The sequence below is a fragment of the Uloborus diversus genome, chromosome 5, assembly GCF_026930045.1.
Source record: "Uloborus diversus isolate 005 chromosome 5, Udiv.v.3.1, whole genome shotgun sequence".
In the NCBI taxonomy this organism is placed as follows: domain Eukaryota; kingdom Metazoa; phylum Arthropoda; class Arachnida; order Araneae; family Uloboridae; genus Uloborus; species Uloborus diversus.
Genome location: NC_072735.1, coordinates 64,880,614 through 65,024,792, shown reverse-complemented (window position 1 = coordinate 65,024,792; position 144,179 = coordinate 64,880,614). Strand labels below are relative to the sequence as shown.

The 144,179-nt window shown below is 33.6% G+C and overlaps 2 protein-coding genes across 5 annotated transcripts; one reads left to right on the top strand and one right to left on the bottom strand.

Annotated features, from left to right (window-relative positions):
* Window positions 1–985: 985 nt before the first annotated feature.
* Window positions 986–20,852, bottom strand: LOC129221889 (peptidoglycan-recognition protein 1-like). Its single transcript, XM_054856260.1, has 5 exons — window positions 20,770–20,852; window positions 20,443–20,519; window positions 12,397–12,579; window positions 11,249–11,454; window positions 986–1,239 (listed from the first exon to the last, which is right to left on the bottom strand). The coding sequence occupies exons 1-5, from the start codon at window positions 20,775–20,777 to the stop codon at window positions 1,102–1,104; spliced, it is 612 nt and encodes a 203-aa protein (XP_054712235.1). The 5' UTR covers window positions 20,778–20,852; the 3' UTR covers window positions 986–1,101.
* Window positions 20,853–40,172: 19,320 nt separating this feature from the next.
* On the top strand, window positions 40,173–129,917 carry LOC129222189 (ninjurin-2-like). Of its 4 annotated transcripts, XM_054856656.1 has the most exons (4): window positions 40,173–40,267; window positions 41,846–42,084; window positions 110,100–110,315; window positions 115,665–117,516. In XM_054856656.1, exons 2-4 carry the CDS (start codon window positions 41,878–41,880, stop codon window positions 115,914–115,916), a joined length of 675 nt encoding a protein of 224 aa, XP_054712631.1. In that variant the 5' UTR covers window positions 40,173–40,267; window positions 41,846–41,877; the 3' UTR covers window positions 115,917–117,516. The 4 variants fall into 4 exon arrangements, with proteins under 4 accessions (XP_054712631.1, XP_054712632.1, XP_054712634.1 ...); XM_054856657.1 differs by lacking the exons at window positions 40,173–40,267; window positions 115,665–117,516 and adding an exon at window positions 128,818–129,917 and having other exon boundaries at window positions 41,868–42,084; XM_054856659.1 differs by lacking the exons at window positions 40,173–40,267; window positions 41,846–42,084 and adding an exon at window positions 76,260–76,313.
* The last annotated feature ends 14,262 nt before the right edge of the window (window positions 129,918–144,179 follow it).

Genomic DNA, 144,179 nt, shown 5'->3' with positions numbered 1-144,179 from the left:
TTGTGTTCCGCGGAGATCTTTTAGTGGTTCCACAAGTGAAGCTTTTAATCAGTATTTTTCGAATGAACAACAGAATGAATAGCAGCAAGTACAGTAACAATAATAAAGTAATAAAGTAACTGCAACAGACTTTGTAAACATGAAAATTCATGTTTACAACATGTTTGTGACATGAAAATTCAACTTTCGTCCATATATCCCAATATTAAGTTCATCTTTGAGTAAGTTTTCGAAGTAACTTTTTGAAGGCATTAAATATAATTTGAAATAAAAATTTTGTTTTTATTGCAAATAAACAATTTTCAGAATGTAGCATTCAAACTACTCTACTGAAGAAAAACCAGAGGTTACTGAAAGAAAAAGGAAAATCATGTGTTCCACGAAAAGAGTAGACTTTAAATAGGGTTCCATCAACCAAAGAAATTAAGAAACACTGCGTTTATCCATAAAAATGTGCTCCCTTACTCCCTGTAACTCGGTCGTCGGAGCCGAACTGATATTGAGGTAAAAGGTCGGAGTGGAAAGGAAGGCTTTTAATCGAAGGTTTTAAAATTAAAAGGTCGGAGTCAGTTGTTTTCCTTTTGAGTCTGCAACTCTATCTGGGCTGTGGAATTAGAGAAGAAGTCGGTGTCGGACTGATTTTGGGCTAAACGAGTCGGAGTCGAAGGCTCTAAAATTCCAGGAGTTGGAGTCGGAGTGAGTCATTTTCCCTCCGACTCCGTAGTTCTGCCCTTTAACTACTTGTGAGAAAAATCACGCATTCCATCAAATCTTATAAAATGTGTTAGTAGTGCTGCATTTAACTTGGCACAAAATTGACGAAAATCTTCTTAAGTTCTGCATAGTTATCTAAAATTAAGAAATAAATGAATCATTAGTGCATATGCAAGGTTTTTTTTGCATACTTTGCCAAAATTCAAATTCTTCAAAAGTACAAAAAACATAAATAAAAAAGCCATTCGTGTTTTAAGTCAAATGTGAAAACTTTTATTTGCATGAATAAAAATTTTTTAGTGCATATTTTGATAATTTTCTTGTTCATATAATCCGTGCTCCAGCTATTCGTTTTAGTTTTATGTTCATTCATCATTTCGCTAATTGTTAACAATTATAAGGATTTAAGGGTCCCTTTTCAAACATGGGCCATTGCTGAATGATGCCATACAAAACATCCCCAGGAGATTTCGTGCAGGTGGCATCACGCGCACCATGTAGCTTACGGTCCATTGCAATGTAACCCTGAAAAAAAAAAAAAAAAGGGATTTACGTATGTATAAATAAATACACTTGTAATCGCACTTCCAAATTTGGCAATGTGTAAAATAGTTATAAATTATTTGCATAAACATCTGGGCAATTCCACGGCAACAAGCGTATCAACTGTTGCACAAAACACACACACACACACCCACCCACAATATATATATATATATATATATATATATATATATATATATATATATATATATATATATATATATATACTAGCTTTTTAACCGCGGCTTCGCTCACGTTGATGTAGTTTTTTTCAATCAGTTCAAGTTAACGGTCAACACAGGCAGAGGTCAAATAGTTAATAAAAAATGGTTTGTCTCCAGTTCCGCTGACATTTCAGATTGCCTGCCCCTTTAAATGTATCAAAAGGTATGATTAAAACAGAAAATCAGGGGGAATGGGAATAAATAAAATGTCGGCGGAACTGGAAAGACACCCAAAAATCACACAAAACAAATCACGAAAACGTTCAGGAGTTCTAACGAAGTTATTTTGGGTAATTCTCAAAAAATCCAATTCGAGTGAGATCAACTATTCTTAAGGGGGTCCGGGACACACATTTTGAAAATTTTTTTATTATGTACTTTAGAGTTTTGAAATTTTTTGAACTGATTCATCATTTATTTAATAAACAAAATCATAACATAAATATGAAAAAAAAATTATTTTTTTCTTTAAATTTAATTAGTTTTTTTCAAAAAAAATGGGGTTGCTTTAAATTGCTATAACTCAAAATATTGTTGGTCAATTTTCAATTTTTTTTCAAAAAAGTATGCACATATATCTAAGCTTTAATTTTTATTCGGCGATTTTAAAAATATTGATTCAATAAAAAAATAAAAAATATTTGAAGAAAAATTTCGAAAAATTCGAAGATACTTTTTTTTAAAAAAAATCATAATTTTTGAAGTAAACGTTTTTTTTCAAATTCGCCGAATAAAAGTTAAAGTAAATTGCTTGAAAAAGATATGCTCCAAGTTTCATTACTTTATCTCTATCGGTTCCTGACTTATAAGAGTTTGAATGCAAGAAATCGGGAAAAATTGCATCATGGAGAAAAACGCGTTTAAAGTTTTAAACTTATGTACACATTCGTTAGATGCATGCAACAAAAATAACTATAACTTTCGTTATATTTAAGGTAGAAACAAGATTCAAACGTCCTCTTAAGCAGAAAAAAAACGGAGCAATTTTTCAAATTATAAAAAAAAATTTGCAAAATTTGAGGATTTTGTGTCCCGGACCCCCTTAAATTAAGTGATTCAGTTTCCTTATAATCTCGATCTCCGTCAAATAGTATCCAGCGCTACATCGGCTATCGAAGCTATACATTATACTAAATTATTGTATAATGTATAGCTTCTTACCGGAGATATCGTCCCAAAATAGGGTCAAGAATCATTACAAATCCTAATTCTAATTATGTCCCTTTAGAGTGAGAACATCAAACCTTTAAAATCTCCGTTAGAAGGAAATCAACTGTTTCTAAATAACGTAAACGATCCTAATTACAATACCAAAAAGTTCAGAGTGAAAGTACCATTAAAATCAGAGTAAGGACAACAGTTTTTTTTTTTTTTCAAATTCCCATTTAAATGAGGACAATAGCACAAAAACTTCTCATTTCGCAAAGAGAAAAATTCCCAAAAGTCTCTATTAGAGTAGTCTTTATCAGCGTTTTCAAATAACATTTCCCTCTGATGGTCTCAGTCATGATTATCTAAAAAAATCTTAATCAGTACAGGTGCGATAGGATAAAAAAACAAAAACAAAATAAAAGAAAAAAAAAGAACAATATTCTTCATTGTCCCCATTAAAATAGGGACATTAATTCCACAAAATCCTAATTAGCATCATTAACACTTAAAAATACAGCAAACAAAAAAGAAAAAAGAAAATGAAAAATTTCATAAAAATTTTAAATAATTCGCCAATGCACTAACGTAGTCGCCTAGTAAATTGGAGATAAAAAAATGAATTTGGTGTATTAATTTACATTTTAATAGCAGTTTCAATGCTATTTAAGAAAGAGTGTTGTTTCACTAATTTGGAGGATTAATTTTAACTTCAATACCTCATAGTACTTAATGACCTTTTTACCAAAATTAATTTGGCGGAATTTTTACATTTTAATGCAACTTTTGTAATGGCTGTAGGGCCAAAATTTTTGAACACTCGTCCCGAATACGTTATCATAACTCTTTATATCAATTAAGTTTTTAAAATCTCATTGTGTTTATTTTATATTTTTGCAATTAAAAGCAGCGTTAAAATGTAAAATAATAAATCCAAATCCATTATTAATCGCCAAAGGACCACAGTACCATACATTCGCCAGAGACTTGCCAAGTTTATGAAACTGCGTAAAATGTTTGGTTAATCTGTATTCATAAGATATGATTTTTAATTCCGAACAGAAGATGCTATAAAGAAAAAGTTTGCATGTATTTGGCCGTTCCTGGCGAAAAATAAATCTTTGTTTGACGGTAACTGGAGTAGAGGGGCCGACTCTATTTCATAACTTTATTTAGTTACCAGATAATTGTACGTAGCAAAAATACCCAGCGTTGCCTGGATCTGTAATAATTATAAGAAACAATCGCTACTTTTATTCGTTTTCTGCTGTAACTGAAATAACTCATAACACACCGCTTTGACGTGATTAAAAATAGAGCTCCTTCCTAACCCATAGAAGTAAAATGGCAATAAGTATGAAGAACAAAATAGTACTCTTTTAGAAACGAAAAAAACGATGCTTAAACATATACAAATTTGAGGAATTTCCAAAATATGAAATTAAACTTCACTTGTTTAAAAAAATTTATTTTATTTATTTATTTTTTTCGAACATAGTCTAAAATTTTCTGTACATTGCTATTGCAGTACAAACTTTTAAAAAACGTAGCCGCCCGTAATCCCTTACTGCAATTTAAAATGTTATTAAATTTGCATTAATCGTATTGGGATACCTTAAATGAGACTCCCCCTCCCACCTTTGTAAAACTATGTGTTAACTAATTTTCATCGAAGAGATAGTGTCGCCAAATACTCAGATACTTCTGGTGATTATAAAATGTTGCTACCCGAAATGTTTCCAATAAATAGTAAAAATTTGGCAGCTGTTTGAAATTTTGCGCAAAAACAAATTAATGGAAGTTTTTGTGCTGTTTATGGAATTTCTTGATTTAGTTGGCGAATAATTTTACATGTTAACAAATTTAAAGAAAGAAATATTAAAGAAATGGCGATATTTGGTTACATGGTGAAAACCGAGAAACAGTATTGCGTTCTCTTAAGCTACACAAACAGCGGCAGTTGTAAAAATTGCCAAATGCCTTAGCTATTGAAATGATTCCACAAAAAAAGTTTGGCTAGATTCCTACTGATCGATTAAATACCCAGTCAACACAAATAAATAAAAAAACGCATTAACTGCCTCAAAGTTGCATTAAAGTGGAAAATAATCAACCAAATCCATGTATTATTTGCCAATCTTGTGCAAAAATCTTGCTTAATGATTTGACTTGAGGAAAGCCTTGAATAGTCACAAAAAGCAAAGATAACCAATAATATAACAATAAACGTTATCGACAGGGAGTTGAGATGATACACTAAATATGGTATTGAGTTAAGGAAAGCCTACGAACATGGAACTAAAAAGCTCGTAACTCGCTTTTATTCTACTTAGAAATTTCAAACAGGTGCCATCTTCAGCAGAAAAATCAGAGCTTTCGATGGACATATAATGTTAATATGTGCAAGTATTTTTTCATCCCAATATTAGAGAATTTATACGAAAATTGTGTTTTATTGCCCCCTAAGAGGGTTTTGCCCCCCATAACGGGACGAAAACTACCCTATGTGTTATTCTGATGCATAAGCTATATTATTGTAAAGTTTCATCAAAATCCGTTCAGTAGTTTTTTGCGTGAAAGAGTAACAAACATCCATACATCCATAGCAGTTAAACGAAAAAGTATTTTTAAACAAAAAATTTGTAACTCGACATTTTTTTTATTTTGCCGGAATTGTGCTCAATAAAGCACTTTAACTATAATTTAATCAAATCTTGAGTTTTGCACAAAGGAAAGATATCTCAGAAAAAAGGGAGGGTCTATTTAATTAACTTTTTTAATTTAAACTCGTGTTTCTTCATGGACCTATCTGTTGTGTGCGTATGAAAACAGACAATTCCATTTAGATAGGTTTATCAATTGTTGCACAAAACACACTACAAAGAGTTTTAAAAATATTAGATTCTAGTTTCATTGCACGAACATCATGCAGACTCTACTTCTATGTAATAAATTTTTAAACTTTGAAGATTTCCGTAAACAATATTTCAATTTTTTTTCCTCAGTAACGGACGTATCTCAGATGGTACGTCCGTTATTGAACAAAACAAATATTATTTAAATAACTAGTTGCGTGCTCGGCGTTGCACGGGCTACTTAAAAATGAAAGAGATGTCCAATTGATGTTTTTGTATTACTCTGACATCAGTTTCTAAAGCGCTAAGGAGTAAATAAATACGCGTAATGCAAGGTTTGCAAAACACCAGTAGAGCATATTTTTGGCAAAAATCTCTTTAAACGTTAATCATAGTTATCAATGACACAAGTTATGAGTATTTTCAATTAGTACAAAAGATGAAAATATATGCAATATCAACTATATCTGTGCTCACGTTAAAATGAATTACATCTGATAGCCTATATCTGAAATATTTATGTACAAATACAATCAGCTTTTTACATAAAATGACACACACTTTTTGGTTGATTACGTGAAACTAAAGCACCAAGACTAAATAAGTACCAATAAGCATTAATTTAATACCAAGTCATCAGATTCCAATTTAGCTTTAGTTAAAATCCTTAAAAACAGTCTTTTTTGTTCAACTCTGTTTCACTTAAAGAAATCCAAACAATCGTAATTTAACATATTCTTTCAACGATACAAACTGTGTTCCAAAAATAGAAACAGGAAGGAAAAAGAGAGTTATTACAATTCAAAAACTCACCCATGTGACGGGAAAAAGTCCAACAAAAATAATCATAATTAGTCGTACATCCTAAATGTACCAAAATATGAAGACAGCTAAAGATAAACTTCCACTACAATCAATAAACATAGCTAAAGAAAACAACTTTCATATGCTGAAAAGAGTTAAGAACGTTGAATGTAAAAAATAAAAAAAGGACAGACGATAAAATAAAGGCTATGTCCGTATAGAGCAAATAATTTTAAAACTAATTTCAAGTGAAATTCTAGATGGAAACGTTGTTTTAAGATTTGGACAACAGCCAAAAAAAATCCCTTTTAAAACAATTATTAGAATTTTACTTGCTCACCCCATATGCAAAATGACAAGAGGAAAGAAATAAAAATTTCTGAATAACGTTATGTTAATTAACGTTTTAATTAATATCTCCGCTAATTAAAGTTGCACAATTACGAGATTGGTTCTATTGTTATTTCTTTGGAAAATTTCGAATTGATCGGTATCTCGTTTGACTCTCGGTTCGCAGCGGTTCTCGAGAAGATCGATCTTCAGACAGACAGACAGACAGACGGACGGACGCGAACAGATTTTAATATTGTAGTGGATAGTGGATGTTACTGGAGGCTTTCAAAATTTAATTGCATTACACAGAAGTAGAGGGTATGTTCTTCATAAAGTCCATGCAAGAAACAAGAATCTAGTATTTTTGAACTCTTTGTAGGGTGTTTTGTGCAACAATTGATAAATCTATCAAAATGGAACTGTCTATCATCTTATGCAAAAACAGATAAAGCCTACAAAAGTGCTTGAAGTTCTCTGTCACTAGAAATACGTGTTTTAAATGTAAATAGTTAATTAAGCAGTTTTTCTAAGATATATCTCTTTCGGCAAGACTCGAGACTTGATTAAATTATAGTTTGTTTTTTTTTTATTTTGTTAACCACAATTCAGATAAAATGTAAAATATGCCAATTGTTAAATTTTTGACTTAAAAATACATTTTGGTTTAATTACAATTGCGTTTTAGATCGATACCCAACAACAGCAGATATATCCAAAACAATATGAAACTAAGACATAGTTGAGCAAACCAATTATCTAGTAATTTTCCTATTATATGTGATAAAGGTTAACTGCGAAATTGTGTATCTGTCGCTGTATTATTAGCATTAAAATTCTTAACTTAATTGATTTTTTTTGACCGGTTTTTTACAGGTAACTTTCTTGTCCCTTTAAAGCAGGGCTGTTGAGTCAGAGTCGAACTGATTTTGGGGTAAAGAAGTCGCAGTTGGAATGGACGGTCAAATGTTTTGAAATTCCAAGAGTCGGAATCGGAGTCGCCCTCCGAGTTTTTAACACTGCCGGGGCGGCAGAGCAAGAGTCAGAGTTGGGGAGTCAGAGTCGTTGAGTCAGACTGATTTTAGGGTAAAGGAATCGAAGTCGAAATTTCTGAAATATCCGGACTCGGAGCCAGAGTCGGTCACTACCCCCTCCCCTTCCAGAGCCGCAGAGAGCCAAGGCGGGCCCCTTGTCAATTATGTCACCGCCCCCCCCCCCTCCCAAAAAAACAAAAAAAAAAGAAGAAAAAGGAAAGAAAAGGGGGGAAAAGAAAAAAGGGGGAAAGAAAAGAAAAAGAGGAAACAAGGAAAAAGGTGGAGGGGGAGACGAAAGAAAATCAAAATTGCTTACTAGAAAACAATTAACTCTACTTTAAGTGCCATAATAGTCAATATCAAAAGAGTAAATTTTACTTAATCTTTACGTTTTCTCTTATTTAGAGTCCCCTCCTTTTTCTTTCTTCTTTTTTTTCTTTCTTTAGCATCAGTGTCACCCCCCCCCCCCACCCAAAGGCACTGGCCTCTAGTTTCCGACTAGGCTGACATGACCTCTCGTCGTGCCTTCTCCTCTCCTACTCAGCAGCCCTGCTTACAAACTCCATTTTAAGAAGAGAAAATTTGAGGGTACCTTTACTAGAAATGTTTCGGTCTCTGAAAAAATTGAATTTGAGAGATAGAATTTTTACAGGATGAGAGACTTTTTCTTTCCTATCCTATAATCTTATTTTATTTATTTTACATATTTTATATTTTTGACTGTTGAATTTTTTTTATTTTCTCCCTGCTTTAAGTGCTTATCCTTTCATGGGTAAAGAGGTGAAATCTGTTATTTTGTTCCAAGTTTTAATTGCTAATTTTAGTTTTTAATATTGAATGCTGAACTTTAAACGGCAAAACATGTGGATAATGAATTACATTACTTATAAAAAAAAACTCCTGTATTGTTTTTTTTTTCTTTTTAAAGATCTCTCCAGCAACCAATATCAGGAAATGGGTAGCACATGCACCCATCCACCTGCACACACAAAATGGTTTTCTCTTATAGGTGCATGACATTTCGATTTCTAATAAGGGATTTCATATTCCCACATCGCATCAACAGCAGCCTAAAATAGTCAATGAAAATGCCTGAAAATCGAAGGTCTTTGGGGTGTGTCACAAAAACTTAACCCCAGCCTTAGAACAAGTTGAGGAATTCTTTTCATGACAGGGCTCTTTGTGCCGCGAGCATGAACAATCATATAGCTAAAATATCAAAAGGCAAATTCTGTGACAATCATAGCCAATGTCAAACATATTTTGCTACCTTTACATGTAGCGCTGCACGCAGGATAATAAAGTATATGCTTACAAAAGCAATTAAAAGTTTTCTTTTTCTTTATCATTTTCCACAATGCTCAATTTTTGCTTAAATAATAAAGCGTGAAAATGTGCTTGACTTAATTTTTGAGGCTTATTTTCGATTTTCAATGCGTGAAATACGCTTCTATGGGAGTTAAAAACATCCAAAAGCATCCAAAACAAGATTTAGTAATATATGCATAAATAACTGCATGTATATTGTGTGTGTGTGTTTTGTGTTGGTATATGAATGTTTCTCAGACAATTCCACAATTTAGGTCAGATATTTGCCAGATTTAGCACTGAGGTCCCTTGATACTCAGGATTTCACAGAGAAGGGTTTTTGTTCCCCTCTGAAGGGCGAAAACCTTGATAGGGCATTCTTCCTTTTCAAATCTACAGTTAGAATTTGATTGTTGCCAAATTTGGCATGAAGGTACCTTGATACTCAGGAATTCACATTGGGGGTTTCGCCAGTAAATCCGTGAAACGGAATGCTTATTTAAACTGACAACGATGACTAGATAACATTTCCGGGCTTATTGGCCGTGGTCTAATTGGAGTAGAAATTCCAGACGTTTCGGCTTGCTTTGCTGCAGCCATCATCAGTGACTTGAGTTTGGTGAGACTTGAGTTTGGTCTTACCAAACTCAAACCACTGATGATGGTTGCAGCAAAGCAAGCCGAAACGTCTGGAATTTTCTACTCCAATTAGACCACGGCCAATAAGCCCGGAAATGTTATCTCCCCATATTGACGCCGGTCGTGAAAGACTTAAAAAGTATTTAACGATGACTAGATTTTTGGAATTAAAAATAATTTAAAGAGGTCCAAATTAAAATTTCGGGTACTAAAGTTGCTATTTTGTACCCGTTGGCGGAAGATTATACACTATTTCTTTTTTTCTCTCACCATGGGCCCACTAGACGGCGCTGACACTTTCGCGCCTTGACAATTTATGACTTTTCTGTGTTAAACCGATGCAACTACAATCTGCTCCGTGCATCCACCAATCAATGACAAGTTTCAAAGTTGGTTTATTTTTGATTGTACGTCGCCCATTTTGACCGCAAGAGGCGCTGAGCGGAACCCTTGCATTAACCGATCAATGATGGCAACGTAGGCAACGTGATGAAAAAAAGGGGTTACCTGTAGCGCCCTCTTTGTTGCTACGAGTTTCAGCGATTTGCCACGGTCTGTAAGCGTAAGCGAAATTTAGTTGGGCCATGCTATAGCCATGCTCTCACATAAGCCTGATTGTTGAACATGCGTCACTTGACGTAACTTTTTATTTTCGACAGATGTGCCGAAAAAACTTGTGAAGTATAAATTGGATGATCGTAAAATAGAAATTTAGGTCGAAATCTATTTTTTTTTTTTTTTTGTGATTACAATTCCTTATTCGTAGAAAGGAAGTAAAGTGAAATGAATCAATGATCCTTTAAATCCCTGACAGTCTTATCAATACATTTCTGTTTGACTTTTTTTTTTGCCATCGGCCAAAGGCATCGGCCATCGGCCATCGGCAATCGGCCATTTGGAGGAAAACAATCGGCCATTGGCCCTCTTTGAACAATCGGCCAACAATCGGCATCGGCCCATCGGCCAAAAATTGCCATCGATCGAGCCCTAAAAAACAATACATATATTGCAGAAAAATATTGTTCACAAAAGCTCTTCTTGCAAACTTAACAAATATTTATTAAGTTTGCAAGTAGAGCTTTTATTCAGCAGAAGTATGTTGTTATCGTATATGAAATGAAAAAAAAAAAAAAACAATAAAGTGGCTAAAGCTGCGATAAATAAATCACAGTTCACTGATAATTTTTTTGGAACAGAGAAATTTTCCTTGTTTCTATTTTCTGTTCTATGATGGAAATGCTAACATCCCGTTACATGGATGCATATATTAATTTACTTGAATGCCAGCTTGCCAAATTTAAAGCAGAAACACTTCAAAACACGTGCATCAAATTTTTCCTTTCCCCCTGCTCGATGCATTTCTTGAATCATCTTAACTAGCCGCTTGCCAACTTTCCAGTGTTAACGTGATCGGACAACACTTTTCAAATTTTGTTTCGCTCTAAATCCTATTGTATTTTTCAAGTTATACCCTGATCATCTTGAGCTTTCATTTCTAGTTTGTGCTGTTCAAACCTATTCATAAATAATCCTCCTTTTGCAGTACAAACAAAATTTAAATTTCTTTTTCATTTTTTTAATTGGGAAGTCATGACACCGAATACCATAAGAAAAAATTTAAGAGCACAGTAAACAATAAAATTTTTACCTTAGTAATGCCGCAAATCATTAATTTTCGAACAGCTAGCAGCATTTTTTCGTTTGGTTTTTTACTCATGTAATTTCCGATGAATGCAATTCCATGCGACTTGGAATTCCATCCAGGAATATGAATTCCTTGGTTCGTCCAACCAGTGCCTTCATAAATCCTGCCATCCCCTCCGACAACAAAATTATATCCAATATCCATAAATCCTAAAAAGAAGAAGAAAAAAAAAACATGCGTTGATTTGAATAATTTAAAAAATATAATTAAAAAGAATTGATTGTTATGAATTTTACAGAATGAAACAATTTTACTTGTTGTGTTTGGCATCTAATATTGATTTCTTGCTCCTACTCGAATTTTTCAATTATTCTATAGAATGCACGACTTGCTTATGTGATGGGCATGATCGAGACAAATAGCGTGAAAATGCTCGAGAAGTTCACTCGAATCTGAAATCTCTCAGGTTATTCGATTGAATCACTCGAGATGTTCATTCTATTTTTTATTATTCGATTATGAAATCACTTAAAAGATTACTAATTGCTGATCATTCTGTTATCACAAGCAGTTGCTATCCGATCACTCGAGTATGCAAACCTCTCGATATATCCGTAACTATTGTCCGTTTTTCACCAGAAGGCCTTTGACTAATACCTCGTCACGTGGTATTCTACGATTCTATTTCGCTGCTTTCGTCAGAAGGTATATTCGGATCATAGCATTTTGTTGTAAAAGCAGTAGTTTTTAAAATGTAAGAATAACTAAAATGACAACAGACCAGTGAAGCAAGTGATGTAAAGGACACAAAGACTTTTTTGCCCATTAAAATGCACGCCCAATTTAAGGTGTTCCGGTTGTCTCATTTAGAAGCGCGTAGATTGCTTACCGATCACCCCGCGCGTAAAATGGAACTGTGCGTTCGAGGAGGCGGGGCGAAGTGCCTTCTCGTGAAAAGCAGACAATACTTCACTGTGACTGTGAAGCATTCTTTTTCAGTCTTCAGTGCCTCACAATCTAGTGCAAAAACTTTCAGCATTGACGAATCAATATCAAACATCGCTTGAAACTATTCAAGCGAGCTCGATATATTGCAGTTAAGATGAAGCAAACGAAATTTTTGCTTGCGAACAATATGCTTACAGTAATACCTTGTTTGTCCATGTGAAATGTCTGCATACTTCGCATCATGGAGGAACAGCTTTGTAAGCTTTGACATTCAGGAGTCACTGTATGAGCGACGAACTCGTGTTTCACTGGAGTAGTCAGCCGTAATGTTTTCTTCGCTGGCCTTGCTTTCCATTCTTTGCGAGAAACCAGGGTGAAATCATTGCCTACGAAGTTAATTAAATACCACATATTTTATAATTATGCTATTCATGTAAATAATACCGTCATGGTTTGCTGTGATGTTTAACCTTTAAGAACATGGACGGCGTACTGAGTACACCACTCAGCAAGAAATCAGCTAGGAATTTTAGAATAGTCTCTTGACCAACACCTGGCCCTTATTTACCCTTTTTCCAAGGTCCTTTAAGTGACGTACTTGTGTTTAAAGCCGAAAGTTGCCTTTTTGTCTTGTTCTTTTTGATTATTTTTTTTTATAGAAACCACACGTGAATGTCCCAATTTTGTATGCAAAAAGCATATAAAAATAACAAAATACAATTGTGAGAGCTGCAATATTTGTTCAACAAATGCCAACGAGTTGTCTAAAATATCAACTATGACTAAAATATCATTTATATGTACAAATTTTTTTTTTTTTTTTTTAATATTTTATATTCGTGAAAATTGCAAATTAAACCTTATCATCATTTTGTACTATATTGTGATCGCATTCCTTTTAATTGTGTTCGTCTATTCGTTCAATTCATCTTTGCTCCTTCTATAACATTACTAGACATTGTATTCAATAGGAAAGTCTTTAAAAATTAATAGTTAAGCTTTAAAAAATGCTGGCGTACGGAGTACGCCACCCGTGTTCTTATGTTACTTCAAACCGTCCGTGTTCATAAAGGTTAACAAGACACGAATTAATAGCGTATTTTGTTTTCTATTTCAATCCTTATTTTTTCATTTGGAGAAACGGCAAGGAAAGTACTCTTGTAAAAAAATGAAACTAATTTTATATCAGAGGGTGTTTTAAGCTAAAATTTCTTTCGTGATTACTCTCTTAATTTGGCGCAAAAGTGTAGCGTCCAAAAATGAAGCCAGCTTGTCGATATCTCACCAGTTTCTCGCCAAGCCCATAGAATTCCAAGTTAAAACTTTGGTTAAGTAGAAAAAAAAAACAAAATACAAGTAAAACTTCAAAACGTTAAGTAGTTTTGAGTGAAAATTAATGAGTAAACACAACAAATTTAAATTACTTCATATTAAACATATAAAAATACATCCAGTTACTGATTTGTGATAATTCAAGCAAGCAGTCGGTAGTATCCAATATTTGAAATTGATCGATTATAAAACATTTCGAGCAATCGACCTGATAGCAATTCTTGTTCTGAATGAATCTCAGAGTGAAGATGGGTAGAGAGGGTATGTGGCAACGCCAGCACGAAAGTGGTTTTCACCACGTGACAATCATGTAACGCGGAGTAGCGTAGCATGTGTTTCTACGAGGGAGAGTTGTTGTGTTAAAACAAAATGGTCTCTTATTGTTCTTCATTTGGATGTAAGGAAAAATTGGTCAAGGGAGGACCATTAACATTCTATTAGTAAGTTTTTACTTTAATATTATCTCAGTTATTTATGAATTTATTGGTTTTATAGCTAAAAATAGAGTTAGAAAGCTCGAATGTTAGAATTTATGAATGCTTTCTGATAAATTTATATGCATTTATTGCAATTTTTTGAAATTTTTAAAAACTAATTTGGAACAAGTGGAAAATTTATTTTCCCATTTGCCGTTCCTGGATTATGCCTGTAGCAGACTGTGTTTATACGTTGAAGGCCATTCATCAATTACGTGAGGATGATTTTGGCAATTTTTGTCCTCCCTCTCCCCTCTACCCCCATGTAAGGGTACGTTAGATTTTTCCAACCCCTCCCCCTATTCTTATGTATGATTCCACTTCCATTTTCAAAACAAAAAATGTTGTTAGAAAAGGATCAGTTACACTGAAACTTCCTGTTTGGCGTTCATCAAAGATTTTTGTTTTTCAACTATAGTATAGGATGCGATATTAATTATAAATAAAACATACCATACATAGTGCAATTCTATTATTATATTTTACACTATTCATTTTTTATGAAACAAGTAAAAAAAAGCTGATCCTAATACGTGTTTTCCTTCCAGACGCAAATGAAATATTATCCCTGCAAAAAATTTGACCGCTCGATTTCTAATATAAAATATCGACTTGGAAAATATTACGTATGAATGGGTTTGCGCTACCCCTCCCCTGAAGTAAGGGTATGTAGAGATTTTTCTAATCCTCCCTTACATAACTAATGAATGGCCCCTTGCAAGTAATCTTTAAAAGATTTCAAGAAGCGGAAAGATTAAAATTTGCAACCTATCGCATGCAAACACTCGCCAATAAATTTAGGGCGCCAAGGAGAAGAAGTTTAATACTCCCCATGTGACCCGTGCTCGCGGCAGCTTCCTCCCGATTTCACCAGGGCTGCGGAGTCGGAAGAGAAATGGCCGACTCCAACTCCGACTCCGACTCCTGGATTTTGAAACGTCCGACTCCGGCTTAACTACTTATTTACGTATTTTGTTTTTCAAATCCTCACCCTCATGGGAATGGGGGAAAAAACACTAAGGAGAGATTGAAATATTAGTTCCTTTTTACGAAATTTTCGCGTTGTATTTTACTATAAACTTAAGATGCATAAAAAGTTAGAAATTGAATTTGAAAATCAAATTATCCAATAGTTGCGATTAAAGTGAAATTACTTAAAAATCCCATTTATTTTTTATTTTATTTTATTTATTTATTTATTTTTTTGACCAGGAAAGGATTAATATGTTCCCCTTTAGTTTTCAACAAATACATGTTGATCAAATCCGGTGCTTTCAATTTTTGAAAGCTGTAACTTGAGAGAAAAAAAAAACTTTTTTTTCAAAGTCAAAAAACTTTCTTTAGAGGGGGTGGCCCCCTCCCCGTCCTGTGTGACACCCATCTTGTGTTGAACACCTCAACTTAACTTCAGAGTTTATAAAAATTGATATACTTTAATTCTGAAAAATTTCCCGAATAATAAATCTTAAATTTCATCTTAAAAATTTCAACAAAAATATTGCACTATACTGTGGGGAGAGGTCGGGTACATGTACGTCTGGAGCAAATTTCACTGAAAATGCGGCGGTATACAGCTTTGTCCAAATAGCTTTTATTATACCTACATTTCTTGACTCAAATTTTAATTTTAGTTTTATTGGCAGCTCTAGAATTAACCTTAATAAGAAGATTTTTGGATTAACTACAATTATTGAGTGTTGTAACCAATGAAATCATGTACTGATTTTATTTTGAACTTTTTAGTGAGAACCAAGCTTTCTTAGATAAAGTCTTTAGATTTAATATATATATATATATATATATATATATATATATATATATATATATATATATATATATATATATATATATATATATATATATATATATATATATATATATGATCTTTTGGATTTGCGCTTTCGGGTCAAGCAAACACTTATTTGAATTTACCAAGCACCCTCAGAAGTTTCCCAACTTGCTCAAGCGATTCATACATTCCTTTTAATATTTTATAACTGAGATCGAGGTAAAAAAAATATATTATTATTTTTATTTGAAAGTGATTACTTAGACAATGTTAAGCAACAAATCCGTTTGCCATAGGCGGATTTAGGACTGAGTTCCTGGGGGGGGGGGGCAGGATGTTTTTTTTTTAATGCAACATTTTTATTGGCTCCCACTCCTATGTTTTTGTCTGTTTCCTGTGATGCACAAGTCCATGCTTTACTTAGTGTGTCGTTTTCATGCTGTCCTTTTTGAATTGACTTTAAGAAAGGGAGCTGGTATCAAGAGAGTGACGCAGGGCTCCCTTTTAAGTGGGAAATACATTATCTCCAATTTTAGGTGACCGGGGGTCCTCCGAAGGAAATTTTGTAAAATGGATATAAAATTCTGCATTTTGAAGCCTTATAAAGGTTAATTGGATCGACATAGAAATTGATAACTAGATTATACAGTTGTACAGTATTGTTCAAACTTTGTAAGAAACAGCCATTTTAAGTTTGAAAGAAGAAATAAATTAGTTTTCTCATTGCAACAACCTTTTTTTAATTATAAGTAGTGCAGAAAACGAAAAGGAATAGAGGTAGTGTATCATTTTTTTCCCTGGCTAAACAGATTAACAATATGCAGCAGAAGTAATTGGAGCCTGCTTTGCGTAGGATTTTCAAAGACTTATCTAATTATTTTCAAGGACTCTAGAATAAATAAAATTATTTAACGCACTTCATTTGTACTTCCCAGTCTCTGGTATTTTAGTACTTGATTGTAAATTTTTGCAGTCCTGTTCTAACTTTGGAAGAAATAGCTATTTTAACTTTAAAAGAAAAAAGAAACCATAGATTTCTCATGACAGCAACTTTTCTTCAGTTACAAGTGGGGCAGAAAACGAAAAGAAATAGAAGCAGTGTATTTTTTTTCCGTGCTAAACAGATAAACAATATGCAGAAGAAGTAAGATAAAAGCAATCAATGCAAAAGAATTTCCAAAATACTGCATTCAGGATTGAATAAATAGCAGGTTATGAAACATGTGAGTTTCATAACCTGCTAAACTTAGGGCAGTTTAGCAGTTGCCTAAACTGCCCTAAGTTTAGGGGCAACTAAACTTAGGCCCCTAAACTTAGGGGCCTAAGTTTAGGGGCCTAAACTTAGGCCCCTAAACTTAGAAACAAGCTGTTGCTTAGGGACATAAGCAACAGCTTGTTCATCTTATAGGCAAATTCGACCCTATTTGTAATTCACTCCTACCTGTAAATTTTGCTTGATTTTTTGTAGTTTTTACGGAAATTCGTCAGTCTTTACGGTTAAAGGATTTTTACGATTTTACCGATCTTTGTTAGGTTTTTATAGACTTTTATGAAATTTCAGCAAATTTTTCCGAAACTTTTGATGACTCAGTTATTTAGATTTCAATAATGACAAGGACTGACTCACTTATACTTAGATGATTATGATTTACCTTACTTTTTAAACAGTATTTATAAAGTAAGTAAAGTTGTACTCTCCCTCTAAGTAAAAAGATTCATTTAATCAGAACTCTCAGATAACTGAAATTTATTCAGTTTGCGATAGTATTTATACTCTCTCTCTCTCTCAAAAAAGAGAGAGAAAGAGAAGGAAAAAAATCTTATGTTTTTAAGAATTTCTCAAAAGGCCAATTAATATACAAAGAACATAAATATTATGCACAAATAAATACTTGAAATGTGGACACAAATCATAACGAGTAGATCGTTCTGTTAGCGCGAATGGGGAGGGGGGCGATTTTCCCCTTTGTTTTAGGTTCTAATTTGTTAAAATAATCGTCAATTATTATAAGTGTTGCAGCTTAATGTATAGCTCGTTTAGCCTATATTTTCATTCATATACTTGCCCAAATGGCTTTCAGTCCAAAATAGTGAATCAAGATATATTTTCAGCACCCCAGTGACAGTTGTACAATTTGTATTTAATGTTCGTTCCCCCCCCCCCCCCCCCCTTTTCTTTTCTCCCATCAGAAAAGGACATTTGCTTTTCTCTTCATTTTCATTAAACTATTCAAAAAAGAAAAAGTCATGTTTTTTTTTGCTTTAAGATTTTGGGAGATGTGTTATTACTACATAAAGTCCTCCCAAAACTGGAGGGCATTGCCCCCTATGCCCCCCCTATAAATCCACCCATGCCCTTCTAAACTATTCAAAAAAGAAAAAAAATACATATTTTTTTAATTTTTGGAAGATGTGTTGTTACTACATAAAGTCCTCCCAAAATTGGGGGGCATTGCCCCCTCTGCCCCCTCATAAATCCGCCCATGCCGTTTGCTGACAGTTTTTATAAGTGAAAAAACAAGCAAACTAGGTGATGGCGTAGACAGAGTCTATTACAGAGGGTTCGATAAACAAGCAAGCCGGTTGGTTGCCAATGACGGTTATTTTGTTATTATTGGGCATTATACATGTAATCAAACCGATTGGTAGTTAGTTTTTTTTTTAATGCAAGGAGAGTCGGTGAAAATTAAAGAAAAAAAAGAAAGTCGGAGTCGGCATTTTTTCAAATGACTCTGACTCCTACTCCTTTTCCCCCAAAATCAGTCCGACTCTTCGACTCCGACTCCGACTCCACAGCCCTGGTCTCTACCCATCGCTTCACTCTGAGGATTGAATCTCATTCCACTCCTCAATGTTTACATGACAAACAAAACAAAAGTAATAATTGTAAATTTTTAATATTATTAGAGTAACAACCCCAGTAATTGCCACTTTAAGACTTTGTCCTTAAACTTACCTCTGTTTTCATTTCTTAGAAAAGAAATATTTACTTGTAAATATTTTTGTATCAAAGAATGCACATCTGTGCATCTACTCAGTTCACTAAAAGCAAAAATATTTGAAGAGATATTCTATTAAAAATGTTTGTATAAAAAGTTACCAAAAGCGCCAGTAATTGGCACCTGATATCCCAGTGTATGACACCTTGTGATCCAGTGACTGGCACATGTTATTAAAACTGGAAAATCACTTTATTTTTCACTTTTAGATTACATACAAATTTCATCATCATAAGATACATAACTAATGTTAATTTGGAGTTGATAATTTTACATAAAATAATGTTAAATTACGCATCTTAACGTTAAAAACGTATTTTAGAGAAATAAAAATTTGCAATGTTACATGAAAAAAAATATCGTGATTATTGCTGTTTCATCAGTCGGCATGCAGTTTTGATTTTAAGAATTACAGCTGTTTTCACATGTTGTTTTGTGCCAGCTAGGCTGGCAATTTAGGGTGCGCTGCTTCACTTTTTTCAACTGTACCGTAATTTGGTGTGAAGTCCAACTTCTACAGTACACACATGCCATAGAGACCCGTTTATAGGGTAGTTAACCATACACAGCACAACAACACTTTCACACAAAGGAATGACAAGGACAGGAGAGAGAAAGTACATCCATGCCCAAGCCGGGATTCGAACCCGGGACCACCTCATCGCAGTCGTACTCCTCTGACCACTAAACAAGGCGGGCAGCAGCTGTTTTCACATAAAAAAAACATTAAACCGATGATTCAAAGGGACCAAAAAAAAAAAAAAAAAAGAAAGAACGAAATAGTTCTCTACAGTCACAATATCTGACTGTGATGGCAACACATATTTGCTATTTATTTTTTTTTTAATTTAACAGTAGATCCTGGAGAATTTAAATCAGTAGTAGAACTCATACAATATTTTTGCTGCAAAAGTATCAGAAATCAAACTAGTGACGCACTGAACAACTCGTTAGGGATTATAAGCACATGTGCCAATTACTGGGTACTAGCAAAACTAAAGCACCACTAAATGGCATCCATCATTTCTTCAAAAAGAGACAAAATTTTTCTTCTACTCACTCAAAGTAACACCTTTCAACTAAACAAAACTTTTGACAACCAAAGTTTAAAATGAATTTTAAGTCAGATTTTAATAAATTGATGTGCATGCTTCCCATAAGCCAGAGAAGAAGCTTTTGCAACAAAAATGGCTGATTCGACGCAAGACACAATTGTTTCTCTTTTCTATGCACTGCTACCATTTAGTAATATGAATTCAAGTTATAATCTTTAAAGTAAATGTACATTCAGTTGATATATAGCCTTATACTTTTAAAAGATTGGATATGAATCTTATTTTATGACATTTATGTTGGAAGTGCCAATTACTGGTGACCTGCCAATTACTGGGGGTGTTACCCTACAATCATGAAACGATTTGCGCGGCTGTATTTCCATGTATTTTCATTGAATATGAGATCTTTAAGATGTATTTTTATAATATTTGATTAATTTATAAGTAAGCATTAAAAAGTCAAAAACTGATTTTTAAAAAATATCTTTTGAAAAGAGAAAAAAAACTATCTCAAAAAGTCTTTAAATCACGCATGAATCGAATACCAAGCAAAAAATAAAGAATTCTGTAGACGACGAGCAAAATTTAAAGTACTTACAAGCTTCCACAGAACAAACAAAGATCAAAATTCCAGTAAGTAGTAATCCAAGAGTCAAAAAGTATTTTTTAGTGTTTCTAAAAAAGGAAAAAGCATTCAACAGGAAAAAAAATCAATACTTTCAAAAATCAAAGAGCTTTCAACTAATTCTCTCTGTTTTTGTTGTGAGTTGATCAGATTTAATTGTTTAAATGAATTATTCTTTTTCAAAAAAGAAAGTAAAAGGAGATTGTTCATCAATTACAAAATTATTAGCAGTGAAATATTTTGCAGCTAATTATCTTTTGAATACAATTAATGTCTGTAAAGATAAGTAAAATGTCTCACCTGATCATTTTTTATAGCAAATACTTTGTTCCTTTAGTAAAAATAAGAAATGATTTTACGACAACTATTGCATTAACTTCAGAAACTAACAGTAAATAAACAGATATAAGATATACTAGATTAATATTTCATAAAAGTGTAGGTCTATCAAAGATAACGCCTCCATTTTGTTTTCTTTTTATGCCACTTATCATTCATGATATTATAATCACCCTTATCTACTTTAAATTCAAGAAAATCAGATTAAAATTTCCAGAAGTGATAAAAATCAGATCGATTTTCCTAAACAAAAACTTTGCTTAGATTTATTTTCATTGAAATTTTTTTCTGGGAGAAAGTGAGAAATAAATTATTTCCTCAGAACAAGACAATACTATGACTTAGACGATGAAATATCCAGAAGATAATAGAATAATGATTGGTTGTTCAAAGAGGGGATTTTTTACAAAAATTCTTAACTGAACCATTGTATAACTTCGATTTAACGATATCCGATTTAACGATTTCCGCAATTTAATGATACATTTCACTGGTCCAACTTAGGTGCATTGAATGTCCATGTTCCTCGATTTAACAATACCCTTGATTTAACGATATTTTCCCCAGTCCCTTGACAATCGCTAAATTAGGATTAAACTGTATTCTAAAAAATATAAGAAATAATGCAAAAAATAATTGCGAGAAGCTTTCCAATGCTTTCTACTTCCGATGGGATCGCTATGAAGATCCCCAAAGACCCCCTCCCTCTTCCCATGCATATATGCATACGGTAAAATCCATGTCAACTCAACCAGGGCGATATCTTGGAATTTTTTGAATGTAACAATGTTAAAGCTCATAACAAAGTAAGATTAGGGGTATTTGGGTATTTGGGACAAGGGTATTTGGTTTTGTCCAAAAAAATTCCTGAGCCGAGATACCGACCGGCAAAGATACCGGACCAGACATCATTTCTCACTTTCGGTATTGTACGGAGCAGATGGCTAATTAGTCGTCTAGGTGCTATATCTTGGCTTAGAAAAAAGTGGCAACTAGAAAAGAAAAGAGTGGCGACCAATCAAGTTGCTTTTACTCGCCACTGGCCACCAGTTAAATTTACCAACCTTGCTGAGAATCGACCCCGTGGTTTCTCTATTAGATATCTGCTCTAAAACTTTTTTCTTTCCGTCTAATGGGGGCCCCGTTTTACGCTATTTAGCCTTTAGCAGATCTAGTGCGATCCCCCGATACGGCACCCAGTCTTTCATGTGGATAAGGCATGTTCTTACTCTTACTTACTTATCTCTACTCTATTACTCTTACTTACTTACTTATCTTACTACTTATCTCATTACTTTCATGTTAAGGCGCGGATGTCAATAGCACGGATAATTTGGACGCCGAGTTTCCACCTGATGGAGGCACCTGGGCTCTCTTTAATGCGAAATATGTACTAGGAATTTTAATTTTGCCGAGGGAATTCTAAGCCAATCGAATACCCAAGGGATCTTTTACATGTCGCATAATCATACAATATGGGAGCTGATGATTTTTTACGTTTCGAAAATCCACCGACTGTCCACCCCAGGTCAGAACCTGGGTCCACAGGCGTAAAAAGCCTGCGCCTAATCATCACGCCACCAGCCGGCCTGCTCTAAAACTTGCCCAAAGTATTATTTTATCCTGAAGCAATTTATTCTTGAATAACCCGAGAAAACACTCACTCAATTACCGATTGGTTTTTATTTTATTCAATTCCATAACCACTTTCGAGCAAAAGGTCAGTTCAATGTGAGTTAGCAGAAAATTGTTCTTTGTTATAACTAGAGTATTTCTTTTCCAGAAATAATCTTTAAAAAGGCTTTTAATATGGTACGTCACGACTTCTCGTGCATCCCGGAAAGCCATTAGTCGTTTCCTCCAAATTGCGGTTGTAAAAGGTGTGCTTTTTGGCAACTTTTTAGAGCATCAAATAAGCGCGAGAAATACATTTAACTCTATAAACCTGCTACATAGTATGAATTATCGTAATTCTTAGTTCTAATCACGCACGGAACACTTTTTAGCTTTGAAGCTTGTTATGATTTTTCTTAAATAAAAAAAAAATGTCACAGATTTTTTTTTTTTTGGTAAGAAACATCAGCTAATTGAAGCAGGCCCGTCATTTAAAATTTCTCAGGGGGGGGAGGGGTCGGCAAAGCGTATGTATCTAATATAGGAGGAAAACAACAAAATAGTGCATACAAAAATGCATAACTGCATTATGTTTCTGAAATACGGGGAAGTTGAGTGACCCCCCCCCCCCCCCCCCGATTTCCAAACTGACGAGTTTGGATATGCAATGAACTGACGGGCCTGGACTTAATCCCGAATACGAGGAAAGATGTACTTTTACTCGACTATTCACTTTTTAATTTTTTCGATTAAATCCTCATTTTTTTAAAAACTTTCCTCTATATCTAATCTATAGAAGAAAGTATTGAATTCGTGCAAATTTTCAAATTTCGAATTTTGACGGATTCGAACGTTTTGAGGTGTGCTGAGTCCATTTCGACCATTTTTTGGAAAATGTCTGTCTGTCTGTGCGTGTGTATGTGTGTATGTATGTGTGTGTGTGTCCGTGTGCGTGTCACGTCTGTGTGTGACCAGTTTTTTGTGGCCGCTCTAGAGCAAAAACTACCGCATGAAATCGAACGAAATTTGGTATATGGGCCCCTATGTGAACTTGTGCCGATTGGTTTTTGGCGCGAATTCCTCCAAGGGGGGGGGAGCAATGGGACGTTTTTTGAGTAACGCGTGCTTGCTATTCCTCAGGTAATGGGCAACCTGAGGAATGGGCAACCTGACCTCAAGTAACTGGCGGAATCAAACAAAATTTGGTCCATATGTTGCCATTAACAGGAACAGGTGCTGATTCAATTTTGGTGTTAATAACTCAAACGTGGGTTGAGCTATAGAACGTTTTTTTTTTTTTTTTTTTTGTCGTCAATTCTGACTGCCGTATCTCAAGAAATAATGAACGGAATCAAAGAAAAATTTATCGACAAGTAGCCCCTAGAGGGTATAAATGCTGACTCTATTTTGGCGTCAACAGCTGAAAAGGTTGTGCCGCAATCTAACGTTCTTTTTTTTTTTTATTGTGAGTGCCGAATCTTAAGAAGTAAGCTACCTTATGGATGAAATTTGGAATAAATGTCAATCCATATGTAAACAGGCGTTGGTTCAATTTTGACGCAAATCCGCTCCAAGAGGTGTTGATTTTTTTTTTTTTTTTTTGCGAATAAAAATAGTTTAGCAATATTAATTAGCAATAGTTAATGCAATAAGAAAGATAAATCGTAATAGATTGTCGTCTCCGTATTTCTCGTGGTTTTAATTATATGGAAATGATCGGAAACATTATCTCAATGATTTAAAATTTTTAACTGTTGCCATCTCATGTTCGTTAACAAATAAAATATTTGTAATTAATTCAAGCAAGGCTTTTAAAATAACTTTCAATTTTCGCTCTTTGCTTTGCTTTTGCAATAATTCAGACATTGGGATGGTCGTCAAGTTTTTGCATGTGTAATTTTGTTTTTGTTGGGAATATTGCTTCCTCGTCAAGCATGAGGAGGGATCAGAAAAAAAAAAAAAAGAAATACATAGAAGAAAGTTTCGTGATGACCACAACCTACTAGTTTTATAGTTGAAGCGTTTTGTATCAAAACCAGCTTAATCTGTTTTCATAAATTTCACAGGAGAGACAAAAAAAGTTTCACACTCTTCCAGTAAATTTTCTAAAATGTTTTTTTTCCCTTGAAAAACATCCGAGGTAATGTATGATTTTTGTTTTTATTTTAAAGTTAGCAGCATTATTTAATTATTTACGAATAGAAATAGTTTGAATGGAACTGATTTTGAAGTAAATAGAACTTCTTTTTCTCCTTTTTCGTTAAACATTATATTAGATTAAGGTACTGGTACAGAGAATCGTCTTCACAGTGACCTTTAATTACGACACGGATTGAGAGGTTTTTGATGTAAACCAGGTTTTGGTGCTGGTTTTCGACCAGAGTAAGTTAAATTGCCTCCAAGTCACTTTGACGTTGAATAGTATCATGGCCCCACTGAATGCGCTGGCGCTTATCAGGCCTTGACAATTTTTGACTTTCTTGTGTTAAACCGGGGCAACTATTTCTGCACTTGAACATGGCCACACTAGATGGAAAAACTTCAAAACTTCATATTTGCCCATTCTGACCGCAAGGAGGCGCCACAAGCCACGGTTGCATCCACCAATCAACGACAAGTTTCAAAGCTTGTTTATTTTAATTAATAAATGGAACATGTAACAAACATCAATATTTTGCAAGATGCTCAGAAATATACCGTAAAAACTAATTCGAATCGAATTAGTAAAGTTATTTAGCTGATTATTTAATGCGTAAATGGTGGATCTAAAGTTGGTTAGGCAATTTCTTTTAATTTAATTTTACATGTTCATTTATAGCTTGTGTATCATTTGATGGATTATTTTACGCTTAATGGAGAAACATAATTATTCAGAGGATTATTTTTTATTTTAATGGACTTTTAGATCTTGTTTCTAGGGCTTATCGCTTCGCTTACAAGTCTTTGAAAAAGACAAAATAGTTTATGGTATCGCCAAATAAATACTTCATATGTAACTTGAAATAGTCCCCGACAATAAATAAAATTGAAACTAATCGCCAGATTAAAAAATGCTCCGCTACGTACCTATCACGGAAAATTACCCGCCCCCCCCCCCCCCACACTTTTTTTTATTTTAAGAAATGCTAGATATTTAGAGCTGCTCCTAATGCTATACTATTAGAGCAAGATTACAAAAATTTGTAAGCAGATCTTAGATTCCTGCGGATACTTGACGGTCTACTGTGTGTGTGTATTTTATTTTTCCAACAGAAAATTCATATCCTAATTTTCGCCAAACTTGGCGATCAAATTTCCTGCAAAGTTTCTAGTTCAAAGCTCCTTTCTCATTCATGCTTAAAGTGTAGAAAATAGTTTTTTATGACGAATTCAATGTTTTCAGGATTTTACATCGCTAAATATTTTAATTTTCTTAAAAGTATACAGTAAATTTGCGATACTTCGAAGTCCGATAAATCGAATATTACTATAACTCGAAATTTTTATCAAGTCTTGACAACTTAGTCTTTAATTCCATTCTAATTATTCTGAATAACTCGAAGTTAACTTCTTTCAACTCGAAGTTTTTTCCAAAATTACTCGAAATTATTTCGAAAGAACGAAAAAAAGAAAAAGAAAAAGAAAAAAAAAAGACTATGGGAGAATAATTATTTCACCTTCACTTGCAATCCGAATTAGAAACGAATGAAGATGTGCACATTTCCTGAAGTAGAATCAGCTCTATTCAAGCGGTTCCAGCATGCTTTTGATTTTTTTCTATCAATACATTTGATTAAACTGTGCGTATTGTGCTAAAAAACTTAAGTTCTGTAATTTTGTCTGTTATATGTACATATTAATTAAAGTATTCGATAGTTTTTAATATTAAAATATCAAAAACCAAAACTATAGTTAAGTCGAACTTTCGATAAGTCGAAGTTTTCCGTCGTTCTTTTTACATTCGAGCTATCGCAAATCGAATGTATGTTTAAAAATATCATAGAAATGGCAAGTAAAAAAAAAATCATATTGTTTTGCTTTTGCAAAGACAAAATAAATTTTGTACGGAACTCTCCCCTGCTAGGATTTTACAAAATATCAACAGTGTTGATATTTTGTAAAATAATCTGTTCCCCATTTTTTTAAAAAAATTAGTTTCACAAATTCATGTGTAGATATTTGAGGAGTTTCTTTCCCTATTGCATGTATTTGTTAAATGTTAAAAATAAATTTTAAAAAATAATAATAATTTGAATTTTGGCTGCTTGATGAGTTCGAATTAAATTATTCACGATCATGAATTGCGATAGGATATTACTCGTTGGGTTTCTTGTTTCTACAAATGGAATGAAATGGAAATGACCAAGAAATTTGCACCCGTCATAATATGACTGTTGATTTTTTAGAATAGGTAATACGACGCCGTAAGAAAGATAAATATTTTATGGCCGAATCTGACCTTTATCATAAAAATTATTTACTGCGTGAACACTTTATAACAATTGAAAAATATATTGAAGTAATAGCACCTGGGATGCTATAGGTAAGGTGGGAGCCTGGGGGTGGGGATAGAACCTGAGCTAAAGTGAACGCTCTCCGGTCTGTGCGCCTTCCGATGTGTGTGTGTACACCCAAACCTGTTTTTGTGCGGACTTTTTTTTGTGTAGTTTATAAAAATTGTTTATAAAACGAGCGAAAATTATTTATCAAACGAGTGCTTGGTAGTATCATTAAGGGTCGACAGGGGCATCCGATGAGAAGTCACTGTGACTTTCCAAAAATTTCTTAATTCGGGAAATTTTTCGGGAGTCGGCAAAATTATCATCGCTTGGTTTATTTTGATTTCGTTTAAATATAATATTTTGGGTATATTCTACGTGAGACTTTTTTTATGCAATCTCTATCCACCGCATAAAAAAATATTTTGTAACTCAGTCGCGAAAACTTTTTAAAGCTACTGGTGAAGTTTCAAGCATTTTTTTTACACGATTTTTTATGCGGTCCCTATTCACCGCATAAAAAGAGGATTGGATGTATATATATACATTTTTTTAATGCTCAAAGCGTCGTGTGAAGCAACAGGGTCGTTTCCGAAGTTTTAAGGTTTTTTTTTTTTTTTTTTTTTTTTTGAAAGAACATTTTTAAAATCATAGGATCTGATCATTTTTTAAAGTAACTTGACTAAGTTTAATATTTAAAAAAAAATGCATTAATCGGTGAGCTTTCATTGTTTACGCTTCTGCCGATGACATCACAAATGATGAATCAATTAGTTTCTTTACTCACAAGTGTTGGCAACTATATGATTGATAGTAAGCGTAGAGTGCAATATGTAATTCGCTTCTTGATCATCATAACGTAGAAACGCGGTAGACAGATGCGCCAAACGTCATAAAGACCACGCCTTATTTTCAAAATCGGACATTTAAAAAAATTAATTAAAAACTAAGCTTCGGGAAAATGAAAGTTTTTTCTAGCTCCATGTTATTTTTATTTATTTTTTGATTATGCTATGAATTTCCTTTTGTAAGAAAAAAATCTGCACTTTTTCGAAATAGCTCTTGTGCACTAAGCGTTTGTGCATCTCTATGCGTATTGTGTACTAATATACTACTAAAATCTACACTAAAGTTATTATAACATAAGATGTGCTAAAAATGGAAGGGGAAATAGATAAATGACATTATTGTGGTGTCCGTACAATATTGGTGCGAGAACCACGGACCCGTCGTAGAACCATGTATTAGTCACACTCTGATTTTAAATGTTTTTAAAATTATATTAATGGTTCATTTTCTTAAATTGCCATTATATTTTTAACTTTTCTATTGTTCTTCTTCATTTGAAAAAGAATATTCCTAACCAGGCCTGTCAAGTGGGGATATCACGGTGGGGAGGAGGCAATTATGACACCCCTAAATTTTACAAACATACTAAAATTATTCATTTTGCTCGTATTTTGTTGTTTTTTCCCCTACACAAAACCTTTGCCCCCCCCCCCCGCGAATTTTTAAATGTTGGACCTGTTCGTACGTTTTTAATTAGATTCTATTCGTTGTAAAATATACACTACATTACGAGCGAAAAGAATGGCAATTGTTAAAGTAAATTCCTATACCCCCCCCCTCTAATCCTCATCAGGGTCAAAAGGGGCAATGAATGACCCTCTCAAGTTTTGAAAAATGAATGTATTTAGATTGCGGAGCGTGTTTTTTTTTTTTTTTTTCGATGTAATTTATTGAGCAGAAAAAATTCGCATGTAAATGAGCATGTAAAATTAGAAATGAGGGCTGCCTGCCATATATCATCAATCTTAGAACTGTTGTATCCAAAAAGGAAACCCCAGGGGATTTTCAATAAAAAACTTGAAAATTATTTGCAAAGCTTTCAAAAAAAAAAAAAAAGTTTGAAAAAATATATTAAGAATTACGCATTAATATTAAAAAAAAAATCATATGTTTTCTGTGTTTAGTTAAAAATTTTTATTACACGTAATTTTTGATATGATATTAAAATAACAATAAGAAATGCTCTTCACCTTTGTAATACAATGTTTATTCAGCACTTTTTCTCTTCATTCCTTTTTTTGAAATTAAAATTTTCGTCAAATGACGTACGCCCGATAATAAGTCGAGAAATCACGTATTCACAGATGCCAAAGCGCCAACGCTCACAATCACGCCAAGTGGAAACAAAAACCGGGGTAGCCAGTGGCGCCCTCTTTGTTGCCATGAGTTTCAGCGATTGCCACGGCCGTTAAGTATTCAGTGGGGCCATGATAGTATCTTCCTAGATCTATCAAATTGTAGAGAAAAAAAAAAAAAAAAAGCAGTTTCGAAAAATCATGGATTGAGATGGTTTTTATTCCAAACATCGCAATTAATAGAAACAAAAGTTTAAACTTTCTTCATGTTTGACTTTGGCAGCTACGGTAGTGAATGTTCAAATTTCAAATTCGTTCCTATTGTTACAAATCCTAAAAATAGTAATTATTGTAGTAACGTAACCTGTAAATAGTTTCCCGTAATGAATATACAACCCCTTTTCATATGGCTAAAGTATGCGACCCCCTATTTTCTTTTCTTTTCATTGATAAAATTTGATAACGGTCTACGCATTTCGAGAAGAGGTAAGAATGTTGTGGAAAATTCCTCGATGTTTATAAAAGCGTTCTGCGTGATAACAAGTAGAGTTTCGATTGAGATTTGGAACTGAGAGCATATTTGCTCTGTTTATAGCGAGGCATTTCGCTGTGTTGTTTTCGTATTTGGAAGTAAATACGTGTGTAAACGTTGAGTTTACGGTGTTGTGTGATAATTGCTTAATTGCTGATGAATAATTTAGCAAGTGTTGACGATCTTTCCTGTACATAGTGTAAATAAATTTCCTGTGATTTTATCAAGAACTGTGTCTTCATTTCAAGAAAGTGGAAGTCGCACCGAATCCGTTACAAATTGGCGCCCAACAGGGGGCTTCTTCTGGACTTTCTCGGAGTAAGTGTGACTTTGGACATTTTTTCATAAAGACTGTTTGAATTTATCGACTTTGTTTTTATGGTGATTACTCGCGCAATAGATGACCAATTAAAACAACTTCTGGAAGCAATTAATGCTGCGAAAAGCGACTTGGCTGAAAGTTTGGCGGCTAATCAAGAACAATTAAAAAATAATATGGCGGCTAATCAAGAACAATTAAAAAATGATATGGCGGCTAATCAAGAACAATTAAAAAACGATATGGCGGCTAATAAAGAACAATTAAAAAATGATATGGCGGCTAATCAAGAACAATTAAAAAGTGATTTGACTGCAAGTTTTACTGCAAATCAAGAACAATTAAAAAATGACATTGCGGCTAATCAAGAACAATTGAAAAGTGATTTAATTGTACTGAAAAATGATTTAGCTTCTAACCAAGAGGAAATTAAAAACGACCTTACTTCGGTAAAGACTGTAATGGAAAATAAATTTAATGAGATAGAGCAAATTTGAAACAGTAGAAAACCGTATCGCAACAGTTGAAAATCATGTGGATGAAAAATTAAAAACTTTGAAAGGAGATTGGCGATCGCGGAAAGCAGCTCTGTACAGTTTGGCGCTCCCACATCGGTTGCTCGACCGTCCATTAAACTTGCCACATTTGATGGGAAAACTTCGTGGCAGGTTTACAAAACTCAATTCATAATAGTGGCGGAAGCGAACGGATGGGACTCTGCTACCAAGGCCTGCCATATTGCAGCATCCCTGAGAGGTGACGCAGCGGACATTCTTCAGACCCTTCCGGACAGCCAGCGCCTGGATTTCGCCGCCCTCACATCTGCGTTGGAGCTTCGCTTCGGTGAGAAGCGCCAGAAAGATTTCAGCCGACTCCAGTTGAAGTCCCGTTTCCAGAAAACCGGGGAAACCCTGCAAGAGCTAGCGGCGGACGTCGAGAGACTGTCTCATCTTGCTTTTTGCGACTGTCCTGCGGATGTTCGAGACAACCTGGCACTCAACTACTACATCGACGGGGTTCGAGATCCGGAAATCCAGAAGGCTCTACGGATGGCGGATGTCAAAGACCTGAATTCTGCTGTTGTGTATGCGATGAGATACGAGGCCGCCCAAGAAGCAACCCGTGTGGATCGCCATCTAATCCGGACTCAGGAAGCTGATGAGTCTGATTCCAGGTCGTCCCACCTCGCTGAACTTGAGAGACAACTCGGTGACTTGACAAGACATCTGAGCAGCATAACAGCCCAAAAGAAACAAGAGCAGAAGTGCTGGAAATGCAGTAGTGAAGGACACCTGCGAAGGAGTTGTCCGGCTCGCCAAGCTACGCGAGGGAAGGAAATCACCACCACTAGAGCTCTGCAGATTTCCTCTTCTAGTAGTGGCAGTGATGGACTTTTCATTAACGCACATGTAAATGGGAACCCCTGCAGACTGATTGTCGACACTGGAGCCAATGTGACAATCATTAGGACAAATGTGGCTCGTGAATTTGGATTGAAACTGCTGTGGACATCGCCACGCGTAAGTCTCCAGACTGTGACAGGTGACAAGATCGAGATTGACGGTATAGTGGACTTGGAAATAGTGTTTGGGAATGCCACCTACCATCATACGGCATTCGTCGCTAATATCACGGACCCCTTCATTCTCGGATTAGACTTTTTGAAGAAATATGACTTCACTCTTGACTTCAAGACTAATGAGCTGCGCTCGATGAGAGAAGACATAGCCGTTTTCCCTGCAGAAAGTGATGTAAAATCCGCTCATCAAATAATAGCCCAAACAGATATATCGATTCCCTCAAGGTCAGAATCATTAATACCTTGCTCCCTTGAAGAAAGCAATAGTTTTCGATTTGGAATCATTGAATACCCCCCTAACCTAAGCAATAACCTAAAAGGAGTGCTGGTAGCATCTACGCTTGTGGACCTTTCTAAGGATGCAATTCCTGTAAGAGTCGCCAACGTGAGTGAAAGGCCAAGGAATATTCGAAAAGGTGAAGTGTTAGCAACTTGTACTCCAGTAAACTGCATCATTAGAAGAATCAATTCCCCCGAAACTGTGTCTTCTGAGTCCTTGACATCGAAGTTAATTGGGAGTGCACCCTTATCGAAAGATCAAAGAACTGCTGCGGAACAATTGGTGGATGACTTCAAGCATCTGTTTTCATCTACATCGGAGGATGTTGGCCGTACGAATTTAACGCAGCATAGGATCTACACTGGAGAACACCCCCCTATTAAACAGCATCCAAGACGACTACCGTTCGCCAAGAAGGAAGAGGTTGAGACCCTCCTGAAAGAGATGAAGGAGAATGATGTAATCGAACCTTCATTCAGTCCTTGGGCCTCTCCCATCGTCTTGGTCCGAAAGAAAGATGGCTCCACCAGATTTTGTGTAGATTACCGACGGCTGAATGAAATCACCAAGAAAGACAGTTACCCTCTTTCACGGATAGACGATACCTTGGACATTCTTTCCGGACACAAGTGGTTTTCGACCCTGGACTTGAAGAGCGGCTACTGGCAGGTTGAGATACACCCTGATGACCGAGAGAAGACAGCGTTTACAACTGGACAAGGCTTATGGCAGTTCAAAGTGATGCCCTTCGGCCTCTGCAATGCACCAGCTACGTTCGAGCGTCTTATGGAGACAGTGTTAAGAGGACTTTCCTACGAATCCTGTCTGGTCTACTTAGACGATATCATCATCGTGGGACGCAGTTTCGAAGAACATCTGGCAAATCTTAGGAAGGTGCTGCAGAAGCTTAAGGAAGCCAATCTGAAGTTAAGCCCGTCCAAATGTAATTTGTTCCGCCGGGAAGTGAACTACCTTGGTCACATCATCTCTTCTGAAGGTGTACAAACCGATCCAGAAAAGGTATCTGCGGTCAAGAGTTGGAGTCGTCCCGAAAGCATCCATCAGCTGCGAAGTTTCCTGGAGCTCTGCACGTACTACAGGAAGTTTGTAAAGGGTTTTTCCAACATTGCACGACCTTTGCATAAGCTGACGGAGAGCAAGCAAAAGTTTGAATGGTCCAAAGAATGCGAAGATGCATTTCTACGACTGAAGGAGGCTTTAACATCAACGCCTATCCTCGCCTATCCTCAGCCTGAAAAATCCTTTATCCTGGACACTGATGCGAGCAATGAGGGCATCGGAGCTGTTTTACCCCAAGAAATTGACGGAAATGAACATGTCATCGCTTACTGGAGCAAATGCTTATCAAAGTCGGAGCGAAATTACTGCGTCACCAGAAAGGAGTTACTGGCCATAGTGAAAGCTGTAGAACACTTCCATCATTACCTCTACGGCCGAAAATTTCTGCTTCGGACAGATCATGCCTCATTAACTTGGCTTTTGAACTTCAAAAATCCGGAAGGCCAGATAGCCAGATGGATACAGCGGCTCCAGGAATATGACATGGAGATCAAGCATCGAAAAGGGTTATCTCACGGTAATGCTGACGCTTTATCAAGAAGACCCTGTCCTGAGAACTGCCACTATTGTTCCCGAATCGAGAAACAGTATGGAACGACTAGCCCTACTGCCTATCAGGTGACAGTGACTTCAACATCATCAGAACCTGATCCATGGAGTGACGACCAAGTTCGAAAAGATCAACTTGAAGATCCCGACATAAAACCACTTCTGGAATTCATGGAAAGTGACAGTCGGCGACCTAGGTGGCAGGACGTTTCCATCTTCAGTCCTGCAACAAAAAGATACTGGGCTTTATGGAACTCGCTCCATTTACGGAACGGCGTGCTACACCGAAAATGGGAATCTGACGACGGCAAAACATCTAGGTGGCAGTTACCACTTCCCCGATCAAGGATTTCAGATGTTCTGAAAGAAATACATAGTAGTGCAACTGGAGGACATTTTGGTGTCTTGAAAACCCTCAATAAAGTTCGGGAGCGCTTCTTCTGGAGCAAGGCGAAGGATGACGTGGAGAAGTGGTGCCATTCTTGTGACGCCTGTGCTGCTCGTAAAGGACCGAAGAAAAGAAGCAGAGGGAAGCTACATCTGTACAACGTTGGAGCTCCTTTCGAACGAATTGGGATCGACATCCTGGGTCCTCTACCAAGAACTGCTGATGGGAACAAATACATTCTTGTTTCCATCGACTACTTCACCAAATGGCCGGAAGCATATTCCATTCCAGATCAAGAGGCTACCACCGTAGCAGAGACTCTAGTCCAACATTGGATCTCGAGATACGGAACACCTTTGCAGATTCATTCCAATCAAGGGAGGAATTTCATCTCTGCTGTGTTTAAGGGCCTATGTCAAATTCTCGGAATTGAGAAAACTAGGACAACACCACTACACCCACAATCGGACGGCATGGTGGAGAGATTTAACCGCACAATCCTGAATAATCTCTCACTTATGGTCTCCAGAAATCAACAGGATTGGGACAAGAAGCTACCTTTGTTCCTGCTGGCCTACCGCAGTGCTGTCCACCAGACTACCGGATATGCCCCATCTCAGATGCTCTTCGGACGAGAGCTTCGGCTACCTTGTGATCTCGTCTTCGGTCGTCCTCCGGATGCGCCTTCATCGCCTGAGGAGTACATCCAGGATCTCCAGGCCCGGTTGGAAGACGTTCATAACTTCGCACGAGAGCGAATCAACATCGCGGCGGAGAAGATGAAGACCCGATACGACACAAGGTCTACTGGACATGAATTCAACGAAGGCGACAAGGTTTGGTTATGGAATCCCATCCGACGGAAAGGTCTGTCACCCAAATTGCAGTCGCATTGGGATGGACCCTACAAAGTCCTTAACCGACTAAATGACGTCGTAGTGAGGATCCAAAAATCACCTAATGCAAAACCTAGGGTTGTACATTATGATCGGTTAGCCCCATACTATGGCCATAGTTCATGAGTATTACGTAAACAACCATGGTTGATAACATAAAAGTTGTAGATAATTTTTGCTTTTAATGTTTAGTAATATTTCTTGTTATTATTGTGTTTTCTGTATCTGTTAGTTATTAATTAATGTGTATATTTGTAAACTTGTGATAGAAGTTTGGCACCCTTTCTCGGGATTGTACTGCCCGGGACGTGCAGTCCTTAGGAAGGGGGCAATGTTACAAATCCTGTAAATAGTAATTATTGTAGTAAAGTTACCTGTAAATAGTTTCCCGTAATGAATACACAACCCCTTTTCATATGGCTAAAGTATAAGACCCCCTATTTTCTTTTCTTTTCATTGATAAAATTTGATAACGGTCTACGCATTTCGAGAAGAGGTAAGAATGTTGTGGAAAATTCCTCGATGTTTATAAAAGCGTCCTGCGTGATAACAAGTAGAGTTTCGATTGAGATTTGGAACTGAGAGCATATTTGCTCTGTTTATAGCGAGGCATTTCGCTGTGTTGTTTTCGTATTTGGAAGTAAATACGTGTGTAAACGTTGAGTTTACGGTGTTGTGTGATAATTGCTTAATTGCTGATGAATAATTTAGCAAGTGTTGACGATCTTTCCTGTACATAGTGTAAAAAAATTTCCTGTGATTTTATCAAGAACTGTGTCTTCATTTCAAGAAAGTGGAAGTCGCACCGAATCCGTTACACTATTTATAATAATTTATCTTTTTTTAATATACCAACATTTTTGTCAACGTATTAAGTAATCTGATTAAAAAAATGGTTTATGAGAAATATCTCATAGTAATAGTTGGCTTTAACTTATTACCTATAGTGGACAAATTAATTGTCTTAAAATTAAATGTTTCTAATCCCCAAGACGAGTCACTGAAATGTTTAAAATAAAATTTAAACGCATATATTTAAAGCAATGGGTCTCAGGCAGTGGTACGCATACCCTATGAGGTGCATGAAAATTTGTAAGGGGTGCGAATGTACACTAATAGGTACATAAATATTAGCAATGCTAGAAATTTATTCTGGCAATAGTTTTTTTCAGAAAACGCAAGATGGACTTTTGAAGTCCTCTCGAATGTTTCTTTTAACAGGTTGTTCAACACCAATTTCAATCAATTTCTTACCAATCATGGATTAACTCATTCTTACTTTTTAAAAAAAACACTCCTCAATTCTCCAGATTGCATCTGTGAAAAAATTGGAGACTACAAGTATTTTCTTTTCTATTCTAGGTTTACTAAAGCCTTCCATCTTAAAATTTCCCCCTCTATTACCGACTCAAATTCGAAAAACCTACTGTTTTATTGATAAAAATGCGTTTAAAAATGTTCAAAACCTTTTCAAGTTTATTTACAAGCACAAATCTTTATTTTCCCCCTCATTGAAATTAGGAAAACTAAATATTTAGGATCTGAGAATTTTAAATTTTTTGTGAACAGGTATTGTTATTTTTGTTTTCCTCTTAAACTATTTCTTTAATGAAATTCAAAAAAAAAAAAAAAAACCCTGAGTTAAGTTTTCCACTAATTTACTAAAGCTAACAATTTACTGATTATGACCATATTACCAATTGTGACATTCTACTTATCATGACTTTGTTACTGTACCAGTATATTTTTAATCATTCTTATCTTTAATCAAGACTGTTTTTGAAAAATATGTTGTTTCTAAAATGTTAAATGACTTTTAATAATTTTGTAATTAATTCTATTCCTCATTTATGATTTTGAATGTATTATCATTTTCTCTTCAAAATTGTATTAAAAAAAATAAAAAAAAATCATTTATGTGTTTTTCTTCGAATTGCAATCAACCTTAATTATGTACACAAAATGTTGATTTTGATGGTGTTACTGTATTTTGTGAAAATTTCAATCAAGTCAGCTGTTGTTCCGGGTTTCTTAGTTGGATGGCTTAGTAAAGTCACTCCACATCTCCCACCAAAACCGAAAAGGTCTTATTATCATTCGGGGGAGAAGTGGAGGAGTTGTCTTCAGTTGTCTGGCAATAGTTTGAGTAATATCGTGTGATCCTACATTGAAACAGAAACATTGCAGTGCTCTGTTAATTGACGTTTGGACTGGTATTGAAAAAGAACAGTAGCGGAATTACCTTGTCACAATTGTGAGGAGCCCCCGCGGCCATAGGCCTCCAAAAGTGATTTAGAAATACACCTTATAAATATTTTTTCTGTTCGAAGGACATGTACAGAAAGGAGCTTAGTGGTTTACCGCTGTATTTGACCAAGCTACAGCTAAACATTGATGAATGTAAAAAAACAAACAAACTCTGCACTCCCACTATTTCCTGCGAAATTTTAATTTATGTCTGCTTAATAAAAAGTTCTAATAAAGTGTCTTGATTCAATTTAAATTACCTACTAGTCATTAAAATTTATCTGTTTAACAGTTAAACCTCAACTAAGATGAAATTTATTGCAGAACTTAAGTGTTTTTATTTTAGGTACCCGTAGTAAATGATACACTTAGAGGGGTCAAAAAGTTGAAAAGAGTTAAGAACCCTTTATTTAGCAACCATCAACAAAGCAAACGCTTGAGCAAAAACGTGGTCAGAAACATTTTCAGTGCACCATTCTCCACAAAATCAGAAGTCATATTCGTTTTCATGAGTTTGAATCTGAAACTTGCTTTGAAACTCTTTATGTGCAAAAAGTAAGTAAGTTTAGTAATGATATACTAAAATATGAAAATTCGTCGATATCTACAATAGTTCAACCTACCATTTCCTGAAAACACACGAACTGGATATTTTTGTTAATATAAAGCTTTTTTACAAATCAACCATGGCAAGACGCGCCGCTTATTGGTTGTCATGGAAACACCACTCCTTACCTGTTGCATTCGTAGTGATGCGTTTCATTCTTCCTGTTTATTTTCATTGGTGAAAAGTGTTAAATAGTGATTCGTAATCAGTGTGCAAGATGGCAAAGGCATCTTACATTGACAATAAATAAATTCGGAATGAAATTTTACTAGAAATCTAAAACAAAAACTACCCCTCTTTTGAAAATTGTCAAACGTAGTAGCGTTTTTTTATTTCCTGTAAAAAGTGAATGACACTTATCCCAAACAGCTGCACACAAACAGGAAATATATTAGCAGCAACACGCGGAAAGATACGAACTCCGATTTGCGAAGAATTAACCCCTTCAGTCGGAATTATGAAATACTTAATCAAAAAGGTTTGTATTTGTTACACATTGTACTATGGTAAAGAATATCTTATAGACAAAGTTTCAAGTCTGTACGAAAAAATTAAAAGAGTTATGATTCGTCCAATTTTCCGAACTTATATTTTTGAAGTTAATATTTCATATAAAAAAACGATCAAATATCAAAAAAACTTCATGGTAAAATGTTCTCTAAAAAATGGTAAAACATAATACCTACAAGCATTTAAAATGATTGAAAAATGATTATAAATATTTTTTAAATCACCAAAAAAAAAACTTCACTTTTGTGACGAGAATTCATGGTTAGAAAAATGATCCGCTCTCTATCTCCCAAACTCTATATGTTAGTGTAGTACTAATTGTGTAGTACCAAAAAATCTCCAAAAAGTCCAAAAATAATTTGGGTGTCTTAAAATATCAAGCAACTGTGAAATTTAAGCGCTTGAGTATGTGACAAGGAGAGGGTTGATCGGCCCTGCACCAATGACGCTCTGGAAACTTTCTGCCCCTGTTGGAAAGCAAGGGATTTGATGTGTCCACTGAGAAAGCGTGAGAGAGCCTTCTGTCATCTCCTATGGATGTTAAGATGTTAAGATATTTAATTTCTACCTCTTTTTGTGGTAACACGGAAAGGTAATTGGAGCTGACTTGAGTTCCCAAGAAGCACGCACGGTTGGGAGATGGTTGGCCAACGGTGGTTAACGGTAAAAACCGGTGGGGAATGGTGGGATGGCAACGAACGATGAGCCAACGATGGCCCTACAGTTTCTGGACATCGTTGGGTCAACCGTGCATATTTTCGATGTGCCATCGTTGGGAAATTGCTGGGCACTGTAGCAGATCGTTGGCTTTTCGTTGGCAAATGGTTGGTTGGGTAATGGTAGTCTAAGCGGACCTTGCCTACCGTTGACCAACCATAAGCTCCACCTTTGATCAACCATCTCCCAACCGAATCTGCTACTAGGGTTAGGTTACTTTCGTAGTAGTTTAAAAAAATTATTTCAGCTCAAATCCGCTTCAATAATGCGTCCCTTTTTTACTGAACTACCCAAAAAGAGGTAAAAATTGTGAAGACCATTAATCAACTTATCAGAGCCACACTATATTTCTATCTTCGAAACTTGCATCCAACTGATATCCTCCCCAGAATTACCCAAGTTTTTCTCTTCTAAGATTTGGATATTATTTTCAAAACTCAAAACAATAGTCCGACATCCGAAAACTTTTGTGTGGTGATTGGGAACATGAAGCACAGTAATGATAAATCTCCTTTGATTAGGAGTGTGGAGTCGGAGTCGGACTGATTTTGGGATAAAGAAGTCGGAGTTTAAGGTTTTAAATTTCCTGAGCCGGAGTCGGAGTCTGAGTAGATTATTTTCCCTCCGACTCCACAATTTTGTCCTTAATTGCAAAAATTTAACATACCAGAAACAAATTCTACGTTTCCGTGGCATTTGACTTTTTTTTTTTTTTTTTTTTGGCGTGAAAACTTCTTTAGACGCATTGAGCATTTTTGAGATGGGAAAAAAAAACAATTAACTCGCAACACTGTTCGAACACCAGGAATGCAGCGCATTTTGAAGTGAAAACTTCTTTAGGCGCCTTTTATTGGTAGCTAGCGAGCGCCCGGTTGACCAAATGGGTAAGGCACTGGACTGCGGACTCGTTCATTCCTCTTTTACTTTCCCAAGTTCTTCTCAAAGTTTGTAGAAAATTTTTAAATATGTAAATTTTTTTTAGTTGTAGTTTATAATTATGAATAAAAAAAACACTTCATTTAAAAGTAATTCCTGCACAAAAAAAAATATTTTTCTTGACGATTCAAAAAAATACACGTAATTGTTCAAGTTTTCACTTCTGTCGGCACACCCAAAGTGTTTTTTTTTTAAATAGCTGACTTTAAAGAATTTAATTAAGCTTAATACAAAACCATGTGAAAGTAAAATGATTTTTTGGGCCTTAATAGAAAAGAAACGAGAACATCGAACAGTTTCGTGACTAATAATCGAGTCGAAAAATTGGAAAACTGAAAGAAGTTTGTTTCGATTTTCAGCTCCGCTGCTGGACATCAAAAACGATCAATAACAGAGACAGTTGGTGGGGTGCGTGACAGCCATCGACAGGTGGCTCACCCCCACCACCCAATCCAGACATTGCTCGGCTCGAATCTAGTTGCTCTCTCGAAGACGGGCTGATGGGAGTGATGCTTTCTCCAAGCAAATCTGGAATCGTTCCTTTTTGATTCACAGCGGTAGAAATATCCATATTGTGAAACAGGTAGTTTTAATCGTTTAACAGTTTGATTTTTGTTTGCTAAAGTTTAAAGTTTTTCCTTGTCTTTCTTTTCTTAATTTTTTAGCTTTGAGCAATAATTCTTTAATCATGTTCATAACTCATCAGCATCATCACCATCATCATCATCTTCTTCTTCTTCCTTTTTGAATATAACTATTTCGGTTTTACGCTTTCTCACTTTCTCATATTTGAATAATGACTCATACAGGTAGAAGCTGGTTTACTGCACATATTGCAATAGTTTTTAATATTGTATAGAAGCAAAATTTTCCATTTTGTAAAACAAGTATCTTTGTTTATTTGACAATTTGATGTTTGTTTACAGAAGGTTATAAAGCATTTTTCCTCAACTTAAAGATATTTAGTTCATTATGCATGTTTTTTTCGTCCCTCCTAACTATCTAAAATTTGACGAAATAAATTAAAAATATTTTAATCGCTAAGGAAAACGAATATGATCAAAGTACTTTTAATCAAGATAGAAAGGTGCTTCAAGAAAACAGATCTATGTTTAGCGCAAAAGCTTAATGCTTTAATTTTAGCAAGACGTACTTACTCGAATTAAGTACACATAGTTCTCTTCATTACTCTTTGCAATGATTATTTCTAAGCAATAAGCATGTGTTTTTGAGCTGATAAATTTCTAGTTTAATTTACAAAAAGTAGCTCAACTATTTCCAGGATGGAAAATTTTTAAATCTAAATAAATCTCTTTTTCTTCAGAACAAGTAAAAGGAGATGAAATATTTACACACAGTAGAACATCGAAAATCTGAACGTCACAATTCAAAGATCAGATATCCGAAACGTCAGAAATCCGAATCGTCAAAGATCCGAAAAGTTTAAAATTCGAGAAACATTAAAAATTCGAACGTCAGAAACCCGATACGATGAAAATCCGAATGTTAGAAATCTTAAACTTCAAAAATCCAAACGTCAGAAATCCGAAGCGTCAAAAATCCGAACGCACTAATCAAGTTTTAATAAACTGCTCTGCAATTGCAGAGATAAGCAGATACAAATAAATAATTTCATACAACGATTGAAGAAATTAAAATGTACGGCGTTAAGCGCGTTAAGACGGCAACGGCATAGTTCGAAGCAGTCAGAAAGTAATCAAGCTGAACTTTTATTACTAGTAAAGCTATTAAGGATTTGGCAGGTAGGAAAAGAATTTCTTTCTCTTAGAAATTAGTGATTTTTTAAAAAGGAGTTTATGTCAGTTTTTCCTGTTAAAAATTAACTTAGCTTTTTTTGTGTGAAGTCAGTGTATTTTTCAGAAGTTCATTCAATTTACTTTGTTTAATTACTGTACAATAAACTCCCGATTATCCGCGGGATTGAGTGGCACATGTGGCGCGGATTAACCCCAAAAAGCCTAAAATGACTTTCTACGAGGTTTTCTGTCTTTTATGTACACAAATATTTTACTTTTACAATTATAATTAGCTTTTATTTCAACTTAATACACCCAGAAGTGTTCTATTCGAGGCATCATACTTACTTTCAACGGAGTTTCCTGTCTTTTATGTAGATTATAAAAATCTTTCACTTTTATAGTTATAATTCAAAATTTCCCTCCTTCCACGAAAATGGACACAATGGTAAGTTGCCGTCCGTATCAGGACGTGATCGCTATTTATGACCTGTCTGATCTGGAAATGTTTGAGACCCGTCGCAGAAGACGTTTGGCCGAGCGGGAAAGAGAAAAGAACGAAAAGCAAAGGGTTCGCTGGTCCGAGGAAGACGAAACTGATTCAACAGATCCAAGGGATCCAGGAAAATACCTTGATCGCCTTGTGAGTACAATATCTGAAACATCATAATTTTGTGACTTTTTTCAGATGCTTTTTTAATTTTACTGATTGTAAGGGGCCATTCATTAATTATGTAGGGATGATTTTGCCAATTTTTGAACCCCCTACCCCCATGTAAGGGTACGTAAGATTTTGCAGACCCCTTCCTCCTATTCTTACGTAAGATTCCATTCCGCTTTTTCAAATTAATGAAATGTTGTTACAAAACTGTTACACTAAAACTCCCAGTTTGACGTAAATCAAATATTTTTATACCATTGTATGCCATACTTAGTGCAATTATTTTATTATATTTTACACTATTCATTCTTTGTAATACAAGCATAAAACAGCTCATCCTAATATGTTTTTTATCTTCCAAACGTTAATAAAACATGACCTCAGCCAAACCACTTGACCGCGCAATTTCTAATGTAAAATAGAAACTTGGAAAATACTACGTAAGAATGGGTTCGACCCCCCTTCCCTGCCCAAGGCAAGGGTATGTAGAGATTTTTCCATTCCCCCTCCCCATCAGGACCTTTACGTAATTAATGAATGGCCCCTAATATTTCAAGAAAGTTCATTTTGTGACTCTTTTTGATGGTTTGTTACTTTTAGGGTACTGTTTTACTGTTTCAAACAATGAACTCACTAAGCTAAGAAAGAACAATCTGTACTTCGTGGGTGAAGCTTGAAACATTAGCGTACAATGTTTCATGCTTTGCCGACAAAATGGTGTAGTGGTTAGACGCTGGTCTCTTCCGTCCAAAGACGCAAATTCGCACTTGGCTCTAGTTGATGGATTTTCAAGATGCATAAAATAGACAGAGCCCAGGTCGTATGATTATGCGGCATGTAAAAGATCACTCGAGTACTCGTTTCGCTTGGAGTGCTCTTGGCAGAATAAATTCCTGGTGTAGTTTCGCATCAAAGAGATCTTGTGGGAAAACTGTGCGTCAAAGTTCTCGTTGTAAAGTATCCGTCGATAGTGGTGCCACGTGAAAGAATGGATGCTATATCAGGGGATCGCACTAAGTCTGCTAAAGGTTGTACCCGTAACGCAGTCCCATTAAAAAGAAAAAAAAAAATGTTTCAAGCAATGCAATTTTGCAACTTTTATAGATGATTTATTACTTTCAGTGAGTGCAATATTTCGAGCAATATAATTTTGTGAGTTAGACTAAAGCATTGTTACTTTTAGCTAGTATGATATTCAAGCAGCAAAAGATTTACTGCTTTTGTTAAGTATTGTTTCTTTTAGTGAGTACAATATTACAAGCCACACAATCTCGTAACTTTTATTCATTATAGATTTGTTACTTTTGTGAGTGAAATATTTCAAGCAATATAATTTTGCAACTTTTTTTGATGATTTGTTGCCACTTGAGATTAGCTTGATTTGGAGAAGTAAAGAATTTAGTTTTATGCAGAATTAATTAATGCGCAATTTGCATTAATGTTGATGAAGACGTAATTTGCTACCCCAGAAAGACTTGTTTGCAATTTATTGGCTATTCGTGCATTTTCACTTTGATTTTCTAAATTACAGCTTTGTTTTGTTTAACTATAACTTTTTTTTTTCTTTAAAACTTTGGTACTTGCTTTAATAATGAGTATTGTTTAGTTAAAAAACAATCATACGATTTTTTAATCGTTATCTGTTTATACGCTTTTTTTTGTTTTTAAATGAAACACTCCTCCTGATTATTAAACATGTCGAAAACTTAACAATGTCTACAGCAGTGATTCTCAACATGTGGTCTGAGGACCACTCGTGGTTCACGAGAAATTTTCATATGGTCCGTAAACAGCTAGTGAAAATTCATTTATATCATTTTTATTGTTGCAAATAAATGTATGAAACAAAACTTTTGGATTAGATTCGGAAGGGTATCAAGTGATTCTCAGTAATTAAATGGTTGAGAATAAGTCCAGAATCTAGGGTAATCGACAAGGTAATAACGAAGATATAGATATCTCTATATTTTATTTGCTTATTAAAGTTGTAGAACTATTTTTGGTCAGCTGCTCTAATTTACTACTTTTGAATTATTTTCTAATTGAGGGGAAAAGATACGAGGCAAAAAAAGAAGAAAAATAGATTTAAATTAAAATAACGAAGAACAAGAAGTTCCGTTTAGAACTAAACGAGCCTACTTTTCGGTATACCCATACAACTTTCTAGTACTTGATCAATATTCTCAAAAATAGATAAAATCGCAAATTGCTTCAAGCATATTTTTTAAATATTTTAAGCTGATTTCTAGGAATAAAATATGCCTCACTTGTCTAAAAAAAATAGATGCGTAAAAAAACAAATAAATAAACGAGCAAATAAAAAAACAGCATCTTTTAAACAAAGCAGCTAATACATTTTTTCCATTAAAACAAATTCTCTAACCGCTTTCAAAACGAAAAATACATCTGTATATATAAAAATGGAGTTTGGTAAATTTGTTCCCCAAGATCTCAGAAACTACCCGGCAGATTTGGCTGAAACTTTCACCGTTTGTCCAGTTTGGTACTGGGAAGGTTTTTAGACCAGTCCGAAAAAAATCCGATTGATAGTTCCCTTTTTATTCCAATTTTAGTCCCAATTTTCGCATAAATGTCCCACTATGGGGGTGGAAAAAAACGTGCACATATTAACATTATATGTCCATCGAAAGCGCCAATTTTTCTGCTGAAGATAGCATCTGTTCGAAGTTTCTAAGTTGTATAAAAAAACGAGCTATGAGCTTTTTTGTTCCCTGTTCGAAGGCTTTCATCAACCCAAGTCATTATTTAGTGTGTCATCTCAACTCCAAAGAATTGTTGTATTGTTGAATATTTTTGCGTTTCGTCTGACTTTCTGAAGCTTTTCTCAAGTTAAATCTTAAAGTAACGTTTTTCCACAAGATTGGCTAAAAATAAATGGATTTGGTTGATCATTTTACTTTTAAACGGAACTTATGGGTTATTATTATTATTTATGTTGATTGGACACTTGGTCACTATATCCAACCAACCAGCAGAAATATCGCCAGAATTTTTACAGAAAGATTTCAGTAGCTGAAGCATTTGGCAGTTTTTTCCACGGTCGCTGTTTTTGAGCCCAAAGACTACGTAATAATGTTTCGCAGCTTTCATTATATAAACAAAATATCGCCAATCAAAGATGCTTAAAAAAAAAAAAAATACTGTGTAAAAATAATTCAACAACTAAATTAGGCAAATCCATAAACCGCACAAAAACTTCCATTAATTTTTCTTTTTGCACGATTTCAAACAATCGCCAAATTTTACTACTTGTTTTGGAAACATTTCGGATGAAACCGTTTAGCGCAATTTTATTTTGACCAAAAGTATTTCAGCATCTGGCAACAATATTTCTATAATAAAAATTAGTAAGGAGGGGGAGTATTATCGAAAGTGTCCCAAAATGATTCTCGCAAATTTGGTAAGATTTTAAACCGCACTAACTGCCCACAAAAATTGAAATTTCCCAAAATAACTAAAGCAAGTGTAAGGGGAACACGGGCGGCTACATTTTTTAAAACAGGTTCGTACATCAATAGCCATACATAGAAGGTTTTAGATTAAAAAAAAAAAGTACTAACAGATAAATCTTTTTAAACATGTAAAGTTTAATTTCATATTTCGGAAATTCTTCAAATTTGTATATGCTTAAATGTCGTGCTTTCGTTTCTAATTGAATTTTATTTTGTTCTTTATACTTATTGCTATTTTAGTTTAATGAGTAAGGAAGAAGCTCGAATTTTAATCACGTCAAAAAGGTTTGTTTTAAATTCTTTCGCTTAAAACAGAAAACAAGGGCAAGTAACGATTGTTTCTCATAATTATTACTGACCCAGGCAACGCCGGGTATTTTTGCTAGTCATATATATAAAAAAGTTTCTTCTTCCCCTGTTGCCAAAAATAATTTTTAAAAATAATTAATGCACTTACCAAAATAAATAGAAACAATAAAGGAACAATTTAAAGAAATAATTTTCATTGTCAAAAAAAAAAAAAGTCTGCGCATATCTTTATGTAGAAACACAAATGACTTCGAGTTGATCCGCCGAAAACTGAATACCTAAATTAAAACTTTAGAGTAAAAATAAAAATAAGTCATATCAACAATAATTATTTCACAGTTAAAACCATGGCTGTGGAGTCGGAGTCGGAGTTAATCTCATTTTTGGATAAAGGAGTCGGAGTCGAATATCCAAGAACCGGAGTCAGTCTTTTTCCTCCGTGTATAATTTTTTGCCGAAGTCAGAGTCGAAGTCGGGGAGTCGGAGTCCGACTAAATGTTGGGCACAGGAGTCGGAGTTGGAGTCAGGTGCCCCTAAATTCTCGGAGTCGGAGTCTGGAGTTTGTCGTCAAGAGCTATTTCCAACAAAATTTGTTTGAATTAAATCCGCTTTCAAGTACGGAATCTACATTGACTTTAAGTTTCCCCGTAGGCGCTAATGTTAAGGGATTTGAACTGTTCAAAATTAAACGAAAAATTGCTCAAATCAAAAAGATATTTAATATACAATTTTTTCATCAAAAGCTTTTTCCTACAAAGTTAGTTTGAAGCAAATTCGCCTCACAGTCCGGAATTGCCTTGAATTTCCCCGTGGGCGCTAATGTTAAGTTTTTTTGTACTGTTCAAAATTGAACAAAAAATAGTTCAAATCAAAAAGTGAAATATAGGAATGAGGTGTCCTCGCCGAGATCTTTCGAACAAAAAAAAAAATATGTTCCAATCGGAATGTTCACTCAAAAGTTATTAGGGGGGGGGGCAGCCAGACAGACCGACAGACATTTTTCCCCATCTCAATACCAAACCTTCCAATTTATAATTTTTCCATATTTATTTAATTATTTTTTTTATTTTTGACTTTTTTTTTTTTTTTTTTTTGTGATATTTTCAAGACGCATTAAGCCTTCTTTCATACTTTTTTCCTTCTTTTTCTGACTTTTACTGTGAAAGTAGGCTAAAAACTGAATCTGCTACTGTAGGCAAATAAAACGTTCCGCGAATGAAGGGAAAATTCTTTTCCTCCAACTGGAACTGCTGCATTTGAGTTTCAGAGAATAGTTCAGACGCTGGACTACATTTTTTAATTTCATTAAATATTTTCCTATGACGAAATTGGGTTGTACACTTTAGATCATAATTTACCAAGCCAAAAAGAACTTTTTAGAACAATGGAGAAAGAAAATCAATGTTTGCATACACGAAATTAAACTAGATTAGTTTTGACAAAAACCTTTTTTTTTTATTTATTAAATGGGTCAATATGATTTGCAATACCTTCTTTTCTACGACAAAAAACTCTAACATTCTTCCTGTCTAGATGCTGATGTGTGTTTTCAAATTACTATGCGCCATATTGAAAAGTGATGCATTGCTTCCACTTATCAAATTAAAAGTAACCGCGGAAAACGCAACTTAGTAGTTTCATAGATATCTTGCTATTAATAAACGGAACTATGGGTGCAACCTTTTGCGTAAATACCATGGCAATTTTTAGAACAGCAATGTTCTGTCGTAAATAAAAGATTTTCAGCGAATTGGTTTTTACTTCTGTCCCTAACACGAAATGCTAAAACTGTTATGTTTATTACTTTCATTGTGCTCCATAATAAAGCAACTTTGGTTGTTTGAATGGAAGCAAGCTAAAATAATGAATTTCTATTAATCAATGATTTATATGTTCTACTTTAATGAATTAACTTCAACAGTGTAATATTTTTCATCTAACCAAACGGGAGAGTTAAACAAATCGTCTTCGCCTTAACTATGTGAGCGATACAATTTGTTTTGAAATAACCAATCAACTGCATCAGGATCTTTACCGAAAATCCATTTTGTACTGCAATCAAAATTTCCATGCCTAAAAAATTTGCAAACAATGAAAATCCTAATGGGATCGTTTCCAATATTTTGAAAGTATTTTTTCTGAAAGAACATGCTTAAAAACATAGGATCTAACCATTTTTTAATTAATTTGTTTAAGTTTAATATTTAAAAAAAAAAACTTAAATCGGTGATCTTTTATTGCTTACATTTCTTGCCGATAACATCACAAATGATGAAATGCCATTCTGTGTTGTCATTCACAGAGCAAAATATTTAATTCGCATCTTTACTCACGTGTATTGGCAACGATATGGTTGATAGCAAGCGTAGAGCGCAATTTTAATTCGCTTCTTGATTATCATAACGTGGAAACATCATTTGTGACGTCATCAAGACCATGCCTTGTTTGAAAAATCGGACATTTAAAAAAAAATAATTAAAAAATAACTGGTGGGAAAATGAAAGAATTTTTTTGGGTCCATGGTTTTTTTTTTTTTTTTTTGCTTATTTTATCAATTTCAGTGACTAAAAGTTCTACTTTTGACTAAAGGAAACAACCTCATTATCCAGTATTAAAATCTTTTTTTGAATAACTCAGATTTAGGCCCAGCTTCCCAGCTTCATTAGTAGATATCTTATGGACTAAATACTTGATTTTTTTACTTTAAATCATAAATTCATGGTACAAAATTATCTGTTAATTAAGGTATTTAATTTTTACTCTTTTTTCACCATTTTTGATCCCTCCCCCATTTGCCACAAAGTGTCACACTTCACCTTACCCCCTTCCCCCTCGTCATAAGTCATAACATTTTTCATAAACATATTTTTATGAAAAAGAATGCGTGTTGTCACACTTCTTATTACCCCCCCCCTTTCTCCCTCTTGCCACAAACTGTCACTACTCCATGAACCTAACCCCCCTCAAAGCTTGACACCATTTGCGGACAGCCCCCTAGCAGGGGCGACATTCCAGCATTTCATTTAGGGGGTCGAGTTTCTTAAATATGTATTACTACAGTGCGGTACAAAACACACATTAGCTAACAGGGGGTGGTCATAAAATCGGTTTACTATGAATAAAAATTTGTGTTTGGAAACATTAAAATTTTGATTCATTTTCTAATACGTTATCATACAAAACGTCTCGATACTAAAGTTTTTATACCTTTTGGAAAAGTTTTAATGCATGATTTTTGGAATTCGAAAGAGCAGGAAATCGTGTTACTAATCTGTCAGTGCCCAGTGTTGTGCTGTTTTACCAGTACAACTAAATAGAAAATGGTTTTATTTATTTATTTATTTATTTATTTATTATTTATTTATTTCTTTATTTTATTTATTTATTTATTTATTTTTTTCCCCCATTGTGTTTTGAAAATAATATTCTCTAACCTCCTGAGACAAAGAAATCTTTCTCTACTAGCTGAGCTGATTGGAAAAGTTAAAAAATAATTGAAGTAACAAAGTTATGTATGAAAACACTTTTTATATCTTGCTCTTCAAAATCACCCAGGCAACTTCAAAATTTGAGGGGCTTAAGTTTTCATCACTGAATAATCTAGTCTCGTAGGCGCTCTCAGCTTCAATGAGATGTCATCTGCATCCAGCTCTTTCATTCATTATTCCAGACTGATGAGTTCATAACAAGGACGAAACTTCAGTCTCTGGATGTGATAACCGGTCTGCTGGTATATTGCTTGTAATTTTTCTTGCCTCGTGCTAAAAATTTTACTCAAAATTGAAACATTTTATTTTTCGTTTTCAACATCCAGTCCAGATAATATAGAGCCAACCATACAGAAAAATAATTATCATTAAATCTTGTGTTAATTTCATTCAAAACTGAATCAATTACTTCATACAAAATATTAAGAAAACAATGTTTGACTTTACATCGTGTGGGTTTTCGCCATTTTTTTTTTTTTTTTTCGCCTTTTTAAAATTGGCTTGGAGGAAGAATTTTTTGAAAGGTTTCACGATTGATTGAAATATGCATCTATATAAAATCTAGTTTCAGTTTCAATTGCAGATTGAACTGTGGTAGTATACTGCACAGATCAATTGTAGATTGAACTGTGGTTTGAATAGTCTGAAAATTAAGGGTAGCGGATTGAAGATGTTTTGATATGATGAGTAAAGCATTTTTCAAAAACTTTCCTCAATACAAACAAATTGAATAAAAATTCAAACGAATTCATGCATGGTAAAGGGCATGAGCTTTTCCACCATTGAAGGAATCGTTTTGCAATAATTCTTCCAGTCGTCAAATCACTGCTTTGAAGTTATAGAGAAATAATTTTATGGTTTTAGCTCTTGAAGACCATCTTCTGTCACGCAGAGATTGCATAATTATAGAGCCCCATAAAAGGTATTTGTTGATATGTTTTTTTTTAAATTCAATAATCATATCATATACATTTTTAAGAAGTTTCTATGAAAGCATATAATGCATTGAGCAGCTAAAACGTGTTTCTAGCAGAAGAAAGCGATAAACACTCATCAAATAAATATACACTTAAAGAATGAGCGTAAAAGTTATTGTAAAATATCAAGGATTTTTCTTGTGAAAACCATGCAGTCACACCACTTTGCATGAGCCTCTCATATTGAACATACATCGTTACACTGGGCACACAAGTATGAAATATTTAGCCAAAATGAGGAAATGTCTTGTTTAGTTAAAATTAACCATGGTTCTCTATCACTTTTCTATGTTCTGAAAAGGCTGGAAAATACTTCATGAATTTAAGTCATCATCCAAATAACAAAAAACACTTTTTCTAGTCTGGGAATGCGTCGAGTTTATCAAATAGTTGCTGAGAACCAGCGAGATTTTTTAAAATGAACATTGATTTCCGATTTACATAAATTGAATTCACCCATTTTCTATCATTCTGCTTATAAAACTTGGGGGTGCGACCGCCCCCTCTTGACCCACCTATTTGCCGCCCCTGCCCCCTAGAGATAATTGACAAAAAAATTTCACCAGAAATTATCTCATGCCTTTTATCGTATGATCATTGGAACTTTTTTTCTTATGTTATAAAGTATTTTAAATTACAGTGTGAAGCTATGGTGTTTTATTTTATCATCATTTTACCATTGTATAGAAGGAAACCATTAATTAATGGCTTACAGAAATTAGTTAATATTGGAATTTAAAAAAGAAAAATGTTAACCGAAGTAAACTGAGATTACTGATTGAGTAATGCTAGTGCTAGCCACCCCAGTTTCGAAAAGTTTTGTCTGTTGGAATATGTGGTGTTATAAGTAAAACAACATCCCATAGCACAAATACTGTTTGAACGCGAATTGTATGTAATTTGGCAGTCTGCCAAGTAAAGACTATTCCATTTGAATTAATCTAGTAGGGGTGAAGGGGAAAGTAACGATGGGGGGGGGGATTTTGATGCACGCGTTTTATAATGTCACTAGTGCCTTATTCATTTATTGCATTCTCTAAAATAAAGTAAGGGAAAACAAAAATAGTTACCATGGAAACAACAAAAAGAAAATATTTTCATTTCGTTCAGGAACGCAAAAGCAAAATGGTAAGCTCAAAACTTTGTTGCGAATAAATAAATCAATTAATGTTTGCCGTGAGAGTATAAATCGAATATACTTTAGATTAAAAAAATGTTGCTGAGAGCAAATTTTCACTTTTACAAAACTAAAGCTAAATAATAGAGAGGCAAAAGTGCACATCTGTAGCAAATCAACTAACACCCCTATAAACAATAGATACGTCCATTTCCGGCTATAAACCGGATATTAGTTTTTCCAAGCAATCGATGGTCAGACAGTAGCAGATCACTGCAGACACGTTTTTTGGCGTTACAAGGAACACCTTTTTCAAAGCAAAAGAAATGAGCTTATGAATGAAAAGACATCCGACAAAGCTTTTGTTCCTTTGGCTTTTGTCGGACGTATATTCATCCATAAGCTCATTTCTTTTGCTTTGAAAAAGGCGTTCCTTGTAACGCCGAAACACATGTCTGCAGAAATCTGCAATTTGTGCAATTGCACGTTGTTGTTTCTTCTTTTACTTTTTATGCACAAGGGTAGGTAGTCTACGTTTTTCTTGTAATCCTATTTAGAGTCACCTAAGTTTTGTGAAAATTGGTAGAAAGCTCTGCCTTCTAAACGCTGGGGGAAACTGTGACACATCCTGTACATTATTCAGACAATCAGAAAAATGAAGGTGTCGCAAAATTATGTTATGAAAATGTTGTGCAAATATATAAAAAAAATATTTGTCAATATATCTGTACCTCAGAGCTAGAACAACGTAAGTCACATTATAATAATTTTACAGTAGAGAGGAAAAACTTTTTTCTGGCCCACGCAAAGGCTGGGACGCGCACTTTTTTCACTCTAGTAAAAAATGGATAAGGATTTAAAAAAAAAAAAAATTACGGTCACATGGCTCTATGGGAAATAGGCTTCTACATACAATGCACTAATAAACAGAAAATCGCAATTTTTGGACTTACGTCACTCTGGCACTGAGATACAGATATTATGAAGTAGTAAAGCAGCATTTAGCTAATGACAAATTTCTCCTATTTCTGGTCAAACACTTAATACTTTGTAAATTAATTAATTTATTTATTTTTAATGTTAAAAAAGAAAAGTAATCTTGCTGAGATGAACGCATCATAAAGTTTTCCCGTTTTCTTGACTGTTGATCATCAATCTAGGAAGTAAACTAATCAAAACTATTTTACAAATTTGAGGCCTCCTGCTGACTGCGGAACTTGGACGTTTGCCCCGCAGTTATTTGACCCATATAAACTTTCATGCATACGTACATTAGGGTGGTTCAAAAATATACATGTAAAAAGAAAAGTTTCTCCTAGATAACAGGACACCCCTCAATATTTTAACACTTTTGGATAGTATTATTCCGACAAAATTTTAGCTTCTTCTTTCAACTGAAAGAGGGTGCTCAACCCCCTCCCCCAAACTTCATAAGCATGGGGTGGGGGGGGGGGGTCAAAAATACATTGAACTGAAAAAACAATGCTACATATCATAATACACACTATTAATATGCATTGCAATAAAATAATTACTTACAAAAAAATAATAATAATAAATGTTTCTAAATTTGTAGCATTTTCTACTACGGCTAATGATAAATTAAGGGTTCATTGAGCACCCTCTTAAAATTGAAGCTAAAACTTTAACAGCATAATTCTATTAGTAAGTCCAAAAGAAAAAAAAAGAAAGGGGGGGGGGGGGGTCCTGGACTCTAGCCGAAAAAAAGTTTTTTGGAACCACCTTAACGTATATATGTACACACACATGCAATTTTATATGCGTAGTCGCCAGTGCAGAAACAGGCCATTCAGAAAATGATAAAAACTTTTTTTTGATTGACTGAGTATGCTAAATATGTTGCACAGGTCAAGTGATAATCTACTTTCGTTTCCATGATCATTAATACTTCAGATCGCTAAAGCCATTAACATAATGGGAATTCACCAGGTCTTCCTATCCGGCATTTTCCTTACTTTCCGTAATTAGCTGTTCTTTGTTCCAACATAATAGATTGGACACTACTTGACATTTACTCTCGGGGCATTAGTGTCACATTTTTTCAATGCTTCGCACATGAACTGTAATGACATTCGGTGCTTAGGGCTTTATCACTTACGACTGAATTAAGTAAACCTCTTAGGCATCATAATGTTATCTTAAAACCAGTGATGTGGTTGGCACTCGATTTTCTAAACTTCTTATTTACGAACCCTCACGATTTTACGAAGTATATTTCAGAATCCTGAAAATATTTCCATTGAAACAATGTAATTTTTCATTCTTTTTTACGAATTGTAAATGGCCAAAATATATTTTTCAAGAATTCGACGTCAGGTCAAAGTAGCTCCTTCCTAAGAATTCTAGCACTAGGGAGAGAAAATCTCGGGGGAAAAGATCTCCGGAGGCGCGAATTGGAAATAAACATTCTGAAAAGAACAAAAATTTAATGGGTGTATCCTAAAAAAAGTGCAAAGGTTGTGGAAAAAATGTTATTTTAATTTTGGAGTTTTTCTTCGCTACAGTGTGAGTTGTTAAAATAGCCGTAATTATTTAATTACTGAATGTCGTTTTTTTTCCTTCCTATTTTTCGATATAAATATAAGTTACCTTTTTCACCTTCCTTTCTAAATAGCTGTTCTATCCACCTTTTTAGAACGCAGTTATTCCGTTCCTATTCGTATTTAGAAAATGGCGGGCTATCTGGGTTCCTCATCAGAAAAGGAACTTTACACCATTTCCCGTGCTTATTTGCTTTTTTTTGAAAATGTGCGACTAAAATCCTTCACTTTTTAAAAACATTTTGGTAGTTTTTTCTGTATAAAGTCATCCCATCATGTTTCGGCGGTCAATGCTGCAATGCACCTCCCTGTTCGCTACCCCCCCCCCTTAAATCTGCACATCTCCTTTATCCAGGACAACTTCCTTACTGTACTATAGCAGTCAGCGGCTGATTTACCATCACAAATTGCGGAGATGTTCCGCTAGCGAAGGGGCGAGGCAATTACGAGTGAACTTCACATGAAAAAATGTTTACCTCTGATAACAGGCCCTCCAAAAACGCATTGGGACTGAAAACAAGGGAGGGATATGGTTAGCATTAGTGGTTTTCTATGGTAAAAAAAAAAGTAGATGAATAAATTATTAAATCTGTGTTTTGGTGCGGGGGATACATCTCCAAATTACTTTTCTCCTTGGACACACTACTGCGCTATAATGTTGCAATTTCCTTGGGCGGTGAGCTATGCTAAACAGTGAGTAGTAGTCCTTACAGTCCTAGATTTGAATCCTACAGCATCCTAGAGCAGAGGTTCTCAAACTTCATACTTCCTGTAGGACGCTGCTGCGTCCTGCAAAGCAAGAACTTTTTTATTCCTCCTAAATGTACTTAAGTAACAAATAATATCACAACGACTCATCAACACTCCCCCTTCCCCATAAAGCTTGCAAGATTTATACTACTCTGACTCCAAGTCGCCCTTCTCCCCCCTCCTCCTCCCCCCCCCCCCGAAAGGCCCGGCTCCTAGGCTGACATGGCATCTTGTCGGTCCTCGTTATGATAAAATTTCTGACCTGAAAACAAATCTCTTGTTTTAAAACTAATTCAAGGCTTTTCAAGCAAAGGAGCATACGAAAATATTTTTCAATTATCATAGTCTCCATTCCGATACAATTTTTACTCATAAACAATTACAAATATCTGTGATCACAATTAATTTCCGTTTGCAATTGTGTGTAAGTAATTTTATATCTTTTAATTTCGATCATAGATGGCAGCACCACAGCTGAGATCGCCTTATGTGCTTGATGTCTGTCATTTCAGTAATCATGAGAAAACTCTTTATTTTCTTACAAAGACAGTACAACTCGGTTACAAAACAAGCAATCTTCAATGCTTCACTCGTCACTTCAATTAATAAAAACATAAAAAAAGCCATTAACTCATTTCTAGTTTCATCAGGATTTGTTTCCTTTTCTCCTGTAATTTTTGACATGTCGTAAAACAATTAATGCAAACACTAATTTCTTATCGAATATAAATAATTGACCTAATGGGGGAGCACCTAATCTATCCATAAAATTTTTAAAAAATCGAGTAATTTCATATATCACTGTTGCTGAAGATTTAAAAAAAAAAAAAAAAAAAAAAACCTAAAATTTTAAATCTTTTTCAGACTTAAAATTATATATACACTAGTTTTGCATGAAGCACTATATAATAGATATTTTTGATAGTTACATCTTATTGTATTCAGGAAAATATGACGATAGCTTTCGTTGTGATGTATGTTTATCATGCACATCACTTCTACCTATAGTATTTTTACTTATGTACAATAATATATCTTGTAATGTAAAACATTACTAAATTTGGTTTGATTGTGATTTTATTACGTTAAGAACAAAATTGTTTATTGTTTCACTGCGTAGTATAAGTGGAGAGGGGAACACCAAATAAATTTCGTGTCTCGAGTCCTCAAAAATCATAGTCGGTCTGTAAAACGTGATTTTTTTTTCCTTTGAATGAAAATATGTGTTTCCTGTGAACTTTTGGCTGAAAATAATGATTTTTTTCCTTCAGATTTTTATTCACTGCGTACCATTTTCTCAGAAATCTACATTTACATTTTTTTTTTTTTTTTTGATCTCTCCAATCAGTGACTTAGAAGGATAAACTTCGTTCCTGGCATCAAAAACAAATCACATGATCGACTTGTGAATCCGCATATTTATAATGCAGAAAATAATGCTGTATTTTTTATACTCTGCATGTTAATCTAATATCTAAAAGGAAAATGGGGTTGTTACTTAGTAGCATTTGGATTCGGCGTATGATTTTTTTTTTAATAGATGAAACCATAGAGTAGCCAGAAAACTAGATCACGCTCGAGTTTTTTTTTTTTGGCTGCCCACACGAAACACGTGAAATCGGTTTAGACACTGCCGTTTGGCTAGCGGAATGGTCACTTTCAGCCAACTGTGCAAACAAAGTTAATCATGTAACTTAATTTCACCATGAATTGCCCTCTTTTTATCATTATTATTATTATTATTATTATTGACATTTTACCATGCTCCAACACGGCACAGATAGCACTAGTCAGAAGAAAATTTACAGCACCAAAAGAAGGATGTAACGCTAAAGGAGAAGGCGAGATTCAGAAAGGGACCAACTTTTCTATGCGCAAGCAGCTTCTGGAGCGAGTACTTCTGACCGCTTGGCCTAATAGGTTTATTTAACCACTATTTTCCTCTTAATGTCGACATGCAGTTTCTACGTTGCGTATAAAGGAATACGCACTTTAGTATTAAGATAAATTCTGTGGATGCAACAATCCTCTTTTTTTTTTTTTTTTTTAACTCGTGGTCAAAAGTGAACTGGCCATTTAAAATATATTTACTTTTCGCATACATTATGCATGTGAAGTTTTGGAATAATTAGAAGTGTTCATGGTTGTTCTATCACAAAGTAAATGGAGCAGAATATCTCCTGCTTCAGTGAGCAAGAGGAGCGCAACGGATGGTCTGCTCTTCTAATGCTGGAACAACGTTCAGTATTTCCAATTAAATTGAATTTAGTGTCTGTAATGAGAAAACACTATTGAATTTCATCATAGAGAATTTTCTGATCAGAAATGATTGTTCGCAATTTAACAGTCGTCATGTTTTATTGTCATCTGAGACTGATTGATGCAAGTTAGTTGTTACCTTATTTTGTGAGTTGTTAGGTTACATTATGAAAGTAAATCTAGGCTTTCCAAGTTTTATTTATACCTCCTGCAGTAAATATGAATGATAGAATTAGAATATGAGAACTATAATTAGTTTTATTAAAGTACATTTCACACGTAAAACATTTATACTATTAGTTAAAACAGTTAGGATTTTAAATAAATTTATATGCCTGTAATAGTTTTTTTTTTCTTTCTTTTTTTAAAACTTGCTTTAAATGTGCAAGCCAAAACAAAAAAAGTAAAAAAAAATAGATAAATAAAATAAATTTAAAACCAACCCGAAAGATCGTCATGTGTATAGTAGATTAAATTCAGATTTTCCATACTTGTTCCTAGAGTACTTTAATAATCTGAATTTTTTACAGCTTAAAAATTGAAGATGATTTTAACGAAATTTTAAAGTTTACTTACAAAGAATTTTTGTGTGCGACTGTTCTAATCACTTTTGTCCAAAAACTCATATTTTTGTGTATTTATAAATGGGGCTTAATTTTACCATGAACAACGTATGCAAGGTCAACGTCGGCTTTTTTATTTATTGCAGCATTTACTAAAACTTTGATGAACGTAAAAAACAAGTTTGTGCTTATTTAATTATTTATTTTGTCATTTTTTTAAAAATTTACTTCCTCTTTTTTTTTTGGTAATATTCTTATTAAAAAAGAGAAAGAAGACCATTGTTAACACTAAAATATACGAGCGTACATGTTCTCAATTGCATAAACTTATTCATTTGTAAATTCAATACTCTGCTACGAAACTGTTTAGGGGTCGTTCACAAACGTCATGCTTTGAGACGTGAGGGGGGTTCCATACAATTGTGACAGTTTGTGACGTGAGGGAGGGAGGGGTGACAAGAAGTGTGACATCACACGCTTTTTCATAACAATGCGCCTATAAAAACAACGTGATATGTGACTAGAAGAGGGGAGAGGGTAAAGGGAAGTATGACAATTTGTGACAAACGGTGAATCACATTTGTTGAAACAGGGGTGCCCATCCCCCTTAAGTTCAATGACGCAAATTCTCCCCCCTCCCCCCGCCCCCCCCCCAAAAAATCAACCCTCTTTCCCTTTTTTATATTTTTTAGCTCGCTCATTTAAAAAAATTTTTAAGCATTATTTTTTTACTTATGTATATTATTATTATTATTATTATTATTATTTTATCGGAAAAGTTCTTTGCTACGCCAATGACATACACACACACACACACGCGCGCGCACACACAAACTAACTAAATAAATGAAATAAAATATAAGCAAAAAAAAAATAAAATAAATAATTTAAATTAAAAATAATTTAAATTATTTTTGCGCCATGATCCCCCTCCCCTTATGGACACCCCTGTGTTGAAAAAAAAAGTGGCATCATTAATAAACAGCCATTTGAAGGGAATCTTGACTTTTCAAGCAAAAACGGCTTATCATTAAGTTTTTTCACGAACGGAATGAGTTTTTAAGTGTTAAATGGTTTATACTTAAGCAGAAAATCACAGGTTTAAATGAGCTCAAGGATAACACGTCGAGTTTTCTCTAGAGCAGTCATTCCCAACATCTTTTATTTACGAAACAGTATATTTCATTTGCAGCTTTCGGAGGGGGGAAAAAATCCGTTCTCTTTGAAGTGGAACAGTTTGTTAATGACTAACACTAAGCTAAATACTTTTTAAGCTAAGCGATTCTTAGCGGTGTTAGAAAGGTCTTATTAATCCTCCAACTAAATCGTGTGTCACGGTGCAAGGTTGACACCAATAAAAATTAAAACAATTACGTCTCGTCGGAAATTAGCCAAGGGCAATGGCAAGAGAATAAAATGGATGATTAAAGAGCTGACGTTCAAAGAGAACTATCATAAGATATCAAAAAGTGAATTCAAGGTGGAATAGCCTTTTTTCAGTTAAAAACTACAGTTTATTATATTTTGTTTTTGTACTGTCCAAGAAATTTTTTTCCATTTAAAACCGTTAAGAAAAATCAACAGTTTTGTTTAAAAAGATTCGATTCCATTTCGGCGGTCAAACAAAAAATAACTATTCCTCAGTGGGCCAATCGCAGAACTGTTTTCTATCTCTCATAATCCTTTTACACACTCCATGCCTGTATGCCTGTTGTAATTTTTTTACGCTTTTGAGATTAGTGTTGCGTCTAGTCTACAGCTTTTTGATCACAATTAAGTTATTTTGCTTTTTATTTTAGCAGACATTTTAGAAAAATTGTATTACATTCGTGTTACAAATGGAAAGAAAAAAAAAAGTCAACCAAATTTATTTTTAATCTTATCCTGATTAAATTAGAGATCCTGGTTAATTAGGAAGGTAAGTGTCGTCACTAAAACCTCGTCAAATCCAAGGACTAGGAAATGGGGAATGCCTGTTAGATTATGAGAGGCGTCCCATCTTGTTGGAAAATGAAAGATCATTGATCGTGACGTGTTACAGCGGGTGACCGAAGTATTACTTAGGCTTGATATCTGCCGCATTACGAAAGATTTACGTATCGAATATTTGGGAAACACATTTCCTTTCTCTAGTAAAATCAAGAGTGTTGCTGTTTTGGTAAATGTTTTAATTACCAAACATTTGCTCTTGATTACTTTTAAATGAGCCTTCCAGTTCCAGGAGGGAATTGTCATAAAATCCGGACACTTCGCGGCACACCTCGCCAACTCTTGCGGCATCCAATTTGGGAACCTCTGAGTTATACTCTTAACAGATTGTATCATTGAGTTAAAAACAGGGCCTTATTTGTAGCAAAAGAAGTACAGGAGCCCTATAATCTTCAGAACCTCTTTTCATGCGGAAGGTTGGATTTCAGCAAAATTGTAGAAATTTATTTGAAGTTGAAAAGAAGTCTAGGTTGGGGTGCACCGATAGCAGATCACGGTAGGTCATCGTGACCTCCAAAAAATTTTTTTTTCGGAAGAGTTTGTCAAAAGATTCGACAAAATTTGGAGTTCCATTGGGCGAAATTAGGAGTCCATTTAGGCAAAATTGTCATCATTCAGCAAAATTTGGAGTTCCATTCGGCAAATGAGAATTTCACCCTCCCAAAAAGTAGAGTTCGGGGTGCCCCAGAGTCCAGGAGCTGAGTTCCCGTGCGCTCCCATGCAAACTAAGCCCTGCCCAAAGGAAGAGGCATAATTATTGTTTCGCAATGATAGTCATTCAAGCGGGGGAAATTTCAAAATTTGTCCTTGAAAGTAGAAAGTCTAGCCTAGCTTATAACAACTCCGCTTTTCGCATCATCGGGGCGTGTCAATGTTATGATGTCTACAAAAGCCTGCGAGACCAGTTTGAGAAGTTTCTCAAACAGACATTCAGAGTTCATTTTCCTATGGAAGCTGATTCTCATTACAAAAAAAACTCCTTTCGAGTAGAAAATTCTGAAATCGGATAATGATACAAAATTTTAAATAGTGTAATTTCCTACGTTCAGTGTTGAATTTCCAAATAGATTTCCATACTAGGCAGCTGCTAAGGACCGCAAATTTTACTATTTACATACGACCACTTGAATGTTACTTTGAATGCTGTTCTTAAAAAGAAAATGCAAGAAAAAAAATCTCACATGAAGACATATCCTTTTCTTTTTGAATTCTTAAAGCAAAAATTTACTTTATTATAGTTATGAACATAGAAATAGAAATAAAGAATGGTGAATAGTTGTTCTTTTTTTTTTTTTTTTTGTATTTAAATTTAGTTACATAGGAACATGAATGGTGTTGTTTAAAAGCTCTTGATTTAAATCGTTACAAACTAAAAAATTGATTTTTTAAATAGTTTTAGGGTACCAACTCTTCTTAATTATTATTGCTTAAGATTATAGGAACCATCTCATCAATGCTCATCTATACGAATATTATAAAGAGAGAGGGCGGATTTTTGTATGTTTATATGTTCAAGGTAATCTCCGGAACCACTGCACCTATTTGAAAAATTCCTTCACTACATGAAATGTGCTTTCTTACTAAGTGACATGGCTATAATTCGAAAAATTACGATAAATAGTTCTTTTTTTATTCCAATTCAGGCCAAAATATCACATAAATTCCCGAATACGGGAGTGAAAAATTATTTGCACATATTAATATTATAAATCGTTGAAAAGGGTAGAATTTTCCGCGTTCTAAACAATTTGTTTCAATGCTCTAACTTAATTACGGTGGGAGTAATTTGCTTCTTAATCTCGAACTTTTTTAGGCTTAGCAGACATTTAGGCACTACTTTCTTCATTAAATCTATCAATAAAAAGTGAAGGAATCGTCCCACAGTTTTCTTTTTGACACCATTGGAAAAAGCAAAATTTTTTATTCCAGATCTCTCTAGACCTTTGGTCGAAAAAATTAGCTTCCATCTTCAAAGGAAAAAAAGTTACAAGCGTTTTTAAATCAATTTCGAGAAATAAAGTATTTTAATATCTGTCGTTATTGTTTGGAAGGGTAATTTTGCAAGGTGTTTTTTTTCTTTTATTTAAACCTGATTGTTGAATAAATGCCACATTTTTTATTCTCAAGGTAGACCGGACAAAGCCGGGCAACGCAGCTCTTAATATATAAAGATTTGAAAGCTTCTGCTAATGGGATTTTATTCTTTTTTTTTGTTTGGCGAAGCATTTATTATTGCCAAAAAAAAAAAAAAAAAACATCCGCTTCAATCGCAAAAGGGCTGGGTTCCGGTAGCGTGGTCGCTTGATGCGTTAGGCGTTGAGCAGTTCAGTCTAGGATTATTGTTTTAAAGCAACCGCAAATGTAATTCATTGTTTTGGCGATTTGTTTTGAAAGAAAAGAAACTTTTGATTTGTTTTTATCCGAGTGAAATGAAAGACATTTTCTTCTTTTTTTCTGACGATGATTTTTGAATGTTCCACTGGGTGTTTTTTTTTTTCTTTTCGTTAGACGGATGGATTATGATAGCGTGGTTGCTGGGCAAGTTTGGGGATTAACATTGGAACAGCGGAATTATTTTTACATTTGAAAGATATTTTATGTCTTTTTTTGTTTATTTGGCGAAATATTTTAAATTGCAGTAAAAACCGCTTCACTCGCTAAATAGAGTTTTAAAGCAACTGTAAATCTAATTTAATGATTTGACGAAAAGTTTTAAATTCCAAAGAAACTTAAATAGTTTTTTTTTTCTTGAAAAGGTGTGTACGCATTTTATACAAAGAAAAACGATCATTTCAGATCAGAGCGGTAGGGGGCGTCAATTTTTTTTAATATTAAACGGACTTCCATTAAATTTTTAGCACGGGCATCGCTGTGCGGATACTGCTAGTGATGAGTCGACGCGTGGCCCCGTTAGCCTCGCACCCTGGGAGGTTGCCCGGATAGACTGTCTCCGGAGCTGACGCTGCAACTAATAAATAAAAAAAACATAAAAAGTCAGGAATCCTGGATAAGGTTTTCAACTTTACGGGCGCTCCATTAGAAGTTTATAGCATTTTGGTTGGAAATTCGAATTAGGTTTTTGTTTCTTCTGTGGAAGAGAGGGAAGGGTACAAATGTCAAGTGATCGACATGAAACTGCATTCGGTCCCTGGCTACGTTCCCGACACTTTTGAATAAAACAAATTGTTTTTTTTTAATGAGAGTAACTAATTTTTACACGCAACGTATTTTTGAAAAATAACTTTTTTAAATACTGAAAAAAAAAGGAAACTTAAAATTTTATTCAAGAGTGACTTCTTTTTAATAAAGCAGTCAGTCCTCTTTACACTTTCGTAAAAACTGATTTGCTGTGATCTGTAAACGTATTTAATTTTTACTTGGAATCTGCGCAAAAGACAATTTTGGTATGCATTTGGAAGTACAACCCCGTGCAATGTTTTGCAACAGCAGCAAAATTAAAATTTTCTCGGAGTTAAAAATTTCATAATATTTTTGATTTGAACCATAAATATATTTGAAATCAGCTAGTAAAATTATTTAAAAGTACTGAAACAGTGAAACGCGGTCGAAAAAGTTCCGTATAAAAGTTTAACCATCATTTTTTGACTTATCCTATTTAGTAGTAAGGAAAAGAAACAATACTTTTTCAACAAAACGCGATTTGTTATTGAAGCAAATTAAAACGAAATTAGTTTTTAAAAGATTTATATAGCTGAAATTTGCGAGTTTTTTCCTACTTATTCTATTATCTTCAAACAATGATTTCAATTAAAAAAATTCGCTTAAAAATATCTTCAGTGCATTTTTCTTTATTGTCTTCATTTTAGGGGGGAAAAAGCCTTTGACAAAACTATTTATCGCCTTCATGCTCTTTACATTAATGGTTTTTCTCCAAAATGAAAAGGTATTTTATGTTTTTGGACGCGCCAGCAAAACTCAATATATGACACGATGCTTTCGAAAAAGAACAAAAATCGTTTCAAAGATCAATACTGCGAAAGGAATTTGGTGTATTCAAAGAAACAATGCTAAGACACGCAAAGAAGCCCACAGTGAGAATAACTCACAGAAATAGCTTTGTTCTTAGCAAACTTGACCTTCACTTTTAATTGTAAGAAGCAATGGTGCGTCAGAATTATTTTCAGCTCCATCAAAGACGTTAACCTTTTATTCTCTTTCAGTGCTACAAGCAATTAGTCACTTAGTTTTTCTTAATAAGAAGCATCTTTTTGTGCATAATACCTTGAGAGTCTCATTTTCTGTAAATTATTCACGCGTAAATACTGCATTATGGTTTGAACATAATTCTTTCTGTACATAATAACTGTTTTTATAAATAACTAGAAAATCGCCCGTCAAGGTATGACGGGTGAAAATAGCTTCTACATTTGAGCGAAGCAATTGCATGTTTGGTGGTATCTTGATAGTTGAAATTTTAACCTTAACTCCAGTGGATTAACCCTAAACTCCAGAAGATAGCGATCGTTGTTGACCACTTTTTCATTTCTTCAATCTCTTAAAATGACAGTCTTATCAGTAAAACAGTTAAGATACCGGATCCAGTTCTGCCTCGTCAGAATAAAGCATTTCCCTGCATGTCAAACACTACGAAAAAATATTATCAAATTATCATGCTGTGGTGCGAGTTTCATTGTTGATGACGTCAGGAGCGTTACTCGATCAGTGAATCTGCTATAATAGATATGAGAATGATAAATAATGCTTGATAAGAAAATTATTATTATTATTTTTCAATATTTTAATTCAACTTCAAATAGCACGTTTACTTTAATTTTAAATTGTTCGCACCTTTTAAACTTTAACTGCCGTCATGGGTCTCACAAATCCCGAACCATATTTTTGACAGGTCGTTTCAACGCATTAAATGGATAAATAATAATTATCGAAAGAATTTTGATTTTTATTTTACGTTAATCAACTCTATTCGCACATTGTGAGCGAGGTCTGAAAAACCCCTCTACACTGCTTTAGAGCCAGTTTGTTATGGTGCAGTTTTTTGTAACTTAGGCGAGGGTGGCCCAAAGCGGGTTGGTTTTTGAAGAACGCTCGAAATTGTAGTTCTGGATTTTTATCGCAACAATTTCGGTTTTATTTCCTAGCAGGGTTCCTGAGCTTCAAAATAAAAATTGATTTTTGTGTTCGTATTATTTCAAACCCAATATTTAGTTATTATCAAAATTTACAAACATTTCAAAACCCCTCTTTACCCTACCAGGGAGCCCAAAGCGGGTAAGCTTCACTAATTGTGATTTTGTATATTTCCCAATCAAATATGAAGTTACAAATGATTAAAATAGTTGACTAGCTACCTGCCATTATAAAAAACATATAAAACAGCTGTACTTATTCAATTTAAAGTCAGCACATTTAATTATAAAACATAAAAAAAAATAACTGATTAAATTAATAGAATAATTAATTGCCATTTTAAAAAATAACTTTTAAAGTTATACTTATAGTATTGAAATAGAAAATCTAAGTCAGAAAACGAGTCAAGAAGTTATAAATAAAGATAAGATTAAATCCTATACCCGCTTTGCCCGAAGGCACATTTTTTTATTTCAATGATTATAACCTTAAACTTAAAAAAGAAACAAACGAAATGACTATCATAGTTTGTAGGTGGATGGTGTCAGAATAATGTAATGTAATTGGCAATTAAAAAAAAAAAAAAGCTGGTCCTCAACCAATCACAAGTTTTAAAACTTCAAATTTTTTTAGAAATGTATCATTTTTTTTTTATTTTAAGACTGGTTGCACCATGCAGTTTCACTGCTGCTGATTAACCGGGACTGATTAAAACTCGGGGGTGTTCATATAAACACGACATACGTATGCATCGCCGCTTACACACCCGGGGGGGGAGGCATACGCAAGCCAACCCACTTTGGGTCATTCTCCCCTACCTAAAATATAAAAGCTACAGTGAAATTTTGTTACGACGAACTATCTTTTTCACTTTCGGTTTCAGTTCTGATTTAATTTGCACTACATTGCTTGAATACCATTACAACGAACAGAATTTGTACTTCCTTGAAGTTCATTGAGAGGGGATTTCACTGGATTGCTATTATAATATGCAAATATTTCTTTTTTAAATAAATAAAAGAAAAAAGTTAACACTTTTTTTTCACCGCATTAGTTTTAAAATGTTATTAATTTCAATTGCTTTAAAAGGTAACATGGAACTACTATTAAAGTGCATAAAATATATATGATCAAAAATTTTATGTTTGTATGTTTTAAGTAAAATTCGATAGAAAATTTTCTATTCGTATTCGTAGGTATTCCGAGCACTTGACTTGATTGTCCACCTCCCTGCGATCTCCATGAGGTTTTTGTGCAGTGAACCTGTCGTTTTTAGGTAGAAAAATTGACTTGGTCCAAAAGAAAAATTTCCTGGTGCTGAAAAAATTTAACCGTCAAGGAATGATAATTTTATGAATTAAGTCATTAGGAAACTATTCTATTTTATTCATGAAACGATGTTAGGTTTATGGTAGTCTCAAAAGCTAGAAATGACTTGATGGAGACAACTCTTAGTGTAGTAGATTTTTTATTACCTCGAAGTAGGCATAAGCAACCAACTACTTTTAAGAAAGATCGTGTGAGTACTGTCTTACAGGGTAGCTAGTTTTAAGCAACATTTTCTTTATTTCCATCTGCCCCACTCATTTTTACTTTCTTCTATATCTAATAGTATATTGAAAAAAAGTATTGGTTTCATTTAAATTTTCGAATTTCGAATTTTGACGGATTCGAACGTTTTGAGGTTGCTGAGTTCATTTCGACCATTTTTGGAAAATGTCTGTCTGTGTGTGTGTGTACGTGAGTGGTTGTGTGTGTCACGTATGTGTGTGACCAGTTTTTTGTGGTCGCTCTACAGCAAAAATTATCGCATGAAATCGAACGAAATTCGGTACACATATAAGCCCCTATGTGAACTTGTGCCCATTGGTTTTTGGCGTGAATTCCTCCAAGGGGGTGGAGCAATGGGTCATTTCTTGCGTTATGCGTGCTTGCTATTCCTCAGGAAGTAACTGGCGGAATCAAACAAAATTTGGTCCATATGTTGCCCCTAACATCTAAAGGTGGTAATTAAATTTTGGTGTCAATAGCTCAAACGAGGACTGAGCTATAGAACCTTTTTTTCGTCACTTGTGACTGCTATATCTCAAGAAATAATGAATGGAATCAAACAAAAATTAATCGACAAGTAGCCCTTAGGGGGTACAAAAGCTGATTCTATTTTGAGGTTAATATCTGAAAAGGGGATGGTGTAGTCAGACGTTCTTTCTTTTTCATTGCGAGTGCTATATCTCAAGAAGTAATGCTACGTTCTGGATGAAATTAGGAATAAATATGAACCTATATGTAAACAGGCGTTGGTTCAATTTCGGTGCCAATCGCTCCTAGAGAAGCTGTTTTTTTTTCTTTGAGCAATCACGATTGCTTATTGTTTTCATTTGACCATCTTTGAGGTCCGGTTCCTTTTTCAGAATGCACCAAGGGCCTCTGCAGCTAACCGGCGTTCACCGGACCATGCAGAAGGTGCTCCTCTGGTCGGGGGTTTCCACTAGCAGCATTGTCCACCGGAATCCCCTTCTCCTTGGTGATAGCGTCTATGTCCTACATACACACACCTACGCACTCCTCTTACACACACTTTCACACAAATCCACTTACATGCCCGATATAACCGACTACAAGGAGGAGCAGGCTTGGGAGGGCAGGAACCGTTTCTAGAAACAATAGCCCCCAATGAGTAGGCTCCTGTCGTAACTCGTGCTTGCGAAAAGCATAATTTGAATTCAAAATGTCAAAATTCAAATTAATCATATATGAATGCATAAGCTTTTTTTTTGTGCAAATAAAAATAGCTTCATTAATGCAACTATTAGAAAGATAAATAGTAATAGACTGTCATCTGCGTATTTCGCGTGATTTTAATTGTTGAGAATATTACCTCAATGATTTAAAATGTTTAACCGTTACTATCTTAAGTTCGTTAACAAGTACAATATTAGTAATTAATTCAAGCAAGGCTTTTAAAATTACTTTCAATTTTCGTTCTTTGCTTTGCTTTTGTAATAAATTCGGAAATCGGGACGGTCGTCAAGTTTTTGTGTGGGTAATTTTATTTTTGCTGGGAATATTGCTTTCTCGTCAAGCATATGGGGGGGGGGGGGGGTCAGAATTCATAAGAAAGACATCGAAGAAAGTTTCGTGATGGCCAAAATATACTAGTTTGTTCAAGGTTTAATTTAAAACAAAATATGCGTAGGAGCCCTATATTTAACAATACAGAAGCTGTATTCACACGTTCACTCATAAAAAAAAGAAGTAATTATATTAAAAATAAATAAATAAATAAAATCAACTCCTACATAGGTCAACAAAGAAAAATCTTATTTTAGTTACTTTTTATTAAATAATTACAATTAATATAAATATGTATGTAGAGGAATGGTGGGGCAAAGTGAAATGGTGAAATATTTACTGTTTTTAGTGCCAACTATCTGACAATATTTTAACCATGTAGTAAGTACCACATATAGTCTATTCCAGTCAAAAAAAATTATCCCTGAATATCAAAGCATATGATAATACAAGCAAGTTTCAAATATTGATACTCATATTGCAATATTTCGTGGAAAGAAAAAAAATACTTCTGTAATGACAAAATTCTTGTCACTTCGATTTTAAATATTAATTGAGACCTTCTAATATTTAGTGCAGTATTTGTTTATTTAATATTAAGATTAGTTTTGTTTTAAATATTTTGTGCTAATAGTTAAGTTTAAGCGAGGCAAAATGGATGAGGTAAAAAGTGAAGTACTTAATTTCGTTGACTTATTCAAGCAATTATTTATTCATTTATGTAATTTATTTATTTACAATCCTACACTTAATAATTCACTTGTTTATTCATTTATTTATTTATTTTCTTATTCATTCACCATTTCATGCACTGATTTATTTTTCCTAATGTTTTGATTAATTATTTTATTTATTTTTCCGTTTATTGCTTCATTATCGATTCACTTCCTCATTTATTCTTTTATTTACTCATCCATTTGATCAAAAATATTTTTAGTTATCAAATAAAAACTATTTCATTAGAAAAATATTTTATTTTTCACTTTGCCCCATGAAAATAAAGAGTAAGTTTTTCACTTCGAGTTTTGGACCTACTCCTTTGTGGGAACGAAGCGGGATATTTTAGAGGCGATAATCGAACATTCCTACTTCTGAGTCATTTCATTTCCTTCATACACGCGCCCTAAGAGTAATGATTTTTTTTTTTTTTTTCCAAAAGGCTATGGTCACAAATACCAGTATTAATGCTTTTGTTGTTGAGTAACACCCTTCATCTCCGATGCATTTAATTTCTATTGTAAACGCGCCCTAAGAGAGATGAATTCTTGTCCTAAAGACTCTACCACAGATACCAGATTAATGCCATTGTTATACTGTTATTGAGTTCTTGTTAAAAATCACATTAATTTTTATCTGCATTCCTTCTTCTTTTTTTTAAGAACATTTTTTTCTTCTACCGTATATTGGTCCAACGTTAAAGATTCAAACAGACTGAAAAAGTATCATCTGGTTCGAAAATTAAAACATCGATTTCCAATATATCATATTTATTGACGTTATCCTCGGACTATCTTTTTGCAGTTAAAATCTCATTTCTGTATTGAAAAATAATGACAATTTCATGCATCCGATCCTTTGCATTATTCGATTTTCATATTTAATGAAGATACTCTAGTTTTGCAGTCACCCTATTTCATATTTGCCAAAGTTCTCCACAAAGAAATGCAGTAACCATAGAAATCCTTCTAAAAGTTTCACGGAGATAAAAACATTTTTCTCTTAAAGAACAATTGCATGCCAGGAAAAATGAGGAAGTCCTACTTTGGCTGTGGAATTTAATCATTCTAAGTGGTTAATGTTCAAACATTAAAAAAAATTATATGAATTTTTCCGGAGCATCTGTTTAAAGACAAACCTTATCATTTTATAGTATATAATTTCACACGATTCAAGGTTAAATGGAAATGACTGATTACGCTAAATTTAACATGCATTTCATCCCACTGATTAAAATCATCGACTAGCTATTCCCCCGGGAAACCAAACGAAAAATTAGAGGGAAAAAAAGGTTATTTCAATAGGAGGCTATACTTACTTTTATTGCTAGATATTTTTATGCTTCAGCTTAAAGAGTACCTACAGATAATTGCAATGCTGAAAATAACTTATCAAGCGAGCAGGTAAAAATATATTTGGAAAGATTCTCTTTTTCAGCAGTGTCATACACAGGGCTACGGAGTTTGAGTCGACTGATTTGACAGTAAAGGTGTCGAAGTCTTCTCGGACTCGGAGTCAGGGGCTGCGCTATGCATTTGCCACCGCGTCAAATGCAATCAAATCGCTAATTCGGCAAAATAAACTCTGATTTGGTAAAAATATTGGCGAAAAAGAAAGTCTCCAAAATTTTTATAGAAAAGAATAAGCTTCGATCTTCAAAATTATCATACTCAGGAAAATACAAAATTGAGAATTTTGTATTTTCCAGGGAGGAGGTTTTATTTCATTTGAAAAAGATTAAAGCAACTAAAGCTCCGGGACCAGATAATATTTATCCAAAAATTTTAGTTGAATGTGCAGAGGAATTAGTGGATGTTATTTTGAATATTTTCAATGCTTCTTATAACTCGGGGACGGTGCCAGAGGACTGGAAGCTGGCTAACATAACGCCACTCTTCAAGAAGGGGTCTAAAGGTATTGCTGGGAATTATAGACCTGTAAGTTTGACTTCGGTGATTTGTAAGATTTTCGAAACTTTGATCAAAATTAAGATCATGATGTTCTTAGAGACTAATAGTCTGTTGACTAGTTTGCAGTATGGTTTCAGGAAAGGTAAATCCTGTACTACTAATTTATTGCATTTCTACGACAAGGTTACCTCAGCTTTAGATAACAAAAAATGTGTGGATGTTGTTTATATTGATTTTCAAAAAGCTTTTGACAAGGTACCGCATGTTGCTCTTCTCAGCAAGTTAGCTGACATTGGAATAGGAGGAAAAACTTTACTTTGGGTTAGAAATTGGCTTACTGGTAGGAAGCAAAGAGTAGTTGTGAGAGGAAATCATTCTAATTGGAGTGATGTTTTAAGTGGGGTTCCTCAGGGATCAGTTTTAGGGCCTCTTTTGTTTATTATATTTATGAATGACATCAATGAAAATATTTCTGGAAGCATGAATTGTTTTGCTGACGATGTAAAAGTTATGGGGATTGTCGAAAATGTAGAACATGTAAAACAGCTGCAAGAGGATTTAGATCATATTACTAAGTGGGCAGATAAATGGGGTATGGCAGTTAATGTAGGGAAATGTCAAGTGCTACACTTAGGTCATGGAAATAAGCGTATGAGATATCGTTTACAGGGTTCAGTCATAAATCAGGCAGAAAATGTTATGGATCTGGGTGTCTTTATAAATCAGGACTTCAAGTTTAGTCAACAGTGCAGTATTGCTAGTAACAAAGCCAACAAAATGCTTGGGTTCATCAATAGATCTATTTCAAACAAATCTAAGAAAGTTCTTCTGCCTTTATATAGGAGTTTAGTAAGACCTCATTTGGAGTATGCTGTTCAGTTTTGGTCGCCTTATCTGAAGAAAGATATTTTTGTATTGGAAAGGGTTCAAAGAAGGGTAACTAAATTAGTAAGGGGACTCTCAGATTTAGATTATGATACCAGACTTTATAGGCTTAACATGTATAGCCTGGAGCAAAGGAGAGTCAGAGGGGACATGATTCAGTTATTTAAATTTATCAAAATGAAAGATGTAAATGGATTAAATTTTTGCGGGGAAAGCAGGACTAGGGGTCATTGTTTTAAGCTATTTAAATCTCAGGCTAACTTGGAAATCAGGAAAAACTACTACTTTAGCAGGGTCGTGGGCACTTGGAATAGCTTACCGGAAGAGGCGGTAATGAGCAAGGGAGTGGATAGCTTTAAGAGGGCCATTGATCTTCATTGGGGACTAATTAATTGACTAGGACCAGCCTAGCTGGGCCCAGAGCCTGTTGCTGGTCGTCACATTTGTATTTGTATTTGTATTTGTATTATGTCAAAAAATTGTAAAAAATTCCACTAGAAAAATACATCTCGCCAAACAAGTGTCTCATTTATCTTAAGTGTACGCTGCATTTTTTAGACAGAAGTACAAGTGTTTGCTTTTCATACTTTCCAAAATTACACTTTGTTCTTTGATTTGTTAAAATTTGTCTAATAGTTTTTTTTTTAATTTGACTGAATTACTGGCTAACAAGTTGAAATCCGTAGCGCGGGCCCTGGGGTTCGATCACTTTCCCACCGACTCCACAGCTCTGTCAGGGCCACTGAGTCGAAGTCAGAGTCAGACTGATTAGAGGGTAAATGTATGTCAAATAAATATATTTGTTTTAATAAGAAGGGTGAGGGCAAACAAATATGACTAGACTGACCACAAGCGGCTTGGACTAAACTGAACAAGGTAAACTTTTGCATCTCACTAGAAAAAATGCCTATTTTTCATTTGCAGCTCACTGTAGGGTAGAGCGGGGCTAGTTGAGCATTTTTTTCACCTGAGCGGATATAGCTCCTCAACGATAAGTCTCAATTGATTGTTATGCAAACAGATAGATTAGTAATGTATCACTTTTCATAAGTGTCCATAGTAACTTGTTGCTAATAGCACACGATTAAGAGCTACAGCTGTCGGAATGCAAAACGTCAAACTTGCTGAACGTACCCCTTAGATGGGGTAAGTAGATCAAGGGTACGGAGCAAGTTGAGCACTTATAATGTCTAACCGAACCACAGGATAAATGATAGCTAGAGACGAAATAAAATTTCTGTTTCACAATCAACTCTTTATTTATAGTCTTTTAGTGACAAATTAACCAAACTTTAAGGTTTTTTTTTTCGGAATTAACTGAAATGGTCCTAGTTTCTGGATGGATAGTTCCGGATTTCGTTTTAAAAACTTTGTAAGCCATTCTTTTCCGGCCATCTTATTTGGAGTCCAGGCGGATGGAATTTAATGATAAATTTAACAGCACACTCGTTGGCAAGGTGACGAAACCCCAAACCAAAGTCTCAAAATAAAAATGAGATCACGAAAAAACGGTACGAATTATACCCAGATTCTCTATACACATCAAAAGTACAGTAAATTTATGAAAGAATAAAACTTGCCTGACAGAAAACAGATAACACTACTAATACAGACGAAAACTTGCGGCAAATGAGTTTTTTACTTTTTTGTCACAAAATAAATAATGTGCATGTATACTTCACTCATTTGTTAGAGCTGCAATTGAAGATCGCGCGATGAGTTCCCCTCCCATAACCCTGTCTTTCCGCCTTTGATGCCTACATGTATGGTGCATAGTTTTCGAGATATATCGATTGCTAGACGTACCTCTATGCTCAACTAGCCCCGCCCTACCGTAACTCTTCTTTTTAGATTCTCCTTAACCATTGTTTTTTGAAACTTTAACCATGAAAAGAAAAAATAAATCGGACAAGTGAAATTGAAATCATCATTTAATATTTACTATGGTTCAAAACAAATTGCAAAAGCGTAACATAACATTGCAAATAAATTCGTTGATATGTAAAAGACGCAGTCGAAAACTTTGTACAATGAAATAAGTAAAAATATATGACAACGTGTAAGCATGTACAAATAAAATCAACGAAAAAGAGTTTAAAATGTTTTTTAATGATAAACGATGAAAAGTTTTAAAATGAGTTTTTTAACTCTTTTTAATTTATTTTATTTGTACATGTGTACACGCTGTCATACCTATATTTTTACTTAAATTCGTCGATGTCGTTCAGTGATTTTTTATTGTATGACTACTGATTGATTGTACAAAACTGTAACAGCCATAATACGTGGCGCTGAGAAATATTTTGATCTAAGAATAAGTCATTTCCGTTCTAAAGACGACATTTATCAGCTAACTGATAAGCAAGGTATTTTAAGCAATGGAAGTTATAACTGATGTTATGCTCCCAGTTTTTCTTTCTATGTTCTATCATCCGTTCCCAAAATGATATCTTTAATTTGCACATACAGTTTAATTCAAGTGTTATTTTTACACCAACAAGTTATATATAGATAAAAAAGGTTTTCAAGTCAATTCCTACCTAAGTCAAGTTTGTCTCCGTGTGTGCAAACCATACATATATTGCTTTAAAAAAAGCTGGAGATAATGCTAATCTGAAAGCTTTAACACAAATTTTAATAAAAGTATTGTTCAACAATGACTTGGATCGACAATGTATGTCCAATTGAAGGCTTACCTACATTCCGGCATGAAATTAATTTAAAGCAATTATAATTCATGTTCTAATTACCTTGGAACATTAGACTCAGGGGTTTCTCGAGATATTTTATTCTAATTATTGCAAGCATTTTTTTTTTTTTTCAATTGGAGGATTTATGCAAAAATGTTGATTAAAATTGGAATAAACAAATAATTAATTGTTAATTAATTAGTGTGATTAAAGAATACTGAATTGTCATCGGGTCTGAGGTCGCATTACAAATTTCAAAAGCATCCGATCCCTGAGGGTGGGTGAAAATTGAATTGCAAGATTTGAACAAGACATATAAATATACGGAGATTGTGAGTTAATAGTAGGAATTGGAAAAAAAAAAATATCTTCGCTATATCAACATATGCTATGTTAACTAATGGAAAAAAATTAAGTGAGTGAATGAAACAACGTTTATAATAATTTTCCTGGGCCCCACCAAATAGTTTTACTTTTCATGTATGTAGTTCGTTAAATTTGTTTCAGTAAGCTATTCCGTCCCAATTTCTACACTGTCGAAACTATCCCTTTCCAAACTACATTACATGTTTAGGGTGAAAGAATGGAGCATTGAACTGTTAATAATTTATCGAATAAGCATGTGCTGCAATAATCATCAAAAATAAACCCGCATAACAAAAAGGGGAGGGGAGTGCACTATGTAGGTTACGAATCTGTCGTAGCAAATGGAACAACAATAACTCAGCAGGAAACGCTGATGCACAGTATATTTTATGCAAACCTGTTCTAGAAAAATATAAATTGACCTTGTTTCTTTAACGAAATGCCTTTAAAAATAAAATAATAATAATTTTTTTTTTAATTTATTTGTTTTGTTTAATTCTCCTCCTTAGAGCTCCTAAGAGCTCCTCAAGAGATAAGTCCCTCTTATGACAGTCCCTCTTTTACAGGGGTGTCCACCTAGAGGGGGTCATGGCGTAGACTGCTCCATTGAAATTTTTTCTAGGGGGGTGTTTCGAGGGGTATTTTTCACATATTTGGGGTAAGGGCTCTTGCTTTTGGTGGTCTTCCCGATATTTAGTGGGTGCGCCCTTGCTCTTGAGGGGGGGGGGAGCCTTTTTGTCCTAAAGAGAATCGAAAGTGTTCTTAGCAAAGTCTCATCTTTCTGGGTCTTTAATTGCCGGAGACGTTAAATAAAAATCAGAAGAATTAGCACGTTTATTTTGCTTTTTTTTTTTTTTTTTTTTTGATGCAAACTTTATTATTTACTAAGTAGCTTGCATAAACGTTGAACTTAAAAGTGATTTATGCTTATTTCAGTTCTTTTAAATTTTAAACAAAACTACTTCTTGCTGATGAGGGAAAACTTGCCGCTATTTTTGTTTTTGACTTTACTTGTAACTTGTAAATTACCTATTTAAGGCACTCGATACTTAGACATGTTTGCCTATTTAAGGACTTTTCTTTCTTTTTTTTACTCGGAGTTAGTTAGAACTTGAATTGCATTTTTTTAAAACTTGCTCACTCTACGAAAGTAGAAACTTTAGATAAAATAAAAAATAACAATGTTTAATTGCACTAAATTGTAGATTACTGCATACACACGTTTTGGCTTAACAAGGAACGCCTTTTTCAATGCGGAAAAAATGAGCTTACGGATGAAAAGACATCCGACAAAAGCTTTGGTTACTATCTTTCCATTTACACCGTTTTAATCCGTTGAGCTGCAGTAATGAGTAATTTTGTGCTATTAAGCGTTGTTATTTCTTATTTTACCTTTCAAGATCAAAGTTTCAAAGTGTTGTACTCTTAGAAACTTTCCGGTCATCAATAGCTCAGTAGCTCTCCGTCGTTGCTTTTTTTTTCTTTCGCGATGAGTATCTAGCAGAATAAAGTGAAAAAAAAATAAACAAATGAATAATAATAGCTAAGAGACATAAAATTATATATATATAAAAAAAAAAATCTGAATCAACAAATTATCTTTAAGAAATCGCTTTTAAACGATTCTATACGACTGTTGAAAGGAATAAAATAAAGTTTATTTGGTAGTGAAGTCGCATTCGATTAAAAGCTACGAAGTCCGTTCATGGTCGGCAGACTTCAAAAAAGTTTTGTTTTTCAGCAGAAAAGCGTGCATTGCTTTTCTGAGTTCGTCACGCAGCTTTTAATAAATAGATCTTGAGGGAAAGGGGGAGATATTTGTGTTCCGCTTCTGCTTTATCGCCATGACGACAGGGTCGGATGCGCGCGCACCATCTCCCGCGCTTTTTTTTTTCTGTCCAGTGCTTTGAGAGAAACGCGAAATGCGTTGGTTTTCATTTTCTACGATGGCAACCGTCAGTCCGAGTAATGCCGCAGTAAGTTGTCATTCTCCGTTTTTATTATTCTTGACTAGGCTTGCCAGATGTCCCAGTTTGACCAGGACAGTCACGGATTTCAGACAAAACTCCGGTGTCCCGGCCGGTTAACTACATGTCCCGGAAAGTGATAAATTTGATAAAATATGACCAAAAAAGACAAAAAAAAAAAAAAAAAAAAAGAAATTGAAGGATTATTTAGGATAGTTAATTTGTCATTTGTAAAATTGGCACAAAAATTTTTATTGGATTAGCTTATGAAGATTTTTACAACAAGATTAAAAACGTTCTAAAAGTTCTAGCCAATTGAAGTTACATGAAAATATATTTCAAATTTTCATTCCTCATTCAATTAGTTTCTACTTACTTAAGTAAGAAATAAAATGTTTGAATTTATTTGCTTGTTTCATGGGTTTGCGTTCACCTCTGGTTTTGTTCGTAGTTAGTAACCATTTATTCATAGCATTGAGAAGAAACTACTCACTAATATAATCTAAAAACGAACCAAGAAAGTGTACCCTTCTGAATACTTGCGACACGGGGGGGGGGGTCCCACTTCTGATGTCCCGGTTGAACATTCCAGAAATCTGGCAAGCCTATTCTTGACTAAGAAAATCAGATCTCATTATTTTCTGAAATTAATTATGCTTGAAACATTCAATGAATCAAATGTGTTCAATTTTATTCTCAAACATTTGTTATTTAAACAACTTAATAAGTTGACAGCGTCAATGAGATGACATCTGCCTCCAGCTCGGTTATTGTCTATTCCAGACTGATGAGTCCATAACAAGGATGAATGAAACTCTGAGGTTTTATAACATGGTATTTAAAAAAAAATTCTTGAAATTTTTAAAAACCCAAAGAGGTGATCTAAAAAGTATGATTATATTTCGGTGCTTCACTTTATAATGGCTTGCTGTTACTGCTGATCAAAACTGATAGTTCTGAAAAAACAACAATATTTAGATTACACATTAATTAATTTTTAAAATAAGTAAATATACTTGAAAAGATAAAAGCATCTTGTCGGTTTATCTTATGTCTATGATGTCTTTTCATCAACAAGCTCATTTCTTCGCTTTGATAAAGAAGTTCCTTGTTTCCCCGGAACACGTGTCTGCAATACTATTTAATTCTGTATTTGAGCACGCTCAACATATTTTTAATGTTTTAACTCATCTACTACAAGAAACAGTTGAGTTGTATGTGTATGTATTTTTATTATTTGGCACTTGTTTTATAGTTCGTACGTATGAGCGCAATTTTCGGGATGTGCTTTTTATTGTAAACGGTGAATTCCAAGAAAAAGGAGACATGTGACTTGCCATATACCTTTCTCTTCAGAAATAAATGAGTTTCTTGAACCTTAACCTGTTTTTCCCAAATAATTTGATGACTTTTAAAAAATCAAGTGCAAAATCAAGTTTTCTCTTTGTGTTTTTACGGAGCAAAAAATGTCTTTTTTGTTATATACTGTAACTTCTATAAACTTGTTAGTAGCATATAATATTTAGGTTAACCAGCGGCGGCTCGTGCCTTGAAAAAGTGAAGGGGCCGGATCATGGGTGCACTCTCACCCCCCCCCCTCGTTTATTTTTATTTTTATTTTTTTTATTTTTTTAATCAAAACTTTTTAAAATAAACTTAAATTTATTTTAAACAGAGGACAAGCTACAAAATATTTAAACTACTAAGTAAATCACAAAAGATATTATCATGTTTATGCCCATGATTGCCGGCAGGGTGGTGCACTTTCACCCCCTGACATTAAAAAATAAAATTTAATTAACAAGGTAGGGAAAAGCTACAAAATACACAACGAAAATTATTAATCTCATGTTTATATCCAGTACCCTTTCCGGAACTGCAGTGCGCCTCCCTTGATACACCGGTAAGGGGCTGCAAGGGGGGGGGGACTTTCACCCCCTGGCTTTTTAAAATAAATAAATAAATTTTTAAAAGCAATATTAATCGATGATTTTTAATAGTAACATTATTTTTAATCTTTTAATAACTAATTATTTTGAATGAGTAAAATTAATTTTATTTTAAGCAAAACCAAATTACAAAAGTGCAAAAGTATTGTGGTCAGAGAAATATGTAAAAATTATAAATTAATTAACTTTCATAAAGATTTGTGAAAATACATCGGAATATTCGCTTTAAAATAAATAAAATAAAAGTAGGTAAACTAAATTTTAAAGAAACCTAAAAATAAATAAATTAAAAACTAGTAAAAAAAAATCTTAGCGATTTACATGCGGGTGTACCCTTCTGCATATGAATCTGCCGACGCCCATAGGCCAGATTTAGAATTTTTAAGCAGACAAAGAAAAATAGATCGAACTCTTTTTATTTTCTTCAAATTATTGATAACTTGTCACATTTCTACATGAGCAGTAATTTAAAACAATTATTTCTGAGTAACAATGGAAAGACATTTTCTGAATAAAAAAAATAATCTTATAACGATAAATGCACACGCGTACATACAACACAACACACAATAATGGCGCAACTAGAAAATAACTTTAAGGTTAGGGGGAGCACTAGAACAATAGAAAAAAATCTCATCAATTTGATTGATTTGATTTGCTCATCAAAACTCTCAATTTTGAAACTTGTAGTTTTAAAAACGCAATTTTAGTTGATGTTAGGGAAAGAACAGTATAGCTGACTCCGCGAAATTTTTTAGAAATTGAAGCCTTAAAACGCGGTCATACGCCATATTTATTGACGTTAGATGAAGCTCGGGACTCTCCTTCATCGTTTTTTTTTCTCTTCTTTTCTTTTCTTTTTTTGAAAAGTAAATAGAAAGCAATTTCTCCTCCCTTTCAATTTTTAGAAATTGAAATTCCAAAAAAAAAAAAAAAAAAACCGCTATTGTAGACAAACTTTGAAAATTTTTCCGGAAAGGGGTCCTGGAGTCCTCTCCCTTGGAATTTTTTCTAAAATTGAAGTCCTAAAATCGGCCTGATAAAAAGAACAATATCATACTATAATTAACGGATAATACGATGCAAAAAAAAAGAAAGACATTTTGATTTAACATACAATTTTAGAAACTAAATAAAAAATATGAAGAAGTATTAACTTTTTAGGTACATTTAAAACTAATCTTAAAAATAATCTAAAAATAACGATTTCTTCTCTAAACTGACGTTATAGTACGCTAATTACTTGAAGAGAAAGAGCAAACGGAATAATCTTGTACAAATGAAGGCTTCTACCTTTACTGCATGCTGTTTATTTTACATAACCTGAATCGCGTAAGAAAAACATTCAAACTATGTAAAATAAACAACATACAGGCAGGGTCTCTGTGAATCGTGCTGCAAATATTGGGGTTAGATTCGCCGCTGTTGAGGGAAAAACACACAACACACAATCCGCACCTCCTTAATTTTACTTTTTCAACAGATAATCCGCGGATTATCGGCAGAGAAATACGGTATAATCCATTTTTTTAAATTTCAAGCACGTACGCACAAAAAAGGGAAAATAAATAAAATGAAAAAAGAATATATTCTGAAAAAATGAGGGGGCCCGGGCCCTCTCCGGCCCCTCCCACGAACCACCACTGCTTTGCACAGTTCCTTTTTTTTAATGTCTTAATTTTATTAAAAGGATTTTTTTTTAATGTTCTTCTATTCAGTTCACTTAGTTTACATTTTTTAAAGATTTTAATTTAAAAAAATATTTCATAATGCTACTCATAGTTCAATCAGCGATGCATTTTTTGCCTTAAAATTCCTTTTTAAAATATTAAACTTCCTCAGGCAAAAAGTCGTATCATTAAGTAGGAGTTTTTACGCGTAGGAATAATTATTTGTTGGTGTTTTTGACAAGGCTGTATTATGAAGATGACATAATGCATTCCTTTAGCTAATAATAGCTATGTCTATACAGTCCTTTGTTTTCCCTTTTCTTTTCATCTTCATGATGAAAGAAGAGATGAAAGAAAGCATGCACTGCTACACTACCTGAATTTTCATGACGCATGCTATAATCCTCCGCCTTTTGTCCTCCTTTTCGTATGATGCTGAAGACGAAAGAGACGGAAGGGGGACCATTGCTCTTGTGAGGATGGCACCATATGCACCCACTTGTAAATCACTGAAAAAAATACTGTTTTTTTTGTTATTATTATTTATTTTTTCCTTATTATTTTGAAATTTATTTTATTTATTTATTTGCTTATTTTAAAGCGAATTCTGATATGTATTTTCATCTTCGTTATAATTTATTTAACTTATAAGTTTTATTTCTCTGATCACAATATTTTTAAATTTTTGTAATATCTCGACCAATTTGAATTTTAATATTTTAATATTTAATGATGGTATTGTTTGAACGGATAGTTTTATTTATAATTGGAATAATGTTTTTGTATGAATAAGAAATATTGATGCAAATGATGTCAATCATGCTTTCTATTCAATTCGCCTTCCTCTCAATTCTCGTATACTTCTTTGGTTTTTGACACTGTGTTGAGATTACAACAATTAAGGTTTTCTGAGTTATCTGGTATCTTTTAAAGTGAGACCTGTTCAAAATTGAAGAATCAGCCTCTTAATGTTATTTTCAGTTTTTAAGTTATTTTAAGTTTAAGTTCTATACCATTTGCCACATCTCTCTTTATTTAATTTTATGTTGGGCTTGATTTGAAAATCTGCATGGGAACACACGAGAGTGCAGTACTTCTTTTCTTTTATTTCTTTTTAGTTTTTCGAGAAATTTTTATACATCAGTCGAAATGCAGACTTTTTACGCTAGAAAATAAGTCCTAAAGAGTGTACAACTCAACTCCCGCACTCTTTTGACAGAAATTAAATTCTGCTTTTAATGTACCATCTCCAGGTCATAAAAAATGAAAAAGTCTAATGACTGTGCACTGACTAATGTATATTATTTATTTCTGAGTCATATAACTGTAAAAGTAGCTAACAGAAGAAAAATGAGTAAAACAGCTAATAACTCCATTAAAATTGATAGAAATGCAAAATGAAATTTTAGATATGAATAATGAAAGAATTTTTAATTTTAAGTCTACGTATTGTAATTATAATGTAACAAAATAAAGAGTGATTTGGGGATGCATTTACTATTTTGAAGACTTTAGTTTGTGCTAATTGAAAATATGGGATATATATCAAAATAACTGATATATATATCAAAATATCGGATATTTTCGATATTTTCGAAAATGTCATGATATTTTCGAACCTTGACCATCTCATACATAATATGTTTTCGAAAAAATAGTTTCCTTTCTTTAAAATATAATTTTTGCATTGATTTTCGTTTCTTCGCTAAGCAACCTTCTCTCTTTGTCTTTCTCTTTGTTTATCACTCCAGAAACCATTTTCACTGATTTTCTCTAATTCTCACGAAACCAAAGGCAAACAGTATACGTCTAAAAAATAAATAAATAAATAAATAAATAAGAAAAGATCAGTCTTCAGTTTCTACGTCTGTCTTTCTCCAAGCATTCTATATGCTCATAATTTCTTCGTTGCAGTATTTAGAAACTGCAGTTGTTAGATGTATGATTTTGAAGCTCTTGAATCTAAATCTAATTCGTCGTCGGCGACTCTATGATACGTGTGACAGGAAATTTTCTATTCATAACATTCTTTACATCGAAACATATTTAAATACAGTCGACTCCCGCTACAACGCGATCCGACTTACGCGAAATGGCTATAACGCGAGTTTTTTTAGGAGCAACGAATTTTAGAGCTAAAGCGAATTTCTCGTTCTCAACACGAAAATATTTGGAAAGGAGTTGTGATGCTAAGTTTCGGTTTTGTTCCTTACTACTAAACATTAATTCGTGAATGTACTTTCGTCCTTTCAGTATCACAAACTGCGCAAGTTCCCACATCCGCACTAGAAACATAGCATTGTAGGTGTGTATGTATCACCAATCCTTATATTTTTCATTTATTTATTCTAAGTACGAAAGGTGATGAAATATTGTGGCACCTAGGGACGCTGTTTCATCTAAAGTTTGAAGATGGAAACAAAAATCGAAAGTTTGCGACAATTTAAGAAAAAGTAAAGATTCTTGATACGCTTGAACAACTAAAAAGTGGGTCGAAGGTAGCACGACAATTGGGTACTGGTGAATCTTTCATACGTATATTTAAAAGTCAAGAGAAGGCAATCCGTGCAAATCCAAAGGGTCCCAAAGGGGCGTTACTATAGATGTAAATGTTATAAAAGTAAATGCGAAGCTACTGTACTTAAAAATATATTAGAATGACGATCAGATTGCGCAGGATAAATCATCTTCAATTTTTAAGTTATAAATGTAACTTATTGTATTTACATGGTCAAAAACAGTTTAAAAGGTTTTTAAATGCATAAAATGATTGGGTATGTATAAAAAAAATCATATACACAACACTTTTCCACAACGCGAAATTTCGACTTACGCGAGGAGTCTTGGGACGCATCCCTCGCGTAAGTCGGGATCCGACTGTACAACGATTTGCAATACGGCTTCAAACCAAAAGTTCAGGGGAGTTTAAAGGGAGTTAGTACCCGGTATACGCGTAATGTTAAATTGCTAAACTTTATGTGCTTTTTTCTTAAAAGTTTTAATGATAGGAATTTAAAATTGTCAGAGCTTTCGATATGTAGCTAAGAACCTTCTGAAGTAAAATTTTAAGGCTATTATATTTATTTTTTAATTTATTAAATTTTAACCAATAGTCACTTTCAAATGAAAATAGTACCAATGTTGACCATAAACACAGCACAGCTGTGTTTAGGAGAAAGTGTGAGTCCTAAATCAAAAATTTCTATTATAACTATGAATATATAAATAAAATGTGGTGAAAAATTCATAGAAATATGTAAAGTAGTTTTCTAGAAAAAGGGACAACGTTTTTAAATTTGACGTTTTGAGAAAATGGCGTTTGAAAGTAAAACTGTGCATACATTTTAATAAATTCCTGTTCCATTATTATTTAAATTGAGTTACTTTTAATCTACGTAGAAACATGGATTCGGTGTCGCTTGAAAGCTCTCGATTGAATACTTTGAATAAATTAAAACTGGAAATTAATTTTTTTAAAGGTTTTTGGGTTTCGACTCCCCTTAACCCGCATACAATAAAGAGCCTTCGTCCTTGTGAAAACTTGATTATTTTTTTAAAACTTACGATTTCTCCCCTGACGTTGTATTACTACATTGTTTTAAAAAAATCCTGAAATTTTACGGTAGAATCATTGAGAAGGGAGGAGGATAAACGAGAGTAAAAAAATGCAAAATGCGAACAGCAGGTTCGATGTCGGGACCTTTGTATTGGCAGGTGGCGTTGCTGACCACCATACCAGTCGTGACACATAGAGTGAGGGGAAATACGGTGTTATGTGCTTCGCACTGTAAGTCACGTGGTGTATCAATTGGCACTGCAATCGTTTATTTTTTTCGGTATACTTTACTGTAATTTTTTTCTGTACTGTAAACACTCCATTTTACAGTAATATTTACCATAACAGTTTCCTAAATTTTTTACCGTGTACAATATTCAATTTCTATGAAAGTTCCTATTCCCATATTAATATGAAAGTTCATCAAAAAAGGAAAACTGCCAGAAAATAAGTTGAAAAAGAAAGTAGAATGCACGTTGTAAAGGTGACCTTCGGATTGTTGCACTACCCTTCAACCTCTTCTATTATTCAATATTTTTGGCATGATACATAATCGAAAAATCTTTTGTAAAATATATTCTTCCATGTTAAACCATATTGTCACTCAATAACCAACTTGTAACTGACAACTTTGTAATTCTGCCAGCTTTTAATGTTCATGAAATATCGATTTTTATTTTATTTTTTTTTTTCAATGTGTTTCCTCTCTTCTTAACAAAAACGAATTATTTATTATCCTTTTCTTCCGTCTGTTCATCCCCTGTAAAAGCAAACAGGTGAGCTATAAAAAATATATGGAGCAGTAAAGAAACATTTTCACGAGCTTACGTGTATGAAGGAAAAAGTCATTTCCTTTGACTTGACTAATGTTTATTAGATTTCGTGCGTAAGAGATGTTTTATCAAAAGGACGATCTAATTTCTCTAGTTTTGCAACAGTAATTGCAGCCAGTATATTCTACTCGTTTTATTATTGATTTTTTTTTCGAATTGGGCCGTTCTATTTAGAAACATTTATTGTTGCTCAATTTTCTCGAATGAGCATTGCTGGTGTCAATAATAATAGATTTGTATTTTTACTTTTTTTTTCAAATAATTTTTTAAATTCTACATATTATTTTCATAAGTAGTACAGTAGAGCAATGTAGGAAATATGCGGTATCGCATCGCAATATGCGATTCAAAAAGTATGAAAAACGATACAATATCTATCAATGGAGTCGTTTCCGAAATTTTAAAAAGATTTTTGTGTGTAAGAGCATGCTTAAAAACATAGGATCTGACCATTTCTTAAATAATTTGACTAAGTTTAATATTTTTGGAAAAATACTTTAATCGGTGCGATTTTATTGTTTACGCTTCTGCCGATGACATCACAAATAATGAAATGCCATTAACAGAGCACAATATTTAATTCGTTGTTGATTATCATAGCGTGGAAAAGCAGTAGACAGAAGTGTCGAAGTACATCATTTGTGGCGTCATAAAGACCACGCCTTATTTTCAAAATCGGATATTTAAAAAAAAAAATTCTAAAAATTAAGCGTTGGAAAAATAAGTTTTTTTTCCTCAATCCATGTTTTTTTTTTTTTTTTTTTGCTTATTCTATTAATTTTAGTAACTAAAAGTAGTACTTTTGACCAAAGAAACAACCCAATTGCATCTAAAATGTTACGATGTAAAAAAAATACTGAATCTTTTTGAAATGTGAATGACAAATCTAGATTTGTCGATACTGTGAACTTAATGATTTCGATGACTATTTTTATTTGTACACAGGACGCAAATGGTTTTAATGCCATAAATTTAATTTTTTTTAAATTGTCATTTCCTAAATATTCCTGTATTTGTAGAACCACCCAATTGCACCAGCTCTTCTATTTTGTAAAAAATAAGTGATAAAAGTTTGTAACTGAAGTCATTGTTCAAAACGTTTTAAATGACCACATTAAATATTTCATTTCTTAAAACTAATTTGCTTTCTCGTTGAAAATGTAATTTGGCAAATGTTGTAAAACTGCTCCTCAATTTTATAGAACTGCTCCTCAATATCAGAGTTTGAAGTGCTCCTCAAAATGAAATGCTTATCTCCCACACTGCAGGAGAGCCGCTCTAATCCGAGCATATTGGAACCAGTGCCTGTTTGGGTTACAAAAAATTCCGATATACAGTATAACTCCGATTTAACGATCGTCAAGGGACAGGAAAAAGTTATCGTTAAATCAAGGATATCGTTAAATCGAGGAGCAAATACATTTGATGCAGTCGACCCGAACCAGAGAAATGTATCATTAAATTGAGTAAATCGTTAGATCGGATATCGTTAAATCGAAGTTATATCGTATATAGAAAAGAAGAAAAAGTGAACTCAACAGTACTACCTAGAACACTTAGATTCACGCGCAGTCAAACTCAATAGGCATATTTCGGGAGGTCACAGTGACCTCCTATTGGGACGTGCCTGATCATTGCCAAGGCCATGGCTCAATGTATCACAAAGTACCACACCACAAAGTACCACATTTAGTTATTTTTCATGTCTGCAAAATTGAACTTGGTTGTAATTAATTTTACTTTAATATAATTATCTGCATGTTATATATTTTACTATATACAGCCACACGCGGTTATAGCAAATTTGAAAGAGTCAACTAAAAATTTCGTTATAGCCGTCAGGTCCAGATAAAAAGTTGAATAACACCGAGTAAAAGCCTTTACCTTAAAACTGTAAATTCGACACATATACAGCTTCGCCATAAACAGGCACGACTGTACTTTAGGGTGATCCAAGATTTTGAAGGTGAAAATATTTTGAGTCTTGCCCTCCCATTTGGTTCCAATACATAAGAAAATAAGTGGGACAAAATTTTGTAACATTTGAATAATATTTAGAGGTAGCTCATAGCCGATGAAGTTTGAATCATTTCCGAATATAAATAAATTGACAAATGACTAAACTAATCACAAATATGATTGCTTTTTCCATTCACAGAAATTAATTACATTGTAAAATTGCTACTTTTATGCACACAGTTTCAACATTACATTAGCCATGAAATATGTTATGTAAATACACAAATGTTTTTTTGCAAAATGTAACAGTTAATGCAATTCTGCCCAATTCTTTGTAACTTGACAAAGTGTTGCACTTTGACTGAAGAAGCATCAACACTGCAAAAGCAATAGCACCTGTTTTACTGGTACAAAATAATCAAGAAATAATTCTGGACTGTGAACACCACGTTATAGATTATTGGTGCCATTTTTAATAAATGCACAGTTTCTATACTTCTACTTTAAAGTTACTTCTCTAACAGATTCTAGGCCTGTTGGGAGTTTATTCATAAGGACAAATGCATTACAAGATTCAATAATAAGGAAAAGTGGCTGATGTAAAGGTTTATAGAATGCTATCTTAAAAACATTGCTGTATGACTCAAGAGATTATCGAGAATTTCTTGAACTGGTTTTAATAGTTCATCATAAAACCCCTTTCCTAGAATCAGAATTATTGTACCTACAACTAAGCACTATTCTTAATGAATATTAAAAATCTTTTTCTGTTTTGAATTTCAAGTGTTAAAACACTAGTTTACCATCACTTCAATAGAAAATATTGGATTTCAAAAGATTTGGTATATTTGGCGGAATGTGTTTATTTAAAATCAAGGCTGAGTTTCTTTCTATACTTCAGAATACATTATGTAATGATTTTAATTTAATAAAATATCCATTTCATAATTACAATATAAAATATTGATGAAGAAGTAAATACAATTGCATGGCTCTTTTTGACAATCAAGTGATGCACTCGAATATAAGTCAATTGGTAAAACTGCTCAAGAAGTCGGTGAAAAAATATTGCTGCAAAGTACTTGAGATTATGGCCAAAAATCTTATGAAATTTGAGGACTTCCTAACTTATGATCAGCTTCACTAACTGATTTTTTTTTATCTGATACATTTTATCATGCAAAACTTGGGAGATCAAACAAATCTACAAGTTTTGGGAGAATCATCTTCACAAAGCACTAAAATATATTGGAGGAAGCGGTTAATATGTCAATAATAATCTTGCGGAAAAAATTATATATGTTATAAAAAAAATAATGAAAAAATAATAACCATTGAAGATCAATTTCAATTCTTGTTGCGGGTTGTCGAAAAACATTGCCGCGCTTATACCATTAGCAAAAAATAGTGTGGTAGGTACTAGCACAAGCACAACCACATCCATTGTCCTATAAATATAATTGTTGCATAATTTTCAACGTACAAAATGCTAAAGATTTAAATAAAATATAGTTGTATTGGCTTTTTCAGTCTTTTTCTTCTCTTTTGCATTTTATTGCGTAAAATCAATTATTGACCGAACTTTGAGAATGTTGAGCTGCCTCTAAAAGTTAAAAATTTATGAGCTGAAACTTCACAATAGTTATTTTCTACAACCAAATGTGAGGGTAAGACCAGTAAAAATCAGAAGTTTTTTGAAAAAGGCCTTTTTTGGGCCACCCTATTATTCGTGAAAGTATTTTTCAAATAATCTGTCGTTTGATGCATAATTTCAATTCGTTTCTCGCATTCAGATATTTGAGTTTCAGAAAACAGTTTGCTCCAGATTTAAATTCTGAAAAACATTTTTTAAATTAATTAATTTATTTATTTTTGCAAATCTGATTGGTTCAAGAGTAGCGTTTAACTCCATGGTTTTAAGCTGCAATTAACCAGACCAGGCTGCTGAATTGCTATAATATCGTTGTATTTGTGAGTAAGTAAATCGATATAAAAACAGCTTTGGTTGACCAAGCTGATGGATGAGTGCTGAGAGGCGGCATTAAACCGTTCGGGATGGAATGCCACTCTAGCGGCCTCATGCGCCACTAGGCGTAAAGAGAATCAAGTCAAGTCAAATCAAATCGGTATAAAAAATGTAATATCAAATTTACAAACTTTAGTCATGAAAAAGTTTAAAAGAATTCCATATGTGGAAAATAAATATTTGAAAACATATTATCATTTCCAAAATCACAAAAAAAAAAAAAAAAATGTCATGGTATTTTGTAAAGACGATAAAAACAAAAACAGCAAGTTATTGGGGTTCCTAGTGTCTTCAAACTCCAAAGAGACACACTTGATTTCAAAAACATACTCTTTGTTTTCAAAGTAGCTACAACAACAACAATAATGATGATGACAATATGAATGATAATAATAATAATAACAATAACTAATTGAATTCTTAATAAAGTCAAACATCCTGTGTGGATTCACCGAAATTTCGGAGTAACGAGGTCTGGATCAGCTGGACCCTAGTGTAGTCATCTACATTGTTTCAAAAAACCTGTAATTCGTGCCGACCATATGAAAAATGTCACACTATCAGCTGGCGCACGTACTCTTTTATCCCCCTACCAGTCAATCTTCTGATTATTTTTTGTAAATAACACCTTTGACACTTGCATAAATTCTCTTTTCGTACTTGACCGTTCCAAAAATGATCGTGCGGCAATCTTGGACATAGAATTTCCCAGAGTAAAGTGTATTATTCATGTCATTCACGTGAATAGCAACACCACCCACCATATCGAAGTCACGTATTCGGCGTCGTAAGGTTAATGACTGGCAATTTCAGAGGAAAAAGTACTTCCCGTATTTCGCTTATGGATAAAGTCGCTTTAGTTTATTTGACATTTGTGTTTGACCTAAGTTTTTTTTTTATTTGTTTAGAACGAGTAAAGTGAAAATTAATGCTTTAGTGAAAGACACAGTCCTTTGTTCAGATTTCATTGTTTTTATAGTTATAACTAAACTATTAAAAATTTTAAAAAACCCCGACTGAGGACTGAGTTCCAAATGTAGAATCAAGAGGGAAAATTGAAAATCCTTTTAAAAGCTTTATGCTATTAAAAATCAATGTCAAGTATTTTATTTGCTATCAAATAAAAACTGGAAACAGATAAAAATTTTAAATCATTGCATTTTATTTCTTTGTCGGCCAACAACATAGAGTAAAGAAATAACTCTTTGACTATAACTAAGAAGAACTAAGAAGAACTAAGAATGTATATTTCTTTATTCTATGGCCAACAATGAATTCGGTTACCAATCGCGTGAATAAAGATTTTGCCTTATTTAAAATCTGCTTTAAAAATCGTTATAATTCTAATTCTATATAACACAGAAGTTCTAAACACATTCTATCAGACGCAGAAGAAAATACTCTTTGTTTCGGCACTAAATTTAAAAATTTTTAAATATGTTTTCACTGTAAACATGGCGAAAAACCTTTTAGAGGTTTTTTTATTAATATCTTCATTAATTAATGTCATCTGAAGACGCAATCTAGCTAAGAACACTCTCGATCAACTCTCCTTTTGAATAAATTTTTTTTTTCGAAATCAGTCCATCCGTTTTAGCGCTAGAGTGCCACAGACAGATACACATATACAGAGACACTTCAAACTTATAACCCCCTTCCTTTGTGTGTCGTGGGTTAAAGAGCAACGATAAAATTAAAAAAATTTAAAAAACCCCGACTAAGTCGCAACTGTACAATTAAGAGGGAAAATTGAAAATCCTTTTAAAAGTCTTATATTATTAAAAATCAACGTCAAGTATTTTATTTGCTATTAAATAAAAACTGGCAAGAGATAAAAATTTTAAATCATTGCATTTTATTTCCTTTTCGACCAACAATGAATTCGGTTATCGATCGCGTGAATAAAGGCTTAGCCGTTATTAAAATCTGCTGTAAAAAAAGTTATAGTTCGAATTTTATGAAACTTCGAAGTTCCAAACATATTCTATCAGACGCGGAAAAAAATCTCTCTGTTTTGGTATTAAATTTTAAAAATTTTAACTATGTTTTCACTGCAAAAATCACGAAAAACCTTTTGGAGGTTTTTAATTAATATCTTCGTTAATTAATGTCATCCAAAGATGAAACCTAGCTAAGAACATTCTCGATCAACTCTCCTTTCGAACATTTGTTTGTTTTTTTTTTTCAAAATCGGTCCATCCGTTTAGGCGCTAGAGTGCCACAGACAGACACACAGATAAACAGACACGTCAAACTTATAACCCTCTTCCTTTGTGTGGAAACCGGTTCGCTCAGCGAACCGGTTCCCATGTCTATGGTGAAAATAGCTTTTACATTTGAATGAAGTAATTGCCTGTTCGGTAATATTTTTTAATAGTTGAAATTTTAACCTTAACTCCAGTGGATTAACCCTAAGTTCCAGTAGATAGCGTTCATAGATGACCACTTTTTCGTTTCTTCATTCCTCTAATGACACAGGCTTATCAGTAGAAGAGTTAAGTTACTGGACCCAGTTCAGCCTTGTCACAATAAAGCCTTTCCCTGCATGTTTAACATTACCAAAACATATCAAAATCATCATGCCGTGGCGCGAGTTTCATTGTTGATAATTATAATAATTATTATCATTGTTCTTGTTATTATTCACATAAAATTTCATACTTTTTTGAAAAGAGGCTGACCATAAATGGTGTCACCCTTTTTTTTTTAACATATTTAACCCCCCTTTACGATAAAGTGTTACACTTCACCTTCCCCCTCCCTTCCCCTTTGACACATGTGACGGTATATATTACATAAGCATATTTTTACGATGCTTATGCATTATACCGGTTATGGTTATGTAATTTACCTTTTATTTCAGCCAAAATCGGCAATGTCATATTTCTTGCTGCCCCTCCCTCACACTTGTCACAAAATGTCAAACGTTACTTTGCCCCTCCCATGCCCTTTTAAGAAACTGGCACAATTTTCCCTCCAACTGAAAGTGTGACATAATTTGTAAAATACCTCAAAGACAAAAAAAAAATATTCTCAGTAAAATTTATAAAGTTTAATCTAAAAATTCTCTTCCTGCCTTAAACCTCTTTCACATGGCAGTTTTCCATAAAAATAGAATCACCTAATTTGGAAACGCCCAAATTTGCAACTAATTTTAAACACGTATTTTGAGGCTACAAAGAACCCATTTTTAAATGCAAAACATGTGAGCTTATGGATGCCAAGACGTTCGACAAATCATAAACTCACACCTTTTAGCATTGAAAGAGTGATTAATAAAAGCATCCCATACAAGTACTTTGTATTAATAAAAGCATCCCATACAAGTATTTATATCCAAAAGCTCACATCTTTTTACATGAAGTGTTCTTCGTAACGCGAAACACATAACTAAATTTTTTGAAAATTTGTGTTTTTTAACGTTGTTGATTATATTTTTACATTAGAATGCAAAGATTTATTTCTGTGTTTTCTATAGCTTTTTCTAAGAAATTTTTCCAACTCTACTTAAGCTCTCACGTTCATGCTTTTCTTTATGCAATCATGAAATAGACAACGATTGCACTGTACAAGAAATTTGTATTTTTTTTCTGTCCTTTAGATAAAGCAATGAGATTTAAGCAATACGTGCTTAATTCACCAGATTAAGATCAAAATGATCCACCGTATTCCGTTTTTTCCAGGAGACACTTTTTATATGCTAAGTCGAGGGTTCCCATTTTTTTTCTGTTTCGCGAAACCAATTGAATAATTAGCATTTCCTCACGGTACCCTAGTCTATCTCTGTTATACTTATGTATTGATACCAAAGACAGTTCGTAACATCCCTCAGATCTCTCGGCGGCATCACAGGTGGTCGCGGCACCTACTTTGGGAACCCCTGCGCTAAGTGCATACTGATATGAATCAGGGTTGGTAAAAAAAAAACGTTTTTTTTTTTTCAAAAAAAACCAAAAAACCGTTTTTTTTATTTAAACCAGGTTTTTTTTGGTTTAAATACTATTTGCGAGAAAAACAATTAATTTTCGGAAGGTAATTAAGGTTCCATGTAATTAACAGTTATTCAATAGTCACATTATACCTAATTTCTTGATTAATTAAAGAGATTAGAACAAAATCTTGTAACTAAATCAAAAAATTAAAATAGCTTTCTGCGGGGAAATATTGATTGAAATATTTGACTTGATTAACATATTAGTATGCATGTATATATAGACCCTTTATGATACGAAATACTGGCTTCATTTTTGATTTCATCAAATGAAAGCCAGATTAAGTCTTTTTTTCTACCAGAATTAGACATTCTTTTTAAAACAATATGAGTAAGTAACTTTTGTAAACTGCACAGGTTAGCTAAGGCAAAGTAAATACCAAAATCCCAATTCCAATGAACAAAGGGGGGGGGGGGGGACTAAGAATTATCTCTACCCAATATTCATAAAGCAGCATAGGTGTATAGCCGATCAAAATCTTTTGAGCACACAGAATCCAAAAAAAAAAAAAAAAAAAAAATCATCAATGGAGAGTGTAGTTTATATGTGAAGATTTATATATTTCTCAATCAATTTTTACACATACATTTGCATTTTGTTCTGGGAATTTAAAAATTTATCTTTTAATCTTCCTACATCATAATATAAGGAACTATTATGTATCATAATATGAAGTATAAACTTTTTTTTAAATTTGATTCAAAAAATATTATTTGTGTTCACCTGCAGAACAAATCTTAGTTTTTAGGTGCAAACAATTAAGTTAGACTGTTGATTACCTTACAAATCGAAGTTAAAATTCCAGGAAAGTGCAAATAAATGGGCAAAAATGTCACACCCCTGCAACAGGAGTGAGCAATATAATGAATTGCATCTACAATAAAAGATTCAATCCTTAGTAAATCTTAACTAATCATGCAAATTAAGCATAATGATGGAAGTTGACTGAAATCTGCTTTATGGCACATATATGAAATAAAAAAATATATTAATATTTTTTTTTTCGATTAAAGCTTGTAATACATTTTGAAGAAGCAACTTTGCAATTTTAGTATTTATCTCTGCAACTTAGCTAGGAACTTAGCATAAATGGAATTTTACATTTTTCAATATGTGTGGGAAAATCAATGTAAATCTGTAAAATGGATTTTTTTTTATTTGGCTTTTTTTTTAAAACCATTTTTAGGAAAAAACCGCATAGTTTTTTTTAAAAAACCAATTGGTTTAAACCAAACAACCCTGATATGAATGCCGTACAGGTGTGCTCTTTTGCTTTTAAACAGTTTATTTTCATGATGAAAGACTGCTTTAATTTTTAGGCCAGTAAATAATCTTTTTTTACCTTTGCCACCTCTTGGTTTTTGGATTTGTTCCTGAAATGCATTGAGGGCGTTCCTCTGTCCATGGCCCCTCTAGATGGCACTGACGCTTAACGGGCCTTCACAATTTAAGACTTTTCTGTGTTCGACCGATGCAACTATGGTCCGCTCTTAAAATTCTCGAAAAAATACGAAACTTTATATGTTGCTCATTTTGACCGCAAGAGGCGCTGAACGGAATCCTGTGCATCCACCCAATCAATGACAACGTAATGGAAAGCGGATATTCCCTGTAGGGCCCTCTTTGTTGTCATGAGTTTCAGCGATTGTCACGGCTTATAAGAATCAGCGAAATTTAGTGGGGTCATGCTGTCTAAAGCTTTTGTAAATTTATTTTTTAAACCGAGTTTATTGTGCAATAGGGAAAGAAAGGTGCATAGTGGATTCACAAGTGGTTCATATTTTTGGTCGCAGGAATTAAGTTTTCTGTTTTTAGAGACCTCAATTTGGAGACCGCTACGAATTGGTCAAAAAATTATGTAAAATGTGGATTATTCTGAGGTGTCATTGAGCCACTGCAGGAGGCGAACGGGGGTTGGCGAGCAAAACGAGCAGGGTTCTTGTTTCACATTGTTTGTACATTAGTTCTTGTTATGAAATATCCCTTTATGTAAATTATCAAAACCGAAAAGAAAACTTTTGGTTAGCCTTCAAGTTAACTTCTTTAAACAAATCAAATCTTAAGCATCAACTCAACTCAACATTTCAGATCTATTTCCATTATGGAGAGCAATATGTCTTTTAATCCATTTTGTCAGCATAAAAGAAAAAAATGCGTAAGAAAAATTTTGATTTGAATTTTCAGATATCTTTATTGTTAAAACATCTTTTATATATTGCTTTGTAAAAGTTTAGAGTATGGTTTTTTAACTGTGAATATTTTTAATGGCGGGCAACGCTAATTTCAATGTGTTTCGCGTTACACATTTTGATTGCACAATTCGACTTCGTGCCCCATTATAGCAAGTTTGTCTAGAAAAGTTGGCCAAATCGAATGTTCTGGCATGGATATTTCGATAATTGGGAATCTGGCGATCTTTCTTAATTGGCGTCAATTTTTGGCTCCAGCGCCTGCGCGAGAGGTATTTTTCTTTGCAAATCAAAACAAAGAAATCGGAAACATCTATTCACATAGGGTTACTATAAATCAGTAGGGTTATCAAAATAAAATTATTCACGCCAAAAATGAGACGACCGCGCCAGATTCTCAATTATCGAAATATCCCCAACAGCGTCACTTATTGAATATATTTTCACTCGCCAGGACAGGAATATTTCGATAATTGGGAATCTGGCGCGGTCGTCTCATTTTTGGCGAAAATAATTTTATTTTTTAAAAAAAGGTGAAACATTTATATGGTGGATTATGTTACTTTTGGGGATATTTCGATAATTGGGAATCTGGCGCGATCGTCTCATTTTTTGGCGTAACTAATTTTATTGTGTAAACCCGGCTGATTTATAGTAACCCTACGTGAATAGATGTTTCCGCTCTCTTTGTTTAGATTTGTAAAGAAAAATGCCTTTCTCGCAGGCGCTGGAGCCAAAAATTGATGCCAATGAAGGAAGATCAGCAGATTCCCAATTATCGAAATATCCCCTTACTTTTTAATGATTGAATTTATTTATTTGGCGGAATAGATGAGCGAATTATTTCAGGTGTAACGTGCTAAATTGGCAAAAATATTTCCCATTGCTTAAGTAGCTAGCTGTTGCCATTTTTGATCCGGTATAACTTTGATATACCCCCCCCCAAGAAAAAAAAAATTACGCGCCAAATCTGGCACCCATTACGGACTTTTTAGGGTTGCTGTTTCTTATTTTGGTGTTTTGCCAATTTAGGTTTTTTCAGCTTTTAGGTTTTTGCTGTTGCCAAATTTAGTATTTTCTTGTATTTTGTACCATTTTTTGAGTTTTTTTTTTTTGAAAGTTCTGTGGCAACAATTTTTGGATTTCATATTTGTTTTAGCGTTATTTCATTCATTCGTCATTTCTTTGAAGTGATTAAGCAGATTTCTGACTTGCTGTATTTTGCCGCAAATCTGGTTGTATTTTCCAATTATATTTTTTTTCTATTAATTATTTTTATCTATTAGCTTTTAATATGCCTACTGTATATAGTGTTGTTGAAAACCAGGTATTTTGCGTCAACGCCAAAAACAGGTATTTTTGCTTGGCGAGGAAAAAAAGTCGCCAAATTTCCCATTTGGGGGGTATATCAAAGTAGTTCCTTTGATCCTCATACTTGTTTTATATTTTAATTGAACTTTTCCTGGTAATTAACTGTTTGTGTGTGTTTTAAACACTTAACGGATTATTTTATATTTTCACAGCTCCATTAAATTATTTAGTGGACATTTTTTGAGCAATCACGATTGCTTATTGCTCTCACTTGACTGTTTTGATGTCCTTTGATTTTATTTTCCCACTGCCACCCCTCTGCAGCACCACCGTCGACCGGGTCCTCACGATGCTGCTCCTATAGCGAAAGCCGTTTCCAGGACTCGACGTTAAATCCGGTTGTCACAAATTTGCCATTTCAACTGCGCTTGCGCACCGGACTTGGCTTTTTGGGCTTTCTGTTTTAAGATTTCGTGTTGCTTGTTTTATATTTAGGCTGAGCGAGAGTCCAACCAAATTAATGAATGCGTTAGAATATTTTCGTCATATATTATAAGCGATTTCGTGATATATTATATGAAACTACGGATATGAATAACTGATAATCTTAATAGAAAAGTGACACTTCAATATTTATTAGTTTGGAAATATTTATTTACCATAATGTAAAATACGTTGCGTACTTCAAAAATAATTGGAATATTAGTACAGAAATCCCTCTTTTGCGGATATTTTTCGTTAGGCGTAAATAACTTATTATTATACATTTTTATTTAGGTTGAGGGTTCGGCTTTGTATTAGAAGCAGGGCTGTGGAGTCGGAGTCGGAGTCTAAGAGTCGGAGTCGGGCTGATTTTGGGATAAAGGAGTCGGAGTCGGAGTCGATAGAAAACATGCCGACTCCGACTCCGACTCCGGGCTTCTTTTTTTCTTTCCTTTTCACTGACTCTCCTTGCATTTTTTAAAACTGATTACCAATTGGTTCGATTACATGTATAAAAAGATACTAATGAGAAAATAACTGCCATTATGGCAATTAACTAGCTTGAATGCTTACCGAACTTTCTGTAGCCGTCCCCTAGTTTGCTTGCTTTTTAACTTAACTAATAGCAACTGTTCAGCAAACGGTTTTGTTGCCTAACATTTTCAAGTAATCACTTTCAAATAAAAATGAAATATAGTGTTTTGTTCGATCTCACTTATAAAATAGTAAAAAGAAACGTAACAAATTAGTAAGTCGACACCCGTAGCTATGGTTGAAACGTTTAAGTGTGATCGGCAAATTCAAAGAAGTTCTGGCGCGAAAGCACGAATCCAAAAGATTCGATGAAATAATCTAATGTTTTTTTTTTTCTTTATTAAGACTATTTCTGTAAGCTTAGTTCTCACAAAAAGTATGGAACCAAATAAGTAAATGATTTCTTGATTACAACACTCAAGAATTGCAGTTAATCTTAAAATCTTCATATTAAGGTTTATTCTAAAGCAGCCAATAAAATTTAAATTAAAAATTTAGCGAAGACGAAATGTAGGTACAGTAAAAGCTATTCGTACAAATTTGTATACCGCCGCATTTTGTGTAAAATTAGCTCCTGACGTATATGTGCCCTATTTTCGTTGAAATTTTATTGATGAAATATAATTTAAAATATATTCGTGAAAATTTTCAGAATTAAAGTATTTATATTTTTTTATAAACTCTGAAATTAACTTTGGGTGTCATCTACCAGATGGGTGTCACCCGGGGCAAACCACCCCCTCTCAAGAACTTGGATTTAGAAAAAAAGGTTTTTTTTCTCTCAAGTTACAGCTTTCAAAAATTGAAAGCACACGATTTGATCAATATCTATTTGTTAAACATTAAAGGGGGGAAAATTACAGATAATCCTTTTTAAAAATTTTAAAAGGGATTTTTAAGTCATCTCACTTTTTAACTCGTAACTATTGGAAAGTTTGATTTTTAAATTGAATTTCTAACGTTGTATGGCGTCTTGGGTTTACAATAAAACACAAAATGCGAAATTTTCATAAAAAGGAATTAATATTTCAATCTGTGTTAAGAGGTTTTCCCCCCTTCCCTTGAATGGAGAGAGGGAGTTGAAAAAATACAATTAAAAAAATTTAAAAAAAGTCGGAGTTGGAGTCGGAGTCGGGCGTTTCAAAATCTCGGAGTCGGGGTCGGAGTCGGCCATTTTCCTTTCCGACTCCGCAGCCCTGATTAGAAGTGATGCTGCAATTCTAGTACGCTCTTCTGAAGTTAAAAATTTTGGTCTTGAAAAGGGATAGACAAATCAGACACCGAATCCATTAATAATTAAGACGCAAAATTCAATCTTTATCGAGGCCTAAACACTAAATCAGAGAAAACTTTGTGATTTCTAATTTTTATCTGTTGCCATCTCATATTTATTACCAAACTTAAAATGTTTGCAATTAATTTTAGCAAGATTTTTGAAATCAGCTAAGTCCGTGAGCAAGCGAAGTTGAAATGGCAAATTTGTGATAACCGAGATTTAACGTCGAGTGTCTCCAGGTTGCGTCCCATGTCCTACAACACACGCGCATACATACACAACTACACACACACGCACGCACACACACACAAACACATACACAACTACACACACACGCACGCACACACACACAAACACATACACACACATACACCTACACATACATACACAAACACACACACATGCACTTACACGCACATACACAAACACATATGCCTACACACATACACATACCCCCCCCCCCCCACACACACATACCCCCGATATGGCGATAAATATTTTATTTTACTAACTTTTTCTTCTATTTCCCTTTATGGTAACCCTATGCGCCTAGATTTTTCCGTATTATTTTTTCCCTACTACTAATTTTGAAAAGCGGTGAATGAAAGATGTCGCGAGCAATTAAATTCTTGAAATGGTTATCAAGTTTTGTACGAGAATTCTTTTAATTTGTTTTCGCTCTGAATACTCAAGCGTTTAATACTCAGCTACTAATTAATTCCTTTGCTTAATTTTACATATTTCGATTGCTGTGAGTTAACTTTTTTTTTATCCTTAAAAAAATGTTTGAAAACTTCCATAAAACTTAATGGAAAGAATAAAAATTGAGATTTTTTTTTGCAATTTTTCTATCTGTCGCTAGATTAATTCAATGCCAAAGACTGAGCTATTGTTCGAGTGCTAGAAATGATGTTAATTGGCAAAAATTTGAAGATCATGATCTAAGTTATCACAATATCCCATAAAAATTGTAAAAAAGTACAATAATAAACCGCGTTTTCATGAGTTTGGCAATTTCGTTGACGCTAAATTTGTTGACGCCAGAGAGTAGGGAGTTACGCAGTTAGTAGAGGAGGGGGAGAGAGGTACGCAGAGAGATTACGCAGAGATTAGGGAGTTATTTGTTGATGCAGAGAGCCATTTACCTAGTTCTGCGGTGGCGTAGTGGCAAAAATAAATGATTATTGCCCACAATTTAGTGATCGTACCAAAATCCCAACTATCGAAATACCACCTCTTTCTCCGTTTTGCCACAGCTAAAATAAAATTCATATTGCCTATTGTGATAGGTTGATATTGTAAATAATTTGAAATTGTTCATCAATTCAATGTTAGCACATACAGTGGCTCCCAAAAGTGTTCTTACACCTACGAATTTTCAATGAAATAGGCCCCTACCCATTAGGTAGAATTAATACATATTTCGGAAAAGGTATTTAATTATTATATATATGATCAATTTTTAACAAAACTACATGAAAAATTAAAATAAAATATTAGAACTTAATTTTTTAAAAATCAAAAACTAAAAAAAATGCCGGACATTTTATCTCATAAAAATTTTTGTACACTTTGAAAAAATATCAATATGTTAGTGAATAATCTAACTTTTTCTAAGTTATTATTTAGAAGAATATCGTGTAGTATCAACAACAACTTTCAAATATCTGGGAATAGATTTCATTGTTTTTTCTTTCTTTATTTATGCAATTTCTGATTAAGTGTTTAACCACGCTTCGAGTCCTTACTGTTTTCTAGCTCTATTTTCGTTTCGAACCCTTATTTTCGTAATCTAGCCTCCAGATATCTCTAAATATGTTACACTAGCAAAAATACCCGGCATTGCCTAGGTCAGTAATAATTGTGAGAAACAATCGCTACTTTCTTTCGTTTTCTGTTTTAACTGAAAGAACTCAAAACACACCGCTTTGACGTGATTAACAATCGAGCTTCTTCCTTACCCATAAAAGTATTATGTTTTTCGCAATCACGAGTGTGTGTGTATGTAGGCGTTCGTGTTTGTGTGTGTGTGTGTGAGGAGGTATGTTTGTGTGTGGGGGGTATGTGTATGTTTGTACGTGTGTGTGGGTAGTTGTGTGTTTGTGTGTGGGGGGCGTATGTTTATGCGTGGGTAGTTGTGTTTATGTGTAGATGTGCGTGTATGTGTTTGTTAGTGTGAGTATGTGTATGTACGTGTATGTGTGTGCGTACGTGTGTGTGTCTATATTTGCATGCGTGTGTGTGCGTAAGATATGGACGCAACCTGGAGGACGGTTTTCGCTAGAGGAGCTGCATTGTGAGGCGGCCGGCCGACGGTGGTGCTGCAGAGGGAGGCGGGGGGAAAATAAAATCAAAGGACATCAAAACAGTCAAATGAGAACAATAAGCAATCGAGAAAAAAAAACATTACAATGGGATCGTTTCCAAAATTTTTAAAGTATTTTCTACTGAAAGAGCATATTTAAAAAATATAAGATCTGAGCATTTTTTAAATAATTTGTTTAAGTTTGATATTTAAAAAAAAAAATACTTAAATCAGAGCCCTTTCATTGTTTACTGCTTCTGCCGATGGCATCACAAATGATGAAATGCCATTCAGTGTTGCTATTCACAGTGAAAAATATTTAATTCGCATCTTTACTCACGTTTATTGGCAACAACATGGTTGATAGCAAGCGTAGAGCGCAATATTTAATTCGCTTCTTGATTATCATAACGTGGAAACGTGGTAGAAAGATGTGACAAATTGCATCATTTGTGACGTCATCAAGACCATACCTTGTTTGAAAAATCGGACATTTAAAAAAAATGATTTAAAAAAAGAAATGTTGGGAAAATAAAAGCATTTTCTGGGTCCATGTTTTTTTTTTGCTCATTCTATCCATTTCAATGACTAAGAGTAGTACTTTTGACTGAAGGAAACCACCCCATTATTTTTTCTGCAAAATATGGAATGAAACAAATGATTAAGTTTGCAGAAAACACAAATGAGAGGTAACTTTATTCAAGATGTTTCCATAAACCTGGGAAGATAAAGCGCAGTATCTACAGAGATGAATTTTTGAGATATTAAAAGAAACGTGTTTTGGATTCGATACTAACAATAGCGAAATGATGAAAATTTGACTTTTTTTTTTTTTTTTTGTCTTCAGTGGAAAGCAAATAAGCAAGCTTGTACAAGAAAGTTAAAGTACAACGCAAGACAAAAATGCAAAAAAAAAAAAAAAAAAAAAAAAAAAAATAATTAAAAATTTACCGATACTGCTCTTTACGTTCCCATTGAAGTAATATAAAACTCATTTTTTCCTTTCATTTTATGAATATTTTAAATTAAAAAAAAAATGTTTAGAAGCGGAGGTGTAGGAAAATGAATAAAATATCATGATGTATGTGAACGAAAAAGTTCATGACGAAAATGGTGTTTCATTTTTATTAACAAGTTTAATTTCCTAAGGAGCATTAAAATGAAAGATTAACTTCTACCGAAATTTTAAAAAAGTAAAAGTTGGATAGAACACGACATTAGTCTGAAATAATCTGAGAAAAAGTCATTACAAATACTTACTGTTATATTAAGACTTAAAACGAACTACTAAATAAGTTAAATCATATCAAAAGATCCATTCAGAGAACGTTATCATAACTAAAATTATAGTTTTAACTTACTGAATAAGTTATTACGATATTTAATAAATTTTAAATTTAAGATAGAACAGTAAAACATGAAGGAAATAACTTACTGAGAACAAATTCCAAAAAAGTATCCAAAAGGTATGAATAACAAATTTTCAAATCTATAACTTAAAAAAGTTAATAGTGACAAATATTTCGCGATGTAAAATTTCATAAAATATTTCGAAGATCTAAAAATTGAAAAACAAATATGTTGCCAATGGAGTGGTTTCCTTCAGTTAAAAGTACTACTTTTAGTCATTGAAATGGATAGAATGAGCAAAAAAAAAAATTATTTGTTTGAATTTTTGGCATCTTGAATTCAAATTATTTTCGCAATCACGAGTGTGTGTGTGTATGAATGCGCGTGTGTGTTCGTGTAGGCGCATCTGTGTGGGTGCGTGTGTATGTGTGTATGTATGCATGTGTGTGCGTGTTGTGTATGCAGTTCTGTGTGGGTACGCGCGCGCGTGTGTGTGTAGGCGTTCGTGTGTGTGTGTGTACGTGTGTAGGAGTGTGTGTTTGTGTTTGTGTGCAGGCATGAGTGTGTGTATGTGTGTGTAATCGTGTGTGTGTGTATGCGTGTGTGCATAGGATATGGATGCAACCTGGAGACGGTTTTCGCAAGAGGAGCAGCATCGTGAGGCCCAGGGCCGATCCTAGCAGGTGTGCAGAGTGTGCGCCGCACAAGGGCGGCCAAAACAAGGGGCGGCCGCAGGCCGCATCATATAATTCTTATAATCAAGCAAAATTCCTCAAGAATTTCTCACAAGATAACTTATAATAAGAAGAATAAATATGCTGATTTTTAAATGTTCAATTGTCAAAGTATGTGCCGATTTCCCGACAGCATAGCATAGTTTAAGAAAAATAGAATGTTAGGGAACATTGTGTTGGTTCATTGTCCATTAATATCTACTCTTAACACACATGCTTCATTTGGTTGCAAAGTTTGTGACAGAACCGTTAATCAGGCATGGATACAGGGGAGGGGGAAGGCCCCCTTCTGAAGCATGAAATGGTGCCGTCTAAAAAGAGCACCGAGGGCGGCCACTAATGCTTACCCCCCAAGTTTTCATAGACCTAAACAATGAAGACATATTTTATTTATTTTAAAAAAAACTATACTGATTAGGTGCTCTCGCAAGCATTTCAAATAACAAACTATGTAAAAAACTCTGTGTTTAACAATCGTGGATGCGTGGAGAGAAAGTGGAAAACTGCGACTCAATTGAGAGTAACATATATGAATGACGAACTAAAATGTTGTACTTTTTCCCCTTTACGACAATTTTTCTGATTAAAATCTTGAATGAACTGCCCGGTTTCGGATTAGATAGGAGGACAGGGTCCCTGCCCCAGGAAGCAAATTTAAATGTAGCTCCAAAACGAAGATCCAAAAGGATGCCATGACCTCCTTGACGAAACTAAAGAAGGCTTACAATTGCGTTTCTAGGACTTTACTTTCGGAAAATTTCGCTGGTTGAACCATCGATCTTAAAAACCCAATTAAATCTCTGATTCACCTCTTCCACCTTAACTTAATCAAACATAGCCTAAAAATGTTGGCTCCAAAATCCAAAACGTATTTTCAGACGACAGCCCTTCCTATCATCAAACGTCATATAAAATTGCTTTGGCATTTTTCGAAATTTTTGCAGTGGAGGACCCCGAAATCCATTCACGCTTTACGATTTTGGGACTTATATTTCTAAAGAATTCTGGAGGAGAACTGCCATGCTTATGTAACTTTTTACGGCGCTGGAGCATATCCATCAATCGTCGAGGTGAGGTGGACAAAATTCTATAGTTATATTTTTCAGATATTAATGTTGAAAAATATCCGAAAGATCCATAGAAACTTCCCAGTTTTGTTAACGTCACCAAAGATAACATAAAATTGCGATTTTAGAAAAATCCGCTTAAGAGCTCCAAAATCCTTCCTTCTCAAAAATAGCCTATAATGGATTTCAGTTCTGAAAAATATTTTGGTTCGGGATATTTTCATGTTTCCCCTACTGTTTTCAAATCTAGCCAAAAACGGGTTTTTGAAAAAATAGTGCCGAGAAATTACCGGAGGATAGCCGCCAGATCCCCTACCGTCACCAAAGACGGCCTAAATTTGCGTGTTAAACTTATATTTCGAAATCTTTCGGTGGGAGACGATTGAATCTCCTTTCCTCTTGCAACGTCAACAAAGGCAACCCGAAATTGCGGTTTTAAAATTTCAGTTTCGGAGATTTTTCGGGAAGAACGTCGATCCTTTCTAAAGCTACGGTCTTAAAAAATAGCTTCAAATTGATTTCAATTTTTAAAGAATTTTAGGAAAGAACTGCAACATTACTTTCACCTAAAGTCTCGAAATCGTTCCTAAAATTGCGGTATTTGACATCAAAATTTCTCCATGCACCTTGAATATACTTGACTCTTTTGTCCTTGCAACGAAACACAACTAAAGATTAACTAAAAATATTTTTCATACACCAATTACGATAATTTTCTTGGAACAATCCTCTTCCCCAAAACCCCTGACACCTACCCCCACTCTTCCCCTTCCTCCGTCCCTTCTCTGATGTCACCGAAAAAAGACTACAAAATGCGAAAAGCAACAACGTATAAAAAGCACAAATTCTGCGAATTTGTGCTTTTTATACGTTGTTACTTTTCGTTTCTTTACAACAGCACAAAGGTACTTATTTATCTTACTATAAAATGAGTTTTTACGACTAGAAAAATTTGGTATCTATTACTTTCTTCAAAAATATAAATTGTACCTAAGGAGTTTTTTACTATAAAAAATTTCTTCCTTTTTATAAGATCATTCTTCTGCCCCCCCCCCCCTTTTTTTAAATTCGAACTTGGCATAGAAATTTAAAGAAAGATTTATATAGATGTTAAAGATAAGTCAAAATATGCAAATTACTCTTGAGGGACGGCACATTAGGTCTTTGCACACGGGCGGCCGACACCCTAGGATCGGCCCTGGTGAGGCCGGTCGACGCGACGGTGGTGCTGGCAGAGGGTGCTGGTGGGAAAATAAAATGATAGGAATTCAAAACAGTCAAATAAGAACAATAAGCAATCGTGATTGCTCAAAAAAAAAAAAAAAAAAAAACATGGACTCAAAAAATACTTTTATTTTCCCAACAGTTTTTTTTTTTCATTAATTTTTTAAATATCCGATTTTTCAAACAAGGCGTGTTCTTGGTGACGTCACAAATGATGCATTTTGCCGCATCTTTCTACTACGTTTCTACGTTATGATAATCAAGCAGCGAATTAAAATTGCGCTCTACGCTTGCTATCAACCATATCGTTGCCAATACACGTGGGTAAAGATGCGAATTAAATATTTTGCACTGTGAATGGCAACACTGAATGGCATTTCATCATTTGTGATGTCATCGGCAGAAGCCGTAAACAATGAAAGCGCTCTGATTTAAGTAATTTTTTTAAAAATATTAAACGTAAACAAATGAATCAAAAAATGGTCAGATCCTACGTTTTTAAGCATGCTCTTTCAAGAAAAAATACTTTTACAATTTTGGAAACGGCCCCATTTTTAGAAGAAAAAAAAAGATTTATTGGACAAATAATTTACAATTTCGTAAAGGTGAAATCTGAAATGGTTGATTGGCCAAACGAATAGCAAATCAGCTTTTGTGTAGGGTTACCAAAATTACTCCGTCGCCAAGGTGAGGAAGCGGGTTGCCAGAATGAAATATTTATCGCCGCGACCTGTTACCGTAGTTTTACCATTATAGACTAAGTTGCTTCCTGATAATGTAGCTATCTATGGTGAAAAAAATTTCAAAATCCGTCCACAGTAGTTTTGAAGTTTACCCCGGATATACTTACAGAAGTAGCCACTTATGTATATAGATTAAGTCCAAATCTGGAGATTGAGCGGATATTTTCTAAAATTTAGAACAATTTTCGAGGCACTTGGCGCAAACGTTGAAAACCTTGTGCTTCTTACCATTTTTGATAAAAAAAAAAAAAACAAAGTTGTTTCTGATAACCAAATTTTTGGTTGATAGTTTAAAATTGTATTTTAAAATATTTAAATCAATAGTATTATTTATTATTTCATCAAAAAATTCCAAACTACCAAGTCCTGATGCTGATATGCACCCTCACAATAAAACACCTTCACCGTCCTGATTCAATGATCCAACTAAGTTCTTGAGATTTAGTTCCTCATTTTTTCTTCTATTTACAATTATACAGAAATTTAACCAAAAATGCTGAATTTATTTTCATTTGTAAGTAAGACGTTACTCCAAAACATTTAGGAGCTTTTTTTTCATTGAGTTTGCGACGAAAAGCGTAAGCTTTCTGTTTTTAGCTCGAACAAGAAAATTTCTGCGGGAAGAGGTCCCATTTAATTCAGCTAACCAGAGAACTTGGCGAGTAATTTTAGGTGAAAATTAAATGTAAAATTCTTCATCAAATTCTGCAGAAACTTTTACAGCACTCAAATGTGTGTTTTCATAAATTTTTTAACTGTAAATCTCCGATCACGCTTTGTTAATTTTGCCGGTTGATCTTTTTGAGCAATCACGATTGCTTATTGTTCTCACTTGACAGTCCTTGATATTCCGGTTCCTTTTTCAGCTTGGACCAGGCCTGCAGCACCACCGTCCACCGGCGCGGCTGGTCCTGAGCACTGTCCCCCGGAATACACTTTTGCTGGGCGGTGGCGTCCATGTCCTACACACGCATGCTCATACACAGTCGCCTACGCGCCCACGCCTTTACACACATACACACGCCTACGTGCACACTCGTAAGCCTACACACACACGCACACAACTATATACACGTAAGCACCCAGGAGGAGGGACATGTTGGGCGGGGAACCAATTTCTAGAAACAATAACTCTAACCAGTAGAGTCTTGTCGCAACTCGTGATTGCAAAAAACAAAATTTGAATTCAAAGTTTCGGAATTCAAATTAGAGTTAATTTTTCTTACCTTGTTTTCGGTCCTATTCTTATCTTTAAAGCATTGTATGAAGCACTTGTCTAAAGAATGGAATAAATTAACTAACTTAGAGACATTTCAAACCAATTTACCGCTACTGTGAGGAAAAAATTTAAATTTCGAATAGTGTTTGTTGTTTTTTACGAATACCAGCCATTTTAAAGTAACTGTCAAAGTAATAGGCAAAATAGTAGAGATTAAATAAACAAAATATTAATGCCAAATGACTTTTAAGGGTCAAAACAATGCAAAAATAATTAAAAAAAAACGACGTATGAGAATTTTAATCATGAATTTACGCGAAAATATTAAAGTGTACAATGACTTTTGTGGCGTGTTATTTCTGCGTCTCTTCGTTTTTGACCCATTTCAAAAAGAAGATCCGTCAGTATTTTGAAAAAACTACTGAGTTTTGTTTAGAACTAGTGGTACCCGCACGGCTTTGCCCGTAGTAGAAAATTAAAAGGTCATTTGGTTCGCCTCTCAATTTACAAATATTTGATGATGATTTTCTCTCTTATTTGCTATATTCATTTGCTTGCCCATGTTACTGTTCCACGTTATGATAGGTTCGCAATTTAGTCGTCCACGCTGTGATAATTTTCTTAAAATTGGAATAGAAAAAGAATAAAATCGAATTTTCGAAAAATCGCTTCGAGGTGCACACCCCCATGCTACAAACTAACTTTGAGCCAAATTTCATGAAAATCGGCAGAACGGTCTAGGCGCTATGTGCGTCACAGAGATCCAGATATCCAGACAGACTTTCAGCTTTATTATTAGTAAAGAAGAAGATAAAGATGACATATAGGAATTCTGTGAAAAAATATTGGACTTCATTTTTGAATTCAGTTTCGCGTTAGTTTGGTTTTACTAAAAGATTTCAAAATGTACAAACACTTTTGGGAGCCACTGTATGCGTTTAGACATTATAGCATACATATTGATTGAGGCAAAATTCCAACAAACGAAAAGTTTTTTTGTTACGTAATTCGTTTGCAGGGTGGCATCTGTATATATAATACATGCAACACAATGGAACATATCAAAAATATTAGCTGAAGGTAGGCTTTAGTTAGAATTCATAGAAGCTGCCAGACTACTAAAATTTCCATTTCTGAAGGAAATATTAAAACATTGGGAAATTCGTCATTTTTCATTTTGAAGGAAGGTTAAAACAAAAACAAAAGTTCGGAAATGGCAAACAATCATCCAGATGTAATTAGTATTCACTTCTACGGTGACCACGAATTGCTCTTTTCTTTATTTGGCACCTGTATGGAGAATTTCTCTCTTTTTTTTTCTCATCTCTTTAATTTTACTGTTGCCTAACGAAATCAATGAATTCGCAAACATATGTGTTGTCCTGGTAACCAGTAGCAGAAAGTAAATTTTTCCACTGTGGTCCCGGACCCAGGGCAGCGAAGAACCAATTTCCTTTTGTCCAAAGGCCAAGTTCCTCTGCCTTGAAAGAGGAACGGTGAATGGCTCAAAATCGATCTATCCTGGTCACACCGAGGGGCGGAGGCATCATGTTTCAAAAAGTAAGGACAAGGAATTGCTATGGATTATTGTTTTCTTAAGATTTCCTGTCTTACTATTGGTAAAAAACAAAATACAAAATTTTCCCGTCTTCTGTCTTTTTAAGTTTGATTGCGAAGTACTAGACTTTTAAGGAGCTTTCTTTATTTTCTAAAAATAGGTGGTATTTTCGCAAGACACCTTTTCTTTCCCATATTTGATTGTATGACATTTTTGTTTTAACAGTATTTGATTGCTGCAGTCAATTGTTGTCTATCGCTATTTATGTACAATCTTCAAAAAATTTATTCTACAACATGTAATGATAGTATTCAACTCTTATTTAACAGCATATTTTATCTTCTTTTAAGTACTTCATGTTGCAAAACTAATTTGATGTTTAAAACTATTATTATCGTTTTATTTTATTTTTTTATTATTCTTTTTAACATTGAAACGATCAGAGAAATATCTTTGTTGAACATATTTTGTCATCCTTAAAATATATACTTTTAAAAATTAATCTATTGTTGTTGTACAGAGTGATTCGAAAGTGGGCGTACCCCCCTTTTAATTTCAACATTACGTTATCCATAGCGGAATATCCGTTATGCCCAGTTACCTTGTAGTATTATAAGTCATAAACATTGGTAGAACACCATCCATGTCACAACACAGCTGAATTCTAAGCCATGTTCTCGCGGATGTTTTGCAGCAAAACATCGCCGAAACCACGCAAAATATCTGCGTGAACATGACGCAGAGTTCACATGTGTTACGGTACATGGAAGGTGTTCATACCTATGTTTATGACTCTTTAGACTTCAAGATGACTGTGTATAACAAACATTCAACCATAACTGACATAATATTGAAAATAAGGAGGGTACGCCCACTCTTGGACCATTCTGTATATTAAAATATCGGTTTTTATGGCATGTGAGCCACAATATTTTATGGCACTCCTTAAAACAGTTCTCGTGAAAACGTACCCAGTTAAAACATAGCAAGCGTAACTATGACCGTTGTTGTTTCTCATGACTGTTGTTGTTGTGTTTAGTTTTATTTCCAAATTCGATTGCTTATATTCATAAAATTATAGAAATGTACACACGATCTAAAAGAACTCTGCAACCTACAATGTAAACGATTGCAAATATACCAAGGGAATACAGTAAAACCTGTCTACAACGACACTGTAGGGACCTAAAAAAAATTGTTATAGAAAGGCTATCGTTATAGACAGTTTGATTATTTATGCTGACATTTTGCTGGGACCAAGGAAAATATCGTTATAGACTGGCTTATTGTTATAGACAGTGTTGTTACACACAAGTTTCACTGTATGTGCCATGAAAATATATCGTTACATGTAAAATGTGGCAGTTTTCAAAAAAAGAAAAACGAAAAATGAAGAGAAAGAAAAACATCGATTTATTACTAACTGGAAGTCGATGCATCTTGCAAAGGTTGAGAAGTGTTGAAAATGTTTTGAATTTGACAAGTTCCACCCTTTGAGTCAAAAATATATTTATTCACTAATCATTATACGTCTTTTGATAACTCTGCAGATTTGTTGGTTATTCATTTTGCTTGAAGACTTAAAAAAATACTCGTGGTTTATTTTCATACAGGTAAATTTCGGTAAGTCTCGGTTCCTTATATAGTACAAAACCGAAAATCGATCGCCCTTGTTTCAAGTCAAAACAACAAAAAATGATTGACGGGATGGCGAAACATGTGGATGAAACCATTAACATTGTACGATCTATTCTCGTATCCCCTTGAAACTTTTTTTTTTCTTGCTGTTTCACTTATTTTGTTTTGTTCTACTTCAGATTGGTGGCAATGAACCATCTGGTAAAGGTATGCCTGGTACACGAATGTTGGACGCTAATGTGTATGCCACAAAAAAGACGATAGCTCAAGGATTACTTGATGTGGCTTTACTAACAGCAAATGCATCACAGTTAAAGTACCTGCTGCAAGCTGGGAAAGAACATGAATTTTACTATGTTATGATGACCCTCATTAGTTTATCCATCATTTTGCAGGTAAGCTGTATAAAATTTTAAAGCTTTTTTTTTTAAATCCGACCCCTTTCTTACACCTCTTCTTGGATAGGATTTTTTTTTTGTTTGTTTGTTTGTTTCCACGATGACTTTGATGATTCTTTAACGCAGAAGTTCCCAAAGTGGGTGCCACGGCACCCTGTGGTACTACAGGAAGAAGCAAGGGGTGCTGCGAAGTATCCACAGTATTAATATATATATTACGTACATATATATCGGAGATAGACTGGAGTGCCGTGTAAAAAATTCTAATTTTTGGAAGGTGCCGCGAATCAGAAAAGTTTGGGAACCCCTGCTTTAACTCATTCCTCACTTGGAGTAGCTTACGCTAACCTCCACTATTATAATAATGCATTGTATCGAGATGTGAAAAGGCAAAATGTCCCAAATATTTCTGCAGTTTGGCAAGCAATTAGTTTGTTTTTATGCCAAAGAAGCCATTTTCAGCAGCCAGTTTATTTAACTTTTATGTAAGTCTTGGTTCGCTCACGTATTACATCTTAAAACCACAGGGTTGCTACTTCAGCCGCCGACATGAAAGAGACTTTTGTTTGGTAGTCATGTGACATTCTGGAGGGATCCCGGAATATCAATGGAGTTAAAATACTATTTCACTTTCTCGGGGAGAAATGCTCTGTATAACTCGAGATGGCACTCTAACCAAGAACTGCCGCTGAGTTATCATGGCCCTAATGGGAATACGAAGACTTATCACGTGACAATAAAGAAAGTGACAGGTCATCGCGAAGTTTCTCTTACGATTCCGAAAGGGACTTATTACCCTCTGTACTGAAATACATTAAAGTACAGTTGTTACTTTAAAGTACTGTAAAGTAAAGTTTTAAGTACAGTTTCAAAAATTTAATTTTATGTTTTAAATTTTTTATTTATGTATTTTATTTATTTATTTATTTATTTATTTTTTGTTAGTACGTTTTTCGTTTGCTTCGAATCAACTTCGATATCGTTTTCGAAACGTCATGTGACAATTTTTATATCAGATTGGTAAATCAGCTGCAATTTCGTCCACGTGACTGGTCGAAAATGACAGGGAAAATTTTCGATCAGTGTGTGAATTACCCTGATACCTGGTTCATTCACGCTCATATATCTAAGGCCTCAAAAGAGCAGAGCATGAAGAGTAACCATTGGAGCCTTGTCAAAAAAGCTTTTCCCCTTCACCTAGTAGATATTTGGTTTTCTTGATTGTGAATGGTAAGGCTCAGAGTTGGTGAATATTACGTGGAAATAACCACTAAAAGACTTAATCAATTTCTCGTAAATTCTTCTTAAATTGCAGTAAAACTGTATGAAAAATGGAGTGGTTGATATTTAAAAACGTGATCCTCTTGAACCAGATTTTTAACACCAGCTGCATATCCGGAAAAGGCAAAGCATCTAGAGGCTAAGGGGTGTAAGATCCAAAATAAAAAATTTGGACATAACTAGCACTAGTGGTAGGAGAACCTATCATCTGTTTTGGAGCAAGAGAGTGTAATGTTAGCTCTGGCAAGTACTGTTATACAGCAGGATGAAGAAAAAAAAGATTTAATGAAAGGCACCTGCAATTTTGACTTACTAAATCAAACCACTTACATCCTTTTGTTTTTCACTGCCTCAATTTTGCTTTGCTGTGGGTAACAAACATTCAGTAAAATTAACTATGAAATAGGATTTAAAACATGTTTGTCAACTCAAGAGCTTTTATACTTTAGTAAAATAAATTATTTCAATTTTTAACTCAAAAATATATATATAGTCAAATTTGGCTTAGCATCTTATAAATGATGGCATGCATGTATATAGCATTGGTTTAAATATTGAAGCGGCGGGACAATTATTTAAATGTGGTTTTTCTCTTGAAAATATTGAATCTAAATAAAATCATTGCCAAAAGAAATCCATTGTAAACGCTTACAATAAACCTGATAAGCGTTTCACAAAGGTTTGCAACTTGTTCTTCAATATTTTATACAGGTCTTCTACAATGTATAAAATATTGAAGAACAAGTTTTCTCTTTTTTTTTTTTTTTTTCCCTGTTTCCATCTTCTTTTAAGCTAAAACAAGTTCATTCATTCTTCGATACCAATTACGTCCGAAAATACTCCCGATTAAATATTTTATTTCCTAATGACAAATGTTATTGAATTTATTGAGAGAATTTATTTTGGAGCAAAACATAATTTTCTCCTAAAACTTAACTATTCTCTTCAAATTGTGCTTCATTTCTACAGAAAATATGGACTACATATATCTTTATTTTTTTCTACTATCTTCTTTTCTTGCTTTTTTAAATATGAATTAGTTACAAATTTATAATCAAAGACTCAAGCGAAACTTGAATTTTATATGATTGAGTTCTAACATAGTATAGGGCGACAGCACCAGTAACAGGCATGCTTAAGACACCGCTCGCAGGTTAATTCAATTTTCTGAGCTTTTTAATGAACCTATTTAGAATTTTTAAGCTACTTTTGTCTCATGTTACTATATCTCATCTATCGCTTGGCTGCTTCTGGATCCTCTGAATTAGTTAGTTTTATTTTTATTTGTTCAATTTCGAAAAAAGGTCGAACCCCCAGTAACAGACACCGAAAAATCTGATGATACACAGCAACAGATGGGATGAGGAAAAGATGGGTAATCGACAGAATTCCCTTTTCTCTTCAAGATGTGCAAAAGTTTTTTATTTATAGTACTACAGCCTCATTTAATTCAAATGAACATGAAGCATCAACTGAACACGTGGTGTTTGTTCATAACCTTCCACCAATCTGCCTTGTAAATACCAACTTGCTCATAAAATTCACTCTGATAACACTGGATGGTTGCACCGTATTCGTGGGCCACAGCTACATCAATTTTACTCGCCTAAAATTTTCATTATTTAAATCCAAACTTATGCCTGTCTGTTACTGGTGCAGTTACCCTACAATCATTTTTGTAAACTAAGTGGTCTTTGAAGATGACTTAATTGCACCCAACTCCCGCATAGAGCGCATATCCGTATTGCGCAAGTAAGCGGGAGAAAACATATGTACAGATATCTTGAGTTCGATTTCCTCTTTCACTAAATTTTGTTTTTAATTGAGTAGTTAGATCTTTCGAAGATGAAAAGCGAATGAAGTTTTCAAAGCTACCGATTTCACTTCTGTAATGTAGATAGTAGCTTTTTATTTACTGAAGACGTAATGAATAACATGATTCATGTGAATAGTGAAATTTTTTCATCTCTCATTTTCTTAAGTATAATTAATAAAATGTGTTTTTCAAATTGAAAAATTATTTTATTCCTCATATTCTAGTTTTATTATGTTGTTTAAAACGATGAATATTGAAGCAGTATTAGAGTTTTCACTTAATAAAAGTTCTTTGTCTTTTATAATAGTATACACTTTTGAAGTTTTTGTGATAGTCTGTGAAACCATTAACAACTAAAAGCATAATATTTTTTTTTCCAAATAAATAACAGCATTTCTTGATAACTACTTCAAATGTTTTTGTTTTCAAATTGTTTTACTTGATTAGTCTTTTTATTGTTTATCCTACATTTTAAGTGTTTAATTGAAGTACTGATTTCACATGTTTGAAGACTAATACTGGAAGATCTATTATAAACTCTTCGAAGATTATCATCTTTTTTGGCTAATAATAAACTTGGTTTTTGTAAAATTTTATTTGTTTAGAAGTTTTATTATTATTGTTATTATTAGTAGTAGTAGTAGTCGAACTTGCTTATAATGAGCCCTGATTTGACGAGAACTCGGTTTTAGCGAGGAAATCATAAAGAAAGATTTGGTTGATACAATGTTAAGTCTATCATAACTCGCTTTTAACGAGCAAACCCGCTTAAATGCAAGCAATATTTTTGTGTTTCATAAAATTTCAATTGATTTTTAGCTTAGCTTAATCTTTCTTGGAGAAATTTCTTCATTTCTCTGAAGACAAACGAAAGTCAGAGATTGTTTTTAATTTGTGGAGTATAGAAGCATTAGAAAACTCTACATTATTCATGCCATTGTTATCACTTTCGAAGTATATTTCCGAGAAAATTGTAGCTCAAATTCAAGTTAATGCAGAAATCCTCGAACAAAATAGCATATGAAAAAGAGTAAGGCAGTTCAACGCAAATTAACCAGAAATTAAAAAAAAATAATTGCAATAATCAAGTATGAACTTTTATTTTTTCCGCAAACTCGCTTTTTACGAGCCCTTAGTTAGAAGGAGCAAATAACACGGTCCCTTCGTTCTCGTTATAAACTAGTTTGACTGTAGTACTATTTCCTTCGAAAAACGTTATAAAATAATCTAACATTTCATTACTTGTTACGCTGAAAAACAGGTTCATTTAAAAGTTTCTACCAGATGAGAGTTTCACTTGCTGACACGAAATTACAGTTAAAAGTTCTTCATGAATTCAAATTACTAAAGCATTTAATTTTAAAACAATAGCAGAAGGGATTTTTTAAGTGACTATCCAAGAATTGCAAGATTGGCTAATAAATAAAAGACAATTAGACTGAAACTTTAGAATGCGCTGAAATATTCAGAGATATCACAATGCAGACTCAATCAGATTGAAGACTCAAAAAATTGCCACGAAAAATGAGGAAAGTAGCATTGGTACATTCTGTAACTCAATAGTTGTTGTGCAATGGCAAATTATAAAATAAAATTGCTCAATAAAAATTTAGAATTAACTTAGCTCGATTTGTTTCACCGTTTTGCTTTTCATAACACGGCACAGTAAATTGGTTCATTGCAAAGGATTATTATACGGGGTGTCCCGAAATGACCGCATAAACTCTGCACAGCTAGATTCCACGTTGGGAGTACGTAAAAAATGCCCAAAGAAGCGTTCCTGTAAAATCCATATTTTACGAGAAAAATACGAAAAACAAAGTATGACGTCACTGCCGGTGTAAGGAAAAAACACTTTATTGGACAAATAAACAACATTATTTGCATATCTTTCCAGACGATAATGTTTAAATCATCATTACGCGTATTTGTTGTTGTAAATAATGTACGTATACTACTGTTGATATGTCCAATAATGTGAAATGTGTTTTGTCCTTGCACCGGCACTGACGTCATACTTTGTTTTTCGTATTTTTCTCATAAACTGTGGATCGTACAGGAACGCTTCTTTGGACAGTTTTTATGTACTCCCAACGAAGAATCTAGCTGTGCAGAGTTTATGTGGTCATTTTGGGACTATAAGGGACAATTCGACTGTCAGAGCGTTGTGGAAAGATGCTCTCCATGCGGGTATTGGGTGTAGTACTTGGAATCGGGTGCAATAAGGTGAGATGTTTTTGTTTCTCTAGATGGCCTTAGGAATCGTTCTTCTCTTGAAAGGACAGTGTGACATCAACAACGCAGCATCGCATTGCAGAGCGAACATTTTGAATGACGCTGCTGTGTGGCTGGTGTTCGCATCCGCCGTCGTCCACGCATTTCTGTCCGTTTTCCACATCGACCCCGGACTGCAGCCGCCATTTTCCACTTATGCGAACTATAACAACAAAACCATACCCGGGGAGGAATATTCCGAGGGATTCCCCGACGCCGAATCTTAGCAACAAAAACTGTGCCTAAATTCCAGACTGAATGTGTTGACGAAATTCTGAACTCAAAGTTATCTGGTTGCCTTCTAATATTCAAATCCAATAGTGGAGCCTACTAAGTGATAAAAATGTAAAATAATGATTTTTGCTGATAACGATTCAAACAGCAATCTTGTTTGAATGGACTAGTCATGCAGCTACACTTAATGACAATTATTTAAGCCACTAATGAACTTTCTTTTTCAAATGAACTGAACACTGCTGCATTCCCTATTTTTATAAATTTATTGTTGGTACACATTAATGTCTGTTAAAAATACTTCAAGTCAAAAACTTTTGAGCAAATCTGAAAGTAGAGACAAGAACTATTTGCACCTGGAAAATATGAATGATTTTTCTTTTTTTTTAAAGTACATTTACTTATTATGCAACTTACTACCAAAAGGCTACATATGATCCTATTTCAATTGAATTCAACTATCTCGTTTGAATGGACTAGTCATGCAGCTACATTTAATGACAATAACTTAAGCCACTAATGAACTTTATACTTCAAATGAACACTGCTGCATTCCCTATTTTTATAAATTTATTGTTGGTACACATTAATGTCTGTTAAAAATACTTCAAGTCAAAAACTTTTGAGCAAATCTGAAAGTAGAGACAAGAACTATTTGCGCCTGTAAAATATGAATGATTTTTCTTTTTTTTTTTAAGTACACTTAGTTATTATGCAACTTACTTCCAAAAGGCTACATATGATCCTATTTCAATTGAATTCAACAATCTCGTTTGAATGGACTAGTCATGCAGCTACATTTAATGACAATAACTTAAGCCATTAATGAACTTTATACTTCAAATGAACACTGCTGCATTCCATATTTTTATAAATTTATTGTTGGTACACATTAATGTCTGTTAAAAATACTTCAAGTCAAAAGTATACTTCAAGTCTGAAAGTAGAGACAAGAACTATTTGCGACTGTAAAATATGAATGTTTTTTTGAAAAAGTACACTTAATTATTATGCAACGTACTTCCAAAGGACTACATATGATCCTATTTCAATTGAATTCAACACCTCCTTTTTATAAATATTTTAACCTTTCATCACCATCATGTTACTTTTTCTGGCATCTAAATATTTTTATGACTGCTCATATAATCAGCATATTTTAGACAGTTGAAATTCGAATTGCTCACATTTCGTTGAAGATGATAAAATATAAACTAGTTTTTACATGTTTAGTGTCATTTTTGTATTTCTTTCAATTTTAAAATGCTCAAGTATTGTAACTATACTATCATTGCTGTATTATTTTAAGTAGTTTTAAATGTGTCAGCCCAATTTACAAAATATAAAAAATAATTGCTTTATCACCAAAAAAAAAAAAAAATCAACGAGCTTCAATTTCAGGAGCTTAATATTTGTCATCAACAGCTCATAATTTTCATGTTAATTATATTACTGTTTAAAAATTTTTAACTTGAGTTTAAAAAAAATAGCTCAAACATTGAATTAGGCTTGAATTTTTGTGTAACTTATTTTCTGTGTTGTTATTTATTTAACTTTGTGTGATGTAACGAATTCCTTCCGATATCTAAATAATTTTCGAACATATTAATAAAATATTTATTAATTTTTGACTTACTACTCTTATTTTTTCTGTGCCTAGTTCTTTGTATGTTCCCTAAATTTAGTTGTTTTCATCACTGCAAAACATTTTATGAGATCATGGTAAAAGAAAAAATAATTCTATATCAAAAAGTTCTGAATTGGGTTGTTTCCAAAATTTTAAAAATATTTTTTTCCTGAAAGAGCATACTTAAAGATAGAGGATTTAACCACTTTTTAAATAATTTGACAAAGTTTAATAATTTTTAACAATTATTTTAATTGTTGCACAGATTCAGTTTCATTTTTGTTGCTTCCGCACATGACATCACAAGTAATGAAATGCCATTAGCGCAGAGCACAATACATATTAAATTTGCTTCTTTACTCACATGTACTGGCAACGCTGTAGATAGTAAGCAAGGAGCGCAATATTAAATTCGCATATGCTGGCAACGTGGGTAGCAACAAAGCGTAAGCATTCAGTACGCCAATGGAGTAGTGTGCAAAGTACATCACTTGTGACGTCATGAAGACAACGTCTTTTTTTTTTTTTCAAAATCGGACATTAAAAAAAATTAAATAAAAAATAACTGTTGGAAAAATAAAAGTTTTTTCTGGCTCCATGTTTTCTTTTTTTTTCGTTTATTCTATCAATATCAGTGATTAAAAGTAGTACTTTTGACTGAAGGAAACAACTCCATTAATACACATTGTTTTAAACTAGTTTGATTTAACACAAAAAATTGTTTTAATTGCTTTTGAGTTCGTGATTTTCAAATCTCATTCCATTAAAATTATCAATAAATGAAATGTAAAAAATCAATGAATACCAAATCGCACCTCTAGTGCAAAAAAGACACAATTAAAATTAACTACTTTCTCAGGAGATGCATTTAAAAAAAATTTAACCAAAGCTTTTAAAATGTAGTTTTTGTTTTAATTTACCTTTGCGTGATGTTAAATAATGTTTTGGATTCTTATGATTTTAATCGGGTATTGTTTTTAAATGTACGTCATGTACGTTCAATTTTGTGCAATAATTAAGGAATTATCTGTTGTTTTAATTCCGGCAATTATTTGAATGTTCTCAAATAAATTATTAAGTAACACAAATAAAGACATGACTTTTTTAGAGCAAGAAGAACTCAATAATCATTTAAATCTGAATTGACTGCCATTTGTACTCCCCCCCCCCCCCAGTTATGTCTTTGGTGCACTGGAGGTGCGGTATGTTAAATGTTCATATGGTGCGTGCGTGTTCATTTATTTATTTACCTATTTATTTTTTAAGCCGATTTATTGTCTTTTATTTCAATACTCTTATAAAGGCTGAACAAATTTTTCGTGAAATGCATTGTCACTAGAATGTCACGTTACTATTCGAAACGATGTGATCTCCTTGAGTAGCTATGGAGCATTCTATTTTTTCAAAATTTCCAACTGAACGTTCTCAAATTCGCCCTTCTGATATAAGTGAGAAAGAATATGAAGAATGACAAATTTAAAATAGTTTCATTTTTAACAATTATTATCTTTTAAATACTACTGCTTTGTATGCAAAGTAGAAAACTCGTAAATAGATATTTCAAAACAGAAACTATGAATAGTTTTGTTTTCATTCTCATATAGGGGGCTAGAAGTTCCGTTTTTCATATCTACAACTTCTTACTTCTTTCATAAATGAGTTTTATGAGCAATTTATTTGCATAAACATTTTCAAGATGCTATCGTTAATTCTTTCGATATGGAATTTAAAAATGTTAACTATACATTTTTAGGAAAAAAGGTATCTGCACATTTTTTTTTTTTTACTTTTCTAGTTTTTTTTTTTTGGAAAAAACATTTGTGTGATGCAATTGATCGTTAGTTCAGAACAACATTGTGATACAATAGAGTTGTTTCCTTCAGTCAAAAATACTACTTTTAGTCACTGAAATTGATAGAATAAGCAAAAGTAATAACATGGGCCCAGAAAATACTTTCATTTTCCCAACAGTTATTTTTTAATTATTTTTTTAATGTACGATTTTTCTAACGGGCTTGGTCTTTATGACGTCACAAATGATGTACTTTTGGCGCATCTGTCTGCCGCAATGGGGTCGTTTCCAAAATTTTAAAAGTGTTTTTTTCTGAAAGAGCATGCTTAAAAACATTTGATATATTTGTTTACGTTTAATATTTTTAAAAAATTACTTAAATCGGAGCGTTTTCATTGTTTACGGCTTCTGCCGATGACGTCACAAATGATGAAATGCCATTCAGTGTTGTCATTCACAGTGCAAAATATTTAATTCGCATTTTTACTCACAACGCATTGGCAGCGACATGGTAGGCGTAGAGCGCAATACTTAATCCTTGCTTGATTATCATAACGTGGAAACGTAGTAGAAAGATGCGGCAAAGTGCATTGTTTGTGACATCATCAAGACCACGCCTTGTTTGAAAAATCGGACATTTAAAAAAATTAATTTAAAAAAAACTGTTGGGAAAAGGAAAGTACTTTCTGGGTTCATGTTATTTTTTTTTTTTTTGCTCATTATATCTATTTCAATGACTAAAGGTAGTACTTTTGACTGAAGGAAACCACCCCATTCCACGCTATGATGATCACGAAGCGAATTAAATTGCCCTCTACGCTTGCTATCAATCATACCGTTGCCAGTATACGTGAGTAAAGAAATAAGTTAAATATTACATTCTGCGAATGGTAACAGTGAATGGCATGTTATCATTCGTGATGTCATCGGCAGAAGCGTAAACAATAAAAGCGCACCGATTTAAGTAATTTTTTTTTAATATTAAACTTAGTCAAAACATTTAAAAAATAGTTAGATCCTGTGTTTTTTAAGCATGCTCTTTCAGAAAAAAATACTTTTAAAATTTAGGTAACGACCCCATTGATAGATAGTGCTAAACAATCGTTAGTTCATTTGATTAGAAGATGACATTTTTTATGGAAAAGCTTAACTGAATAATATGTGAAACAAGTGCCGTTTCCTCAACCTACACCAGTTTCTACATTAATAGTATTTTTTATATCAAAATTGACTTACGTTAAATAGAAAACCAATCAACTAACTTTTTCATGATGATTTTTTTTTTTTTTTTGCTTTGTTATAAACATGATTCTAAGTTTCTAATATTTCTCACTGTTAAAAAATATCTCATATATCTGCATAGGGATTGCAATACCGGTATACCGAATAAAGGTATTTGGAGCAATTTTGCAATATTGTAATACCAGTATTTGCTGAGGTAAAATACCGGAATGCCTCAAGTCCGATACTTGTGTCAAACAAAACAAAAGCAATTTTTTTATATTTTTGTAATGTTATGGAAAATTCAACTTTTTTTTTCTTTTTCTTCCATTTAATTTAAAGTGAAATTTTCTAGCAACGTCTTGTCAAAACCAGTCAATCCAAACCAATGAGCGTGTTCCGTTCATTTCAAAGTGACTGCTTAATTTGGAGGCTAACACACATCTACAAAAGCTTGCATCCCTGAAAGCTAATAGATACTTCCATTTCCGCCTGTAAACTGGATGTTTGACTTTCAATCTCATCGGTGGACAGACTATAAAGACTTTTTACTAATTTGGTTTGCACTAAAAGTATGACAAAAATAAAAAAAGACTTCTTGAATTATAAACCGCAAAAAATGAAATTGCTTTTCATATCGTTATATTTATATGTTGCTTTTTATGTATTTACATTTATGCTAATTTTAAAGCAGTTAATAAAATTTGAATGAAAAAAATTAGGGAAGAAATATAGGCGGTAGAAAGTTATTCGCTCAAAGCTGCATACCGCGTGTTCTCCTCTCAAGTTTCTATTTTTATTTTTATTAGCTGCTTTAGAATTTACATAAATATCTATTTGAGAGAGCAACAGCAATTTTCGAGTGTTATAAACAGAAGTCTTTTTTATTTTCTACTTTTTAATGCGAACCAAGCTAACAGAAATAGTCTAGATTCATCTCGTTTTTTAACATTTTATTCATGTAATGCTATGCAGTTTTTCTTTTTAATTAAAATAAAATCACCTTCAGAAGGGTCCGATGGTACTAGGGCTGCTTTGCAGACTGTACTTCGTTTTCTTCAGATGGCGTTAATTTTCTCTTTTTATAGCAATCCTTTTCTTCATTTTCATTTTTTTCTTAGGGTTTAAGAAAGCTTGTTGTCGGTTTTGCTCGCTTCATTATGCATCAACTTTCACTTAGAATGTACTATTTTAAACAGACTGTATGTTTCCAAAAGAATACGCAGTAAATACTGGATGAAAAATCAATGTGAATGCGATGTATACTCTGGTTAGCAAAGGTCGTTTTGACTATGACCTATGACACACACGAGACCAGACCAGCAAAAACCTCTATCGTCTCAAATTCCAGTTATGCTATCATTTTCGGATTCGAAGCCCAATGATCTTTAAAGCAGCAAACAGAAACATTTTCTTCAACTCAGAAACACAGGAATTGTCTTCAAGAGCTGAGGGGGCAGTGGAAAAAAGGGAGAAATGCGTTCCACGAATAGACTTTCTAGGAAGATTAACAAAAGAACAGTCGTTTCGCGCACTTTCTTGGAAGACGAGTAAAGGGGTGAAATTCACAGGTTTTACATTTAAGATGAACATTTCAAGTTCATGGTTAAAGATCATTCAAGTTAAAAGCCATTTCGCTCTGTTATCTGGGTTAGTACTGTTCTTTGGTTGCTCTCTTTCTTAAAATTGTGATTCCTTAGAAAACCGAAATGATAGGAGTAAAAAGAAAGTATAAGATTTTTTCAAGTGATGAAAAAAGGAAAATCGTAGAATATTGGCCAAGTTAGATTTGCAGCAATTGCTAACCTCAAGAGAATAAATAATGAATCCAAAAAAAAAAAAAAAATCAGGGACCAAAAAGCAATAAGTCTTTTTCTTGAAAAAGATATGCTTAAAGTTTCTTTTACTGTCAAAATGATTCCTTAAACTTGCAATAAAGCACTTAATAATGTAATAATAGAATAAATACCTAACAAAACTAATACAGAGGAATTTTAATCAAGAGTCCACATTGTCTTTAGTATCGATTTCAAATTTTCACCATCATATTCCAAATTTCTATAAAGTTTCTCAAAGCCCCCGTATCTCAAAACCTCTTTATCTCGATTTTTTTTCTTCACTGTGAAATTCGAAGTATACAAATTCGACTGTATGCAATATTCCCACTGCGCCACTCATAAAATTAAACATATTTAGCAATTTGCAGAATCAATGACGAAGAAAGGCTGCATATACGTGGATTTAACAAATCAATCTCATTTCTAAAGCGAAGTCTCAAATTTCAGTCAATTATCAAAAAATTGTCGCAGTTGAGGGAGGCGTCTTTATGCTTGAGGAGCAGATTCTCAATGGCATTGGGGGGGGGGGGGCAAAGTGACTTTTTGACCTTTGTTACTCAGAAAAAAGTCGTTTTGATTTTTTTTCTTTTTCTTCTTTTTTTCTTTCTTTTCTCTTTTCTTTTTCTCTTTTTTTTTTGAGACAAACGTTTCGGGGGGGGGGGGGGTTGTCCCCAAACCCCCCCTTAGCTACGCCCCTGTTTTCGGTATTAGCTAAGCATTAAAAAAATCATTATTAAAGAGTTTTCAATTTAACTTATTCAATATCTAATTCTAAATGTACATTTCTTTCCCCCATGATACAGAACCAAAATCAATCAACCGAGGTAAAAATTTTGCTTCAAAAGCACGAACTAGTATAATATCATTAGATATAAGTGGCAAAAAGATTGCAGAATAATATTTTCATTACGGCAATTCCACGTCAAATCAATCAAAAAAAATAATAATAACAAAAAAAAATTTTTGACCTCACCATTTCCGATTTAATGAAATTTGGTGTGAGGGACACATATGCCAAGATAATTTATCCTGCTAATTTTTGGAATTCTACTTCAAAAAATTTGCGAAATACAGGGCAGTTAAAAATCTGAAAAAGTACGAAGAAGACGAAAAGTTGTGATTTATAGTAGAATAAAATTTCTAAACCCATTGTAAAGCTAACACGACAAAAGCTTTCTTACGACAGGTTTAAGTTTCAAGGTCATTCACCGTGACTTTTGACCTTGAATATCTCAAAACATGCCTTCTTAAAATTTCTTCAAAAAATATATTTTATAGCTCTGATACTATTCTTCCACTTCCCCAAAACTTAGACTGGGATTGCAAAGGCAAGGTACTGAAAAAAAAAATCAGGAATGTTTACATGTTTTACTTTGTGGAACTCCATATGTCAAGTCAGTCAACTTGTTGACCTCCTCATCATTTCCGATTTTAATGAAATTTCGTGTGAAAGACACACATGACAAGATAAGTAATCCTGCCAATTTTCAGAATTCTACTTCAAAAATTTTACGAAATACAGGGCTGTTAAAAGCTTAAAAAGTGAGAAATAAACGGAAAGTTGTGACATGTAAATGTATTTTTCACTACAGGTTTAAGTTTCAAGGTCTTTCACTGTGACTTTTGATCTTGAATATCTCAAAACACGTCTCCTTAGAATTTCTTCAAAAATATATAGTATTTTGTAGCTCTAACACTGTTCTTTCACTACTCCAAAACGTAAGCCGGGACCGCAATGGCAAGGGACTGCAAAAAAAAAAAAAAAAAAAAAATCAGGAATGTTTACATAATTTTGTTAGATGCTTTACATTATTTCTGTTTTAATATTATTGTTTTAATTTTTTGGGCGTATTCTTCATAAAGTATGCATATTTTGACAAATCGACAGGTCTCTTAAATAAAAGCTAGAATATGGCAGAACTTTTATTTGATAACCGTAATTTTTATCTGTAATTAGCAACAGATCTTGGGGGGGAAAAAAACAGCAAGTTTTAGCCTATGATAATGCTTCCCGTATAAAAGCAGAGTTTTGTTTGCATTTCATGAATAATATTAGGACAGAAATAATGTGAAGCGTGTAACGAAAATTCAGTTGACTCTCAAAACTCAAAGTCCCAAGGGATCGGCTAATAGCTTCAAACTATCAATAGTTCGAGTTACGGGAAGTTGTACGTAAATATTCCTGATTTCTTTTGCAGTACCTTGAAATTGCGTCCCCAGCCTAAGTTTTAGAAGACAAATGTTAGAGCTATAATATGTATATTTTTAAAGAAATTCTAAGGAGGCGTGTTTTCAGACATTCAAGGTCAAAATTCACGGTGAATTGAACCAAGACGAACATTTGAAACATTCATACCGTTGACACACGGTGAACCTTGAAACTTAAACCTGATGTGAGAAAACCATGTTTTATACCAATAGAAAGCTCTACTCTTTAACTTTACAATGATTTTTAAATTTTTGTTCTACTGTTATTAGAACAAAAGTTAAGTTAGTTACAGTCATTTGCATGTCACAACTTTCTGTTTATTTCTCACATTTTAAGCTTTAAACAGTTCTAGGTTTGTAAGATTTTTGAAGTAGAATTCTGAAAATTAGCAGGATTACTTATCTTGTCATGTGTGTCCTTCAAGAAATTTCATTAAAATTGCAAATGGTGAGGACGTCAGGAAGGTGACTGACCTCACATATGGAATTCCACAATTAATACATGTGAACATTCCTGATTTTTTTTCAGTACTTTGCCATTGCGATCCCAATATAAGTTTTGGTGTAGTGGAAGAATAGTATCAGAGCTATAAAATATATTTTTTTTGAATAAATTTTTAAGGGGCATGTTTTGAGATATTCAAGGTCAAAAGTCACCGTGAATGACCTTGAAACTTAAACCTGTCGTAAGAAAAGTCATGTTTTATATCAATACAAAGCTCTATTCTTTAGCTTTACAATGGTTTTCGAATTTTTATTCTATTATAACTAGGAGAGAAGTTACAATCATTTATTTGTATATCACAACTTTTCGTCTTCTTCGTACTTTTTCAGATTTTTAACTGCCCTGTATTTCGCAAATTTTTTTGAAGTAGAATTCCAAAAATTAGCAGGATAAATTATCTTGGCATATGTATCCCTCACACCAAATTTCATTAAAATCTGAGATGGTGAGGTCAAGAAGGTGAATGATTCTGACATGGAATTGCCCATTACTAGATGGTGAGATAAATCGCAGTTTTGCGCGTATTCGTGCATCATGCTTTAATTTTTTCTATTTCCCTGATCGTCTTCTTTTCCCCTTTTGTGATAGTTAATTTTGAGTGTAATTTCAAATGTATCTGTTTTATGAATAATTTATTCCAACCTTCAATTGCAGTAATACTTCGTTATTTTCTTTTCAACTGTTATTGTTTTTCTCAACTGTACTGAATGATTGAATTTTGAAAAAGAAACTTTTTCTTGTTAGTAAAAAAAAAGGTAATATGCTGTCACCGGTATTGGTTTGTTGTCGTGTCTCTAAAGGCTAATAATAAAAATCAAACACAAACCTTTCCTGCTCATGAGAAAATGATGTTAATATCGTAAAAGTATCATCTCCCGGAAAGAAATTACTACTAGCTATAAATCTAAAATATATATGATATTAAGTACACACAATACAAAAGAAACACACACACACACAGACAGGGGCGTAGCTAAGGGGGGGGGTTTGGGGACAAACCCCCCCCCCCCCCCCCGAAAAAGTTAGTCCTCAAAAAAAAAAAAAAAGAGAAAAAGAAGAGAGAAGAGAAAGAAAAAAAAAGAAGAAAAGGAAAAAAATTCCAAGCGATTATACACACACACACACACACACACATATATATATATATATTATCTATATATATATATATATATATATATATATATATATATATATATATATATATATATATATATATATATATATATATATATATATATATATATATATATATATATATATATATATATATATATATATATATATTAACCCCCCCCCCCCCCGAAAGTCGGGTCTAGCTACGCCCACTGCACACAGAAAGATTTGATTTTTCCAAAAATAAAAGCAAAGAAATCGAATTATTTGAAGAATAAGGACTTCTAGACAATTAGAGAAAGTGTATCGCGCATTGTTAGCAGTACCACCGACCTGCGTGAGTTCAGAAAGAATATTTTCAACTGTAGGAAAGTTGCGCACTAAATAAGTCTTGGCACTAATTTGTCTTGGCTTACAGACAAGACAATTCAAATAGATGCATTATGTGTTTTACTATTATTGATTTTTTATGACATTGTGTTCCTTCATTTTATATTTGTTCACAATAGTTTTCATAAATAATACAATTGTAGTACAAAATTATGAAACTGTGGCAACAGAACAATATGTTTTCAAGCATGTTTTGAGAAATTTCAAATACCGGTATTAATACCGGTATTCCGGTATCACGTTTTAAAAATGCTGAATACTGGTATTCCATTTTTGGTCCGGTATTGCAATTCCTACTTCTACAGTTTTGGGGAGGGTGACCCTAAGCGGGCAGTTTAACGAAGAACGATCAAAAATTGTAGTTTTTGGCTTTTTATCGAAAAAATTTTGGTTTTATTTCCTAGGAGGGATCGTGACCTTTAAAATAAAAAGTGATTCTTGCATCATTTCAAACACAATATTTATTTAATTATCAAATGTTACAAAACTCTTGAAAAACCCGCTTGGCCTAAAGCGGGTAAGCCGTTCAGGTAAAGCGGGGTAAGCTTACTTAACTAATTGTGATTTGGTACATATGTCAGTAAAATATAAAGTAATAAATGATTGAATCAGCTGACTGGCTAACTTCTATTATATATTTTTAAAAAATATAAGCTAGATTTTTAATTTAAATTGAGATAAATCTCAGTCAGCACATTTGTTTATAAAACATAAAGAAATAATTGAGTAAATTATTAGATTAGCAAATTAACATCATAAAATTTTTTTTTTTTAGTTATACTAAACAAACAGTTTGTTTCGCACTCTTGGCTTCCTTAAGAAGTTTTCCATCTCCAACTCAAGTCACTTTCCTATGCCGGGCTGATGAGTGCTAATAAGCACGAAATTTACAGTCCCTCGGCTGGAAATGACTGAGCTGGCGGTGTATTTCATATATTTCTGCTATAGCCCCTGGCTAATGGGCGGTAATTTACTGAATATACTTTGCCTCGCGTTCAATCTTCGAGTTGAACCGAACCATTGCTTCGGTCACGCGTCTAGTCTGCTAATTCTATATTAGCTACCAGTTTGTTTCGCACTCTTGACTTCCTTAAGAGGTTTTCCATCTCCAGCTCAGTCACTTTCCTATGCCGGGCTGATGAGGGCTAATAAGCACGAAACTGCAGTCCTCGGCTGGAAATGACTGAGCTGGCGGTGTATTTCATGTATTTCTGCTTTAGCCCTGGCTAATGGGCGGTAACTTACTGTTATATTAGTTCCTTAGAGATAAGGCATCAAAGTCTTCAAAACTTCAGATTAGTTTTCGTTCTTCATAGTCCAAAAAGAAGAAAAGAAAAGGAAGACAGAATAACAGAAACAGTAGAAAATGAGAACAGAAAAAATAGTTTCTCTCAAAAATGTGTATTATATGATTTTATGCGTTCTTTATTTATTGCAACACCTTTCTCTACCATCACTCTACCTGTATGAGGAGTTTGATGTTTATGACAACACAAGCTTTAGTAATAATGAGGCGATATAGGTAATGGTGACATCAAGATCAACAAAAATTAACTAAACAAGCCTATTTTCCCTTGAGATTGATCTTGCTACAATGTGTTCTTTCAGAATCTTCTGTTCGTTATGATTGTCCAGCATTTTCCGTTACTTAAAGTAGTTATTACTTTTTGAATCCCTTTTTGAAATTTATTCCTTTCATTTATTTCTAAAATTCTGGTAAATCCTAAATAGATCTAGAAATTAATGTTAATACTGATAATAATAAAAATATAGGAATATAAATAATATAAAAAATAAATAATAAAAATTACAAAAAATCATTAAAAGTCTATCAGAAATTTTATTCACGCTTCGGAAAAACTGAAATGTCGGAAAACTTTTGTTTTCTGTTAAGTCAATGAGAAAAAAGTTTTGTGTTGATGTTTTATCTGATTTTATTTAAAAAATAAATATATTCATAGTTTCGTTCATTTTTAAAAATGTCATGAAAAGTTTTTTAGTGGGAAAAATAGTAAGAATTTCTTCTATTTTTTTAAGATGGAACTATAAAATGAAAGCGAAAAAAGAAACCAAACTGCACTTGATTAATGCTATTATTATCTTATCTTTTTAATTTTTTTAAATCAAAGTTAGCTGTTCTCCCAGAAAGATTTTCTCTCTCACTAAGAAATATTATTTTAATACCTTGTTTATTTTTCAGGTATTGACAGGATGTTTGATGATATTAGTTGCGAACACGAATTTGAACGAAGTCAAGAAACAGAGAAGGGCCGAAAATCTTAACAACGCCATCACAATTGGAGTATTTCTAGTAGCCATTCTCAACATACTCATTTCGGCCCTAGGAATCAAAAACAGCGACGACCTGCAAGCAGCCCTTGTTACTGCACTCGGCACAGCGACGGGCGCATAGTTTCATAAAACGAACACCAGCTCATAGTAAAACCGATGAATTTCCCCCCTTTCTTTTTAATTTTTCCTTCGGCTTCCATTTGGTTCACCTTATTCCTACATTCCTACACCCTCCCCCCCCCCTCCATTTCTTTTTTTTTTTTTTTTTTTTTGTATGGAAAGCACTTACTAGGTCATATTATACTTTATTTATATAAAAATAATTCAATGCAAGTGTAAACTAAAAAGAGAAAACCATTTACTTTTTTCCGTCGATCATTTTCACCAAAATAAAATTATCACCAAATTAAAATTTTAATCATAAAATATCGCCTTAAATCTCCATCTGAAAGTTTTCTACATGGAGTAGAGCCAGTTTGGTGACTCCATCATTGGTTGTCCATCACATTTTTGACAACATTTTTATTTTGCTGAACGGTCGACGGAATAATACGTATCAAAAATTCGGTTTTGAGCCGATGGAAGTTAAATAGCTATATATCTCATCTCAAAAATACCAATTCATTTCACCATAGAAATTCTGCTTTTTACTTGAAAAAATGAAAAACACATTTTTAATATGATTTTTATCACAGAATAACGTTTTCTTTCTTTGCAAACTTTTTTCTTTAAAAGCTTATTTTTCCCTTTTAAATCATTGTGCTTACATGTCATTTTAAAGATGTCATTATTTTCAATTTCATCTCATTTGTGAGGATTCACCCGCAAGTAATATATTAAAATGAAATTCGTTCCTTGATTTTGTTTCAAGTTTTATTTTAAGAATTTTTATCAGCAACTGAAAAATAAAAGAATGAAACATTTTAAGTATTATGATTGAGAAATTTTTTGGAATATATTATGTTTTTTGTTAAATGTGTTTTCCGCGCCTTGATATTTTTGTAAGAAAGCTTCAAAAATCATTTTTTAATAAAAGTATTTCTATTTAAACTGTGTTTTGCATTACTTTTATTCGAATATACAAAAGAAAGTACGATTTTAATTGAATGAAATCATACACAACAGAACAAAAAGGGGGCCAGTCATTAATTACATAAGGATGATTTTGGCAATTTTTGAACCCCCCCCCCCTTAATTGCTGGAGAAGAAATGTTTTTACATTTTTGCAAGGAAAAAGTACTAAAAGCAAGGGAGTTCAAATTTCAAAGAGGGGGGGGGGGGGCTAGAGCCCACACATATGGGCGCCCTTGAAAATATACTTTTAAAAAAAATCTAAAGGCATTTTGTGTACGTTTGGTTTGTACTAAAAAAAGTATGAAATTAAACAAAATAAAATGATTTCTTGATTACTACTTTCAAAAACTAGTTATTCTTAATGTTTTAACTTTTATGTTAATTGTAAAAATAGCTCATAAAATTTAAATCAAAAATTAAGAGAAGACGAACTAAGGCGGTATAATAAAAGCTATTCGTATAAAGCTGTGTTCCACCAATTTTACTTCTCAAATTTTTAATCTAAATGTCATTGGCTACTTCAAAATTAACCTAAATATAAAATGTTAAGATTCACTGTAGTTTTTTTTTTTTTTTTTGAGCATTGTAATTAAGAAATGGTTTAGGAGAATTAATGGGAAGAAAAAGTAAAATTGTTTAAAAAGCATACCTTTTTCAAAGTGAACAAATTGAAAATCTATTTTGAAAGTATAGTACAGAAGGAAAAAACGATGAATTTTATAATAAAGCTTGCATCGAAACATTATTTTTTATTTTTGGCGGAGAAGTTGCACCTTATAGAAAAGTGAACATTCTCCACTTTTTTAAATGTTGTAAAGTGAAGAATAAAACATTTTTCTTATCTAATATTTTCTATTAGGTTATAAAAATTATTTTCAAATGGATGCGTAAATAAAAGAAACAATAAATGAATAAACAAATTAACTAACGTATGAGAAACAAAATCAATGAATAATTAGGAAAAAGTAAGTGAATTAATGAAAAAATAAGTGAATTGTGAAATGAAGGAGTACGTATGTGATTTCAAAAATAATTGAGTAATTTAACCGAGGCAAAGTAAAATTAAAGTTTTCATTTTGCTCCGGATGCATTTGACTATTACACAAACATTTAAAATAGAAATAAGCTTAACATTAAATAAATTACTGCGCTGCATATATGTACGACCCGATTAATTTTTAAAGTGTTAATAGCAACAGCTTTATTATTTTATAATCTTGTATAATTAAAAACTGAGCGTATGTACCTAATCTATGTATGCCCAAGCTTCTTCTCCCGAACGACAGTGAACTGACCATCGAACCAGGTATCGATGTATCCGTAATCTTACCGTCTTCATGTTTGGCTATTTGACATAATCTTCCGATAATAATTAGCGGAGATATCAATTAAAAACTATTAATTATGACACTTAGATTTCGACATAAAATCCCAATTTTTCGAAGGCTTTCCTCCATTCAAAATTATTACTCAGTGCTTCATCTCAACTTTCCGCAACAATGCTTTTATTAAAAGGTATAGCGATGAAGAAAATCATTGAGATGAAAGATCTGTTGCCATTTTTTTTCTCGAATATGAACAGGTAAAAATTCTTGCTTTTGTTTCGAGGCTAGTCCTGTAATCAGGGGATTTAAAATGTTTACTTTTTGGGGGGGGGGGGGGGGGGTTCCGCAATCTGCCGCAAAATTTTACTGATTTTTTTTTTGTTTCAAGCCTGAGTGTTGAACTCGCGTCACTTGACATAACTTTTATTTTCGAGGTGGACCGTGCAAAGCCGGCCGACGCAGCTAGTAACAGAAATAATTTTTGATTTTCAACAAAATATTGCAATATGAGTATGAGTTCTTGAAAATTGCTAGCATTATCATTTGTTTTGATTTCAAAGATCACTTTTACAAGACTGGAAGAGACCAAATATGCTATTTATAGTTAAAATATTATCAAAATAAGTGGATCTAAAAACAGAGTAAATATTTCACCATTTCATTCCCCTATTTATTTTATTTCATACCTTTAGTGCGAATCAATGGTATAAAAAGTGTCTCTCGAATTACAAAGCATTTATTTTTTAATATACAGTGGCTCCCAAAAGTGTTCGTACACCTTGAGATTTTGTAGTAAAACGAAAAATAACGCAAAACTGAATTAGAATTTGAAGTCCAATTTTTTTTCACACCATTCCTATGCCATTCTGAATAAAACCCAGTAGTTTTTTTTAGGATATTACCAGATTTTATTTTTGAAATTTGTCAAAAAAACGAAGAGACAGAGAAAAAATACGTCACAAAAGTCATCGTACACTGAAATAGTTTCGAATAAATTCATGATTAAAATTATCATGTGTGGTTTTTTTTATTATTTTTGCATTGTAATAATACTGTAAAGTCATTTGCCTTTAATGTTTTGTGCATTTATTCCCCAATATTCTGCTTAATATTTTAAAAATGGCAGGTGTGCACAAAAAACAACAAACACGATTCGAAATTTGATTTTTTAACTCACAGTAGCCGTTAAATTGGTTTGAAATGTCTCTAAATTGGTTAATTTATACCATTATACAGTGAAGGGCTTGATAAAATGCTCTAAAGACAAGAATCGGATCGAAAGCAAGGTAAGAAAAGGTCAACTGGCAAAGTTAACAAAGCGTGATCGGAGGTTTACAGTTAAAACAAATATGAAAAATACACATTTCAGAACTGAAAAAGTTTCTGCAAAATTGAATGAAACATTTTACGTTTATTTTTTACCTAAAATTGTTCGCCAAGTTCTCTGATTAGCTAGATTAAATGGGACCTCGTCCCGCAGAAATTTTCTTGTTCATACGAAACAAAGTAAGCTTACACTTTCCGTCGTAAAATCAATGATAAATAAGCTCAAAACGTTTTGGAACAACGTCTTACTTAGAGACGAAAATAAATTCAACATTTTGGGTTAAATTGTTGTATAATTTTAAATGAAAGAAAAAAATGAGGAATTTAATCTTAAGAACTTAGTTGGATCGGTTAATCAGGACGGTGAAGGTGTTCTTGTGTGAGGGTGCATCTCAGCATCAGGACTTGGAAATTTGGAACTTTTTGATGAAATAATGAATTATGCTGTTCATTTAAATATTTTAAAAAGCAATTTAAAACTATTACTCCAAAATTTGGTAATCGGAAACAACTTTGTTTTTTATCACGATAACAATAAGAAACACACGTTCGCGTTTGGTGCCTCAGAATTTGTCCTTAAGCTTAGAAATATCTCCTCAATCGCTAGATTTAAACTTAATGGAACATATTTGGAGATATCTGGTGGCTAGATTACGAAAATACACCATTGAAACAAAAATCGAACTAGAAACAGTAAGACTCGTAGTACGGCTGAACACTTACTCAGAAATTTCACAAAAAAAGAAAGAAAAAACAATGAAATCTATTCCCAGACGTTTAAAAGCTGTTGTTGTTACTGCATGATATCCTACTAAATAATAACTTAGTAAAAAGTTAGATTATTTACTATTCTTTTGACATTTTTTTCAAAGTGTACGAAGACTTTTGTGAGATAAAATTTCCGGCACTTTTTGGTTTTTGATTTTTAAAAAAATAAATTTTAATGTTTTATTAATAATTTTCAAGTAGTTTTGTTAAAAATAGATCATAGATCTTATAATAAAATACCTATTCCTAAACATTAATTCTAACCAATGGATAAGGGCCTATTTCGTTGAAAGTCGTAGGTGTACGAACACTTTTGGGAGTCACTGTATTTTTAAAAAGTTTTGCGGTTATGAATTTTTTTGATGTGGAACTTTTGGAAATTTAAAGCATATTTACCTGTTACCTATCCTTAAAAAAACAACAAAAATAAAAACAAAAACCGTTTTTATTTTTGTTGTAATATGAACGTGTTGCGCATAATAAAAGAATTACGTATTTTTACAGTGAATCTGCTCTGAATATTGTAATTTTGAATGCTTGAACTAAAAAAACAATTTTAAGCAGGCGTACAGCGAAAAAAACTTTTAAAAAAGCATTTAAACTGATGACTTGACTCGAATGAAAGAAAGTTTCGGAAATTTGTATTATTTGAAAAGTTTCAAATGCCTGAAATTCACAAATCATGTCTGCTTAAGTTCAGTCTTGAAAATAGCTAATTTACTTTATTAACTAAATAACTTTAAAACTTCATTGTTTTTGACAGCAATTTCAAAACAGAAAGGCAGGTATTAAGACAGAGAAAGTAACTTAAGAAATATTCGTTAAAAAGACGCAAGTACGATTTGCACAATTTTTGAACTCATTCAAAAAGTTTACTTGGAAAAAAGTATAAAGAGAGCAAAAATGTACTCGTACTCATAAAGTTATGTTTAAGAAATGAATTTTTTGTTAAATAATCAAAACATGTTCATGCTGTACATCAATCTTCTATTTGTGAAATGTATAACAGTACTGATATCATTAGTTGAGACAGATATTGAGAAGCCAAACGATCAAATGTATCAATGATAATTTCAAAAATAGAAAAATATTGAAAGTTTCGTTGGGTGTCGGTCATTTTATTACTCTTATAACTTTAGAAGAAATAGTCCGATACGAACGAAAAATTTTTTGTTCAAAATTTATTTGGCGAGACACCTCATTCCCATGTTTCATCTCCTCATTTAGCCATTTATCGCTCAATTTTGAACAGTTATAAACAACATATTTTCGAGCCTTATTAGAAAGTTTAACAAATATCATATACAAAAATAAACACTAAAATGTTGGAACAGTTTGAAAATTATACTATAACTAGCTGTGTCGCCCGGCTTTGCACAGTCTACCTCGAAAATAAAAGTTATGTCAAGTGACGCGTGTTCAACAACCAGGCTTGAACCAAAAAAAAAAAAAAAATCAGTAAAATTTTGCGGCACGCGACAGATTGCGGAAAAAATAACCAAAAAGGAAAACATTTTAAATCCCCTGATTACAGGTAAAGCCTCAAAACAAAATACAGAATTTTATTTGTTCAAATTCGAGAAAACACAATGACAACAGATTTTTCTTCTCAATGATTTTCTTAACGCTACGGGTTTTAATAAAAGCATTGTTACAGAAAGTTGAGTAGAAGCACTGAATAATAATTTGAATAGCGGAAAGCCTTCGAAAAGTAGGGATTGTATGTCAAAATCTAAGTGCCGTAATTAATAGTTTTTAATTGATCTCTCCGCTAATTATTATCGAATGGATTATGTTAAATAGCCAAACATAAAGACGGGAAGATTACGAATCCATCGATACCTGGTTCGATGGTCAGTTCACTGTCGTTCGGGAGAACAAACTTGGACATAGATGCAGAGATGACTACATAGATACATAGGTACATACATAGATTCATAGGTACATACATAGGTACATAAATAGATACATACGCTCAGTTTTTAATTACATAATACATAAAGCAATCATCAAAAAATGAATTATTTAAACAGTAAGATATGTTGATAATTGTAATACTAAGCAAAACTAACAGTTTTTGTAATATTAAAGGAAAGACTTCCCATTTAAAGCGAACAAAATGGAAATGATAATTTCCAAATAAATGCAAAGGAGTCTCTTTGCATTTAAAATTCTTTAGTTAGAATATAATTCTGTTAGATATAATTTTAGTTAGATATAAGAAAAGTAATATTTACCTTATCTAAAAGTATAAAGTTAAATGATACACCAAATTCTACAAAAAACAAAGCAATTTAGTTTTTTTTATAAATAATATAAAGTAAAGAAAAATAACAAATACAGTATTTTTAAATACGAAAAAAAAAGCAGAAATTTTTTTTATCTCTCGAGCAAAAAAAATATTGTTTCTTAATTATTTAATTTTCTTGAACTCGTTTAGTTTCAAAAAAGCGGGGTAGCGTCAGTCACGCTTCGAAGAAAACAATAAGCAATGCGGCTCAACCAAGAAAGAAAAGAAAAAAAAAAGCTCTTTTATTTTGTACGAATAGTACCCGCACGGGCTTTGCCCGTAGTAGAAAATAAAAAGGTTATTTGGTTCGCCCGTATATTTACAAATAATGGATGATGAATTTCTCGGGAAATTTGCAATGTTCATTTGCTAGCTCTAGCATGGTAGTTTGCTCGTCCACATTATGGTAATTTGCTAGTCCACCTTATGGTAATTTCTTCGTCCACGTTGTGATAATTTGCTTGGTAAAATGTTCTTAAAATTGGAACAGAAAAAGAACAAAATCGAATTTTCGAAAAATCGCTTCGAGGGTGCTCCTGCTGACCCCTATGCTACGAACTGATTTTGTGCCTAATTTCATGAAAATCAACCGAACGGTCCAGCGCTATGGCGTCGTAACAGACATCCAGATATTTTAGGATAAAAACATACAGACTTTCAGCTTTATTATGAGTAAAGATTTTGCAGCTGTAAAAAAATGACAATAACTCTTGAAATGATTCCTGTATTTTTAACTGATTATCTGCAGTGTGTACTGAATAGTATGCAATATTTTTTTGTTTCAGCGGCCAATTTTGTTTGGACAACAGGGATCTTTTTACGAGCGTCGACTGCACAAATGTATTTTATGGCTCATTTGCTTTGAAAAGATGGTTTTCTTTTTTCTTTTTTTTTTCTTTCTTTTTTTTTTTCATTTTTAAGGAAACATTTCATGAGTTTTATTATCAACATACAAACAAAAATTATGTCTTCCTGCGTGTTTTAACAGCGTGTTTTATTTCGTTTTTTTAAATTTATTTTTACTTTCATAATTCCGGAAATCAGAGAACGTAACAAGGATGACTATAAACTTTATGCAACAAAATTTATGACAGCGTAGCGGATGAACGCTTTTCACGAACCAGAAGGGGAAAAAAAAAACTTTTTTTGGGCCCAATGAATCATTCGAAATTTTCGAGGAATGATTCATGGAACCACTTTCCAGAAATGCTCTTTTTTGCGCAAAGCTTTCATTCAATAGACTCAGTTTCACAAAATGATTCACAAGCAGCCGGGCTCTGTGCTTGTTTTTTCTTTTCTTTTCCCACTTTTTTTTTTAAATCAATGAGATGCAAAAGTTCCTCATGCACCACATAACTTAACATGAAGCGTACATAAATGAGTAAAAGAAACACAAAAAGCAAAGCAAAACATTAACATATTTTAAGAGTCAAACCCGTGAGAAAATTCTAAGAAACAGCGTGCCAAGGATGAAAAGTTTAAAAAGATAGTAATCATTTTGAATTATAATTCTTGTTGATAAGGGAGGATTAACGAAGGAAATTTTGTTTAGTGATTGAATTTCCATTTTTTTCCATCATGTATGAAAAAATATTAAAGCAATTTAAAAACAGAATATTCCACATGCATTATCGTTTAAATAAAATTTTATCAAGAGCCAGACCCATCCTTTCGAATTTTTCCATAGAGGGCAAAGGTTACATATACTCGTTGAAAAAATGCCCCCCTCCTCCCCCCCCCCCCCTCCCCCCAAAAAAATCGAATTTTCAAAATTAATTTGAATTCTGAAATTTTGAATTCAAATTATTTTACCGCAATCATGAGTTGCGACAAAACCGTACACATTGGTTACTATCCCACTCGCTTGTTTCTAGAATCGGTTTCCTGTCCCTCCTCTTAGGCGGTTACGTGTGCATATTTGTGTATGTGTAGGCTTGTGTGTTTGCGTAGACCTGTGTGTATGCACGTGGGCATGTGTGTATGTGTGTAAAGGCGCATGTGTGGATGTGTGTGAGTGTGAGCCTGCGTGTGTCTAGGAGATGGACGGCACCGACCAGGAGCAGCGGCTACCGCGGGAGAAGTCGCACAGGACGGTGGGGTTGAAAAAGGAACTGGACATCAAGGACGGTCAAATGAAAACAATTAGCAATCGTGATTGCTCAACAATAGCAATGATCTGGCTTGTTAAACATTGTTTCTGCAGAAAAAAAATCTGACTTGTTAAACATCGTTTTTACAAAAAAAAAGTAAATTAATACGTTAAACGCCATATGCACGTATGCGGAATTCCCTTTCAGGCCGAAGTATTGAAGGACAGCCCTTATCGTCAAAAGCTAGAATGCTACTTATCAGTGAAATGTGTATGACAGATAATCATTAAATTCCAGAATCCTGATCCTCCAAGACTAATCGTTAACAGGGACGTTCACAGAAATTTCGGGGCCCGTCACAAATGACTTTTCCGGACCCTGTCCATATTGTTTACCCCTATATTTCACGCCTAGTTTTAAAAATATTGGACCCCCTTCAGGCTCGGACCCGGGCCCAACACCCAACAGGCGTCCCTTTTCCACCCCTGTCGTCCACGCCCCTGATCGATCGTTAACTGTGGTAAACAACAGAATGGTAACGCAGTGTCTTGTGATATGCTGTCTCTAACCGCTCCGAACAATTGGCCACGTGGAAGTTGTAGCATTCTGCTTCCAAGCGTTTTATACTAGCGGCAGAAGTAAAAAAAAAAATATTAGGAAGCTGTACGAAACACTTTCGATCTTTTCAAGAAAAAAAAAAACAGTCCAATTTTCTCATTTTAAACACTAAAAATTTTTTTTAATGGGTTTCACATATACTGAAGCAGCATTCATTTTAAGTAGTTTCTCTTAATAAACTTTTATACACTGTCCTATGGGATTAGGAATGCTAAAATATTTAGAAGGTACTAACTGTTGCTCGTTGTTGCGAGAAGTCTCAAATTTTAAGACTTCAGATTTAAATAAAGGCATTTGAAAAGCTCAATATATTTTCGGACATAGTAATGTTTTATCATTCACAAATACTTCAGGGTTGGAAAAAAGTGCATCTTCCTTTTGGTACATAGATCCGCCAATATCAGAAATTCCAAAAACAAAACTGCACCATTTTTCTCAAAATGTAAAACCTACATGTATTCAGATCACTTATTTTGATAGCATCCTTCTTGATGAAGAAATCTCTCATAATATAACATTTCCTTTTTTAAGCACGAAACAGACAGTTTCATCACTCTGTGTTGCAGATTTTTACACGTGCCTGATTAAACAACTTTCTTCTGCTTATATAAAGACGTTATTTAATCAGATGGGTAATTAACTTTACTATCGGTGATCAAGATTTCAGAAAAGATGATAAAATTTTATATAGCTTAGTGAATTTTTCTCCGTACCTAATTAGAATAAAAGCAATAACGAACTTCATTTCCTTAGGATATAGATTTGAAAAATTTATGTGTTTTAAAATCCTAAAATTCATTTGGAATGGGGTTGTTTCCTTCAGTCAAAAGTAATACTTTTAGTCACTGAAATTGATAGAATGAGTAAAAAAAAAAGTAACATGGGCCCTGTGTCCGATTTTGAAAAACAAGGCGTGATCTTTATGACGTCACAAATGATGTAATTTGGCGCATTTTTCTACCACCTTTCCACGTTATGATAATCAAGACGCGAATTAAATATTGCGCTCTACGCTTGCTATCAACTAGATCGTTGCCAATACACGTGAGTAAAGATGCGAATTAAATATTTTTCTCCGTGAATGGCAATACTGAATAACATTTCATCATTTGTAATGTCACACGACAGAAATGTAAACAATGAAAACGCACCGATTTAAGTATTTTTTTTTAAATATTAAACTTGAACAAATTATTTAAAAAAAAATTTTGAAAAAAAAATAGAACCAACTTCAAAATTGCTCTAAAAAGTGAAAAATAATTTTATTCTTTAAACACCATCGATAATACTTTTAAACATAATTTTTTGAAGTTGGCGCAAAAAACAAAAAGTAAAATCCAGGGGGTAACGATGCTTCGTTCATATTTTTTTCAGGAAAATCATCCAAAATTAGGAAAGAAACATTTATATCGTTACTCACATATCCTGTTATCAATGGATAATGTGTGTGGGTAGTGAAGAAATTAGGCCTGGTTAAATTCATAGTTGTAGTTGAGTTATGGCTGGTGAATGATCTTATCTACCGTTTTTTTGCGCCAACTTCAAAAATTATGTTTAAAAGTATTATCGATGGTGTTTAAAGAATAAAATTATTTTCCACTTTTTAGAGCAATTTTTGAAGTTGGTTCTATTTTTTTTTTCAAAATTTTTTTTATTTCATTCTTTTTAGTGTAAATGTAGATGTTTCAGTAAAAGTAAGAAGGTTACCTAGTAAGAAGTTCTGCTCTATATCACTGCATTGCTTCAGAGAAGCCTTTATGCAAAATTATCATTACAATTACTATTAATGTTACTGTTATATGGCACCAAACTTTTTAAAACAATGGGTTTCCTATTTTAATCATTTAATAGGGAAATTGCATAAAATTTACTGTTTTTTTGCCCATAACTTTTTTTTCTAAAGAACAAATATGGGAACTACTTTGATATACCCCCCCCCCCCCCAAATCGGAAATTTGGCGACTTTTTTTTGTTTTTGTTGACACAAAACTTTGTTTGCCACAAAAATTGTTGCCACAAAACTTTGAAAAAAAACTCAAAAAATGGTACAAAATACAAGAAAATACTTAATTTGGCAACAGCAAAAACCTAAAAGCTGAAAAAAACCTAAATTGGCAACACCAAAATAAGAAACAGCAACCCTAAAAAAGTCCGTGGGAAATGCCAGATTTGGCGCGTAATTTTTGGGAGTGTATATCAAAGTTATACCCAAATACGGTCAAACAAAGTAATGGGACCTAAGTTGAGCCATCCCCTATCCATTAAAAAAAGAATCATCAAAATCAGTTCACTAGGTGAGACGCTGTGAGTGGACAAAAAAAAAAAAAACATACATATGGTATGAACTGATAACCGCCTCCTTTTTGAAGTCGGTTAAAAAATGGTCAGATCCTATATTTTTAAGCATGCTCTTTTAGAAAAAAAATACTTTTAAAATTTTGAAAACGACCCCATTATTAGTTTTTTCTTCATATTGGGTGACTTTACTCTGTAAGGGAAAATTTTTGTACTAAAAAACATAATACGACATCAATTCCTCTCTTTTAATTGGTCCTTTCTGCACTTTTTTCTAATAAGCACTAACTATAAAAAACTGCAACTTTTGTAACTTTTTTTTACACACATAAACAGTTGCCTAAATACCTAGCACATACTGTTTATTGGTTGCTATTTCTATTCCGGTAGAATATCTAATGTAAGAGCAAGGCCTTAACCAGGGCCGTCCCGAAGGGAGGGAAGGGGGGGGGGGCAATCGCCCCGGGCGCCACGAAATGAGGGGGCGCCGCAAGGCACCCCTCGTTTGGACGAAACACGACAACATTCACACGAAATGAGGGGCGCCTTGCGCGGATAGTATTGATCGGATAGGAAAAAAAGGCCAAAAGGTGTCCGGTCAAAATTTTGAAACTTTTAGTTTTAAAAACGCAATTTTAGCCTTAAAGCGCGATTATAGGCCATGTTTACTGACGTTAGGATAAGGGGGGGAGCTCAGAGACTTGTTTCCGATCGATTATTTTTTTTAAATAGATTGAAATCAATTCCTTCTCTCTTCTCTCCCTGTAAGTTTTCGAAATCGAAGTTTCAAAAACGAAACTTAAGACAAACTTTGAAGATTTTTATGGATAGGAGGATCTGGAGTATTTCCCAGGAAAATTGTTCAAAATTATGGTCAAACAATTTAAGCAGTGTTTTACTTTCAGGAGCTATCTCACTTAAATTTTTTTGTAAATATCTCTTGAAAAACCCATAGCTTGCGATATTAAAGAAAGGAGGCATGGGGACGAATATTTTCTTAAACTCAATTCTTAAAAGCAATTTGTAAGGTCACATTTTGTGCCAGTGATTTTTCGAAATTAGAACTCCAAAAAACGCAATTCTGAGCGATTTTCGGTGTTGTTGAGTATTTGCAGGCTTCTCTCTAAAACTTACAAATATTTGATGCAAAAGAATAACATCTTTGTTTATAACATATAGGAATGCTGATATTAGATTGGTACAATTAAAACCAAAAAACTCTTGAAAAGAATCATTGGATGAGTTCAGATCGAAATTTAATTTTGATGTAATTTACTTCGATAAATACATTTTCTCTTTATAATCAGCAAATTATATTCGTGTTCTTAGTTTGATCAATATGAATAACCAATTCAGTTTTAATTAATTGTTTTTTATCTAGTGGGATAATATTTTACTAGATAAATATTTGGATTGTTAATATTTCCGTTTTTCAAAAAGTTTTTGGGGCATTAATGTTTCAGAAATATTAAAAACAGATTCATTGTTTGTTTTAATTTGCATTATGCATAGCCCTTTGATTGTTCTGTTTATCAATATGTAAAAAAATTCAAGTATGTACTATGCACTGATGTTATACCTAACTTGATTTTTCTGTGTGTATAGGGGGGGGGAGGCGACAGGAAACTTTCTCCCCGGGCGCCGTCAGCTCTTCGGACGGCCCTGGCCCTTAACATACAAGATTTCACCTAACAGTTACATTATTCTATTACAGTATAGTACCTACCTATAATCTGTTCACCATATGAGAGAAGGCCCGCAAAGCAGAGCCATCGGTCCGTTGTTATGTTCAATATCATGAATCAAAAACTACGTCCTAAAACAGCGGTTCCCAGCCCATGGACCGCGGCCACAAGTGGGCCGCGATCAACCTGTTACTGGGCCGTGGACACTGGTCGGGAAATCTGAACCAAAATAAAACTTGTGATCTTAATTTCCATTTTTTGCGAAAATTCACTTATTAGATATATTACCACTCAAAAACTCTACCTGACTCATCGCCAATAAGGAATTTTAGAATTAAGATTTCTTATATTTCTTAGGAACTTTCCCCTATAACTGAAGAGATGAAACCTAATGAATCAGAAACTTCTTCAATTAGAATTGCCAAAGAAACTAGTATTAGATTCAAACTTCTAGTTAAAAATGATCCTCTTTTGCTGAACTCTGGCAAGAAGTGAATTGAGACACTTGAGGGGGTTTTCGACAACCTACCAATTTGAATTGCAGTTTTTTTTAAAAAAAATACTATAGAAATGCATTGAATGTTGCGAATTATTTGAGACTAAAACCATCCAGTTTCAATCCAGATATCATCTCCATCGTAAAGGAAAGACAATGCCAAAAATCCCATGGAGCTTTAACTTTGATGACTTGTTTTTAAGTTTCCTTGCAGCTTACAGCTATGCTAGCTAAGTGAATGCAATAAAGTTATTTTATTCCTTAAAAAATATTTTTAAAATAGTTCTTGTGCAGTGTATTTATATATGTGATGCAACATAAAGGGAAAAGGGGTTTAACATCTTTAGAACTCTTGTTTTTAACGCACTTTCAATCCTAATACGGTATATTATTTACACTTGAGTACAGTTATGAACAGGCACCCTCCAGAAAGTAAATTTTGGCTGTGCAAGTAATGTATAGTAATTAGTGGGCCTCAATCGTGTTTTCTACAAAACTGGTGGGCCGCAGAATCAAAAAGGTTGGGAACCGCTGTCCTAGAACCTTCCAAAGCAACCGATCATCTTCATTCGGGATGAAGAACCATTGTTGCAAATTTCGAGCCAAATAGTCAAAAATTGGTTCCTAAAAAACAGATGAAAACTTTACATTCACAAACAATGATATAGTAAAAGACAGTCGTAAGTTTGGATTTAAATAATAAGAATTTTAGGCGGTTAAAACTGATGTTGCTGCGACCCATGAATACGGTGCAACCATCTATTGGTGTTATCAAAGTGAATTTTATGAGCCAGTTGGTACTTACAAGGCAGTGGTGGGAGGTTATGACCAGCTACCATGAGGTCTGCGGGTGTTTCATGTTCATTTGAATTTAATAAGGTTTTAGATCTAAAAATAAAGAACTTTTTCACATTTTGAAGAGAAAAGAGGAATTCCGTCTATTGCTCATCCTTTCCTCATCCTATCTGTTCTTGCGTATCATCAGAATTGTCGGTGTCTGTTACTGGGGGGGGGGGGACCTTTTTCGAAATTGGGCAAATAAAGGTAGAATTAACTAATTCAGAAGGTCCAGAAGCAGCCAAACGTTGGACGAGATGTAGTTGCAAGAGATAAAAATAGTTCTAAAAGACTAAAAACATTAAAAGGTTCAAAAATTTGAATTAACCTGAGAGCGATGTCTTAAGCATGTCAGTTACTGGTGCTGTTACCCTAATGATAACATTTCTGGGCTTGTAATTTTCTTTCCTTTTCCTTGGTTCCTCATGATATCTAGCAAACATTTTTAAGTGTTACACGTGGCCTG

Coding starts and splice junctions, on each gene's coding strand:
- LOC129221889 (XM_054856260.1), bottom strand. Junction 11,455..12,396: donor ATTTCACATGGACAAACAAG/GTATTACTGTAA, acceptor TCTTCTTTTTAG/GATTTATGGATATTGGATAT. Junction 1,240..11,248: donor TGATTTGCGGCATTACTAAG/GTAAAAATTTTA, acceptor TTTTTTTTTCAG/GGTTACATTGCAATGGACCG.
- LOC129222189 (XM_054856656.1), top strand. CDS start 41,878: ATGGACACAATGGTAAGTTGCCGTCCGTATCAGGACGTGATCGCTATT. Junction 42,085..110,099: donor GAAAATACCTTGATCGCCTT/GTGAGTACAATA, acceptor GTTCTACTTCAG/ATTGGTGGCAATGAACCATC. Junction 110,316..115,664: donor GTTTATCCATCATTTTGCAG/GTAAGCTGTATA, acceptor TTGTTTCTCTAG/ATGGCCTTAGGAATCGTTCT.